The 144,179-nt window shown below is 37.6% G+C and overlaps 1 protein-coding gene across 1 annotated transcript; it reads left to right on the top strand.

Moving 5' to 3' along the window:
* The first annotated feature begins 13,227 nt into the window (after positions 1-13,227).
* Positions 13,228-115,033, top strand: LOC128866397 (dystrophin-like). The gene is made up of 5 exons (XM_054107136.1): positions 13,228-13,329; positions 66,704-66,876; positions 81,933-82,083; positions 98,005-98,128; positions 114,810-115,033. The coding sequence occupies exons 1-5, from the start codon at positions 13,228-13,230 to the stop codon at positions 115,031-115,033; spliced, it is 774 nt and encodes a 257-aa protein (XP_053963111.1).
* Positions 115,034-144,179: the final 29,146 nt, after the last annotated feature.

Below are 144,179 nucleotides of genomic sequence, written 5' to 3' on the forward strand. Positions count from 1 at the left end.
GATGAGTAAAGAAAATGCTTAAGTCTTCTTCAGGATTTCATTCACGCAACTGGAAATTGGCTTTAACTTCTATTGAGGCTGAGTTGTTTTGCCTTCCGACCTATCGTTTGTTCTATTACTTTGCCACTTCTATTCTATTGCTTGGCAATCTTCGAAATGCAGATCCAGGTGTTAAGATTAGCTCAAATGTTTTTGAAGCAGTAGTTATTTTTCCATTGACTAAACCATTCCTCCGCTTCCGCAAATTTTAAAACAGATATTTCCATTATTCTTCTCATGAAAGTGGCTCTTATGTGTCGACGGAATAGCCTAGCCAAAAAGGCAGTCCGTGGGAGAAAGCACATCGAGTGGATAAACCGCGCATAGTCGGGGCACTTAAGCTGGATATATCGAAGTATAAATGGCGCACCCTTCTTGGGTGTTTCGCAGAGCTCATCCTCTTATTTGTGGAGTGCGTCTTGATGTTGTTCAAATGAATGGACCTACAGTTTCAAGCCGACTCCGAACGGCAGAAGGAGATCTTACGGTACGAACAAGAAGATCTTACGTCATAAAATTAGGTTGCCTTCGACAGTTCCCGATCCACGCACTGTAAAGTTTCTTAAAATATTGGAGTTTTAACTATTGAAATTCACATTTGTAATATGACAGGGCTTCCAACAGAACTGCAAAGGGGCGACCGCTGGTTAAATTAGTTTAATTGATTTGAGCTAAGTTGAGTTGATTGAAGAGAATTTCACTTGTTCTGTAAATAGTAGTTATGTTTTTGTTGGTTGTGATATTACTATTCCAGCATCCACTCTTCTCTCCAAATTTAGTTGATAAGAACATCAAGTAGCGCACACTGCGGAGTAACAGGCTAGACATCGGTTCTTTGTATCATTTCTTCCAAGAAGCAAATTGTTTCCCCGAGCCCGAGGATGCGCCTACTTACACTCATGCAAAAAATTATATTTATGTCTTTGTAGATAAAAATGGCTATGCTACATTTCCGTTCTCGCCTCCATTCCTACGTATTCATTTACTCGCTCATTCATTACGTGAATATCTTTCGCCACAAAAGGCTGTAGCTTCAATCTTTACATTACTTGAGAAGTTTCGAAGTGGCCGGATGAAGTTAAAGTTGTTGGCTGTTGGCTGACTTAAGTGGCCCACTTCAATTTGCGGAAATTTCCAGCAAACAAAAGCATCAAAAGCGAGCATTGCAACAGCCAGCCTTGAAAAAGGAAGCAAATCTTTAGGCAGCCTGCCAAAGAACTAAGCCAACATAGGCGGCAGTCAAGTTCAGTGGAGTGGCCAATTGCGGGACGACAGCCAGCTTTTTAGCTGTTTTTGCTTGTTTATCATGCTATTTTTGTAAGTTGCGAATATTGTAGCTAATGACGTTGTTGAAATTTGGCGGCAACGACACTTGAAAAAGAATTCCCTTGTCCCGTTTGCGCAAATTTGGCTATTACAGGCGTGATACTAATTTCTGTGGCCACTTGTGATAATATTTGTTGTTGTAGTCAACAATGACACAACAAATGCTATTGGATACTTACCTAACTTAACTACTTGCTTTCACTCAGCTGCTTCTCCAGCTGCTAATAAGAAAATTTGGTAAGTGGCTTTACCTAAAGTGATTCTTCTTCTGCCTATCGCTGTATCATCATCTTACCTTCTCTTGAATATTTATTCGTGTGATTATTGTTACGGCCATTATAACCACGAGCGGCAGGCTTAAGTGTCTTAATTAGCCGGTCGCACCATTGCTCAGTTGAGTTGAGTGCACGTGTACTTAGAACCATTGCCGAATTCGAAGTGCCAAAGCTGCAAGCGTAAGTGATAATGCTGCATGTGTATCGCCCTAGGTTCCTAAGTAAAAATTAATGCCAGCAAAGTTACAAGTGAGATGCCTAATTTGCCGCACGCACTAAAATTTGTGAATAATTAAATGAGTTACCGGCTGGAGTTATATCATATTACTCGTAATAGCATAAGTGTACTTCCACTATTTTTTTTTTTTTTTTTTTTTTTTTTTTATTGACAATTGTATTTATAGTTAACTATAAAATACAAAAAAAGCTTATAGCTATGGCTACTGCGGCCTTAAGCTAATATACTGGGTGTGTATATATGTGTATGTAGGGTGTTAGCTAAATTTCATTTAAGATATTACAATATTTTAAATAGCTTATAAGTTTAATAATGTTCTCTGTAGAATTGTTTAAAAGTAGATCAGTAGGTTTTGTGTTGTTTAGTGATTTTCTGTGGTTTGTAAAATGTGTGCAGTCGTCTAGGATGTGTTTGATGTTTGGAGCTGAGGTATTGCAGTATTTGCAGATATTTAGGTCTTTTTTTATTAAATATTCGTGTGTTAGTCGTGTGTGCCCAAGTCGTAGTCTAATTATTTTTGTTATTTCCCTTCTAGTTATATTATGTTAGTATTATGTGTAAATGTGTATTCATTGATCGCTTGCTTCTTTGGGTTAACAAATTTGTACCAGCTTGTTGTTTGTTCGAATGTGGAGTGTTGTGTATTTTTGAATATTTTTGTTATAATATATGTTTTTTAATATCTGTGTGTAGGAGGTTCAGAGACATAGTTAGGGGGCGGTTTTGTGCTTCTTTTGCTGCTAAATCTGCTAGTTCATTGCCCTTGATTTTAGCGTGTCCTGGTATCCATATGAGTTCGATTTTATTTTTGAATTTTAGTAAGCAGTTTCTTATGTTGTCTGTATAATAATTATTATTGGTTATATTTTTTACCATTTCTAATGAGGCTAAGGAATCGGAACAAATTGCAAATTTTCCAGGTGTTTGGTTTGTTCCACTATTTAATGTACTGAGTTGGTTGGTTGGTTGGTTAGAGTGGTGACTCATCCAGAATCCTACTAGCGCTTCCGCACCATTTTGTTGCCACATCCTCGTTACCAAATTGTTTAACAGTTATTTACAGCAGGACTATATCCAGTCTGTGCGGTTTAGGAACCTAATTAGGTTGTTGACGTCTAACCCAGACAGCTGCTCGAGACTCTCGAACAGCGGTTTGCCCAGGGTTAACATTCTGTCCTTCCATAGGGCAGGGCATTCGCAGAAGAAATGGAAGATTGTTTCCTTTTTCTCCGGTTGTTTACAACTATGACAGTATGTATTGTGAGGGATGCCCATTTTGGCGGCTTGTTCTCCGATAGACCAGAAGCCAGTTATGACTGCCGTAAGTCTACAGGTGTCCTGTCGTTTCATGTTTATCAATTCGACGATTGCTTGAGGTTGTAGGTGGGCCATAACGTTTTGCTGATTTTGCATTTCGTCTGGTCTCTCCATCTACAATCTGCGATTCGGAGGTATTTTAGGGAAATTGTATGCTTTACTGCACCTAATAGTGTGAATACTGGTACTGCAAGAACGCTACTCATGGCAGATCCCCCTCTTGCCAGTTCATCAGCTTTTTCGTTATCTTCTATGTACCGGTGTCCCGGGACCCAAATTAAGGTTACTTTATGGTTTTCACTCAAGTTGGTGAGGCTATTCCTACTTTGCTCCAGCACTTTAGAGGTTGTTGTAGCCGAACCCAGTGCCTGGATTGCAGCTTGACTATCCGAGAGAATAGCGATATTGCCCTTAAAAGAGAAATCTGCGATTAGTAACCTACAGGCTTCCCCAATTGCTAGTACTTCCGCTTGGAAGACGCTGCTGGTATTAGGGAGACGCACAGATTTTTCAATTCCAAGTCTATGAGAATATATACCAGCTCCAACACCACAATCCATTTTACTGCCATCTGTATAGACTGTAGTGTCGAAGTTGTTTAGAGAGAATCCCTTATTCCATTCTTTTTTAGATGGAAAGAGTGTGGCGAAATTCCTATTGAACGTTACCATCGGGACGATGTAGTCAGTCCTGACCGAGGTTAACTGAGTTTGTCGCAATAATAAACTAGCGTGACCATACGTTTTTTCTTTCCAGCGAGCCGCTTCATTTAACCTAAATGCATTCATGGTTGCCGTCTTCTTTATATGTAGGTCTATTGGAATAACGCGTGTCAGTGCATTGAGAGTCTCTCTAGGACATGATCTGATTGCACCGACCGTTATTGCGCAGGCTGATCTTTGTATTATATTTTCCGAGTAATTTGGTATTGTACTCTCTCCCTAGAGCTTTCCACCAAACTACCGAACCATACGATAAAATAGGTCGTATAACCGCCATATACAGCCATAATGCATGCTTAGGTTGAAGACCCCATCTTTTTCCAAGCATACGTTTGCAGGCATATAAAGCAATTTCTGCTTTCCTTACCCGTTCTTCGACGTTTAACTTTTAACTAAGTTTGGAGTCTAAAATTACCCCTAAGTACTTTGCACTGGTTGATAAAAACAGAGTTTGTCCGTTGATATTTGGTAGGGTAAAAGTTGGTACCTTGTATCTGGTGGTAAAAAGCATAAGTTCTGTTTTACGCGGGTTTAAACTTAGGCCACATCCCGTGGCCCAAGAGTTAAGCTCGCCTAACGCCCTTTGGATGATCCCACTGATCGTATTTGGGCACAGTCCTGACACCATTAGCACCACATCATCAGCGTACGCAATCACTTTTACCCCACCTCCATTAAGTTTTATTAAGATTTTACTGATCACACATAGCCCAAGAAGTGGAGATAATACTCCCCCTTGTGGAGTGCCCCCGTGGACCTTCTTGATTATGTTGATATTACCCATATTAGCTTTGATGACCCTGGTTTCTAGCATGGAGATGACCCAGTTACTAATGCAACTGTCCACCTCCAGGTCTATCAACGCCCGTTGGATGGCATCTGTGCTAACATTGTTAAAGGCGCCTTCGATATCCAAGAATGCCGACATGGTATAATGTTTGCTCTCTAGAGAGCCCTTTATTGTTCGGATTACCTCGTGAAGCGCTGTCTCCGTAGATTTGCCTTTAAGGTATGCGTGTTGTGCAGTTGATATATCAGAGGTCTCCAAAGAGCTTCGGAGGTGCATATCCAAAAGTCTTTCAAAAGTTTTTAACAGGAAAGACGAAAGACTGATTGGCCTGAAGTCCTTCGCTGATTCATGTCCTCTTCTACCTACTTTTGGTATGAAGACGACCTTGACTAGTTTCCAGCTATCTGGAATATGGCCTAAGTTTAATCACGCTTTAAAGATTTCGTCTAGCCATGGTAGGATACAGTCCAAGGTTTCCTCTAACATCTTTGGAATGATCCCATCTGGAGTGGAGACTCTATTGAAAAAGAAAACATAGCTTTTCCCGATGAATTTTCCTGGTTTGTTTATTTATTTATTTTTATTTTTTTGTTTTCATTGCGAACTATTTAATTCTAGGGATCACCACGTTCGTCAATATCAGGAATCCTGCATGAAGTCTGCTTTTCTCAGTTGCCTTTAAATCATTTCACGTTAATCAATACACAGGTCATTCAAGCTGGAAATATTCTTCCAGGCACAGACGTTAAAAACCATCTTCTGATTTCAAAAGACTGTTAATGCTGAACGCTAAATGTGGACATAAATCTACAAAATTATCTACCTCAATACAACTTAGTGCCAAATTAAGCGTCGAAAGCAACTCTGTAATCTTCAAAAAAATTGGTTAACTTGAATATGTGAGCGCAATTTCCGAAATCCCCATGTTACATTATGAAAATCCCAAAACCCCGGGATCAAAAGTTTCCGCTAACTGTGTCATAACTTATTCTTCTTAAATTTATAAAAGTTATATTTCGTGACAAATTTCGAATACTGAAATCCCAAGACTACGTTAAAAGCATCTCGAAAGTCTGGGATCAACAATTGTCGGCTGAGTTTCACTAGGAGCCATGAAAAATATCTTAAAGTGTCCATATATTTATAAAAGTAAATTGAACAGGGGTTCTCTAACTTAAAATTTTTCATTGCCCATTCATCGTAGAAAACAGTTTGACCTCAAGGTAAGCAAGAGCGTTCTGCCGAACGACACGGAGTTAATCAAAGCATTATAAAATGGATATATTCCATGCTCTCTGAGAGGCCGTTAACCGCTGGTGGGAGCAGTGACGAACAAATCACAGTCAGGACCAAGCAAGGATGTCCCCAAGGGGGTGTTCTTTCTCCGCTGCTGTGGTGCTTTGTCGTAGACTCTCTATTAGGGAAGATGCAGGAACTCGGTTTTCATGTCCAAGCATATGCGGACGACGTCTGTGCGCTAACATCAGATAAACGCTTAAGGAGGCTATGCACGAAAGTGCAGAGGATCCTTGACAAAATCGATGACTGGTGCATGAGACAAGGTCTTTCCGTTAACACGAACAAAACAACCATAGTCTTGTTTACGAGAAAACGGAAATTGGATGGACTCAGTCTTCCAACACTGAAAGGTGTGACACTTGGTCTTTCCAACGAAGTTAAATATCTAAGAGTAATCTTGGATAAGAAGCTGACTTGGGAGGCACACGTTTCACTGAAGGTGAATCGTGCATTGAAGATTTTTCAGCAATGCCGTAGAGCCTTTGGCAAAACTTGGGGTCTGAAACCTGCTGTGGTCCTATGGATATTCACAGCACTTATCAGACCAATCATCACTTACGCTTCTGTGGTCTGGTGGCGACGGAGCATGGTTAAGTCTACAATCCGGGAATTATACAGGCTGCAAAGAAGTGTATGTTTATGCATCACGGGTGCCATAAGTACAACCTCTGGTGATGCCCTAAATGCTATGCTTGATTTGCTCCCCCTGGTTCTTAAGATACAACAGGAAGCAATAAAAGCAATGTGTAGACTCCATAAATATGGTTTCTGGCACGAAGATGAAACTTCGGGACACAGAGAAATCTTTAAGTTGCTGTCGGAGCAGTATCCACTGTTTTTAGCACCTAAAGATGACCTGGTACCCACAGTTTCATTTGGTGAAAATTTGATGTCAGATTTCCATTGCGTGAGCAATGGAGCAATCCAGAATGCATGCAGGGAGGTTTGACGGATATTTTCTTTACCGATGGGTCCAAGACTGAAATAGGGTCTGGAACCGGATGGTACTTAAACGATAGTAATAAGTATTACTATGCTATGGGTTGAATGGCAACTGTTTTCCAAACAGAAGTTTTTGCCATCCTAAAAGTAGCCGAATGGATAATCGAGAGGAGATGGAGCGGGAAACAGATTGAAGTCTTCAGTGATAGTCAGGCTGCATTGAAGGTCCTGGAGAACGCGAAGCAAACCTCAAAGATTGTTCAAGAATGTAAGAAGAAGCTTAATTCTGTCGCAAGACAAAACAGGCTTGTACTTATATGGGTTCCGGGACACTCCGGTGTTCAAGGAAACGAAATTGCCGACGAATTGGCCAACCGTGGATCAGCGGTGCCCCCACAGGGGCCAGAGCCAATAATCGGAATCAGTTCCGCAGGAATCAAGAATTGGATCAACGATTATGTAGGCAATCTACATAAAGAGCGATGGTCCGGTCTGGAAGGCTGCAGAACTGCAAAGTGTTTTGTGACAAGTCCGAACAGAAACCTGTCAAACTTTCTACTAAAACTTAGAAGGAAAGATATTCGGTTGATGGTCGGCATCATTACAGGACACAACCCATGGGGTCAGCATATGACCACCATTGGAATCATCGAGGACCCGGTATGCCTGTCATGCTTGGAGGAGGCGGATAGCACTGAGCACTTTCTCTGTGAGTGTCCTGCCTTTGCTAGAGCGCGACTACGGGTATTGGGTTCCGATGTCATGAGAATGAGTAATATTCGTTCTCTAAAACTGGAGGATATTTACAGATTTGCCAAAGAATCTGGAAAATTCTCACAGGACTAACTATCTCTATCTCTGTCTCTATTCTTTCCTATCTCTTTCTCTGATACTTTTCTCCCTCTCTCCTTCACTATCTACCCCCTTTCCAGAGCTGTAAATACAATGGGCTCTTTAGCCTGAGTGTGTTAGGAGCCACCAAATCTCCTTGGCTCGACCTTTTCAAATTTCAAAAAAAAAAAAAACCAAGGGTGGGGTAAGTAGAAATGTTTTAAGTAAAAAAAAAGTGTTTATCATTGTTCCTCTTTATTAAGAAGTTGTAATTCTAATTCCGGTTGCCCTCTTTTCGTACTTTTACGCTTTGCAAAAAGTTCGGCGTGTAATCCACGCGCTGCTACAGTCACAGCCGCACTCCACTTCAGCTTACCTTCCGGACTCTTTCTAAACTTAACTTGGATTAAAGCATACACTCGGCGTTGATTTGATTTTTCGTGCATTTAACATACGTTGAGCAATGCATTGCATTGACACACACGCGTAATCATAACCTTGTGTGTGAGTGTGGTACGGGTTGCTTACTTCTCAAGCTCGCCACGTTTCATTCGTTGGCCTTTACCACTTACCACTTCCTACTTTCCTTCATCCATTCTTGGCGCTATCTTTATATAATACTTTACTTTACTTTGAATGGCTAAATAATGATGGCTTTCTTTACTTTGGTCGGGAATACTTTCGCACCACTTACTTTCGCACAGTTCACACAGCCATTTTGTGAGTTCACTATTATGTGTTAGTGTATGAAACCTCTGAGTTTGTACCTACACATGTGTACGTGTGTTTCATATCCATGTGGCAGCTAATGTAAAGTGCGTTCGCGTGGCATGCGAAAGATTTTAAAATATGAAATTAATCACTGTCGTGTGGGGATAACTTGAAGAATGTGTATAGAATGTGATGTCAAGTGATATGGATTTGAAATTCTAAAATATAATTTCGTTTTACGGCCATATGAAAATACGAAGCGGGAACTTTTTACTTTAAGAGCTGCTAATTTTGAATTCCATTTGGTTAGTCTTTTATTCATATTATTTCTCTAAATACCTGCGTGGATCGAAATAGATTCCTTCGCGTTGAAAGTCGTTGTGATGTATTGAAAACTTTTTTCTAAAGTACATAAATAGTGTACGCATCCATGTTAATGAGATCGTATTTTATTAATAATTGCAATGCTTATTCTTTCTAATAAAGCCGTAATAAATAAATGAGTAAATAAGGAAATAATTTTCGCGTTACCTTCTGTTAGGTGTTTGGCCGAGCTCCTCCTCCTATTGTGGCATGCGTCTTGATTTTGTTCCAGAAATAAAGTTGTAATATATCGGAATAAAGTCAGTTTGGCTCATTTCAACTCATTCAAAAATACGTTTTAGGTAACCCTATACAAGTATAGCCCTGGTATAGCCTCGGCAAATTTGGTCAAGACTAGTACCGACCCATACAATGAGAGCAAGAATGCTAATGTAGCGCGTCCAAAAAATGTTATCTTCCTAATTTAGATAAGATTACGGGAACTACTCCTCTCTGAAGAAAGTGATTCACACTTAGTTGAGTTGGTCTCTGATGACACCACTTTCCCGACTTAAGACCCTTTAGCGCAGCTTCGAAGAATGCATATCTGCATTGAAGCTTAACTTCCAGCTGTATGTGACTTACAAAGCAGATTAGTTAGTTTCACGGTGTATGCCATTGATGGCTACAGAAGTTACCAAATTGTAACTTTTTCTTTTTAAGAATCTGTTCTTCAACTAATTGGGAGTCCTTGGTGGCATAAACCGCTTTTTTTGCCTACTTACGCCTCCATTTAGAGGAAAATATGCATCGAGTCAATTGATTTTTGTTTGTCTAGCTTGAAATGAAAACGAATTTTCTTCACAGTTCCGTCAAGTTTACATGCATCAAATATTGCTCTGACCCCAGACATTAGTGATTCCTGCTGCAGAAAACTACTGCCTTCTTTTCTAAAACATTTTTGATTTGAGACACTTTAGACAGATAATTATTTTAATAAAAAGGTGAGGAGGACTAAGGAAATTTCTGAGGATGAATATTTTGTGCTGTTTGTTGTTTTTTTTTTTTTGGTTTTAATGTTCCCATCTCAGTAGCTAAGAATATCTGATATTCATAATTCAAATTTGCTTTCAACAAATTTAGTGCTAGCTTACGAGACATTGTACCTGCCACGCTTTACGATGTTCTTACCACAGCTCGCACAGTTCCCACAATTCTCAAACACATTTCCTTCAAACTGCCAAGCAGTTGTCAAAACTTACACGCAAACCCATTAAATTGAGCATATTACCAGATGAATTATTTGCAGTGATCATAACAAAAGACACACACTCATTTGAAAGGCGCCAGACCGAGCGTTAAAGGAGGCAAGTAAACGGGCGAAGTCGCTTCATAAAATGGCCAAATATATGGCAGGAGATGATGGGAGAAAAATGTAGAAAAAATAGCTAACAAGAAAAACTTACACAAATGACAAATGACACCATTAGGCAGTAGCGACCTGAGCATTGTATGAATACTTGTGGTTGAAGTGGTGATGGTGTTAAATGGATGAAGCGCAAAGAAAGTAGCAATGCAATTCTCGTGCACATAGGCAGGCAATAGGAGCAATTACTTGCAGGCATATAAATATATCTACACCGGCAGTAAACATAGTTTCAAACCAGTCAGTTACCGGAAGTAGTAATGGTCCTCCGTAAAGTATCCAACTGTCTTTTGTTTGAACGACGTTGTCCCACATACAGATAATTGTCGTTCTGCAAACTTTGGTGCCTGTTCTCCTTTGGATCCATTATATAACCCATTATAGCAAATTAAGTGGGAAGAACCGGAAAAGAAACTAAAAATGGAAATTAGCTCCCGGTGGTGCATCGATGGGAATACCGATAGGGTAGAAATTGACTTAATATTCATTATATCCAAAGCTCTATTCTTCGGTCATTAATTAATTTTTTCGACTCTGGGTTGGAATACTTAGCTGCTGCTAAGTGCTCTGTTAGCTAACATTTACAGCTTACAAAGTGCACGCATAACATCATTTATTTTCGTGTCTTAACTTTGTTTATTTTCCTCGTGTGCAAGATTTTATTAAAAAACTCTTTCTTGAATTCTCCTGATATAATATATTCATGCCTACATTTTACTACGAGTACGATACTAAGCTATATGGAGATGTTGACTTATTGAATTGTCAGCGAAATGTTCTCGAAGAACCACGGCAGCGAGAACTGATGCAATGAGTGGTTCGGCGCTAAACAAAATTTCAATGCTGTCAGGCATAAAAATTTCAATTTCCAGTATCAGGGAAATGTCGAACTGATAAACATTTTTTTGCAGGTTTGCAACTTTGAACAAAGGCTAACAAAAACATTGACCGAGTTGATGAGACCGCGTATTTTAAATTTAAAACAGCGCCACCCTGCTATGTTAAAAATTAGCGAACAAGTAAATTTCAGACAAAGCTTCTAAAAGAACCACGAAAGTAATCAAAGATTAATCTTTTGTTGCTTAGTTATTGCTGAGACTGTGCCTTAAACTCCTCCTTTAACACTTTTACTTCTGTAACATCGCAGTCACTGTTAATTTAACATTTTCTGCGAAAGTTCTGCAGAAATGCTATGTAAATTTAATTTAAGGGGTATTACAACCGCCTGACAATTTGAGGTCAGGATGTTATTTCAGAGAAATTATTTTTAACAAACAAACAGGTGGCGCAAAAGTAACCTTGCGATGTTTTTTGGCTATAATTTAAAAAAAATGAAAAATTTTGATTCTTCTTATGGATTATTTTTATTTGGTCTTTTAATTTTTTTTACATCAAGTCGAGAATATGATGTCATGTAAATGGCCGCCGCCACAGTTGATTGCCATTTGAGCCCTTTTTATGGCATTTGACTTTGAGCGGGTATAATGGCTCTTCGTGGATTACACGCGGATTTTCAGTGCCCCAGAAGCGTAAATTTTGCTTAGTTACGTACCTGCTAAGATGGAAATGGGCCTCATCACTAATGATTATTTTTGATGAAAAATCGTCTTCCTCTTGAGACGCGATTGGCGGTCAGCAGCTAACAGCTGATGCACCGTCTGAACTTTGTACGGAAACATCTTCAAATCTTGTACCAAAATTCGCTGTAAAGACCGTCGACTGATACCCATTTGCATGGCACGTCGTCTGGTCGATGTTGACGGCGCTTCCATGACATCCTCGGCTACAGCAGCAATATTCTCTGCAGAACGGCTACTCCGGGGTCTGCCACGCCTGGCAGCATCTCGTGTTGTGCCAGTCTCTTCGAGGCGAGCGGCTAAACGTCGCAGTGTTTCACCAGTAGGCGTTGGACGGCGAGGAAATCTGCGACGAAATTCACGTTGTGCCAAAGTCGCGGACCGATTATTGGTCAAATAAATAGTCAGCAATATTCCGCGTTCTGGAGCAGTGTAGCGTAACATTGTTTATTCACGTGTATTTCGCATGTGTTTACTACACAAATGTCAAAACCGAACTGACATTAGGGTAAAATCGCAAAATTTATAGCATTTTCTGATAGGAGGACTACTTTGGCGCCACCTGTTATTGGAGCATGGAAACAAATGAGGTTCATTCTGATGCAAAATGAAGACAACACAGTCAATTCTCAAAAACATGTCTTTAAAGCCTTGAATACGAAATAAAAATTTTCGTATATTATTGCTTGCGGAAGTATATAGAAAATTTTTCTGATTCAAATTTTGTTGAAAAGTGAGTAGTGAATTAAGAAGAAATTTATATTACCTTATAAAAAGTTACGTTCTTTCAAATAAAATGTACGTACAAAGTTTCTCCCAGAAAAACATCATATCAGTATGTATATCAAGTATCTGCCCTGTTTGAAAAAAGTGGTTTAGAGAAAAACGCGTTTAAGATTTAATACTGACAAGCAGCTCCAAGACGCTTTAACCAAATAAAGAACTGAATCGTGCAAAAATGTGTTTCGTTACAGAATGAACTTAATATAGTTTTCAAGGCCCTAACACTTCATACCATTAATTCCAAAATCTTAAAGCGTACTTGAACTGAATTCGAAAAATTACGTCATCCTTTTTCACGCTTCCAACTAGCGACCTACTGTATCAGAAAGTGTACACACCTCACGAGGTTACCAGCAGCATTCGTCGGCTACTACCGAAAACTTGTCAGCTGTCACAGTCAGAATATTTGCCGGAGTCAGCAGCGCTGCCTACGCAAATCGTAGAACCACCAACTGATACACTCTGCATCCAATCCGCACTTATTAGGAGACAATCACTAGATGGACAGACTAGAAATAGTTAAATAAAAGACTGCTAACACCTTTTTACTACAGGGTATCGCTTAAATAGACTACAAGATTTTTTTACACATTAAAGTACACACATATGTAAACAGGCAAACGCGAGCATGCGATTTATATCACCGAAATGAGGCATGCCAAGCAGCATCACGAAAAGCGGCAATCATGTGACGTGACACGTGGAAACGTGCTACTACGTATGCAACGACAACAACAACGTTCGCAAAAAGTAACAGTGAAACCATCAGCAATATCTGCTGAATGCTTGCTTGCCTCGGTGGCACGTTCGTGTTAACATGACACTAACAAGAAGTGGCAGATTGTTCTGCATACGTCACCAAAAGTGTCGCATCCAACTCACCTACACACAAACTCAAACATGCACATTCGTTAATACTAACTGTACTCATAGTCTGCAGTATTTTGGCACACAAAGAGCTCATAAGCGTAACACTTGCTTTACACTCAACTTTTCTATCCGATTTTCTCTTTCTCCTCACTCACGGCCTTAAGAATAGATTCCTTATTCTATATTTGGATTGTCACAATCGCTTGCGATATTTTTATTCCATTCTACACTATTAGTGTAACAATGGCAATAAAATGTATTTCAAGCTTACGAAAACTCATAGAAACGTACTCATACATGCACAAGCATACCGACAAATCCAAGTATAGATCTTTGCACTTATGCAACATTCATAATTCATACTATACTGACAATGCCAGGCAGTGAGGTAAACCAGCAGTGATTAGAGCAGTGGTCAATTCAGTATCTAAATTTATGTAATAGTTCAATGGGCGTGGAAACTTATTGCCAATGTATTGATCATTAGAATACAGGACTACTCAGCTTCATTCTAATGGCACAATCGGTTCATAATTGAGAGAAAGAAGATGCGGTGAATTAGAAATTCCTTAAAGATGCGCATAAATATTTGAGCATTCAATTCAGTGCCAAAAATAATGAAAATAGACCGATAGCAACGCAGGGCGTTACGCTCTTCTTATGCCATATCAAATAGAAAATAAATGCTTGCAAATACATGCACGAGTATGAGTGTACATACCATCTTCAAGAAAAATTCCCGGAACAACCGGTGTGCCAGGTGCTGCTCTAAGTCTGATTTGAGCTGTGTTTTTTGTTTTTGTTGGGTTGTCACATTTGTGATTAACATTCGTGACAAAATTTTATCAGTTTTGAAAATGGTTTTGAATTTGCAGGAACGAGCTTGTATTAAGTTGTACATTAAAAATGGATTCAATGGTGCGAAAACCTTTGAAATGTTGAGAATTTTTTCTGTAATGATATATATAATTGGCACGTACACCCTTTTTGGGTGTTTGGCCGAGCTCCTCCTCCTATTTGTGGTGTGCGTCTTCATGTTGTTCCAAAAATGGAGGGACCTACAGTTTCAAGCCGACTCCGAACGGCAGATATTTTTATGAGTAGCTTTTTCATGGCAGAAATACACTCGGAGGTTTGCCATTGCCTGCCGAGGGGCGACCGCGACCGCTATTAGAAAAATGTTTTTATTAATTTTGGTTTCACCGAGATTCGAACCAACGTTCTCTCTGTGAATTCCGAATGGTAGTCACGCACCAACCCATTCGGCTACGGCGGTCGCCTGCTACTGTACAGAAAACAAACTTTTACGAGTGGCATGATCGCTTTAGAAGAGATCGTGAGTACATCGAGGATGACGAACGTAGTGACAGAGTGGAGAGCCCCGCATGAATCAGGACCACGTCGTTTTCTGCCAAAAACAAAAGCGATTCTCATGGTTTGTATGGATTACAATGGTATTGTACTCCACGAATTTTCGCCAGAAGCCCACACAATTAGTAAGGACTACTATTTGGGATTATTGGATGTTTAAGTTAAGAAATTCTCAAAAAAAAGAAAAGATTTTTAGGAAAGTAACTCGTGGATTTTTGCGCTATGATAACGCACCTTTGCACGGAACCATCATTATCCTCGAATTTTTGACCAACCACGAAAGGAATATCATCTAACAGTCATCGAATACACCTGATATGACTCCCCGTGATTTTTTTCTGTTTGGTCGAATCAAAAAACCACTTCGAGGGACATGTTTTTACAGTTAAATGGAAGTAATGGAATAATCGAAGACGGCTTTGATGGCTATACCGAAAATAGAGTTCCAGAACTATTTGGAGAGCCGGGTCAAACGCTAGCTCAATTGCGTTGAGGATGTTACGTTGCTATTACTTTCGTGGAATGAACTCGTATTTTTAATTTTCTGAATATATTTCGGAAACTTTTTAATCAAGATATAGTATATATGAGTGTATACCTGCATTTATAGTGTAATGTATAGTGCGTGTATATCTATACTAATATTATAAAGAGGAAAACTTTATTTGTTTGTAATGAATAGGCGCAAAAACTACTGGACCGATTTTAAAAATTCTTTCACCATTCGAAAGCTACATCATCCACGAGTAGCATGGATTATATTTTATTTTGGAAATAGGGCTCGAGATATAGGTCAAAACGTGGACCCGGGTAACCTTCGGTTGTGTATGTACAATATGGATATCAAATTGAAGCTGTTGGTGGCTTTAGTACAGAGTATTTTTCATGCCGCTCCGTGACTGGGGTCTCGAGATATAGGTCAAAACGTGGACCCGAGTAACCTTTGGTTGTGTATGTACAATATGGGTATCAAATGAAAGCTGTTGATAAGTGCTTTAATACGGGGTAATTCTCATACCTATTGATGACTAGGGTCTGGAAATATATGCCAAAACGTGGACCCGCTGTGTCTTTGCACCGAATTAAACCAAACTTACACATATTGTTAAGGAGGTATTGTAGATGGTTTCCGTATACCTATTGGATACCTATTGGTAGATAGGGTCTCGAGATATAGGTCAAAACATGGACCCGGGTAACCTGCGGATGTGTATGTACAATATGGGTATCAAATGAAAGCTGTTGGTGAATGCTTTAGTTCAGAGTATTTCCATCCGCTCCGTGACTAGGGTCTCGAGATAGAGACCAAAACGTGGACCCTAGAATGTGTTTGTACAATATGGGTATCAAATGAAAGCTGTTGATAAGTGCTTTAATACGGGGTAATTTTCATACCTATTGATGACTAGGGTCTCGAAATATATGCCAAAACGTGGACCCGCCGTGTCTTTGCACCGAATTAAACCAAACTTACGCACATTGTTAAGTAAGTATTGAAAATGGGTTTCGTAAAGTTTGGTTGTAATTAATTCGGAGCACTGGCAACGGGTACAGCGTTCTTTTGAACCAGCTATAATGTCGTTTACTTTTTTAACGCTTGGGGCGGAACTGAACTGTCAAATTGACAGTGTGAGTTACAATGTGTCAATATTTCTTTCTGATGTGGATGCCATAAGGAAAAAACGTTAGTGCAACATGTAAAAATTGTTTGTGAATTTTTTTGGAGTGGATTTTGGAACAGTGAATAATTTCTTACGAAATTTGAGAATTTAATGTGAAATCCGAATGAAATTATGTGTTCGTGGAAAAAACAATTTTTTTCGTTTTTTTTTTGAAAAATATAAATGGATAATGGTTAAAAAAGCTCCAATGCTTAATAAAACATATAAATTGAAACGAAAAATTCATGGATTATCAGGAAAAAAGACGATTGTTTATTCATATGCGTTGATTTGAAATTTAAAAACAATCTTCTTTTTTCCTGATTTTCAATTTATATTTTATATTTACTCAAAAAGAAATAGAAAACCAAATAATATTGTTGATGCCAAAGCGCTTGAATAAAGAATAAAGAAATAAATAATATGAAAATCATATATTTTCTGTTCTAAACCATATCTATTCTATTTTAGTGTGCCCAGCGAAGGGGGCCGGGTTTGCTAGTACATATATATATGTGTTCTCTTACATCTAAAGTTTTGTTCTAAATGAGATGATATAATTTCGTTCATTTTAAAAAAGAGTATATCTTTGAAATGTTTCTGCATCTTTCTGTGACGACGTTGGGTTTAAAATTTTTGAGTATTAATTGGCTTAAATGGTGTTTCATGCACAGAGACTCTTACCTGTCTACTTCCGATTGGCAGTCATGCACCAACCATTCGGCTACCGCGACCTGTACAATACCTCAGCGGTAATAATCCTGCACCGGATTAAAAAAACCGACTATGTTTGGAGGACGACGAGACGTCTCAACCCATTTGATGACAACGTTCGACTTTGGAAATGTCTAGACACTCTTTTTTCTTCAAAAAATGTATGGACGTTCCTATTAGTGCTACAAATGCCGCAACGAGGGACCTTTTCCCTTTCATATAAATACATGAAGTCTATATCGCAATTTCGCTATGTTCTTGAGATACGCAAGCATCTTAACTTATCTCTTGTAGATATTTATAACAGCTTTAGAATTATGTGCTTTACTGGTATAACGACAACGAGGAAGAACTAGCGGGCAGCATCAAATGTTTTGAGTAAAAAAAGAAAATTGTTTCTTATATCGAATCACTTACTTTATCAATTATTGCATATTAATAATAAAATATTTTGTGGAAGCTTTCCATTTATCATGGTCGAGAGCATTTAACCCGCAGTATGTGTGTGACGTGATGTGTGTGTGTGTGTGTGTGTGAGGGTGCATTACATATGTATTTGCGTGACATGTGGCTAACGTAACTATTTTGCCAAGAAGTGGAAACTAACGAAAAGATTTTCTACATAATTGTGGAGAAAGTGCTGAAGAGAAGAAGATTTACTAAAGATTTCTGAAAATACAAAAAAAAACTATATAAAGTGAGCGTGTGCATAACTTTTCTTAGCTCATGTGTTTTTTTTTTTTGACAAATAAGAGACGCCAGTCAAGCTCTTAGTAAAATATTAATATATCTACTTGGGAGAAAGGAGTGTAGTGTGGGAAGGCTGACTTGTAAAGGCTGTAGGGACAAACAAAAGGTGCACAAAGAAGAGGAAAAGAATGCGAAAAAATAAGCGAGTAAACTAGAAGAGGGAAGGTACGCAGTGAACTAGTTGAGATGAGCTACAAAACTTGCAGTAAAGAAAGGAAATAAAGTAACTAAAAAAGGTTTATTGACGCACAAAGAAAAGAAAGCAGGGTAAAGGAAAAATGCAATTTTATAACAACTTCAGGTAGTCACCGATGGGTCTTGCAGCTCCAGAAATAAAAACGTGATTGTTTTGGTTTTTTCTTACTCAGATTTCGCTACTGACATTGTGATTTGTTATACCTCTTTTGCGCCATATTAAAACTCGATATTGGAAGGCAACAGAAAAGACAAATAAAAGGCCAAAGAAAAGCGACGACTTGCGCGACGACGATACAGTGACATATGTGCCTATATGTATACGCATGTACATATGTATAAGGAAACGTGTGGCTAAAAGATTTACTGCCACAATAGCAACAAAAGAAGCAGTAAGTAAAGTGAAGAAGAGAAAAATTAAATAAGCAAACTTGGCGAATGTTAACGTGTCGCTAACATGCTTAAGAGTGTCGTAAATGTTAAGTCAAAATCCAGTTGGAAATACAGAGAAAATCAGTACAGAAACATAGATATAGGATAGCTACACATACACATTCATAAACAAGTAAATACCTGCAGTAAGATGAGTAAAGCTTAGGCGTTACGAACGTCACAAATAAGGCAGAGTGCTTTGGTTCGAGATGAAGTTGAAGGGCTAAATACAAAATGCGTGTCTACGTATCTAAATATGTGCCCACTAAGGTATGCCAGTATATAAACTTTTATACCGTACTTCCGCACATGCACACACACATACACATGCAAGCCATCCAGCTATAATATATGAGCACGCCATTGCACATTGCCATGATTTCACAGATAATCTGCTGGTTAAAATCAACTTAAGGCGGCGGGCGTCGCAGAATATGCAGTTAAAGGACAAGAAAAGACAATTGCCTTGGTAGGGCACCGAGGTGTTAGGGGCGTTAGATTGGTTGTGGAGTTAGGAAGTCAAGTAGAGCAGAGGAGCCGCCGAAGTAAAACAATCTACAACAACATCTTGTTGACTTTCTTGCCGGCTTTGGCTGGCTGGCTACCTGCTTGCCTTGCGACAAAGCTAACTGTGTAGATATGCTGTGGTTGCTGTTATATGCAGCCAACGATGGCAAAAGGATAATCATGCGGCATAAGGATAACATTAAACAGCATGTCAACATACTAATTCAAATACACGTCATGCGTTTACACACACATGCAAAGATTCGTTTAGATTTCATAGCAATCGACATTGCAAGTGAATACATTTAGTTTTCGTGTCGTTGCATTGAAATATGTAAGCTTTGGTATTTCTTAAGCGTCTAACAAGGGGCTTCATTTTAAAGTTGATTTGTGGTTAAGCGAAAAACTCTGAGAAACTCAAATGAAAAAATATAAATTTCCATAAGTTTGCTGCTATTTAAATTTTTGGAACCAGAGGTAGCCCTGTGGATGAAATTTGACCGCACATGTTTCTCTGTTCCTCTGTTCATTGAATATTATTAATTTTTTTTAATATTGTCGCAATAAAAATGATTTCATAATCTCTACTTCAGCAGTAGTAAAATCTGTCAGTCCCACAGGCGTGCGTTTACTTGTATTTTTTTTTGTTTTTTTTTTGAAATTATTGCAAAGTTATTTGTATTGAAATAAATTACAAATTTCACTGCAAAATTCGATTAAACCTGTATTAAAAAATTTAAAAAATTTTGTTTAAGATTTCAATTATTATAAATTATGTTTTTTAGGAGAAAACTATAAATTTAATGGTAAAGTTTATTAACAAATTTTACAAAAGTTAAAAAAGGCTTTAAAAATGTTCTATATATACGTCTGAATATTAAGTATTCGTTATAAAAAAAAAAATAGATAGAGTTGATACGAGGTGTGTTAAAAAAGTATCGCGAATTTTGAATTTTCGCAGGTTACGTATATTCGAATTTCGATTTTTTGTGGCGATATGTTGATACACTCATGTCTCTCACCCATGGCGACGAGTTCGGCCATTTTGAATGTTCAGTTAATTGTCTCCCTCATCTGGGTTCCTGGGCACAGGAATATAGAGGGAAATGAAATTGCCGATGAGCTTGCCAGGAAGGGGGCGGCAGAACCGAGTCCAGCTGCCCTCTTCTCAGACATCGGTATCCCCTTGGCCGTCGTTAAAGGGAAACTACACAACTTCTTTCTAAGAAAAGCGCAAGACAGATGGAGGTCTGTCTCATCGTGTGCCATTTCAAAAGCACTATGGCCTCAATACGACATAAACAGAACGCTTAAGGTGATGGGAACCCCCCGCCATTTAATTTCCAAACTCATCGCGGTGATCACTGGCCACTGGGTGATCAGCACTCACGCGGAGAAGCTTGGAATTCCGTACAACCCCCATTGCAGAAGCTGTGGGGATCCTACAGAGAAAGAGACTGTGGAACACTTTCTCTGTAGATGTCCGGCTTTGGCGGCTAGGCGCTTGAGATTCCTCAGCGTCCCCTTTGGGGATGACTTGAAGAAATTCTCCAGCCTAGATCCCTTTTCTCTCCTCCGCTACATCAACAGCACTGGATGGCTGTAGACGGTCTTATCTCCTCCCTTAATCCTTTCACAGGTAGTGGTCCACTCTATGGTATCAAAACGGCACGTAAGTGCTACTTGTAGCGTACCTGGCGTACTCTTGCCATCTTACCTACCTACCTACCTAATTGTTGACAGCTGCTTTGCTTGCACGTGTTTCGGCTCGTCTTCGATTTTTACCTATTCAAAATGATGGATCAAAGAACCTGTATCAAATTATGTGTGAAAAACGAAATTAAGTGCGTGGATGCATTCCGAATGTTGACTGTGTCAAACGGAGAAGCTACTTTGGACCAAAGCAACGTTTATCGGTGGAACAAAAAGTTCCCAGAAGGCCGAGAAGATGTGAACGACGAAAAGCGTGGAGGACGCCCGAGGACTTCAACTACAGACGAAAAAATTGATGAAGTGAAGAAAATGGTATTGGCCAATCGCCGAATCACCATTAGAGAAGTTGCTGAGGACCTCGACATATCGATTGGCTCGTGCCATTCGATTTTTTTCAATGATTTCAAACATGAGACGGGTCGCCGCATAATTCGTACCAAAACTGCTGAATTTCGACCAAAAGCAGCATCGCATGAACATTGCTAATAGGATGTTTGACTCCCAAATTTGCTCCAGAGGGTCATAATTGGTGACGAATCGTGGGTTTATGGTTATGTCGTGGAGACCAAAGCTCAACCATCTCAATGGATGCTGCCGCACGAACCAATACCGAAAAAAGCGCGCCAAGTTCGGTCGAATGTAAAAGTTTTGCTTACCGTTTTCTTGATTGCAGTGGCGTTGTGCATCATGAGTTCTTGCCACAGGGTAAAACGGTCAATAGGGAATATTACCTGCAAGTTATGCGCAATTTACGAAACACAATCCGCCAGAAACGTCCGGATTTGTGGAAGAACAAAAATTGGCTCTTGCATCACGATAACGCCACTGCTCACACATTGATGCATGTGTGCGACTTTTTGGCCAAAAACAACATATAATACTAATGATGCCACAGCCATCGTATTCCCCAGATCTGGCCGCCTGTGACTTTTTCTTGCTCCCGAAACTGAAGAGGTCCATGAACGGATGACGCTACGTTACGATTGATGAGATAAAGACGGCATCGAATACTATTCCTCCTATAAAAACAACAAAAACCTACAAAATTAAGTTTTAAAACATAAAAAGATTGTGATGCCAGTCTATATATAAGTATATTATTATCGGGTTACATAAATGTGGAATATTGCATTTGAAAGTAAAAATCGATTTAAATTCTATTTGAATGCATGTTTGTATGTACAATTCCCTCAACCTTCATCCGCTCCAACTGGCACTTAAAGCACTTGTGCCAGGAAAGTTAGTCGCGTATTTTCTATTAAAGACTACTGATGAGATCTAAATTCCTCTTATGATTAACAAAAACGCAATGAAATGAATACGAAATTAAATTTAAAAAAAAAAAAATAATTGGCGCGTACACTTCTGTTAGGTGCTTGGCCGAGCTCCTCCTCCTATTTGTGGTGCGCGTGTTGATGTTGTTCCACAAATGGAGGGACCTACAGTTTCAAGCCGACTCCGAACGGCAGATATTTTTATGAGGAGCTCTTTCATGGCAGAAATACACTCGGAGGTTTGCCATTGTCTGCCGAGGGGCGACCGCTATTAGAAAAATGTTTTTATTAATTCGCGCACCAACCCATTTGGCTACGGCGGCCGAATACGAAATTACTTGGTAAATATGATTGCAGCAACCATTTCATTCTGAAGTTCAAAGATGATTTGCATTATAAAATATATAAATTTTCGTACAAAGCGAAAAAACACCATTCTACACAGATATAACATAGCACTATACGGTAATATACCGGGGCTACTGTATACCTTGCCGCCGCTCAGCGTGTTTAGGCGGCAGAGCGCAACATCGCTGTCTAAACTCCTACTTCTCCGCACCCATCCGCAATATTTCAGCGTTTATTATGGAGACAAAGGGATTGCGTTGAAGTTGATCTTCAACTAGTAGTATTCCAACGGTCCTTTAGGCCTAAGTGAGCCCCATACCCTTGCGGAGAGTGACAATTATCGCACCCAATTTGATTTGAATAGCTCGGACGATTTTTAGTGTAGTTGAAGGCAAGTAGTGACTCCCATAGCCGAGTGGATTTGTGCCTGTTTTATCTTTCAGCTAGTTTGAATTCAAAGCCCAAAGTGTGCAATACCAAACTTGTGAATGCCATGAAAAAAAGTTTAATATAAAAAACCAAACCAATGCCAAAAACGTGGGCCCGTACTTTTGTAGAGCAACATCAACCATCAGAGAAACTTGGTTAAAAGTAGTTAGTAAAAAGTCAATTATCAAGGCATTTTTGACGATCAGGCTTCGGCCCTTGACACTATGGATCCGGGGAAAAATAAGTTTAATCGAGTACTTTCCTCACTCAACGATGAATTGCGAAGATATTGGCCCAAATTAGCTGTTGTGCCGAAAAGAGATAATTCAAGATGATCACGCGAAATCCTTTTGCAGCATGCATAAATAAGTTAAATATCGCATTAGTATTAAACAATGATGAAGGAAGTGTACGCAGTGCTATGTACACAAATTTTCAAAACTTTCTTAAAAAAAGATGTTCATGATGATATTTTCATTGGTTAATGAACCGGAAGTTTACATTAATACTAGAATACAAAATACTATTGTATTATTGTGCCATTAGTTCGGTTGGCTTTGTCTTATAAAGGGTTTTTCAATAAGGGCGGGTAGATGTGCAGAATGTCAATCGTGGCGTTTGCTGTGTGGCACGTAGCACCATCCTGCTGGAACCACATGTCGTCTAGGTCCATATGGTTCAATATGGGCCATAAGAAATTGGTTATCATCGTTGTGTAGCGCTCGCTGTTGACGGTGACCGCCTCACCAACGTCGTTTTCAAAAAAGTACGGACCAATGGCGCCGCCAGCCCAAAATCCACACCAAACGGTAACTTTTTGAGGATGCATTATCACCTGGTGAACCTCGTGTGGATTGGTGTCGTCCCATATACGGCAATTTTGTTTGTTAACACAGCCTTTCATCCAAAAACGCGCCTCGTCACTAAAGATGATTTTTCGCCCAAAACTGGGGTTCTCTTCCAAACGATTCGAAGCCCAGTCGGCGAACAAACGGCGTTGTCTATGGTCATCAACATTGAGCTCCTGGGTCAGTTGGATCATGTACGGGTGTAGGTCCAAGTCCCGACGCAAAATTCGCCAAGTTGAAGTCTGCGAAAGGCCAAGTTCTTGCGCACGGCGAGGAATAGACTGCCTCGGGTTCTGCTGTACACTTTCACGGACCGCGGCAATGTTTTCGGCTGGTCTTGCGTTCCTTGAACGTACGGGTGTTGGCTGACCCGGTCGTCTCAAATTTGGCCACCAAACGTTGAAGAGTCGACTTTGAAGGGCCACCACGTCTACCGAAAAATGGGCGCAATGCGCGCAACGTTTGCGTTAATGAACACTCATTTTGATAATAAAGTTTTATCATTTGAACGGCTGTTCAAACGTGTAACTTGCCATGATGATTTGGCATAAACAACAGGGCGCCAAAATCGACTCGCGCCAATTGAAAAACCCTATATATTTTCAGCGTGACGAAGTCTTACGAAAAGTCATTTGTCAGCCTGGACATCCACTTTGTACCAGATAGTGAACTAATTCACAATAGACACCAAAAATTATGATTCAATGGCCAAAATACTTGGATCACTTTACGTGGGATCGCTCAGCTGGTAAACTTCTGGACAATCTCGAACTAGAACCGCATCTTCTATTATACGCCAGTTCAAAAACTAGAATCTTTGTTGAGTTTTTTAGTTTTTCTCAACGGGGTACATGTGGCTTCGTCTGTAAGTATCAATAAGCCGTAAGATGCTGCTTATTTTATGAATTAAAAATATTCGCCAGCTGCTACCAACTACAGAGAAAATACTGCGTAATTAATGGTCATGAGAATTTATTGGACGACTGCTACGAAGAAAAATTCTCTGAGAACAAATCGCAAAAATTGCTTGGTTACGGCTAAAGGATAAGCTGGCAGCTGTCCAGCTTTTGCAGGACCTTTGTGGGATCATTTTAATGATATACATATATTTCACTTTTTATGTCACCATAGCATATAAGCAAGCAACGTGGCACTACATAGCAATGTACATATGTAAGTAACTATTTCTATGGGGGCATTTATCGATGCGCATTCTCCTCTAATTGGCAGCACAAAAATTCACACGGAAACCAAAATAAGTGTGAAAATATTCTCGATAGCAGCGCGTGCAGTGTATTTGCCAATAATTTTTATTATTTAAGGGCGTACACACATACATACATAAATGTGCATACACAGGCTACATATTCGAGTCGGTTGCTAGTAGCTTCCACTTAACGATTTGCCGATTTTTAATTGACAGCCGCGCACAGGCGTGACGAAAGGGTAAATTGCATAATTGTAGCATACTTACAGGCCCTTAATGACTGCCAGTGGCGCATAAATGAGCGTTAATTTGGCAATTGCAAACGAAACCAATACAGAAAAATCGGAAAAACAAAATAAATTCAGGGAATATAAGTTGTACTAAATCCTTTTTTGTAGGCAATCATTTCACAGATATCAAATGGGGAAATAAATATACCCAAATATAGCGCTAAATAAAGTAATTAACGGGAACTAGGATGCGAGAAATTTCAATGGAATTTTTTTCGTTTCGGCAGTCAAACAAACAAATGGTCACCACATAAGCAGGGGTACCTGCATATGTGGGGGGTAATTGTAAATGTGTGGGTCGTGCAAAATGTGCTCATTAATTTCTCACGCGCGCAAAGCTGTAAATAACAAGCCTCACCAGCGCAGGGTATGCTGGCTTATAACTGTTTTGCTTACAATAGATTTTTTTGTTTGTTTTATTTCGTTATTTTTATTAGACTTAATGTGAAATACGACAGCTTGCATGTGTCTGAGTTCTGCTATCCTGCGCTTTGTACGAGCTGCTATGTGTGCCAGGATATAGTATTGTGCAAAACGTAAGCAACTTTTAATGTTAAGTAATTTAAATGTAGCTTTTACTTAACCGAAGTGAATACTCGTAAAAGTTTTTAAATACCCTAATTCCCTTGCTACTGTTGCTGTAGAAATTTTCATAGATTCTGTTTCAGAACAAGTTGAACTTTGCTTTGAGCTTCTTTTAAAATTTTTCTTGTTTCTTTATTTTCGGAATAAGTAATGAAATACTTTCATTAAACCACTTACCAACATTACAGTTTGTAAAGGAAGGTCCAGTAGTTTGTTTTCCGTTAAAGTAAAGTCATTTTGTATGAACAATTTTTACATCAAATATTTTTTTGATTCAGTATATTTACTTTTTTATCCTCGTATTTTTTTCGCCATAAACGATAAAATTTCTCCTTTGCTGTTAGAGGGTTCTAAAATAAAATCATTATGATTTTAATAAAAGTTTATGAGATTAAGAAAATATGATATCTTTGAACCTACTGTTTCATTATTGCCAAAAGAACGAAAAAGTGAGCGAAGAGCAAAGCCAGTCAATTAAACAAACGGTATTTCTTGAGAATCACTCTTGCTAATAGGTGTTACTATGGGCTAAGTAAGCAATTGAGTAGTCGAGCCCTCTCTCGCATGACCAAACTGACACTTTACAAGACGCTCATCATACCCGTGTTGCTTTATGGCGCAGAGGCATGGGTAGTGTCACAAAGCGATGCAGCCGCTCTTGGGGTGTTCGAGAGAAAAGCTATTCGTAAGATCTTCGGTCCTGTGCGCTTTGGCGAAGACTACCGTTCAAGAATGAACCACGAGCTGTATGAGCTCTACGCCGACATTGACGTAGTTCAACGCATCGCCATCCAACGCCTGCGTTGGCTAGGGCATGTCGTGCGTATGGGTGAAGAAGCTCCAGCAAAGAAGGTGTTCGCTGGCGAAGTCCAAGGGAGCCGACGCAGAGGAAGACCATTGCTCCGTTGGAAAGACCAGGTGGAGGAAACCATATGCTCGCTTGGTGTACAGAATTGGAGAAGGCGCGCGCGGAGCAGAGGCGCCTGGAGAAAGCTAGTGAGGTCGGCCGTAACTCGGTAACGGGTTGTTATGGCCACCTAAGTAAGTAAGTAATTTCTTGAGTTCTTCTCAGCTTGCAGTACAGTTATCATACATTTTAATACACAATGCCCATGCGCACAAGCAAATTGCAGTGATTACCGCGCACTTCTTTCACTGACATTTGTCTCCTGTACGTACGAAAAGGAACGAAAATGGAATGTAAGCGGACAGACGAGATGGCGATAAACCCGTTGCACGTATTCTATTCAATTGCTTAAATAAATTTATGCGCGGAAATTCCCAATATTATAGCTTCTGCAGCCCATTAACTAGGCAGAGAGGGGTCCGCGCGCTCCTGTACCTTAAACTTTAAATTCATTTATGTCGAGACGACTTTTTTCGGCCTGGTGTTGTCAAAAAATCAAAACTATTCAACTGAATCGTCTGAAATTTTAATATTTTGTTCACAACATCAAAGGCTATCCCGTACTAGAATCATATTTTATTTCAATTATTTCGTATTTTTTTGATTAAAAATTGATTTTTTTATTAAAAACCGATTTTTAGAATGTCAAATTCAAAACCGCGCCATTTTGTCAAATTTGTTTTTTGTTTTTATTCTAGTACAGGACATAGCTACAATCATACTGCTTAAGGGGTTACATGAGTTTCGTCGGGTAAAAAAAGGCCTATTTTCAATACTTTTTTTTCTATGTAAAAAATTATTTATTTAATTCAAACTTTGTTCTGTCTTTTAGATACATATTTAAAGAATAATTTCTGAAATTAAAAAAAAAAAAAATTTAACTCCTCCATTGACACGTCATTTCCGGTGGCCCCTCGAAAAAAAGGTGCGTCAGCGTTGTCAGCATAACTCCTGACAGACTCATCAAAAATGTAAAAACAAAAATAAGTGTTTTAGTTAAGACCATAAACTCGTGCTTGAACGAAGGAAAGAAAAAAAAGTAAAAATTGGAATTTTGGCAGACATTTTTCCAAAAAAATGAAAATTTCGCTCAAATTTGCTTGACATTTTGTTTTTTTTAAATAGTTGTATTTGAAAAAAAAAAAAAAAAATCCTTCGTTCAAGTACGAGTAACTTGTATTTCGAACACCTGTATAAAATTTCATCAAGATCGTTTGAGTAGTTTTCGAGAAAATTTGACAACCGACTTTCAAAACACGGTTCCGAGAAAAACGCGTTTAAAGTTTTGAGTAACAATAAAAGTGGCTTTGAACGCACACATTCCAAAGGCTGTATCTCCGAATTTATTAATCGGATCGACTTAAAAATTTAGGATAATATTCCTGAGATGTTGTAGAACTTAATAAGCCAAAAAAAAAATTGATTTTTTGAACCAACGAAATCCAGGTAACCCCTTAATCATTTTTTTGGTTTTTGTGTTTCAGATAAAATTATCATAGAAGAGTCAAAATGTACAACACCGTTCAGGTCCAATTTTTCGGTAGGATCAATTTCAGCGCCATTTTTAAAATTATTAAAATTAAAGAAATTGTTTGTTTTTAATTTTTGTATGTAAAAGAAGTTGAATAAAAAGCCTAAAAAATTTAAATGTCATTTCCTTCTTTTTCTATTGAAAAAAATTCCTGAAAATACTCTAAATTTTCGATCTCTACTTTGGTAGTTAATCTGCTTTCTACTTTGGTAGTTAATCTGCTAACACGCCATTAGCAGTCAATCTATTCGCAGAATTTTTCTAATTTAATTTTGTTCAGAATTGTTTCAGATTCGTATCACTTTTTAGATCGGTCTATAAATCAATCTTCAACTCTGAATTTTGGACACCTAAGTCGAACTTGGAATACTAAGCTTAAAACCCTCCTCACAGACTGATATCGATAGGCTTTTTGTAATTTTTCTAAAGAAATGTTGGGCAGTTAAAAATAATTTTAAATAAGTTATTATCCTCTGGAATTCTCATCGATGACTGGAAACAACTGAAACAAGTATATCCCCAATTTTTAAAAACTACAATAAAAATGAATGAAGTAATTATCGCCCAATTTCCAAGCTCTGGACAATTTCTAAACTTTCTGAAACAATTGTCGAAGAAAAGTTGTTCTTTGCCACTAAAGGCTTAATTTCGTGCAATCAGCATGGATTCGTCACTAAACGGGCCACAATGTCTAATCTCGCCGTTTTTAGTGACTATTGTTGGAGCTTTCTCAGCAGGGCAACAATTTGACTGCATTTACGCGGATTTTTCCATATTTTTTTCGACATAGTCTCTCACAACATTTTACTAGATAAATTATCTCCGCTTGGGTTTCACTCTGTTTGCTTGCAATCGTTGAAATCCTCTTTATGTGGAAGGGTTTTGGTATTTCCTTTGAAACATTTATTGCCTGCTCTGGAGTGCCTCAGAGAAGTGTAAAATACGCTACTCTTTGTGTTATTCGTAAACAACATTAGGAATTGCTTCTGTATAGCTAATTTTCTGTTATATGCTGACGATTTAAAAATATTTTCAGTTATAAATACCACAACTGACGTATGCAGGCTTCAAGCTAATATAGAAAAATTTGTTATGTGGTGTCAACAATCTCAATTTTATTTAAATATCAAAAAATGCTGTCATGTAAATTTTTTGAAAATTCCTGCTGTCTGCCGTATTTCATATAGCATATCGAATATTGTATTTCAATCTGTCAAAGAATCTAAAGATTTGGGTGTAGTTTTCGACCGTCCTTTCTGATTTAGTAGCCACATTAATTTCATCTTATGAAAATAGTAATCTGCCTTAGGCTTTATATGACAGAATAGCTCAAATTTTACGGACCCTTATACCTTAAAGTTATTCTTTACTGTCTTCGTCCGCTCCAGGTTGGAATACGCCGCCTTTATTTGAAAGCCATACCATAAATTCTTAATCGACAGGATTGAACGTGTGCAACAGGTGTCTCTGAAATTTACACTTGGATTAGTAAAATTTTCCGATCCTACCCCATCTAACACAACACGTTTGCTTGTGATCAACCTGAAGTCCAATGTTATGAAAGGGGACATTTATTGCCACTTTCCACTGCAAAGTATTAATTTTCTTACAACTTCCAGAATTCTTCACAATGCTTCTCCTTTCTATTTAAATAAGTGCAATATAAATTATGTTCGCAATGCTCCTATTGAACGTGCTCTTCGTGATTTTAATGAGATCTCTAATTCTAACTTGCTAGATTTCTCATTTTCTATCTGTCTTTTAGTTAGTTAGAGGTAAGCTTGCATATTTCAATTAGATGTGAGTTTGTAATTGAATTTGTATATTTTTTCATTATTCTGTAGTTTTAGTAGTCGGCCTTGACTTCTTCAAATAAATAAATAAATGATGCTGTTTAACTTTTGCACAATACTGTATGTCTAACTGCAAATCGTTGGGATTTTTATTGAGATATAAACAGTTTCTAATTAATTGAATTAGTGAGCGTAAAGAAAATGAATTAACAAGCTTACGTTGCTACACACACACACACACACACACCTAGTAAGCAAAATACACAGAAAACATACGTGCTCCTATACGTAGATATGTATGTATATTTATGAATAGATACGTATATTTATTGAATTAAATTGCAACATACTTGGAAGGGTCCGAATGGAGTACATAAAGCATTAGTTGGTAAACGAGGATATATTCGAAATTCAAAAAGGCCTTCAAGAATCGGCCGAGGTAATGGGAAGCCGACACTTTTGATCTTATTGAACTGTCGGGTGCAGCTCTTGTAAAGGATGATTTTAAAGTAGAGCAGAATGAAGCAAAACCACGTTTCAGCCATGACCATGCCCTTGTACAGGTCTAAAACTACTGTGAGGTACAAATTTATTTCAATTTCACTGGAAGGAGTAATAACTCCGATATTGATAATTGTTCCTGTTTAATTACTCAGTATGCCAGTCTTGTCACTCACTGTGCAACGACTGCGAAACAAGTGCTGTCAAACTCAAATGTAAAATTTTACCTTAAAACATTTTTCCTTAAGGTTATTAATTATTATTAATAATATAATTATTTCAAACTAGGTTTAAAACATTGAGATAGTATGCCTGCACTTCTTTGGAATTATATTATTGGGTTGGGGAAAAAGAAATATCGTATTTGTGATCGAAATTTGACGCTTTATTTAACGTACTTAGAATTATCCGATTCAAGTCAAATATGCCCCGTTTTGTTCGCAAACTTGTTTCCATTTAGAAGGCAACTTCATTATCCCCCCTTTATAAACCCCTCCCCCTCCTTATTTGTAAAAAACTCAGACAACCAGTTTTCGCAAGCCTCTTTTGAGGCCAACTTGGTATCACCAAGGGCGTTTTGCGTGAACCGGAAGAGATGATAGTCACTTGGTGCCAGGTCCGGACTTTAGGTTTGTGCGATAGGACATCCCATCCGAGCTCCCGTAGCTTCTGGCGGTTCATCAAAGATGTGTGAGGACGGGCGTTGTCCTGGTGGATCACAACACCATTCCTATTGACCAATTCTGGCCGCTTGTGGTCAATCCCCTGCTTCAAACGGTCAAGTTGCTCACAGTAGAGGACCGAATTAAGGGACTGGCCATAGTTGAACAGCTCATAGTGGATAATTCCCTTCCGATCCCACCAAACACACAGCAAAACCATCCTGGCGGTCAATCCGGGCTTGGCGATGGTTTGGGCCGGCTCGCCGCTTCTCGACCACGATCTTTTTCGCTTGGCGTTGTCGTACATGATCCACTTTTCATCGCCAGCCACCATCCGCTTCAAAAATGGGTCAAGTCTGTTCCGTTTTAGCAGAGAATCGCAAGCGTTGATTCAGTCCAAGAGATTTTTTTGCGTCAACACGTGTGGCACCCAAACATCCAGCTTTTTTTTGGAATCCAGTATGGGGTGTATCTTCGACATCTACTACACCAGAATGAAATCGATCGAACCAATGCTGTGCTGTGCGAATCGTTACAGTATCAGGTCCATAAACTTCACAAATTTTTGCCGCCTTCGTTGCATTTTTACCTCTAAGGTAGTAAAAACGTAAAATATGACGAATTTCTTGCTTGGTGGACTCCATCTTTGACGCGCTATAACTTAAGATTGAAACGTACGATCACAACACTGACAAGGAGACGCTTGTAGTACAGATTGTCGTCTTCAAATTGCCGTTTAGTGTAACCCGATGCTTCTCGCACTGTGCGCCGACTAATTCCGCATTGTTTGGCTAGCGATGTATAGCCTATTAGACCATTCACCTCATTCAAATCATCCTGCAGAGCATAATTTCTATCTGGCTCTGAAGTTGAAGTCCTCGCAAAAAAAAAAAACGAATTTGGGTCCAAAGCGTGGTGTTGGTACTGAATGGTGTTGGAATGAAAAAGACATATAGCTTTGTTTCAAGCAATGGAAGCTTCGCATGGAGTGCTGTAGGGGCACAGGATAGGGAGTGCATTGAAAGCTTATAATAAGTGAATAAGCACAAAATCAAAATCAGGTGTTTTACAGGGTCAGTGTCTTTATTTAATAGCCACACTACGTATGTAAAAAAAGAAAAACGCATATATAAAAGTAAAAAATCTAAGTGATGAGATTTCCTAACTGAAGAAAATTCCAACATACATATGTACATACAAAAGTGATACATGATTTGGGTGTAATGATCGATGCTCGACTAAGCTTCAGGCAGCACATTAAAAAAGCATGCGGAAAGGCCGCCATGGTGACGGCGGCACTGTCAAGAATTACGGCCAACATCGGTGGTCCTACTCAGAGTACAAGAGCGCTCCTGGATAAAGTTACCCTGCCTACACTCATGTATGCAGCACCCATATGGGGTAAAGCCCTGATACAGAAAACATACGCGAAGAAGGCGGAAATAGTTTTTAGACTTATTACCCTTAGAGTTGCCTGTGCTTTCAGGACAGTGTCGTTTGAAGCAATATGTGTCATATCGGGTATCATGCCACCAGATATAATGGCTTCTGAACTGGGTAGAGTGTACGACAAAGCCAAAAGCCTAAACAGGCGATTAACGGCGGAAGAGCGTAAAGAAGAAAGACGGGGAAGCATAATTGAATGGCAAAATCGCTGGGACCTAGCGACAAAAGGGAGATGGACGCATACACTTATCAGAAGCGTACAGGCTTGGGTTGAGAGAGGACATGGTGACACAGATTACCTCACACCACAGGTGACACAGATTATCTCACACCACCTCACACCTACCAGATTACCTACCTCACACAGTTCCTGACGGGGCATGGATGCTATAGAGAGTATCTCCAAAGACTCGGCCACGAGGACGCAGCTGACTGCTCGTTCTGCGGCAACGGTAAAGAGAACATGGAACATGTCTTCTTCTTCTGCCCGAGACACGCATCTGAAAGAGTGTGCATTGAAGAAATCATAAAAGAAAAAATAACCCCGGGCAACATTGTAGATCACATGCTGCAGTCGAAGTTGGTGTGGGCCAAGATGAGAGAATGGTCCGCAAATGCGTTACAGGAACTGCGGAAAAAGGAATGGGAACGCAGCAAAGAAAGAAGACAAAGAAGTAATGAAGGGTAGATGGAGAGAGAAATATAAATGAAGAACCATAATGGCTAGCTTGGTCCTGCGATGCAATGCTTAAACGGCGGTACCGCAGGGCAAACTAAAGCTAAAGAGGTTGGAGTTTGGGTTTAGTACGTAGGTGCACTGTTTCGCAAGTCCAGTTTAGTAGTAATACTGACTGTGCGTGGTCCCGAATGAGGTGCACCCTCAGCGATCCCCTTCGGATAAAAAATAAAAAAAAAACATGATTTGACTTGAACAATACATTCATAGGGTTGCACACCTTTAAAGAAAACAGCTTCGAATTGTTCACATGAATGATTGAAGTGATTTACGCGCAGCCCTCACAAAAAGCATCTGCACACATAGACACACACTCGTAAGTAAACATAAGTCATAAATAAAATACAAAACAAAAATAAATAAATTCTGAAACAAAATGACCATAGATTTATAAACACGCACGTTTTGTGAATAAGAAGGGTATGGCAATAAAAATAAATATACATAGCATAGCCAAAGGCGCATATGTGTTTGTAACGATAGGACATTAAAGGCAAAAGCTCCACAAATTTAAGTATTTGTACGCTGTATGTAAATACTTTAGATTTCTAAGTACATTTACAGCTTTTTGTTGGAAGAAACAAATATTTATACTTAACTGTGTGTGTGTTTGTGTACACTTAATATTGAGTGAATGCTTATTCATAATGTTGATGCTGCAGCAAGCAATAAAAGGGAACGCTTTGCCAGCCAGCCAGCCTCTGTTTAGTTCACTGTGCGCTTTGGTTGTGCAAATAGCGATAGCTCACTTTAGAAGCGGATATTTACATTTCCGTTATGTCAACATTGACACTTCAAAACGACCAATGTGTGAAGAAAACTGCCGAGTTCAAGGAATAAATGGAAAACGGGGAAAAATAAAAGTGCCAAAACGAAATAGTCTTAAATTTATAAGACACACATGAAACGGTAATCTGTTGAAGCAAAAATGCCAGAAAAAATATGCTCGTATGCCTATAACCATACATGCACATCTACCTACTAACTAAAGCTGACATCTAGCGCACTGCTTTTGTCATTGAAAGTGTCAGTAACTACAGCGTTGAGATGAAAGCTCCTTTGAGTGGGCTGGCAAACGGCCATCAACAGATAGACAGACGTATGGGCTCGCAAAGCATATGCACGTACTTATTTACGACTGCACGAGTTACTGTATACTGAGCCACATGCAGAGCTGCACAAATGAACTTAAAAACTCACACACACACAAACCCAATGTCAACTAGAACAAGCAACCATACAGAAATCCTTCATATGACAATACCGATGTTAGGGCGCGTAGACGAGGCAGAGGCAAAGCCACCGAGGCTTAGCGCACATTCTGGTAACCATCAAATTTAAACAAGCGGAAATTCCCAAATGACAATCGGAAGTGTAGGCGTTTGCTTGTGACATTTTTCTTGATTGAGTGACTATCAGTGAAGCGGCCACGATCTTCAATGCTCTCGCTTAGCTTATTGCTTTAACCCTACATGCCTCCTTCGCTTGCATTGCTGACAGTCCAGCCGCATGCTGGCCGCATCCTACTAAGGCAGCAATTGTGTCCATTGACTTATAAGTGCGAGTGTGTTTGTGCGATTTTTTCCAATTGCGTTATTCAAGTGAGCTCGAGTGCAAATTGTAATATTGCCCTTTTCTCTGATAATTTGACGTGAGAGTTGCCGTTATAGTATTATGAAGGAGCTTTGGACATATTGCCGAGCACAGTCTTATTCTAAAAAGTGTTTTACTTCAATGTAAAGTTTTTTGAGAGAATCTATCATATGTAGTAGTAGTAGTAGTTTTGAAATTGACCTGAAAAATTTTTACGCGTGGTGCACCGTGAATAATTTATATCTAAAATATGAAATATATTCCTTATCATTTTTATAATAAATGTTTCTGTTGCGGTGTTGTTTATGTACAACGTCATTAATCGCAGAATAAATTGTAGTGAAATTAGTGAATTGCTTAGTTTTCATTATCAGAATCGCGAATTCAGGCATGTTAAACTCTTAACGGTCGCCGCACACAATGTACCTATGCTTATAATGAGGCTATATCAAGAAACATTCGATTATGCGAGAAGTATTTCGACGTTATTCACTTTTATTTAAATTTATACAATTTCGAATTGAATTTACTTAAAATGTTGAATGTATAAGAATCTCTGTAGACGAATAATAATAAATAAACAACCATCTGGAAATTATTTAGGTAAAAATAGGTGACTACCTAGGCGGCCGCACTTTTCAACCCAGTAATGAAATTGTATTTTTCGTACTTTTCCTTCAAAGTCCATAGCTGGCTAATATGCAAGCCTTAAAACTCTTCAGTCATAGTAAAAAAGTGAGTGCTAAAAACCTGATTCTTAACGAGTTTCTTCCACCTCACTATGTTCAAGCACACATCTACCGCAACAAAGTTGTGTTGTGTCTCACGGTATCCGGTTAAGGCACTACCGAGAGTTGCATCTTTTTTAGCTTCGGAAGCTCTCACGATCGCCTCCGATTCACATGTGGATATCAGGAACTCAAAACCATGCACATTGAAGTACTCGCCAGCGCTTCCTGAGCCCTTATTCGACTGACTCTCTTTGCACAGAGAAACTGGCTTCGGGTACTACACCTAGCATAGACTTCGGCTCTTAGGTAGCGAATGTACACAGTGGCCATTAATTCCAATTAGAATAAATTTCGAAACACCTTTATTATCCTCAAGATTGGGCTTACTCGAAAGATTCATGCCCAGCATCACACACAAACACTTTACTTTGTCAGGAAGCATTAATGGAGCACTCTCCCAATTGAGTAGTGCTGGGCCCTGGAATTCTTAATACAGGGTGGCTGATGAAAGCCGCTACCAAAAAAAAATTGTATAACTTTTTTTCTTTTTAAGTTATCTGTTCCATTTTTGTTTTAATTTGCAGATTGATCTTTAAAATTTATTAAAATGGATAACTGGGACACGCAAACAAGAATTTGGATAGTCCGCCGCTATCACGCACTGGAGTCCGTAGTTTTGGTACAGAGAGAGTACAGGCGGATGTTTGGCGGCGATCCCCCGAGCAGATGGACCATAATGAGACTGGTGAATAATTTTGCTGAGCAAGGAACAGTCGCAAGCAGGCCTTATCATCGAAACCCACCAGTTCGGACGGAGGAAACGATCGCTGCTGTAGCTGCAGCTATACAAAGCAATCCAAGGGTTTCAACAAGAAGCTTATCTGCTCAACTTGGTGTCAGCCGACAGTCTTTGCAAACAATAATGCACAAAGATTTAGACTTATTTCCCTACAAAATTCAAATGGTTAACAAACTGAATGCAGCAGACTTGCCGATTCGCTTGGAATTTTGCCAGAAGATCCTGCAAATGGTGGAAGAAGACCAAAACATGTTAAACTGCCTTTTCATGTCTGATGAGGCCCATTTCGATTTAAACGGCAATGTGAACAAACAAAATTGTCGAATATGGAGTACTTCTAACCCACAGATACTCCACGAGACGGAATTGCATCCTCTTCGCGTGACAGTGTGGTGTGCGGTTTCTTCACGCTGTATTGTCGGGCCTTATTTTTTTGAAGAAAATGGTCACACCGTTACGGTTACTGGAGACTGTTATTTGAAAATGCTGAAAGAATTTTTCTATCCAGAACTACGCCGAAAGAGAATTCCTTTCAACTCTGTGTGGTTTCAACAAGATGGGGCAACGTCTCACATAGCCCAGACTGTTATGACAGAGTTGCGACGAAAATTTCCCAATAAACTGATTTCAAGAAACTCCGAATTTCGTTGGCCCCCCAGGTCGCCTGACCTTACTGCACCTGACTTTTTCTTGTGGGGTTTCTGTAAACAAGAAGTTTATAAAACAAAGCCAACTAATTTGGATGAACTAAAGCAATCCATTCGGGCAACAATTGCGGCTATTCCTGTCGCAACTCTCAAAGCAGCAATGAACAACTTTTTACTAAGATGCCGCACTTGTGTCAACGAGCATGGGGGCCATTTAAATTCAATTATTTTTAAAACTAGTTAAGCTACATTTAATAAAATTTAATGACCTTTAACTTGAAAAACAAATAAATGAACTCCATACACTAAACAAAAAGTTATTTGAGTTTCTTAATGTAGCAAAATTCATCAGCCCTGTATCTACTCGAAAATGAGATAAGAATTTAAAGATAGTCAGCGTCTCATTTAGCAAACAAGGTTTGGTCTGACAGTCAGACTACTCAAGCTACAGACAGCCTACTACAAGCCAAGACTAATTTTCTATTTTAAGAAGAACTTATGTAAGCGAACTCTTTTTATATTCATTACTATAGCCAGGTACTTATGCAAATTCGGGCGTAACGAAAATTCTGAATAAGTAAGCTAATTCTTGTCTATGGTACTGCAAAAAATGATTTATTGCCACTGGTAGCAGCTGTGTGCATTCGCAACATAAATGCCCATGAAAGAAATAATAAAAAGTGTTGCATATCTTGAGGACAACTAGGACACTATTTGCTACTTTAGTAACTGTATACTTTTGCGTTTTTTGTATGCAATTTGTATGCAATGTAAATTTTTCGGAAGAATCATTTTCTAAAACACTTTAATTCTTTAGCGACATTAGTGGTTACAAGGATACTATTTTGAAGGAACTAAAGGGCTAGAATATTAAACAGAAATATTTGTCTTACTTTTAATTTATTCATCTTTTTCGAAAGGCGCTTAATCACATAACTTAAAAATTTCTCCTAAAAGTGCGAAATCTTTGCGCATTCTTCCTATATAACCCTAGTAATTTAATTCTAAATTGGTTGCGTTTCACCCAGATAATGGCACAGTGTAATCTTTATTGACTTGTTAAAATTCCTTAATTTCCATTCGATCTTATTCTCTATGTTCAATTTCTAGCCTATTTTATTCTATCCTGTGTCATCATAGTGGGTCCTATCCAAATGGCAAGCAGGTTTACATTGAAATTTACTTATTTTATTTATTTAAATTAATTCAAATTTTTTTAGCATGAGTGTACTTTTTGTTTGAATTTATATTTTTGTGTATATGCGGAAAATTCTCTAGTCACTTATTTAATGAACTAAAATTCTCGTATTTAAAAACAATATATTTTCCACCTCCTGCTTATTTTCACTTCCATTTTTAACAAAAAAATTTTGTTGCCCTGAATTCTCTCATGACCAATTTAGATTATTTGGAGTCATGGCATGCATCTGCCTGTGGATAGGTAATTTTAAGAGTACAAAAAACTCCACATGTTTTTGCCATAAACTAAATTGGTATTCCAAAATCACGGAAAAAGGTCAAATAAATAAAAACTTCTACAAAAAAGAGGTCAGAGCGGTGCAGAAAAAGTGAAAATAAAAAGCAGTTGCAAAAATGCAAACTCACAAATTTCCATTTACCAAAAAGTTTCGCTGCACTAGCCAATACATTTGCATATCAATTTGAAATGGGAATACTCATGCATAATAAAAAATAAATATGTATTCCTTCACATGGAAATATTATTGTATATGTCGTACGTGTGCAAAATAAACGATCACATTAGTGGCTGAATGGTATACTGGCAATATTTATTGATATTTTTTTATTTTATTGATGGGCCCGTTCTACTTTTTTGTAGAATATTTAGGAGTTAATAAATACTGAGGCGATTTACTCGCGCTATGGCTAATAATATCTTTTATTACCTGTTGTATTCACCAACGGCTGGTGTACACTATGACGTACAACCAATTCGATTTGATGGCTGTTATTATGTTTCCAATATTTAGTAAAACTCTTTTTAAATGAGTTAGGAATTGCTGCTATTAAAATCATGTACCGATATTTTATTTTGGGAAGTCCGCTGGGAACATCAAACACCAAATAACAGAAACAAAATTTTTAGAAAAGTGTGACCACTTAGAAAGGAATTCAATAGCGTTTTAAGCCATCTTCACAGACCGATTAAAAATGCTTTTTTATGTTAACATGGAAACATAATGTGATATCTCTCACTGAAATAAACTTACAGACTTTTATTGGCTCCTACGAGATAGTAATGTATGACAAATATGTTAGTACCTCTGGGTTTTATGTACAATTAAATTGCGGAAAGAGCAGCAACAGCGAGTATAATATTACCACTCCCATGGCAACCGATTCTACGTTACCGGAATGAGTCGGGACTGCCGCCCCAGTAAACTACCCCTGTCTAGTGAACCGTTTATCATCTCCCCTCTAATATCATGGCAACAATTCATGCAGCAATACTTCTCCCTAAGGGCTGGTATTGAATCTAACCATGGGTCAGAGGTATTATATCACTGCGTTTGTCATAAACGGCTCCACCTGGGCTAAGACCTGTTCAGGCCTTACGTGTTGCTCCCGCCACCAGGCGTTCAATGCCTCAACGGCTACCACCGTCCCTGATAGGCCGGCACTACCAACCGCCACCACAACCCATACCTCCACGGTAAGGAGCGTGTGGCACAACACAAATCCCCAAACCTAGCCCATCAACTTCCCTTCTGCTCCAACCCCAGTGCGGCGACAAACCAGCAGTATGTTCCGTGTGGCCTGGCTTCTGTCAAATTCAATTTTTGCAATGGCTGGTGCCGCTTTCGGAGATGCTCTGGCCTGCGCTCCACACGTGAGTGAAAAACTGGCTACGTTGCCACCTGCTGCAGAGCCCTGCACCTGCAAACGCCCTCCGTGGCACAGCCACCCACCACCACTAGGTCGCAACAACAGCAGAATGCACAGAAGGCCCAACGAAGACAACCACACGCGTTCCTCACACCCCAAGTTACAACAGTCCTACCGAGAAGCTTCAAGCTTCTTCAATTTAACTGTAACGGACTATCGCGCAAGGTAGATAAGATAGTCGACTTTATGAGCCGACACGGAATCGCAATATCTGCGGTCCACGAAATCAAGTTTCACGTTAGCTCTAGACACACGTCCTAATTTCCTGAAGACCTGTAACTTCAACACTAGTGTGAGTAATCTCTTGTCCACCGTAAGATCCCTGTCTAACCCGACGAAGCACAACGACAAGGTGGATATCACCTTCAACGGTAGCACTTCGTCGGACCCGAAGAGATGCGCGAGCACAAACTAACGAACAAGAATGCAGCACTTACTTTCTCTTGTGATGAGGTTAAGGGGGCCATCAACAAATCCAAAACATCAAAACCCATTGGCCCTAACGGACATGCTGATGCTGAAAAAGCTGGGTCCATTGAGAGTGGAACTTCTCACAAGGGTTTTCAATCTATCCTTGGCCACTCTCATTATCCCTGACAAGACCATACATTACCATAGCTTCCGACGAGTACAAAGTACCACCACAACACTCACCGTCATAAGCCCCCAGATAGACCGCGGGCTTAACCAAAACCGCTCCTGCGAGAGGACTGTTTTAGTAGCGTTGGACTTGAAGAAAGCGTTCGATCCTGTCAGCCATTCCACCCTACTAGACGACATTTTACAGTCCACACTCCCGCCAGGACTGAAGAGGTGGTCCCCCAACTATCTTGTCACTCCTCAGTGATTTTTAGGCACCAAACATCCAAACAGAAGAAGATAAAGTAAGGGGTTCCGCAGGGTGGTGTCCTTTCGCCCTTGTTATTCAACTTCTATATATCGAAGCTCCCCCAACCCCCAGAGGGAGTCTCCCTGATCTCAACTGCGCGATAATGGCGTCGGTCAATGGCATTGATGGCCTGTGCGCCGAAGTAAACGTCTACCTCGCCTGCCTTTATCGCTTATTCACTGCAAGGAACCTTCAACATTCCCCCACAAAGTTCACAGCGACCCTCTTTACCACCTGGATAAAGGAGGTCAAATTGCAACTCAAGGCAAAAGTTGATGATATACCAATTCCGACTGTTAAAATTTCCAAAATTTTGAATATAGCCTTGGACAGTTTGTTCTCCATTTCTGCGCTTACAACCGCTATTGCCACTAAAGTCCAAAATTGCAAGAAGGTTCTCAAATCGCTTGCCGGCAGCACTTGGGGCAAAGAAAAAGCAATGTTGCTATCGACATTTAAGACAATTGGCCGCCCAGTTCCAAACTATGCTGCGCCTGTCTGGACGCCTGGAACTAGTGACGCGCCGTGGGTAAAACTCCAGACTAATTTCCCTTCTTTAACACCTGCTACCGCAGGTTTAACCCTTGCACACACCTGCTTGCGTCAGAGTCGCCTCCCAGGCACGTCAGGAGACACCTCCTTAATTACGCCAACGAGATCCAACACAAAACAAACATACATCTACTGGATCAGACAGTGTTTAGACAGACAATAAATGACATTCAACGGAAGGCGTGTGTGAGTGAAAAATACTTTTGTCAACACGTACGTAATAGGAGCTCTCCAGAAAAACACCAAAAAGATATCTTTAGCGAACCTCAAAAATAGTAAACTGGGTTAAAGTCGACGGGACCTGGGACCCTTCTGCGGATTCGTTGCTGACAGTTCGAATTTTACATTTTTGGTAAAGTTATATTCGATTTATTTTATAAAAAAAAAAAAAAATTACAAAAGGATTTTGACTGGAAAGCTTAATAAGAAAATCACTCAAATTGAGGCTGGAATTTAGAATAATGTATATTGGGCAATTTTTGGCAAACTACTATGTCTTTATTAATGAAACTTGGTGGAGATGTTAGTGAGGTGTTAAGAAACGCTCTTTGTAACTCCAAATTATTGGGGAAATAATAATTTCATAATTATTTGCCATCAAAATGCCCTTGGGAACTTCACTATAATTCACCAAATATACACTCACACGCGTGTTTTTACTTATTTTTGTCCCTATATTCGAATTATTTTTATTAAAATTAAATGCAAATGCATTTGTCCACACAATCACTTTCCAATTTTAAACGCGAATAAGAAGAAGATTGGAATGACATTATGGTGTTGACGGATGCCTGCAAATAAAAATAAAAATATGAACAAAAATTAAGTATTTCAGTTTAGTGTTAATAATGGGGATGGGGGTTATTGTGCCTCCTTACTATGTACACGCTTCTAAGTGCTTGTCGTATGCCATTTTGGGTGTGAGAATGGCACCAAGATATTTATATTCGGCCACCAATCTCTCTTTTTCACTTTGCTACCACCATTTTTCAGCCTGGGAAAGTCTCATCTGAAGACCATCATCTTCGATTTATTTGGGTTTACTTCCACATTTCATTAAGCGCAGTATTTCTCGGGGTTATTAATCATGGATTGCATGACTTTAGGGTTATCCGCCAGGAGGACAATTCATGGCATACACCAATAATCCACCTTCCAAATGCGCGTGCAAATTATTTAGGTATAAAGTGCACAATAATGGCGACAACAGACATCCAGTGCAGGTTTCAAAATAGTCGGATACTTCTTTTCCTGCAAAAACCGCAGGTCTAGTATTCTCGTAGAAATTCTGTCGAAGCGAATTTGAGCAGTTCATAAGGTATTCTATCTTCTCCTGGCACTTTATTTATTTTAGCACTTTCAATGGATTTTTCGACATCCATAAAAGTTATATCTTTATCGAGATATTCATCTTTACCTAGCGCAGCTGCATAATAATTGTATGTAAAAATATAAAATATAAATATAAATAATAAATGTAGGGTTTGAAAATTGTGTTTAAAATCGATCGCAGTACCATTTGTACCAACTTGAATTGGACTTCTTTCTTGTATTCTTCGCTAAACTCCACCATTATTTTGTATTTGCAGTCTTGTGTGTTTTTTCTATTTTTTTCATAATATGCTTTGCTTTTTCACATGCGTTTCTATAAAGTTGTAAACAACTCTTAAGGGTATTTATACCCTTCTTTCCTTCGCACTGATTTTCACACTTGCTTTGCATAATTACTCTTGCTCTGCATCAACAGATCTTTTATTGCGTTGTTAGCCACTGCTTGGCTTCACAGCCCAAGCCAATTTCAAAACTTTTTTTCTTGTAACTTTTTATTTAAATATGCATTTTTTTATTTTTTCTGTATTCTCATACTTCCGCTATTGTTATATTGTTTTTATCACACTTCCAAATACCGTTTCGAACAAAATCTGCCTCTTATAGCTCTGGTGCTCTCTGTTCTTTGTTTTCGTTTACCTTTCTGCGCTCAGCTTAAGCTTATTTTAATTAAAAACTTTTCGTTCTTCGCTTTGGTTGCTGTTATAGCTGCCGATAATGCCACTCCCATGTCGCTTAAAAGTTCCTATGGCTCACCTGCTTCCCGCGTTGCACAACCGCTCACTCAGCCTTCCACAGGTATTTTGCATTTGCCGTCTCTTCCTCTTACTCTCTCACTTTTGATTTTCATCATGTTATGCACATACCTTTTTACAGAGCCTTGATTGCTTCGATGCTCGAATTTATTCCTCCTAAATCGTTTTCTACCTTTGTTTCCCCTGCCTTCATCGGTTATCGTCCCTACTTCAGTGATCAGTACTCACAATCGGTAATAACCATACCCTATTTGACTGCCTCTTCGTTACCTTCCAAATTTTACCGGATTTTGTGGATATATTTTACACAATTGTCAGCCTGTGCATCTGCCCTATGCGCATTAATGAACTAGTTCATAATTGACTCCAAAAATTCTAGCCCACTTTGGACAGTTTTAATAAAGTTGAGAAAGTACATACATAAAAAATTGATACATGGGGCTTAAAAAATATTTTATTATTTTTTATTCAAAATTTACTCAAATTTTTTACTTACATATCTTGAATTTAGATTTTATTTCGTATTATATTTCGCATTTTATTTAAATGTTCTCCTATTATATGCGGTTTCTTTTTCGATCGACTTTTTACATCGACATTGCCTCATGCAGAGTTACCGGGAAAGTAGTGCTAGATACTCAAGAACATTATTATTTAAACAATTTCGTATTAATTTATTTGTATGACACAATGACCAAAACTTAACCTTTTCGAAACAATCAATTTTGAAGATTACTTAGAAAAGTGTTGTTATTTATTGGTGCTTCCACTTCCTTGTAAATGTTAATTCAAGGGTTCGATTTTTTATTTTTATCTTTAGTTAAAAAGTGTGCCACTTAATAGAAATCCTCAATAAAATTTGAGCTAAGCTGCAATAGTTAAAAATGGTTGCTTGCTAAAATTTTTATTTTAAGATTTTTTACCAAGCATTTCTTTCTTCATATCATAAAAAAAAATTGTTGGAAACTATTCTGTATATTCATTTTAAACTGGCATGCCTTCTTAGCTTTCCTGGAAACCCGGTATATGCTTCTAATCGTTATTGAGAGCGCTCTTAACGTTACAAGCACTATTTTTTAGCGTTAGAATTGGTCACTTTGCAACTGGTACAATTCTGTACACTCTCGAACTAGTATCAAGCAAATGCATAAATATTCATATGTACATATATGTGTATGAACAAGTCTGTTAGAAAAATAACAAGAAAACTGGCACACACTACAATTGGTGTTGCACACAAATTTAACAATTGAATGCACAATGTTGCACATTTATTATTATTGTTTTTTTTTGGAGTGAAATGAAGAATTCCATACAAAATATTTCGTAGTTCAAAGGCATTTTTGCAAGTTTTCGGCATAATATTTTCTGTTTTTCATTTTTTGTGCTGAACTTGTTTTTTTGTGTTATTTTGGCTGCATGTTTTTCCTTACAATTCACTAGTTCCAATTAAAACTTTTTTTGAAAAGCGAGTGCTATGGAACTGTATTCTCCCTATAAATGTAAATGTAAATGTAAAAGATCATTTAGCAATTCCTATAAATGTTGAAAAGTAAAAACAAACTCATCAATTTTGAGTTTTTTTTTAGGAATTATTATATTTTTTTCAGAAATTTAGTTAGGGCTGCCCCCCTACTCCAGACAATCAGATCAATGTTTGCGAAAAACTGAGAGTATTTATTCTCCCGAAATAAATTGCATATTAATACTCATGCTTAAATGAATATATCAAAAACTTGTTAAATAAAAAAAACAAAAACGATATGGCGACGCTACAGCTGCTCAAATGTGGCTGCTTTAATTTGCGCCGTGGAATGTACAGCTTCTTTTAATCAGCTGAAATCAGCCAGACAAAAATAGTTCATTAAAATAAGTTATACCGCTTTGCACTTACCTATTTTTAACAAAAACATAAAAAAATGTGAGCCGTCATGGGACGCCTGGCAGATGTGAAACATCATGTGTGTACAAGTAATATGCATAAAAGATAATATTATTACAGGAATTAAATATAGCCTAATGAAAAAATGATGTATAGTATTACGAATTTCTTACAGAAAATGGTAACTTTATTTAATAAACATTTATTTACATGTGATATCAAAATTCGATATTAATATCAAGCCACAATTTAAATATATATTTTCATCTGTGACTTCAGTAATAGTTATATTCGATGTTTCCTCTGCCGGTATTACTGTGACGATTGGTCGATGATAACTAAAGTACGTTACAAAAGTATTGGATGAAATATTATCAAGATATCTCACAAATACAGCATCTATTGTTGTTCCATATGTGGTAGTAGATTCTCTTGGATTGTTGTTGATTTGCAATTGAAATTCTTTTTGAAGTGTGCTTTGAGTGCTGAAATTTTTCGAATTTTCAGGTGGCGCAAAATTAATCATCCAGTTTTGTATTTGAAAATTATTAAATAAAATTAAAAAAAATTAAATAACACAAATGACTTTGAGTGCTGAAATTTTTTGAATTTTCAGGTGGCGCAAAATTAATCATCCAGTTTTGTATTTGAAAATTATTAAATAAAATTTAAAAAAAATTAATTAAAAAAATTACTTTGAGTAATGAAATTTTTTGAATTTTCAGGTGGCGCAAAATTAATCATCTAGTTTTGTATTTGAAAATTATTAAATAAAATTTAAAAAAATTAAATAAAAAAATTACTTTGAGTAATGAAATTTTTTACCGTTTCTGGTGGCGCAAAATTAATCATCCAGATTTGTATTTGAAAATTAGTAATAAAATTGAAAAAAAAATTAAATAAAAAAATGACTTTGAGTGCTGAAATTTTTTGATTTTTCAGGTGGCGCAAAATTAATCATCCAGTTATGTATTTGAAAATTATTAAATAAAATTTAAAAAAAATTAATTAAAAAAATTATTTTGAGTAATGAAATTTTTTGAATTTTCAGGTGGCGCAAAATTAATCATCCAGATTTGTATTTGAAAATTATTAAATAAAATTTAAAAAAATTAAATAAAAAAATGACTTTGAGTAATGAAATTTTTTACCGTTTCTGGTGGCGCAAAATTAATCATCCAGATTTGTATTTGAAAATTATTAAATAAAATTAAAAAAATAATAAATAAAGAAATTATATTGAGTGATGACTTTTGACCTTTACGCCCGCCATTGCTTGTCTGTTTTTATACAGCAGCTCTACACTTCACAAATTTCAATTATGATTGACGTACTGCACTATTTGTAAAAAATATAAATAATCCGATGGCATGATTAATTTTGTGTCACTTTGTATGATAATCAAAATGTGTCTTTAAAATATGCCTTCCTCCATAGGCCTCAACTTTTTATTCAATTTCAACGTTTGCTCATTACGAGCTGGCATATCTCGAATTTACTTTAAGTTTGCACTTTTCATTTCGAATTAATAGAGCAATAAATTTGGCATTGCAAAATAGTTCCACTTGGTTTAAATAATTGAGTAATGAAACTTCTTTCTGCTGTGGCTCTGCTTTCTGTGACCTTTTGATATTTTTCAACTCAAACACTGACCTTCGTCATTTCTTCGCACAAAGAGCGCGCCTCAAAGGTGCCCACTCTAGCCAGCCTTCCAGTTTCCCATGAATTCTCTGTGATCGAATTCCTATTATCTACATATCAAATTACCGAACACATTCAGAAACACATAACGCACCAACATTTACTAAGCACTCACGAGCATCCAACTTGCCGCTCTTTAGCAACTCTACATTTGTCTCTCTAACATGGCACACATACTAACACACTTTAACCCACATCATTTGTGAGTTGTTCCTTTGAAATTGGCTTAGCACTTCTCATACTACTACACATACACATGGTAGAAAAAGTCTGCGTTCACCCACTGTTATAAAGTATTAAAATAATTTAACGTGTTTATCTTAAAACTCTCAGTTATTTCTTTTCACTTATTTCAAAGAAAATTATTCATAGAGGTTATGAACAAAATTTTTTGGAGTTTGAGCTGCGTCGTGTTCAGATAACGGGATTGTAGTACAGTTAATATACTTAAATAGGCTAAGCAGAAAAAGTGTGCGTTCATTTCGAATAGTGACGATTATTTGCATGGCAATTACGTTAAATTAAATTTTAAATCATTCATGTAGTTGACGCGGTTAAGAACAAATCTAAAGAGGGAAAAATTGATATTAGAAATACATTTTTTGTTACTATGGACCAAAGGCGAAAAGAAATAGATATTGGTGAAAGGAAAATCATTGTAAGCTTGTGGCAAAATAGTATGAGCTATCGGGAAATCGCGAAAATTGCTGGGAGGCAATACTCCTCGGTCCAAAGAGTGATAAACAACTTCAAGCAAACGAATTGTTTGGAGTCTAAGCCTCGTTCTGGGCGTCCAAAAAAACTGACGGAAAGAGAAGAACGCAACATAACTATTCTTGTGAATTCTAATCCACGACTAACAGCAAGCCGAATTTCAAAAGACATAGAAGTAAAATACCAAAAGAAAGTACATCCAGATACAGTAAGAAAAATTCGAAAAAGAATCGGATTTCACGGCAGAGTGGCCCGAAAAAGACCCTTCATATCGCGAGTAAATCGACTTAAGCGGATGGCTTTCGCCAAGGAATACGTAAACAAGCAACCTGAGTTTTGGAATAGTGTGATTTTTTCAGTTGAGGGCAAGTTTTGCATTTTCGGGATAAAAAGTCGTAAAATTATTTGGAGGAAAAACGGAACGGCACTTGGAAAGCAAAATCTGGTACCTACGGTAAAGCATGGAGGAGGAGGTGCCATGATATGGGGGTGTATGGCTAGTTCGGGCGTTGGAAATATGCAGTTTTTTGAGTCGATAATGAACAGACATGATTATCTCGATATTTTAAAAACGAATTTGTGAGAAAGTGCAATCAAACTGGGACTCGGTGAAAGATTTGTTTTCCAACAGGACAACGACCCGAAACACACAGCAGAGATTGTTAGGTTGTGGTTGTTGTATAATGTTCCAAAACAACTTCGCACACCCCCACAATCACCTGACCTTAACCCCATTGAGCACTTATGGGACGTTCTAGAAAAAAAAAATACGAGAGCGTACAATAACTAGCAAGGAAATGCTTAAGAACGCGCTTAAAGAGGAATGGGTACCCATAAGTCCAGAAATAACAGCCAACCTAGTTGGATCAATGAAAAGACGCCTCCTAGAAGTCATAAAAAGCCGGGGATATCCAACTAGCTATTAATTTTAAAACATTTCTATGATCTTAAGCCTTTTATTTTATTATTGTATTATTGAAGTGAACGCAAACTTTTTCCGTTTAGTTTGAATGGCCTTTTTAATTTTATGTGATCTCATTTTAAATTTGATTTTGTTATTGGTAGCGAAATATGTGTGATAGTTACGTTTAAGTGAACTTAATAAAACTCATTAAAAAAAATTTCTGAAATATTTATTGTTTTGAACTTTTTCTAATGCAAAGAATATTTGCATAGGTGAACGCAGACTTTTTCTACTATGTGTACGTAAATACTACTACACACGGTAAGCGTCGCCACACCAACGATTCGGCTTACAAGTGAGCCTATAGATGTTTCACATCAAAGACTTGAAATTTTTTTAACGAATTGATCGTAACGATCTTTTTAGTGATAACGAATATGAAATATGAGGCACCTGCAAAGGACAATGTGTTAGAGAATAGCCCTGTAAAATTCTAAGTTGATATCATGATTACTTTTTGAGTTATATTCGACAAGGCAGAAAAAAACGTGTTCGGGAAAAACGCGATTAAAGTTTTCGTTCTTACTCATCTTTCGTTCGTCGCTCATCACTTGATACTTTTTAGACTTTCTATTAAGTTTAAAACATTAAAGAGATATTCTTCAGATTGTAGATTCAAATTGTAGGTTATAATATTGTAAATATGCAATGTTGCATATTTAATATTAATAACTGAGCATGAAAAATTGTTGATCTAAAAGCCGCTTTGTTGAGTGTTTAGCCGAATATTCGATCCCTAGGGGGTTCTACATAGTCAGCAAATCGAAAGAAGTGGCTCTCTAAATATTTTTCCTCGAAGGCATTTAAATTTATTAATATAAAAATTTGCAGATATACAGGGTGAACGAAATGAAGTGTTACCTATTCAAAACACCATAACTTTTTTGTGTCAAATTACTTTTTATTGATTTCAAAGACAAAATTGTTTAAAAATGATTACAATTTTAACATATATTCACTTTAGCTCGATATGACCAGCTTTTGCCTTGACTATAGCCAAAATGGACCAGATGGAATAGTCCATCGGATTTGCGTCTGGCGAATTCGAAAGCCATTGTGTGGACGAAATGAAGTGTGGAACATGATTTTTTAACCATTCTTGGTTCACACGAGCTCTATGAGACGGTGCCGAGCCCTGTTGGATCGTCCATGGCCTACGACCGAAATGTTTGCGTATCCACGGCTCTAAAGCTGCTTCTAAAACATTTTCCCGATAATAAGTCGCATTCACATTCGCTTTGACACCAGGCTCGATAAAAACGATTGGAGAGCGTCCATCAACGGTCACTGCGGCCCAAACCATCACTTGTGATGGGAAATTGCTTCGAGTGGCCATACGTAGGCTCAAATTCTCGTATGAGCGTTCGGTCAAGTAAACACGATCGTTTTGAGTGCTTATGAACTGTTCAATTGGCAAATTTTTTTTCATCAGAAAACACAATGTTAGGAAATTCGCCACGTTCATGCAAGCGCAACAACTCCTTTGCTCTTTCGCACCGAACTTTTTTTTTGCTGGGGAGAAAGATCGTGTGCTTTCTGGAACTTGTAAGGCTTGACCTTGAGCTCATTTTTCAACATGCGCCGAATGCTGTCTTGCGATATTTTCAGTTCTTTGGCCATTTTTCTTCCACTTCGACGTGGATTTCGTTCAAGTCGAGCCTTCACTTTCCGAACCATTTCTGGCGTTGTTGCGGTTTTTTTTGGTCCACCTCAATAGTGTTTTGCAGTGCTACCAGTATCATTGTAACGTTTTATAGTGCGATACACAAACATTTCATTCACTTTGAGGTGACTGAGCTCACGAACAATGGCTGGTTGTGATTTTCCAGCCAAATATAACGCAATCGCACTATTACGTTTGAATTCCATCACAGAAAAAAAAAAATCAACAAAACTGAGACGCAAATGCTTTTGATGGCTTATAAACAATATATTGAACTGTCGTTAGAACAATTTTGACGTTGATATCATGAGCTGTTTTACAGATACAAGCAGTGTGAAGTTGGTAACACTTCATATCGTTCACCCTGTATATATTGAGGCTACCTTATTTTTAAGTATACAAAAAACTTACTTTCTTTTTTCTCCTATTTCATTTCATTTGTTTCAGCTATAAACAAGTTATAAGTTTTCTTTCCCTTTTTGATAAAACTAATTTATTAGCAAAGTTTTTAATGCCAAGTTTTATGCTGATAAGTTTCAGAATACAATAAACTACATGCAAATCGAAGCAACCTGTGTGTCACTATTAACATATATATGTACATAGTATACTGGACTTTATGTTTTACAAAGGCCGCATCCCAAAGCGCCATATATGCACATACATACATATTTACTTGAATTTTTGCCTCAATTTTATTTATTAAATTTTTTTCATGTTTTACGCCAGTTCACACACGCGGGCGTTAGGACATTTTTTATATATTTTTCTCCACGTACAAATGTACGTGGACCAAAATGGCTTAGCTTAATATTTCACAGCGTTAAAGAAACTGTTCGATTAAAACGACAATTTGAAAGAAGTTAGTGGGACAGAAGTGTGACGAATATAAAATAGCAATTTTACAACAACGACCAAATATTTTCACACTTCATTGCCAGAAAATGGGCATGTGTTGCCACATAAACGTTTTCCACATGCGAAGAGTGCAGCCAAATATACCAGAGAAAGCAAATAAAGAAACATACGTGGACAAAAATCGAAAAAGGGGTGCTATCAGTGGCCAAAATGCAGCACCAAACTAAACTCAAAACTAGCATTTAAAGAGATCCATACGAAAATGGAAATAAAATAGAAAACTGGGAGCTCTGAAAATTGACGGCCAGTGAGAAAAACAGTGTGGTACATTGTGCACAAAGGTGACCAACGCGCTTTACATAGCCGCCTCAGCGTTCCTGTTTTGCCGATGTTTTTACTTTTTTGTGTTTGTCGCTTTTCTAAAGTATATAAGGTAATGTGTTTGGCAACTCACTGCACTGCCTGCTTATTGGAGCTGTTGCAATTTCATGTGTGCATGTGCCAGTGTGCATTTTCCACACTTTATCCTTTATTTGTTGTGTCACATTTTCCTTCGCATTTTTCACATTCTCACCATAATTTTCTCTCCACCGAGTATGTAGTTTAGATTTGAATTTCTTATTGTTTGTGGAAAACCTGCTTGTGGCAGAACTGTTTGAAGGAAGTACAAAGTGCTGACACAGGCTACAATGTAGCGGCGACATAGCACTTTTTGTTTGGTTGACAAAATAAGCAAATTCATACATGAGTGTGACTTGCAGCAGGCACAAAACTGCCCTGTTGGAAATTAGCTCATCGATGGCACAGAAGTCATTGACGACACTGAAAAGGTGTTGGCTTTATGTATGCTAGCTCTCTTAGCAAATCGGTCAGCGTACTTAAAAAAGGAGGCCAGAAAAATTCTAATAATTTCAAGCAGAGTTTGTTGATTGCGACTCAAATGGCCCTTCATCGGCGCGCAGCACTATCTGGAAATGTGAAAGAAAGATATGTATAACTAACCTACGCGAATGCATGTTACACATCTTACCCTCGATTCATTCTGTTGGGATTAGGTATACATTTTACAATATACAAATAGTCAAATGCAAATTGAGTGGCGTGAAGGCTTTTAAAACCAAAAAATAGGTACCACAATCGACTTTCCGAAAAATGAACTGAGTGTTATGAAAGTAAACCTAAATACCCTACTGGGTATGCATTTATAGATATGATCTTGAAAGTGATCTGCAGGAAAAGCCTTTACCAATTCAATCCTAATAAGCTTTCGGAAATTTTGACCTTATATGTGTACCGCAAGTGGCGATGCATTTTACGGCCGTGAGCGAAGATAAGTACGTCGATGTAAAAAATAGCGGGCTGTTGGTTAATGTAATTTTTGAAATCAAATAAATGTAGCTTATGGATTTTACAAATTACTTATTTTAATCCGTTGAGCGTTGCTTTACTCTACAATTTAAATTATGTGATTTAGGACTGGTCAAGATTATTAAAAAGTCTTACTAACTGTATTGCAGAAGTTTATTACTGTGCTCGCTGTTAGATAATATTTCTTGTACTCGTATGGCCAATGTACCCACAGATGCATATCTCCTCTTGATACTTTCTAGTATTAATAGTAATTTCTATTAGATTATTTAAAAAATTTTCCAATCGGTCTTACTCGAGATGGCATGTTGGTACCTAGCAACATGGTGCCATTTGAAAATAAAGAGGAAAACGATCAGGTCACTGAGACCTGATTCATTTCTCTGCAGGGCACATACATAGGTATGTACCTTTAGATACATATACATCTATATTACATACTCGCACATACATACGTATAGATGGAACTAGTCATGTCTCCTCCATTTCGTACTTAACTCTTCGCCCCCACACACTTTCACCTCACACTCACACACCCTCTGTTGCTTAGGGCCATTGTTGTCCTTTTTCTTTAAATCCCAGCGGCTCAGTACCTCAGTACAACGGATGCCAGCTCTTTTTGCTTTGCTATCGTCGACAACGTCCAACGCCGCTTCGTGCCAGCAATTGTTGCCTTTTGTTCCGCTTTTCCTCTTTCACTTGCTGGCATAAATTCGACTAACCTGATACACACACCTATGCACATACCTACACATATTTATACGCATACATGCACAGTTTTATGAGGTGTGCTCATTCACTTATTTTACGTCCTTTTTGTGCTGATTTTGCCACTCAACACCTGCTGAGCGTGCATGCATAAGTAAACATGTGTACCTATAAACATACATATAAGCATATATACGAGTACATTTTTACTTGGGTGTATGTGAGTGAGTCCCATGTTTGCCAGCCTACTGCTGATTGTTTAAAGGTGTTTCGTTTGCTTAGCAGAGCATACGCACACACTGACACCTACGCCGCCTTCCATTTGTATTTCTCTAGCATTTTTAATAATCTGGTTTAACGCAGATTTGTTTTAAAAGTAAGTAAAGTAAAGAAATATTCCGGAATTAGAAATCATTTTTAAGCTAAAATTTTCGCAAACATATTTTTACAACACAATTTGTTTGCCTTCAAACAACGGTTCTAACTAAGAACACCTGGCAATTCAGGTGGAATCTTTGGAATTCTTGGTATTAGAACGTCTTCATTCTCGAATTTGCCAATTAAAATAGTTGCTTGGATAACATTATTCATCAATCGTTTGACTACTTCATTTTGTTCTTGACGTTCTTCTGATGTCGAGTTATTCCGGGCATTTCTCTCATTATAATTTCTCGAACGACCAATATGAATGCGTGATTGTCTTGGGATTTGTACTGTAATAAACATGATTGTAATTATGGAAAAAAACATGTCCACATGGTCAGGATTATTTTATTTTATTGTGATTTTCTTAAATCATCTCTTTTCTTCTGAAAATTGTTGACAATTTGCATGATAAGACTATTAATTTTTTCATCAAAGTTACGCATTTTTCGTGCTCTTCTTCTGCATCCTTTAACAATTTCTTTTGTTTTTTCATTTTTTTTTACCATTTTTTTCACCTATAAATAAATAAATCCACAAAATATAATTTCCTTTGAACATTCGGATTTCACATTAAATTCACAAATTTCGTATGAAATTATTCACTGTTCCAAAATCCACTCCAAAAAAATGCACAAAAAATGTTTACACTTTCCACTTATGTCTTCTCCTTATGGCGTCCAAAAATACTCTGTACTAAAGCATTCACCAACAGCTTCCATTTGATATTCATATTGTACAAACACATCCTAGGATTACCTGGGTCCACGTTTTGGCCTATTTCTCGAGACCCTGGTATCCGATTCTTAAAATTTCAACACACAAACCTTCTCCACATGTGTCTCTTTAATATGGCAAAGTTTGGTTAAAATCGGTTGAGCCATTCTCCGTAAAGTTCATCACAACGCGAAAAAGGGCTGAATTTTTGTATATATAGAAGATTTATATATATAATTGGCGCTTACATCCTTTTCGGGTGTTGGTCCGAGCTCCTGCTTCTCTTTGTGGTGTGCATCTTGATGCACGGCGGAAAGTATTTCGCTCCAAATACTTTCTTGATACACATTTTTTGTCTTAATGAATTTGTTAATCTTAGCAAAGCACAAAATTGCAAAAATTCTATAATTTTTCCACATTTTCAGTGCTGCTGTGCAAGAAGGAGCATAAGAGACAATCAAATGCTTTTCAGGTCCTTTTATAGGAGAAAGTCACTTTCTGTTGGCTCCTTTTTATATTCTGTGCATTTGTAGAGAAAATCAGAATCATCCCACTGGTTGCAAATAGCTTTGACTTCTCACTGTTTACACCCGTTTTAGAAGTTGATAAAAGATTATACGAATATGAAATAGTGGCGCTCCAAACATTAGTGAACTTACAAATTTTAGAATTTGTTGCTACTTGGAAATTTTTCTGTATTTGAGGTGTATGTGAAATGTGTCAAGCGGTTTTGGAAAATTGAAGTTATTTTTGTTTCAAGTTACTTTTTATCAAACTTTTGAGTAATCTATTCTTCAGGAGCGTTTGCCTCGAAATCTGTGGGTTCTAGCAATAAAATTGTTAACAAGAATTCTAGAGAATGGACTGAGCTTTTATAGTACAGGGTGGCGCACGAATCGTGCTACAAAAACAAAACGTAATAACTTTTTTTATAATCAATGTATTTAACTTTTTGTTTTTTTATTGTATAGATAATTCAATTTTATTTTATGTAACTAATTAGTTTTGAAAATAATAGAACGTAAATGACCTCCATGCTCATTCACGCATATGCGACACCTGATGAGAAAATTGTTCATTGCGCACTGAAGGGTTGAAGTCGGGATCGCCTCAATTATTGTTGTGATGGACTGCTTCAATTCAGTCAAATTACTTGGTTTTGCTTTATACACCTCTTTTTTGAGATAACCCCATAAAAACAAATCTGGTGCAGTGAGGTCAGGTGACCTTGGGGGCCAGCGGAAAGTGGAATTTCTGGATATCAATTTATTTCTAAATTTTCGTTGGAGCTCCTCCATAACCGGTCTGGCTATATGTGCAGTTGCTCCATCTCGCTGGAACCAAATGCTGTTAAAAGGGATACGTCTTCGCCGCAGTTCTGGATAAAAAAACTCCTTCAACATGTTTAAATAACGGTCCCCATTTACAGTCGCTGTTACACCGTTTTCTTCGAAGAAGTATGGCCCGACAATGCACCTTGATGAAACTGCGCACCACACTGTGACTCGTTCTGGGTGCAGTTCCATCTCATGGAGTATTTGCGGATTTGATTGACTCCATATACGGCAATTTTGCTTGTTTACATTGCCGTTTAGATCAAAATGGGCCTCATCAGACATAAACAAGCAATTTATGAAGTTGTTGCCTTCTTCGGCCATTTCAATAATTTTTTGGCAAAATTGCAGGCGAATATGCAAATCCAGAGGGTTTAATTTGCTTGTGATTTGAACTTTGTACGGAAACAAGTTTAAGTCATCATGAACTATCCGCTGCAATGACCGTCTGCTAACTCTAATTTGCGCCGACAAGTTACGAGTCGAAACTCTTGGATTTGCCTGAATTGACGATGCTACAGCCGCGATTGTGGCTTCGACTCGAACATGGGGATCTCGATGGTACGGTCTGCGTGCGATGCTTCCAGATTCAGCAAACATGTTCACCAGCCTCATAATGGTCCATCTGCTCGGGGGAGTGCCGCCACACTCCCGCCTAAATTCCCTTTGGACGGAAATGATGAACTGCAAAGCATGGTACCGCTGCACTATCCAAATCCTCTTTTCGGTATCCCAAGCCTCCATTTTTTGTAAATCTAAATACTAATCTGCAAAATAAAAAAAAAAAAAACACAGCCGCTTACTCACACAGAAAAAAAGTTATTACGTTTTGTTTTTGTAGCACGATTCGTGCGCCACCCTGTATGTTATTATTTTATTCTATTTGTTTACATGAATTATAATTAAAAATAATTATGGGTCACAATTAAGGCAACTAGCAGCAATTGAAATTGCTATGATAAGACCCATTATCACCTATGCATCAGTGGTATGGATGAGTAGACTCTCCCTAGTGGGAGTCAGGAGGACCTTATCGAGACTACAACGCACTGTGGCCATCTGTTGCACCGGAGCTTTTCCGACTACTTTAGGCCCGGCTTAGATGATCTGATTGGTTTACCACCACTTGATGCTTTCATCCAAGGGGAGGCCTTGAAGGTCATCTGCTGACTGAAACACAATGGGAACTGGTACGGCCCCTGTCCGGCATTGGAACACAGAGAAGGCATGGACGTCGATCCAACGATTCTCTCCATGCCACCAAGAGTCGTACTTGAAAAAAGACAAAGTGTAGTGCTACCAGAGGCTCAGTTGTGGGAAGACTCAGAAAATGAGCCCGGCAAACATTATTTTCGCATTTTTACGGATGGCTCCAGGACTGAGCATGGCTCCGGCTCTGAGGTCTACGTGGAATCCAGCGGGACAAAACTGCACTTTGCTCTTGGAATGCATTTATCTGTGTTTCAAGCGGAGGTGTATGCGGTTCAAGAAGCGATGAACTTTGTTGTGGAAAAACGATGGAGAGGCAGATCTATATGTGTCTGCGCTGCGCTTATGGCCTTAGACAGCCCTCCAACCACATCAGGTGTAGTCAAGTCCTGTAAATCCATGCTGAACTATGTCGGTAGACATAATACCCTGATGCTAACATGGGTCCCGAGACACGTGGGTATCGCGGGTAACGAGACCTCTGACTCGTTAGCTAAGATTTGGTCTGAGGCCAACTTCTTTGGCCCAGAGCCCGTTTTGCCACTCCCTTCAGCGGCTATCACAGCCACGGTTAGCAAATGGGTAACTACCACCCTACTACCAGCGAGCTTGACAGACTGAGAGAGACTGCAGATGGACTAAACTGATGTTACCTGTCATGTCCGATCGACTGTCGCAAACCCTTCTGTCATTAAGCAGAGGGCAGTGCAGACGGCTGGTTGGACTGATGACGGGCCACTTTCTGTGGGCAAAGCACATGGAAAGGTTGGGCATCTCAGACAGTGTACTCTGCCCAGCTTGTGAAGAGGAGGATGAGACGGCGGACCACTTCCTGTGTGTCTGCCCCGCCTTCGCTCGAATCAGGTTTGAGGTCTTTGGCACTGATGTGTTAAGAAGCGACCATCTTGGCTCCTTCGCACCACAAGATCTACTCAGATTTCTTCGGAGATCGGGTAAATTTAAAGAAAATTAAAAGGGAATCCAAGTGTAGTACAATGGACCTAATTATTGTCTGAGTGCTGCACTTGCTAGTTGTCCCGGCAAAAAAAAAGCAATTGTAATCGTTCATTTCCCCCTCAATGCAATAATCGTAAATCATGAAATTTACTAACAAATGCTATAAATACAAAAAAAATTTGGTGTTTGATATTCTCAACCACATTATTTTTGAATTATCGGTCAACGTGGCTTGCGTCGTAATGCTATAGAAACTTTTTTACAAAACACTATCGGTACGCATACCTATAACTCGCCTTCAGATGGTAGTTTCCCATTTTAGTGGGTTATATATATTATAAATAAAACGAAGCCAGTGCTTTTCCAATACATATTATTACCAGGGATTGGAAATAATTCTCAACCAGTTTTGTAATAACAATTTGACCAAAAAATTTTCTTGAAAGTAGCAACCGTACTTAAGTAGTTTTCAGGGCGAAGGTATTCCTCAGGGTTTTTAGTTTGCTGCTGCCACTCAAATATCTTATGTATTTAGTTGTTTATCAAGGTGACAAATCTACGTGTAGATTATTGTTCTTGCAAGTAGCTATCGCTTGATACCAACTTATAAATTGTTATTCAGTTATAGTATTATTCCCATTTAGAGATATTTCTATGATGAAATGTTCTTTCCGCTATTTGATTTGTTACCAATATGATAATATTTTAACCAGCTTGCATATGTAATTTATTTACATTTATTAGACAGTTGGCAAGTCTACTTAAAAATATGGATGTATTAAAAGGTTTTTAATTATTCTTTGTGGGACACGCATCTTATACCATCTTATCAATTCATATGATGGTGTTTCATAGTTGGCAGCACTATTTCAGAATATTTATCGATTAGAACGTTTTAAAGCGAAAATGTCTTTGGCTTGATGTCCACCTTATATATAGAGGGTCTGCCATATAACTTTACGGAATTAAAAATGCTATAAAAAAGAAACTACTCAATATTTTTCCAAACTGTTCTTTTTATTTTGAAGTACAATCCTTCCTGCCTGGCTGGACTTTGTACGGCGTCATACCAAGGTCTTTACGCAAAATTCGTCTAAATGATGTCTCCGAAATGTCTAATTGTTGAGAACGACGGTGAACTGATGTTCCTGGTGATTCACGAACACTCTCGGCCACAGCAGCAATATTTTCGGGTGTACGCACGGTTTTTGGTCGGTCACGCATTGGTTTGTCAATAAGCAACCCAGTTTCTCTTACTTTTTCCGCAAAGTAACGCAGATACGTTTCATTCGGTGCTTTTCTTCTTCCCATTGCCGTACGTAATTTTCGTACACATTCTGCAACATTACCATGATTTTGAAAGTAATGTCGCAATATTTCCCAGCGTTCTTTGAGCGTATACACAACCATTTTCGTTCAGCGGAAGAACAAAACTAATTTTCTGTCAAATCAGATGACGTGTCAGATGAAGTGTTACCATTCTTCAAATAATACCTAGTTCAAATCCGTAACGATAGATGGCGGGCCCTGTATAATATTTTAATAAATTTACGTTATTAATTTTATTATATCCTAAAAACCTTTTAAATTAACTTATATTACCCCATTAGTTTCATTTTCCAAATAGTTGGCAACCTTGTTTAAATTTACTTTTGGCCTAAAATGTGCCTAGAAACCTTAGAAACCTGTATTGCATAATTAATTAACTTATTTAATTATTTTTGATTTTTGCTGAAAAGTGTCCCAGTTCATATATCTCCTTATACGAGTATGTACGCACCTACACATATGTATGTGTTTCCATAACTGTTTGAGGAAGCAGCTTGCCTTAAATTTTTATGTGAACAGATATTCATTTCAATATAACAGCACTTTAAGTTTGTTTTCAATAGGAATACACGTATCCTTCAGTTGTTTTCCACTATACCGATAACCACTTCCTCACAGCTCCTCAGTACTGCATCCTGTTAGTCTTTGCTACTCGCTCAGCTATTTATTACAGTTTGTGCCGTTTATTGCCTTGCTTTCTTTAAAAAAATCTATTACTTGCTTGCTGTCGCCGCCACTCACCTAGATCTCGTGAGTGCCAGTTGTTTTAGCCAAACAACTTCTTTGCTGTCATCTCTTTGACACTCGACGTGCCTTTGCTTTGCTTGGACTTTTCTAATTTTTCTAATGTCGCCTTCTCTTTTCTTTTCGCCTTCGTCTTTTTTGTATTGATGCAAGTACCTTTGTATTAAATTTTGTGCCGTTGCAGTTCTGCGATGCTGTCACTTGTAACACGCATTTTATACACCCTGTTAGAATTAACTTGCTTTGCTATATTTTTTTGTAGTTTGCTAGTTGGCATGTGCATGGTACCTACTTCAATAAGTAGCGTAATGTGCAACTAAAGTATATTTTTTTTTTAATTGAACGAACTATATCCAAGATAGTTTGTTATTGCTTTTGTTGTATGTGCCATGCTTTTCTCCAGTGTGTCCCTTTAGCTCCTCTGCCACTTTTATTTTTTATGCTTTTTCGCTTTCATCTTCTAATAAGTAGCCAAAAGGTTACTCATACGCCCTGTATACCAGCATGGTCACCGGCTCACATAGTTCAGACATACAAACTTAGCTGGTCACTGCTGTTAGAATCATTATTTTTTTCTTGCTGTGTAGATATGTATTTAATATAATACTTTGACTCTGGCTGCATATTTATTTTTTATATTTTCCTCTGTTATTCTTTCTTCTGCTTCTTCTCTCGCCGCTGACTCTGTTTTTGATAAAGTGTCATACCTGACGGGAAGTTCAATTCATTTTTGAAAGTTGTTGAATCTTTCAAACACATTTATTTAGGAAAGTTTAGGTGAGTGTGTTCATGGGGTATCATTTTGCGCATTTCCTGGGCATCTTGAAATTCATCGTTTTTAATGTTTTGGAAGTTTTTTCTCTTGGCATTTTTTGACTAAGAAATTAAAGTGCACAACGGGAATCATTGACACAGCCATTACTTACTAACACACCCATTACTCCCACGTTTGAAAACTTCGTTCTGGAGAATAATAATATTTTTATTAAATTTTTTATTTTTTATAAGTAATTGTTTATTTTATATTTAAAATGGGTATGTAGACAATATTCGTGTCTTTTCTTCTTTCTAAAAAAATTACCACTGCGAAATACCCGGTTTCAGTCCATAGCAGCCTTAAAAGATAATGTGCAGGGAAACTGAACTGGACTTCAGACAATGTGTCTGAAAAAGGTTTGGGGTTTTTATGATTGGTTTATTAGTTAGCATAAGTGTAGTGTACATAAAATATTTCATAAGAGGCCTGCATCGAATACAACTCAATAAAGTTTAGTAAATAATCAAAATTTGGTAGTTCATGGGCCAAGCCTTGAAATTTGAAAAATGGCACAGAATGGATTTTGAATAAATAATTTGTACACATTTTTTTATTTTATTTTTGTGTTAAAAGTGTGTTTTATTTTGTCTGCCTGTTGTTTACTTGAAAGTTCCTTCTCAAAAATATGAACGCCAAAAAGAGACCACAAAAACACACAAAAAAAAAATAATAAAAACCGAAGCTTTTAAAAAGTCATAAAATAAGCATAAATTGAAGTGGAACATAACGAATGTTTCAAGAAATAAGATATACTTATATGTACATATACCAATGCACCCCCATAGCTAGCAATGTGTCCAATTTATGTCAAATGCGTGCAAGGGTATTTTTTCGGTTAGTTTCTAATTCTGCTTCTTCGAATCTCCCCACACAAATAGCAGCAGCACAGAGTGCAAGCTAACCAAGCTGGCAGGTAAAAGCCTTTCAACTTAAATAAGCGACATAGCGACGTAAAATGTCAAACGGCAAAATCCGCAGTAAATCCCACATTTGGAGTGTGCACACCTGTGCTGCGGCACAGCGATGTGTTCGTGAACATTATTGATGGTGTTTTTTGTTTTCTTCTTCTTATTTTCATATATTTTCTTTCTTCTTTTTACATATACGAGTATTTGATGTAGGTGCTGGAGCGCCAACATTCAGGAAAAAGTTTAAAATTTTGATATCATTGCAAACGACGCTCGGTGTGGGGTATGAGCGAAAACAAAAATAGAAACTCAGCTGGAGGTGGCGGTATGTGCAGGATGGCGCGCGATAGGTGTACTTTTGGTCACAACAAATTTCAGCTGCGGTTAATATTTTAAACAGTTCAAAACGGCAGTTAGGCAGTTACATGTGTACACAAGCACAGTTCGAAGTAGGTCGAGCAGCAGTGGGAGCGTCGTTTTCTTCGTTCGCGTCGTTTCGTGTTCGTTACAGGTGTTTTGTTTTCAGGTTTTTACTGTCACTTTTTCAATTTTTTTCCATTCAACCTTTTCTATCCATCGTTTTTTGTTTTTTGTCATTTTCTCTTTAAACTTTCTGTGTCAGATCACTAGCGAAAGATTTCCTTACATCAAAAGTATGCTTACAGCTGTTCACTGGGTACAATGGCTGGAATTGAAATGAACAACTGGCTTGCATAACAAACATGTGCACACACACACCTGAAATTCAACTCACATTCCAAAACTTACCCATTCGGCTGCTGGGTGGGTGTTCCATCGAAATTGCGAGCCATTGATTCTCGTTATTCATATTTTATGTATGTGTGTATGCGTATGATATATGCCCCTAAAAGTATTTTGCGTGTACGTGGCATAAGAGGCCTGGCTAAATAAGTGGCGTATGAATTCATATATGAAGACTACAATAGTATGCCAGCCTGCCAGGATGAGTGCGCCTTAGATGACAGTGAATGGTTATAAAAGATTTTATGATCACTGGCGAACTTATACCTTCAAGTGTGAATGCCTGTATAGTTTATGCTTATGCTTATAATATATGTATAAGTATAGACATATAATCTAACCGTAAATGGGCAATGCTGCCTGTGGCATTAAAAAAGTACAACATCGTACTCTCGTAGCGCATTTCTTGTGTTTAGGGGGCGAGACTCAAGGGACTTATGCTTAGTGTGTTTGAAATGTTCCTATTCTCCTTACTTTAGCTTTGAGAATTTGAGCTATTCCTATATCTGTAATTTGATTGTTGTTTTCTAAGAGATTCAGGATAACTTCTTGTATATTTTATCCATATAACGCATGCTCGAGATTTTTTTTTTATATGGAAAAAAGCACTCAACTCCATTAGCAAGCAAAAAAAAAACAAAACAAGCCAAACTTCAAATTCGGTGGGCTATAAAATTGCAGACCCGAAATTTTTCTAAAAATTCTGATTAAAGAGGTTGTAGTTTTGCTGAAAATTTGTTGAATATTGTTTTTAATTTGCAAAAGGTTTGAAACTTGGATTGACTTTTATTGCATTTTAAAGTATATTTTCTTAAAAAGATTACTAAAATTTAATAAAAATTACAAAGCTGTCAAAATTTGTCAATAAGTGCCTGTACTTTAGTTATGAAACCTTCTTTATACTTGAGTGTGAATTTTAAGTTTTTCTAAATTCTACATTCCGAAAAATGAATCCTGATACTTAGTTTCTGTATTAACTTTATTTTGTTCTAATTTGTATATTCTAATCTTTAACTAATCGGGTGACTCGATAAGAACAATAGAAAATGATTTTTACATTCGACAACAATAATATCGGATAGCAAAGTGATTCTGACTTTATTTTCAAGCTACTTTTATGCATAGAATAGACCATAATTCAAGTTTCTATGACTCGTTTCAATATGTTCGGCTTCATTTTAGCAACAGCTTCTTGAATGTTAATCGCCAGCTCATCCAAAGTGGTTGGGCGAGTCTAAGAACTTGACTCTACCTGGGAGAGAAAATTCGTTGGGTATCAAATCGCCTGACAGCGGTAGCTCATTGATAGACGCTCGCTGAAGGCTCATAACTTTAAGCTTATATAGCATGTAACCTGGTCATGGTTGGAATTTGAACCACAGCTAGGATATACTTGTGTTTTTGAGTTTCGGCCGCAGAAAGTTGGTTAACATTGCTCTGTACTTAGTACCGTTGACGACAGTATACCATTTCAGAGGAGATAAGGCCCTATGGAGCCAATCTTATGGTTACGCTTGGTCGGACAATTCTGAATTGTTTAATTCTCCCAATGTGTTGCCAAATTTCTAAGCAGATAATCGCTTCATGTGTGTTCCGTTCTTAAGTACTAAATCGCTCCTAAACCTAAGTTTTATTTCGAAACTTTTGAATGTAAACATTTCTTCATTAGTAGAGGAGTCTTTATCATATATGGTGGACAGATCTACATAAAATTCTACGCCGAACCGACATTCAAACGAATTAAATGGAACGCTCTCTGATAATAATTTTTGAAAATTTACAGCGATCAGTGAGTTTGTTTTGCTTCTGAAGGAAAGAAATTAGGTACAGCTTTGAGGGAAATTGATAGGATCTAAAATAAATCAACAATTCCATTTTAATTTTTCGTTTGTAAATACTCAAGAATATTTGGTAATTTTTGGAATATATCTACATACATACCTGTGGGCAAAAAGTAAGGTGAATTTATTTGTCAAACTTCGCCAACTTTCATGTGAATGTCATTATCAGTAATATATTTACGCTTTTGTTTCCCAAACGACCAAGAGTGCATTTTTCGATTTTTACAATGTCTGATTTGATTGAGCAGAGAAGTGCCATCAAATTTTGTTTGCGGAATGAAATTTCGGCTGCGGAAACGCTTAGCATGTTGCAGAAGGCATTTGGTGATTCGACCATGTCGCAGAAAAATGTTTATAAGTGGTACAAAGACTTCAAAGAGGGTCGAGAACTTGTTGATGACTTGGAGCGCTCCGGACAACCATCGACGTCAACAGATGACCAACACGTCAATAAAGTGAAGGAGTTAGTGCTCAAAAATCGTCGGTTGACTGTTAAAGACCTTACTGATATGATCGGAATATCAGAAGGATCTGTGAAAACCATTTTGAAAGACCATTTGGGCCTACGAAAAGTCAAATCTCGTTTGGTACCGAGAACTCTCAATTTCTTGGAAAAAAGTCGTCGCGTTGATGTGTGTGAAACAATGCTTTCAGACTATCAGGACAAGCTCAAATGCATCATTACGGGAGATGAGACTTGGATTTATGCTTACGACCCTGAAACAACCGACCAATCAAGCGAATATCGTGCTAAAGGCGAGGCCAGACCGAAAAGAGCACGTCAAAGTCGTTCAAAAATAAAGGTCATGATGACGGCTTTTTCCATTTTCGTGGTGTGGTGCACTATGATCTCCTTCCACCTGGCCAAACTGTTAATAAGGAATATTATTTGAGCGTTATGCGTCGTTTACGTGAAGCAATTCGTCTAAAAAGACCAAAATTATGCGCCAACAACTCTTGGTTTTTGCATCACGATAATGCACCGTCTCACACTGCACTCGTTCTTCGTGACCATTTCGCCAAAAATTCCACGCATATCGTTCCGCAACCACCGTATTCGCCTGATTTGGCTCCGTGTGACTTCTGGCTATTCCCAAAACTCAAGAGACAACTCCGGGGAGTTGCGAGTCGATTGAGGAAATAAAAGCTGAATCGAAGAAGGTGCTGATGGCTATACCGGAAATGGACTATTTGGCATGTTTCGGAGATTGGAAAAATCGTTGACATAAGTGTATTTCCTCGAGAGGGGATTATTTTGAAGGCGATGAAATTGATTTGCAAGAATAAATAAAGAGTTTTCATTTTACAACCAAATTCACCTTACTTTTTGCCCACAGTATATATACCTTAAAAAATTTCATTCTCTTTATCAACTTCCTATGAACTAAATATACCTCTTTTCGAATTTGGGGAAATGAAACTGACAATAAAAGCTATACTCTAATGTTTTGTGTTGCTGAAAATTTAATGTACAATTCAAATCTACATACAAATTGTCCCGACCTTTTGTTCATATACAAGTTGCATAAATACGTCTATGTGTAAAACCATATCTCTGCGCGTAAGCAAACATATGTTTGAGATTTGTGAAGTAAATTTGAACCATTTGCATATTTTTTTATCGCTCAGAGTGCTTTGTAGTATAATATTTGCGTTTTTGAAACTGCTTTGAAAGCTTTATGCGCAATTTAGTTTACCAGTTCGCAGCGCGCCCCTTCCTATGTGTTTGCTGCTTTATCGACTCGTTCCACCTTTCATTCTTTCAACTTTTGCACAAAGAGTAATTTTTTTTTGCTCAAATAAGCATTTGCAACTGTTTTTGTATCATTTCAACCATTTTAGTTTACCACTTTTCTATACTCGTCGCGGAAAAGTAACTTCAAGCTATCGCACCAACCACAACATTCCACACAAATGTGACAATAAAAAGCCAAATAACAATAAAAAGTCATAGATTTGTTGTTGCATTTGCTTGTTTACCATAAGTTACTTATATTTCGCCACCAACAATAACAAACACATCGAGCTATATCCAACATCCATCAACATCCGCCGCTTTTGTGGGTGTTCCACAATAATGTTGTGTACGCGCACTGTTGCGCCTAAATTTATGCAATATTTCCGTATTTTATTGTAAAACGAGGATATAGTTCGCTCATGTTTTTTTCTTGTTCTTTCTTTAATTCTCATGCTCATTACAATTCTTCGCTAACATAATTTTTTTTGCTTTTTCTCCTCATTCTCGTTTGGTAGGATTTACAATCGGAAATTGAAACGCATCGCGTCGTCTATGATCGTCTTGATGGCACCGGCCGCAAATTGTTGGGTTCACTCACCTCGCAAGAGGATGCCGTGATGTTGCAACGCCGGCTGGATGAAATGAATCAGCGTTGGAATAATTTGAAGTCTAAAAGCATTGCCATCAGGTGAGTGAAAACAACTAAGTATATACTAAAGGAGTAAAGTGAGTAGGGGAAATCGGAAGAGAAAACAAGGAAGTGCTGGTAGGAGTGTGGACGGTGGTTTTTTATTTCAATTGTATGCATTTGTGTAAGTATTGCAAGAGAAGGAGCGGATATAGAAAAGAATTATGCAAAGAAATTGAATTAAAAGTCGAGTAGGGCTGCAGCTCCGTGACGTCAAGAAGAGTTACGCGACGCTCGATTGTCGACCTATTGCGCTGGGGTCATGATACGAGTACGCACAGCTTGATTACAATAAACACATCGTTCACGCTTCGTTATACTAAATACTTTGTTGGGTGAATTACATTGTTCGCAAGTGAGAAATATTTACTACGCGTTGACACCTCATTTTGGGGCACTGAACTTTTTAAAGCCAAGAGAAATGTAAAAAAATGTTTTGAAATTGCGCTGAAAGCATCTTAAGTTGTTTCATCTTTTATATAAGTATATAACCAAAGTAAAAGTTCTCTCGTTGTTTTGAAAAAGTTTATCCATTCTCCCGTCGAAGCGGCGGTGTGATCAGGAATAAATTTAGAACTAATATTTATAAGATATTCTTGATGATTCAACATAGTGTTATGCGCTTAGACAAAACGGTCCGTGGCTAGACGTAGCTAAAAACTATAGTAGCTACTAAAAATGTTCTTCTAAAAATTTAGTGCTAAAAGGGCAGTACTAAAAATTTGAGTACTAACAAATCAGTATTTTAGTTTAAATAGCGCAAATTTAGTTCTAAGCTTTGCGGAGTAAAATTGGTAGGGCAAAAAAGTTGTAAAATTTAAATATTTGTAGCAAATTCTTGGAAAGCAATAACTTTTTTTCAGAAATAAATATTTAACCCTGTGCTTTTAACTCATTGCTGTAAGCTGCATATCTACCGAATTCATTAAGCCTGCTAGGGCTCTCATTAGCGGATTAGACCCAGGTATGGGCTTGCCATATATTCCAGTTTATCAGCATACTCGCCATAATTTCTGAACGACAGGTTGATTGGACAATCCGAGCTAGTCAATATTTATGTAGCGCGGAGAGGACGGCATGGAAACTATTCCAGCTTGTCCAACTATTTGTAGCCTGAAAATAAACGGACAAGCGCTAGGGTTCGAGTATTCTCCAATCAGTCACATCTTTCACTAAGCTCATCAAGGGCATCAATTAGTTCACAGAAGTTGTTGCATACTGTGCTTTGCCTATTATGCCAATACAAACCCCAGTGAAACCTATTGGAGGTTAATCGTCTTAGGCAGCAGGCTTGAAGAAATGCTCATCCACAGAATTCTGTGACTTCTGGGCTAGACCCTAAAGGCCTGTGTTGGTTCAATAAATAAGCGGCCGGAACGACGATGGAGGTCTGACAGACCGTCTAATATGAGGCTAACAACAGGCTTGATTTGTTTCTTGTGTAACAGAAAGCTAAAATTTCATAAATTTGAGGCCTTATAGTAAACTGATGAGGGGCGTTGTATAGTAATTCTTTTTGGATTGAGTCGTTCTGATATAATGTTATTTCTTCAAGATTTTTGAATCCGACTTTCGACGCCCGCTTGACAGGTACTTGTATGTTATTTAATCTTCTTACTAATTTTTTGCTTGAAATACTGCCTAATATCAATTTTGACCATTTCCATATCTACAATAAGTTCAATTTACTCCAGCAATAATGGCCAGCAATTTGGCCATTTGACAGCTCGTGTCAGTGATTGCTTGGCGGAACTGTACCCACAACTTGGCCAAGTCACTTAACCAGCAGTCACTTGCTTGACACACAACATTCAACAATCAGTAACGAACATGAGAACATCAGCGCTATCATCATCGCACATCGCAATTGCTGTGCCAGCATTAGCACGTAATGAATATAAATGCCAATTATTCTCTGGAGGACATTGCTGAGTTGGTAATGCTTTCACACATATGCATTTGCTTTTATGTGTATAAGTACAGGGCGGGCCATACAGCGTTTGCTTTTTGAACCACTTATTTTTTTGAGAATGGTAACACAAATGACATGTCAAATGTGTTCATAGTTTACTTAAAGGTTTGACATTTATGAAATGGGACGCTATACGCTTGAACAAAAGTGGGAAATATTGAAAACCTATTTCCAAAGTGGTGAGTCTTCTTCTTCTTTTCTGATGAAGCTAATTTTCACATCGGTGGCTACGTCAATAAGCAAAATTGTCGGATTTGGGGCTCAGAAAATCCACACTTTACTGTAGAGTAGCAAATGCATCCACAACGAGTCACTGTTTGGTGCGGTTTTTGGTCTGACGGCATCATCGGGCCATTTTTTTTTTTCGAAAATGAGCGAGGAGCCGCGGTTACAGTAAATGGCGAGCGTTACCGTGACATGCACAACGAGTTTTTGTTTCCAAAAATTGAAGAGGATGACATGAACGACATTTGGTTTCAACAGGACGCTGCAACTTGTCAGACTGTCAAAGTCACACTCGAACTTTTGGATACCGTTTTTGAAAACCGAATAATCAGCCGAAATTCCGATATCAATTGGCCGCCTCGGAGCTGTGATTAAAACCCTTTGACTATTTTTTGTGGGGAGCCGTTAAAGACAAATCTATGCAAACCATCCAGAGACGACTGATGCTTTAAAAGACGAAATCGAAGTTGCCATCCATGAAATTGGAGCCCAAACAATCGAAAATGTGTTTAAAAATTGGGTTAATCGAATGGCCTACTGTAAAGCCAGTCATGGCAGTCATTTGAACGATATTATTTTTCATTCATAAATGACAATGTTCAATCTTCAAAATCAAAAAAAAGTTTGAAAAAATATTGATTAGTTTTTTTTTATAGCCGATTCAAAAAGCAAATTTTACATGGCCCACCCTGTATGTATGCATATAAATAGCTGTATGTGACCAGTTCACATCGCCTACTTTCATTAGTTAGAAACGCTATCTTGTTTTTGTGCTCATAGCATTACTACATAATTTTCAGTGTTTCTCCTTTTCATCAAATTTGGACATAAAAATTAATGACCGGTGGACGGTTTCATGTCCACATAACGGCCCATAACAAGCAATGGGCAAATGAATCTTATAACTATGTAGTTCCAAGAATTTATAGGAATAATTTAGACTTTATCGAATCGAAAGATTTTATTTTTAGAAATTCCGTACTTATATTGATTTTATAGTAAATGAAAGTAGTACTTAAAATTATATTAGATCAGAGAAATCTTATCTGCACACCTAAGAGATCGATCTCCTCTTTGCAGGAGTTGACCAGTTCGGATGTGCACCATGGCATCGTCAGAGCCTTGCATGCACGAACGAAAAGACTTCTGCCTGAAAAACACTAGCGGAATTCCGCAGTTTCAAGGAAACAAATAAGTTGGATAATTTAGAAAAAGCTTTTGCTCGAATCCTTCATTTTGGAACCATTAGTGTACCAGCTTCAGTACAGATTTCACCTCCTTCCATTCCTGCCTACTAGGAAAAATTACACTAGCACCCTCCCCAAACTGTAGTTTGTGGATAGAGAGAGCTGTACGAAGAGAAATGAAGCTAACGGCATAAAAATGCCAAATCTTTGGTATCTTATATTTAAAAAGAGCGCTGAGTAAGAAATCGAGTTCAAAAGATTTGGCAGAAAAAATAATCACTAAATGTTTAGTAGCAAAATTTCAAAACAATTAAATTAAATACTTCGAAATTTAGTATTAAAATATTAATTATAAAAATATATATTATTATAATTAACTTCTACTACCAACAAAACGAACATTACTCAAATAGCAGCTATGGGAGTACTAGGAGCGTAACAGAAGTGAGAGTAGTAGCGGTAGCTGGAGTACACCAAGAATGATAGAAAGAAGATTGCGCCCATCAAGAGTGCGTGACGTCACGTTTTTCCGAGTTGTGCAGAATTGCCAACCATTTGCTCTTCGCAATAAATTTAGTGCTTTTTTATAACGAAAATGCGAAAATTTTGAAGTTTCGTGTTTGTTTCTTTTTTTTTAATTTAAAGCTACCGAAACTTTAAGTTAAAAAAAACTGTATTTTGTATAAAAAAGAAGGAGGTTAAAAAAGGCCACTCCGAGAAGATTTTAGTGCTAATGAAAATTTGTTGGTTCTTATAAAATTTGATATTTTGAAAGTGTGAATTTAATTTTTTGCTCCTTTTAAGGTTATGCAAGAATATCAAATCTTCTTCCCTCAACTCTTCTTAAGATTGAAAACCTTTTTATACATTTTAAAAAGCGTTTGAACTTACTGAATGCGAATTAAAACCATAGAGGTGTAATCGTTTCTTTCGGTCATCAATTCTTAGTGGGACGTAGGGCATTAAGTGGTGTATTCATAATAAAAATAAGCAAAACAATACCAGAAAATACTAAAGAAACCATAATGAATTTTTTATAAAAATAGTACCTTATCTAGTGACATAACCTCAAATATATGAAAAAAGTCATTCCCTTAACAAAAGTGTTTCGCTTAACAAAAAAAAAAAACAACTAATTAATTAAATTATACATAACCATAACACATTTATTTAAAAAATCGCACATTTTAAAAATAATTTGTCACGTATACAAAGTTCTTTAAGTAATTCAATAAAGATTTGGTGTTTATTTTCCTTAAATGGGCATTTTAGTGCGTTTTTATATCCAAAGCTAGGCAACACTGCAATAGCGAGAGAGAGATTTGACTGCCGAAAGCAGAAGAACACCAACAGCACCTGCAATCGCGGGCAATGCCACCAGATGTTAAAAAAAAGTAAAGCTAAATAAAACTGAGGGAATTATGTAACTAATGATTAAAAAATTTATATTTTACAAAATTATAAACATTACTTTTAATTAGAATAGGCTAGAAAAATGTCATGTGGAATGAACTAAAACTCCGAGACAAAAAATAATAAAAATAACAAAAAAAAAATTCTAAATCAAGTTAGGAAAATGGTAATCTGGCCATACTGGAGCTACAATCACGTAACTCGTTGTCAAATTCGCTGAGAGCAAAGTAACGGGACCACGATATGCGCCATCTCTTTATTCTTTCCATCATGGGAGTACACAAGAATAATTTCGCAAGTAGCGCTCCGGACGAGTTCCAAGTTCTACCAACTACAGATATCACTGAAATTTGTTTTACTATTACTCTCAGCTACTAGCAGCAACAAAACGTAGCTTGGAGCGCTGCACAGTGCGGCCGATTCCCAAAAAGCTGGCCAAAAGTCGAAAAAAAAAAGTTTCTAGATAGAGTTTTTTTGTCTTTGGGTTGGCTACAGTAAAGCCTTGAGTAGTGAAAACCGTTCATAGCAATGTCCTGTACCCTAAGTATCCTCTGTATTTTCAGTCGCAACGTGGCCTTCGTTTGAGCATCGTATTACTCTCGATGAATAGTGAAAGTTGTACACATTTGAAAGATTTTGTAATGGAGTAAATTGAACAAAACCATTTTCAAAATTTTAAGATCAAATTCGTAATCAGCGACCCCGACAACCCCCGTGTAAGAAATTTTGAATCAATTACTTAATTTTTTGAGTTTTGGCCAGCTTTTCGGGAATCGGCCGCACTGTGCGCTGCAAAGCAATTCATCGCGCGTTTTTGGCTACCTGCTCCACTACTCATTGTCCAAATTCAGGGCAGTAGCGAGCACGAAAATTAAAGCTAGGAAGAAGCGGAGTAGTTTTAATTCCTGAAGCAAATTACCTAAAAATTTAAGAAATGTTCTTCGAAGTTATTTAGACCCTATCTAGAAAGTTTTACTACAAATTTAGTAGAAAAAAATGTTTAAATCAAACTCATATTTTCAGTTGTATACCAGAATTTTAATAATGTTGTGAAACGAAGTACCCGAATGTTAGAGTTTTGGTGATACTCCCTTGTGTTGAACCATAGTTTGTCCTTTTCTCCTTCCATTGTTAAGTCCACCCAACGTCAATGACAAACCATTATTTTCTGTTGAACATTTACTTCCGCCCTCCTCTCCAGCTATGTTTTATGCTTAAAGCTCGTCAGCTCGTCACAGCGCGTCTTAGCTCATTTCCTGTTGTTTGTGCATCAGCTGCGTCCATGGGAGCACACTCCATCACTCAAATGCCGGTGACAAATGACACTGGCGCAATGGGTATGATGAAGCTCTGTTTACCGTTGTTTGCATTGAATCAATAAAAAACTTCTGGACAAGCTAGGACTTATTGTATATCCCTTCCGCTATGCAGTTAATATTGTTGTTACTATTTTAGCCGTATAAGCCACTCGATTCAATTCGTGTCTGTTCGTGCCACCAATTTTTGTCTACACTCAAAATCGATTCACTAAACTTACTGGTAACTCACTTTGAGCAATTGTGCGATGGTATGAGCATAGTATGTGTATGTTTTCGGGTTACTGTTAGATAAGCCATCATTTCCGTCTTCCGTTTGTAGTTTAATTGTTTCTCTTTTGCTTACTTTTCACCAGCTTGGTATTTTTCTATTTGTATTTGTGTTTATGTTTGTGTTTGCCTTTTGCCACCGATTTTATGTATTTACAAATTTCCTTGTTTGTTATTTTCCCAGCGTCCATTCTCTTTACACCGCCAGCTGCTGTTTAATGCTGAATTATAGTCCCTTTGCAGTTGCTAGTTGGCAGCTGGAGATTATTCGCTCTTCTCATTTTTCTTTTAGTTTTTGTTTTATCTTTGCTTTATCGCGTACGCGCGGTTAGTATTTCTATATTCATTCCTTACCTTAACCACCACTTGACACCGCGCTTTTGTTGTACTTTCTCTGACTTTTGTTCAACTTTCGTTGCACTTACTTATCTGCCGCCTCGCTTGCAGATTTTGTTTGATTTTCTTATTTGCTGATTTTTAGGTTCTGGTTTTTTTGTATTTTCGACTGAATTTCTTATGATTACGATCATTTATGTAAAACAATTTCAAAGGGAAATAATTTTCCTAGAAAGGTTAGCAGAACAATTGTTTGTTATGATACGAGGGTGAGGTAATAAGTCCCTGGAAATTCAAATGAGGAACAAAGGGTTTTTCTTTTAACACTCTCTTAATTCGATAGACTTCATCCAACGTTTTCCCGATTATCCGATGTCTTCGAATTAATAAGCGTTCCCGAAGTCCTCAAAATTGCCTTTTGTTTCATCGGTGACCTCTTCATTTGACGCTAATATTATATTTTACCACCGTTGAGATAGTTCTTCTTAAAAAAGTCCCTAAATCTGGAGAATATACTAGACGAGCAATTAAATCGTAATCCAATTTAATCACGTTTGCCTTTACGACTTCGAACTTGTGCGCTGCTGTGTAGGGAACTGATGGAGCAACCTTTTTTCTAACAAAATACAGAAATTTCTTCTCTAGAGGTGTTAAGTCGATCCAGATTTGATCTTTCTTTTCTGTTTCTATTAATGAATGAGGATGAAACATCGTGTATAAAACACTGATCCCGTGACCTTGATAACCGGCAGACATCTTTGGCATCAATTCACCACGATATGTCCACTTCGTCGACTGTTTATTTATCTCATATTGTACTGAATTCATTTTCCTCCGATGGTGATGGAATGGCGCCGACATTTATGTATTAAAATTGCATTGGATCAGCGCTAATAATTTTTTTACGTTGTCAAACTAAACGAACTTACGAATACCGTTTTTTATCCTCATATTTATGCAAAGCTGATCTATGTTATAGCCCCTTCAAGATCGAGGCCTGATTCTTCATATATCCTCGAGAATTTTGTGGAAAATTTCTGATTTGGTAGCCTCAGTTGGAACGCCAGCATGTTCGTCGCTCTTTATGAAATTCAATAAAGTAAAATAACCATTGAATGACTTTGGCATTCATCAACTTATTTACTTGAGTAGGCATATTTTTGAAACCTCATTGAATATAATTTTAACCACGAATCGGATTTCGCAGCGAACTGACATACATTGAAAATAGTTGGTTGTGGCGAAATTATCCTGAACAACAAGCACAATCTGGTAATAGTTTTCAATATTTCCCAATTTTGTTCAAGCGTATAGTGGCCGCCGTAGGCGAATGGGTTGGTGCGTGATTACCACTCGGAATTCACAGAGAGAACGTAGGTTCGAATCTGGGTGAAACACCAAAATTAAGAAAAACGTTTTTCTAAGGCTTGGCTGATCAACAATGATTTTTCACAGATCAGAGCTCGTCCTTATATTGTCGTATGTCGTATTTGCCTGCCTTGCTTAGAGGAGGCGGATGGCAGTGAGCATTTTCTCTGCGAGTGTCCCGCATTTGCTGGAGCAAGGCTACGAATTTTAGGTTCCAATGTCATTATAACAAGTAAAATTCGTTCTCTCAAACAGGAGGATAATTTGAGATTTATGAAAACATCTGGAAAATTTTCACAGGTCTAACTAATTCTAATCCTCTATTTAGCCTATATTTTTCCTTCTGTTACTTCTCTCCTTTCTTCCGGGACTACATATCTACTTTTTCACTTTCCAAAGCTTTAAATAGAATGAGCTTTTTAGCCTGAGTGTTTTAGGAGTTACCACATCTCACGTTGCTTCCTGGCTCGACCTTTCAAATTTCAATTTCATTCCAACACAGTACAAAAAATTCTACCTCCATCAAAATAAAAGAGTTTCGCCAACGTGTTTTGGATAAAAGAGTTAAAGATAAGCATTTACCATATGCCGTTTCTAAAGTTTAAGGCTGATTTTCGTTAGAGGAAGACACGGCACACACGATCATCACACGACTTTTATATCTGAGTTTAAGTAAACTACGTCTTTGTCTTCTTTGCCTTTTCTCTCTACCTGGTTCATATATTGATTGGTGCATGACCATCATTTGGAGTACGTAAGCTCGAATCTCAGATATTTTTATGAGGAGCTTTTTCATGGCAGAAATACACTCAGAGGTTTGCCATTGCCTGCCGAGGGGCGACCGCTATTAGAAAAATGTTTTTTTTAATTTTGGTGTTTCACCGAGATTCGAACCGACGTTCTCTCTGTGAATTCCGAATGGTAGTCAAGCACCAACCCATTCGGCTACGGCGGCCGCTGCGGAATATTGATATTAATTTTCTCGAGTAGCGATGGGAGTCAATCGCCTCTCTTATGCAATCGAAATCAAAAGGGAGGGAGAGGGAATAGTCCTTCTAATATCCGGTGTTTTTAGATTAATGAGCAAGTAGCGATTTTAATAGGGTGGAATTGGATCAGTGAAATTTGAAGAACGCAAAGCATAGCCCACAAAAGCTTTCTGGACACGTTCAAGCTTACTAATATGACAAGCGCAATATAGTTTCCAAATAAATACAGTATATTCCAGCTTCGAAAGTACCAAAGAGGTATATAAGAGCTTCAGAGTACTAAAATGCCGAATAAACGCAAGTACAGAATATGACTTTGCTATGGTATAATTTAAATGCACATTAAGAGTCACACCATCATCACATCTATAATTTCATGTGGATTGGATAAACTAGAACAAGAACCTCTAATCTGGTAGGAAGCGGGTATAAAAGAACAAGGTTTGGTATAAGAAACATAAAAACACTTGCTTATATTTAAATCTAACTTATTTCTTTTACACCAAGCAACGACGCTATGTGAATCAGATTGAAGATTTATTGAGTCTACTCTTAATGCGATCACCGAGTATATCTTTAAATCATCAGATTATTTATTAAGACAACTAGAAATGTATTTAACAGAAAGTATGAAAAGTAAGGAACCAAGAATACTTTCCTGGGGTACACAAGAGGATAAATAAAATGTTGACGCACCGTCAAGGAGAGATATGATTTAATCAATTTTCAAAAGAGCGAAATGAAATCCTGAAGCCCTCAATTTGGAAACAAAATCCGTGTGATTAACTTTATCAAATGCTTTTGAAAAGTCTGTGTGCACAGTGTCAACGTTAACCTTGTTTTGAAAAGATGAAATCCAATATTGGGAAAAACTGCAATATTTGAAACAGTGGGTCTAAAAAAAAAAAAATAATAATTGGCGCGTACACTTGTGTTAGGTGTTTGGCCGAGCTCCTCCAACTATTTGTGGTGTGCGTCTTGATGTTGTTCCACAAATGGAGGGACCTACAGTTTCAAGCCGACTCCGAACGGCAGATATTTTTATGAGGAGCTTTTTCACAGCAGAAATACACTTGGAGGTTTGCCATTGCCTGCCGAGGGGCGACCGCTATTAGAAAAATGTTTTTATTAATTTTGCTTTCACCGAGATTCGAACCAACGACCTCTCTGTGAATTCCGAATAGTAATCACGCACCAACCCATTCGGCTATGGCGGCCGTGGGTCTACCTTTCATGAAATCGTGTTGATCTACAGAGATAAAACGATAAACTGCAAAATATCTTTCACTATACGTTCAAATAATTTTGAAACCTTGGATAATTTGGACGTGAATAATTACCACATTTCAAGTCAATGTTTTTTTATTGCCACTTTTGAATACTGAACTAATGGTTGTTACTTTCCAGGCATCTATGAACTCTCCCCGTTGAAGATATTTGCAGAACATTAATAAAAGTGAGTAGGCAATTGCATAGAAGGTAGCCCATCTACATCAGATTTGGTTGATTCCATGAGTTGCCGAATTCTATCTTCAATATCAGAAAGCATTACAGTTAACGAGCCAATATTGACTGCGGTATTCATGTTCTAGTGGCACGCACGAATCAAATCCGAATCTACTTGAAAATTTATCTAGAGAAAAATATACTTAAGATTCATTATAGTAGACAACGGAAGGAATACTTGAGCACGATTTGGTGGATTTGACATAACGCCACAAGAAACTAGGATTTAATTATATGCCCGATTGGAATTTAAAAAAGATTTAAGTTCTATAGAAAAATGCAAATATTTATATTTGTGAGAGATGGAGTGTGATAACTAAAACTTTTTGAAATATTACGAGGGTCGTTTCCATGCCTTCTGGGGTTTGATCTGGTTTGTCACCCAATAATACGATTTATTTAAAAGATGCTACATTAATTGCAAATATTTAAGTGTTTAAGTTTGCAAAAAAAGAGAAAAAATACGTGAAATACGCTTGAAAACTTGTTTCAGTTGTTTAAAATTGTATGGTAAATGTATCCACTTTCTTTCACATACACTCACACATTCGCATGCATAGATGAAAGCATTAAATCGCATGACATTCAGCGGCAAAGCACTGATGTGAAGCAAAAACAGAAACACACACATACACGTACGCAAAATGAAATGGCTAACGCGCCTAGCGCAGTGTTAATTGTATTGTTGTCTTTTTATTGTTCCGCCAAGTTGATTGTTGTCATTATAATCGCCAACATCAGCAGCTTTAATTACAGCCCAAACAAGGTATAATACCATCAACAATGGCAGCAACAACAAAATAATACACCATAAAACACATATCCAGGAAAAGCGGCTTAAAATGATGGCAGGATGAGATTCATAAGAAAAATTCGATGGAAAACAGAAGAATACCATGAATGTTAAACAAAGCTATGACAAACTTACATATTTTCCCATTGAAATGTATATATGTATGTGTGACGTACACAATACCAATGCAAACACCCAACACAATGATTTTGTTTTTTGCTAGAATGAGGTATAAAGAGCCACAGCATTTCTCACATTGCTCATTATGTGCTGATAAGAAGAGGCAATGTTAAGACAAGTTCAAACGCCTTCGAATATTTTATAGAAACGTCAACCTTCTAAGAGCTAAATAAGGTGTTTTGTTGCAAATGCCAGTAGAAGAGATCCTCATTTAACACATTTACCAATTTCTTGCTCTAATCTTAATTCTTTGCTCGCATTTCAAAATATGCTTTGCTACAAATATATTTCCCTCCAAATTTATTTAAAGCAAGTTTCTTACCACGCTAATGTAGTTATGTTGCCAAAAAAATCTAACAAAAGCTTTCGAGGCACAATCGATGTCCGCAGAAAAGTTGTAAGTGACTTGAACGAGATAAGATATGGGAACGTGATTGAGAGTCAGAAGCTTATTATGTTTTGAGGAATTTCGTAAGCCAGTTTTTCACACAAGTAACAAAATTGCCTGTCCGGCATTGGAACACAGAGAAGGCATGGATGTTGATCCAACGATTCTCTACATGCCCCTTGACTCCATGCCATCAAGAGTCGTACTTGAAAAGAGATACAGTGTAGTGCTACCAGAGGCTCAGTTGTGGGAAGACTCAGAAAATGAGCCCGGCAAACACTGTTTTCGCATTTTTACGGATGACTCCAGGACCGAGCATGGCTCCGGCTCTGGGGTATACGTGGAATCCAACGGGACAAAACTGCACTTTGCTCTTGGAGTGCATGGATCTGTGTTTCAAGCGAAAGTGTATGCAGTTCAAGAAGCGATGATCTTTGTTGTGGAAAAACGATGGAGAGGTAGATCTATATGTGTCTGCAGCGACAGCCAAGCTGCGCTTATGGCCTTAGACAGCCCTCCAACCACATCAGGGGTAGTGAAGTCCCGTAAATCCATGCTGAACTATGTCGGTAGACATAATAGCCTGATGCTAACATGGGTCCCGGGACACGTGGGTATCGCGGGTAACGAGACCTCTGACTCCTTAGCTAAGATGGTCTCTGAGGCCAACTTCTTTGGCCCAGAGCCCGTTTTGCCACTCCCTTCTGTGTCCATCACAGCCACGGTTAGCAAATGGGCAGATGGACTAAACTGATGTTACCTGTTATGTCCGATCGACTGTCGCAATTCCTCCTGTCACTAAGCAGAGGGGAGTGCAGACGGCTGGTTGGACTGATGACGGGCCACTTTCTGTGGGCGAAGCACATGGAAAGGTTGGGCATCTCAGACAGTGTACTCTGCCCATCTTGTGAAGAGGAGGATGAGACGGCGGACCACTTCCTGTGTGTCTGGCCCGCCTTCGTTCGAATCAGGTTTGAAATCTTTGGCACTGATGTGTTAAAAAGCGACCATCTTGACTCCTTGGCACCACAAGATCTACTCAGATTTCTTCGGAGATCGGGTAGATTTAAAGAAAATTAAAAGGGAGTCCAAGTGTAGTACAATGGACTTAATTAATGTCTGAGTGCTGCACTTGCTAGTTGTCCCGGCAAAAAAAAAAACAAATAAAAAAAATTAAAAAAAAAAATTAAAAAATTGATCACTTGTCACAATAACTCTCCATTTTCATCCCAAACCTACTGCTGACGTTGACGGTAGCCAATTTGCTTTAGAATTTAAAGTGATAAAGTACCGTTTAAATTTGAGTCAGAACTTTGAGCGCAAAACGTTCTATAGTAGCTCAGCGGCGGTTTTAGGCTGCCTCCCGTGGGGCACTATTTATATCCAATTTGATTCTTGACTCGATTGGATTCTTGGTTTGTGTTAGTAAAGTTCGCGAGTTTAGTTCACTTATCGTTTATGGACTAAACTTTTGTTAACAATGATTTTCGTATTACAAGCTTTATAAATTAGTACAAAAACTTATGTATAAGGGATATAGTAAATTTTTGTATTCAATCTTGCAGAATAGGTTTTAGTGCTATTTTTTTAATACAGTTTTATAGAAAAAAATTTATTCTATTAGCCATTGTGTAGTTTTGCAGTACAAAGTTCTAAAAATATGCCAGTGCAAAAAAATTATCAAAGAGAGAAAGTACTTAATTGGTTCGATAAATCGTACAAAAAAGTGCAAAACTAATATACTTATTCTGTTAATTGCTAATATTTAGTGGAAAATATACAAATTTATATTATTAAAAAAAATCCAAAAGTATTCTAGTAATAAAAGTTGAAAATGAAGTTTTAGGTTTAACTACGTTCAATAATTTTTAGTACAAACCCTCTCATTTTGTCAACTTTTAAAAACAATTGGTAATAAGAAGAATATTTTAAAAATGAATCACAAAAAGATTTATTTATTTCAGAAACAAAGCCTTTCCACTGTACATTTGTGACAATTGAGTTAGAACAATTTGCCTAAATTAACACTAGAAACGCTTAAAACTTACAAAAGTAATATCTCAGAGAAGCTGCAAAGAGGAAGAGAGGGAGGGTCGCCGTAGCCGTATGGATTGGTGTGTGACTACCATTCGGAAGAGCACAGGTTCGAAACCCCAGTCACGAAGCACCTATTAATAGAAAAAGGGTTTTTCTGGTGGCGATCGCTCCTCGGCAGACAATGGCAACCCTCCGAGTGTATTTCTGCTTTGAATAAAGCTCTTCATAAAACATCCGGGTCAGAGGCCGCATACAACTGTAGGTCCATCTAATTGTGGAAGCCTCTGTTTTTATTATTTTTCTTTTATTATTTTATTGCACTAAACTCGATGAGCCAAATACAACATACCGTTTTTAGTGAAAAATTATTACTTTTTAACATTTAATATAAAAGTTATGTAAATATACTATATTTCAGTACTTGTCAATTAGATTGTAATACTAATTATGTGACTTCGATAATTTTAATTTTACATTTACATCTATCCAAATTCCGCAAAATTTAATGCAGTTATAAAAAATGTAATAAAATTACTATAATCTTATTATTACAGAAAAGCTTTCAACAAAACATAATTAAATTTTGAAATTAATAAATTTGTTATATTATTCATTTTTTATGATATATATATATATAATATATATATGTATACTCCTGCCAAAAATTTTAATACTTAAATAATAATACTTAACAATCAGCAATATAAAATTTAACGACCAAAATCTGCTAGAAAATTTAAATGGGACACCAATGGCAAACTGCCCAATTTGTTTGTGCTTTGTATCCTGCTTAGTAAATTTGACACGCGTTTTATTGCAGCAAATTAAATTTCATCGCAAGGCTACAATTTGCATATCTTTATATATTTTTGCTAACCAAAAAAGTAAGTACCAAATGTTTCGTCAAGCTCTTCACTCCGTCCACTACACTCTAGGCACTCCCGCAAATAAATCGCATCATTTTACCCAAATTATATTATTATTGGCATTTTTTTTTATTGCTGGCACTAACAAGCGCCTCTGCTTATTGCAATTACTTCGCTCTCATCTTTCCCCTTCCTATTTTTCTCTCACAGGAATCGCTTGGAGTCGAATTCAGAGCATTGGAATGCATTGTTGTTGTCGCTACGCGAGCTCACCGAATGGGTTATACGCAAAGATACAGAGCAATCATCGCTGAGCGTTGGTCCGCTGATGGGCGACGCTGCTAGTCTGCAAAAACAATTGGTAAGTAAGTGATGATGACAAATGCATGCAAGCAAATGGTGGTAATGGTGCATGAAATGGGGGCTGAAGGGTCATCCTGTTATCCGAAAAAGGATGCTGCGATGATATTTTTTTTCTTTCAAATATCCTTCCAATTACATATAAAAGAAGGTTACCTCTTAAAGCTCAACTATTTTTTTAGAGACTAAGCACGGAAGAGAAAAAAGCAATGGAAAGTAAAAAGTACCGTTCATCGCTGGTTACTTGTTTCAATTAGTTCCACCAAACTCGAAAATGTCACTTAAGCAGGTTATAATAAAAGTTTTTCCAAAATTTGAGCTTTAATTTTTTTTTTTTTTTTGGAATTTTCGGAGTAAGTTTGAAGTATACGAGTATATAAATTTCTAACTGACAGTGATTTTGAACTTAAGTTGTGCGAGCGTCCCATGCAAAACATATCAACTAAGGGGAATGCGTTTTTGTAATAACCGTTGGCCCTCGGCAGTCAAGGGTAAACCAACGAGTGCATTTATGCCTCTGAAAAAACCATCTGCGGCATCCGGCTTCAAACTTGAAATTACTCCATTTGTAAGAAAACGTCAAGACAGCCTCTTCAAATTAGAAGCCAAACACCTCAAACGGAACGTTTGAGTCTACTACAAGTATGCTTATTATTGTTGTTGTTGTAGCAGTATCTTTGCGCTGTCAGTGTAGTCTAATCACCGGTCGTCTTCGTCTAGCTCATCTGACGGTAGGCCCAGGAAACTAGCTGTTTCGACGGGTTGGGTCCAGAGGGAGAGAGGTGTTACAGGTTACAGGTTTGATGGGGCATGTGATAAGGTGGTTAGTGTCGTGCGGGGTGCCTTCACATGCCGGACATATGTTTAGTATGTCGGGGTCGATTCTGGATAAGTAGGAGTTTAACCTGCTACAGTATCCAGAACGCAATATGCCCCAGTAAACTAGCCCTTTCTAGTGTACCGTATCCCCCGTATGCTTATTATTATATATTATTGTTTGCTTAAGCGCCGATTAAGAGGCGCCAAGTGACATAGTCAATGATCTGATTGCATTGTCTGTGTAAATCAATGTTTTAATCCAGATGTCTGACAACCATGCTTGTTTTATTATAGATCGATTTAGAAAAGTTTGCAGTTTAGATGCTATTTCCTATGATATTGGTCAGGACTCGCAGCCGTCCAATAAAACAGATTTTACATTTGAGTTAAAAGTGCGGATTTTAGTTTTTTGGTAAGGTTTGGAGAATATATATAATTGGCGCGTACACCCTTTTTGGGTGTTTGGCCGAGCTGCTCCTCCTATTTGAGGTGTGCGTCTTGATGTTGTTCCACAAATGGAGGGACCTACAGTTTCAGGCCGACTCCGAACGGCAGATATTTTTATGAGGAGCTTTTTCATGGTAGAAATACACTCAGAGGTTTGCCATTGCCTGCCGAGGGGCGACCGCTATTAGAAAAATGTTTTTCTTAATTTGGTGTTTCACCGAGATTTGAACCAACGTTCTCTCTGTGAATTCCGAATGGTAATCACGCACCAACCCGTTTGGCTACGGCGGCCGCCAGCAATGCATTTGCATTTGCTTCTTTTTAATCTTGCTGATACATCGGCTAGGTCCTTATTATTCGTTCCTAAATATTCTGTTAATCGATTGACGAAATTAGTTGAATGTGTTGTAATTGTAGTCAACTAGAGGTTTGCGAGCACTAGAACATTGTCAACTATTCGCCTAACCATGTTTTTCTATAATTCGATTTGCGATGGATTTTCGATTTTTTGATTCTTATGAATTCGCATAAAAATAAAAAAATGTTACCTTTCCACAATTTGGAAGCATTGTTCTGGCGTTAAACGATTCATGATAACACAAATATCAACATAGATTGCCGTTTTCAGCTGCCAAACCATAGTTATCAATATCGATTGTTCTCATGCAGCTTAAAAATCACCCGATATAAACAAGTATTTGTCCAAGGAAGGCAGTAGGTTATAATATTTTTAATGTATCTGAGAGGGGCGAATGATCTTCCAAAGTAAACAAAGCTGTAAATCTCTATTTAGTAGTGGAGCTCCTAAGCGAGTTAATTTGGACTCCATATAGTAAGAATCAGCCTCACTTTGACCACTTCCCCCGGTAATTATTTGGAAAATGCCTTCGCTGTGCTAAGATACGGGCACTTATGCAATCAGGTTGGGATATTATCGTTTCTCAACTTATGTCTCCAAATTGGCACCGTTCGAATATTTCGCCTAATCCTTTATTTTTGCTCCACACTCAAAAACAGAATTAGTTGTAACGGCGCTGTTAGCTCATTCTGCAGAGTTATATTATTCTTGCTGGCATTATCTTATTAGATCTAGTCGAAAACTTCTTCATATATTGCCAAGTTCAATGTTTGCTAAATGTGACTGTTGTTATAAGAAATATAAATCTAGGTCGTTCTGGTGACGAGGAACACACTGCTGTGGCTCTCAGCTTTCAGCGCGGTACATGAAGTTGAATGCCGACAGCTGAGCTCGTAAGTGGCTTAAGTTTTCCCCAACCATTATTGACCTGAATTGGCGAACGGTGTAGATATTCTGCTTGCTATTGCATTGCTTCTGCTTCCCTTCTCGATTTTCGTTCAAGATATCCATAAATGGAATGAAAGTCAGTTCACATCATTTACGATAAACGTTTTTGCATTCTCAATACTAATTCCCACCTACTCTCTCTGTACATTGTAAAACTTGCCTCGCTTTTCCCTCTTTATCTGCACTACAATAAAACCGTTGGACCCTGTAGGACTGTCACTGTAGGACAGTTAATTTGAATTTTTCACTCGGAATTTTTTTAAAAGGGTTTTAAATATTGAAATATTTGAATTATTATTCTGTTATTTATTATCAGTGATATGTAGAACTACAATGTTAAATAATAGAGGAAATACTCTAGAACTGAAACAATTAAACTTTATGGAGCAAACGGGTGAGTAGGTATTGAACATGTCCTTTCAGTACTTAAACTTTGAATATCGTTGCAAAAATCTTAATATTTATTTTTGAAAACAATACATTTTAAAGTCTAATATGTCCACTACTCGATTATCTAATTTCGTTCTTCTAACTTGATTAATTTAGAATAAAAATTTGAATACGTCCCCATGTAAGCCAAAAAATGTATTGCACCGCACCTCTCTAAACACCAGATGGCACCCTATCGGAACATTTATAATTTCTTCAAATAGCGTCGTTCGTTAATCGTATTTGACACTTGTAAATTTGACAGAAGAAATTGAGAGCGTTAAGGTCAAATAAAGATTCTGAAACCGGAGGTCAAATACGGTATTATTATTATTAGAAGGCCATTACGCACTGCGATCAGAGCTGATCTATTGTGAAAGGCCTATTTTGTAACCCTAGGCTTTAGGCTTTTTAAAAATTTTAGCACAATTTTGGGTTTGTTGTTCCAAAGATTGCATGGAGATACTACGATACCACCGAGGTGGTGAAGTCTCTGTCTGCCCAACGAAGGACATTCACAAAGCACATTCACAAAGCACATGTTCTGAGCTTTCTATGTCCATTTCGCAAAAGCGTCAGACATTGGTTTCAGATAGACCAATATTATTTAAAGTGACTCGGAATATATCCTGTTAAAAGACGCAGATCTACTCTGTTTAGTGAGAGAAGTTTGTCAGATATTCCTTTGTTGGGACTTAGGAATAGTTTGGCTTGACGCTGACCGGCACAGTTTAGCCAGTGTGCGGCAAGTTTTCTTTGTTCCCGTTTCCTAAGGAATTCATTAATGTGGCCTTTTGTCAGTCCACAGAAAGGCTCAGGACCAGCAAGTTACATATTTGCTCCTTGTTTTGCAAGGTCATCAGCCATTTCATTTCCCTCATGTCCTTCATGTCCCGGAATCCAGCATAGTGTTACTATGTTGAGGTTCCCTAACGTGTTGAGAAGGTTTAGGCAATCATTTACCAATTTAGAGGTGATAGTTGTTGATGGAAGGGCTTTTAGAGCCGCTTGGCTATCTGAAAGTATGTAGATGTGAGTACCTCTCATTTTCCTGCTAAGGCATTCTCTCACACATATTTCAATGGCATGTATTTCTGCCTGGAATATTGTTGGGTAGAATCCCATCGGAATCGATTTTTTGAATTTAGGCCCATTGATTCCTGCCCCTGTTCTACCATTTTCCAATTTGGACTCATCAGTAAACCATAGCTGGGAGCCAGGTTTGAAAGTGATAGAGTTAATTCTCCAGTCTGTTCGTTCATTAATTATAACTTGGAAGTTCCTGAAGAGTATTGGTTTGGGTGATAGTATATCATCCCTATGAAGAATGGGACTATGTAGGAAACCTTCTAAGATCTTTAAATGTCCTTTCATATCCCCACTTTTAAGTTCAGATATACCGTTTAATCTTAAGGCACTCGAGCGAGCTTCCCTTTCAATTAGAATTGGAAGCGGTGGTATGTTCAGGAGCACACCCAATGCATCCGTGGGACATGTTTTCATAGCCCCTGTAATACCAACACATATCAGGCGATGCAATTTGTTTCATTCGTTTGCTGCCTTTCTTTGCTTGACTTTGGGCCACCAGGCTAAGGATGCATAAGTGACTATGGGTTTCACAACTGTGGTGAATGTCCAGAAGGTCATTCTAGGGTTTAGTCCCCATGACTTACCAAAAAGCCTTGTACAGGCAAAGAATGCCCTTGTGGCTTTTGAAGTAACTCCCTCAATATGGGAGTTCCACGTAAGCGTTTTGTCAAGACTGACGCCAAGATAGTTCGCTTATGTCGAGAGTTGAAGTGTTGTTCCATTAAAGGTCGGACTTCTCCTAGTAAACGGTACAAGTGCTGTTTTGGATGGGTTAATGGAAAGCCCTTTCTCCGTGCACCATTTGTTTACTATTGTAAGGGCTTGCCGCATGCGATCCGAAATGGTTTCCTCATGCCAGCCTAATACATAAACTACTAGGTCATCAGCGTAACCCTGAGTGTGAAATCCTAGGTTATTCAGTTTGTGGAGAAGTTCATCTATGACTAGAGTCCACAAAAGAGGAGAAAGTACGCCACCTTGAGTTCAACCTCTTGTGGCTTTAATGGATTTGCCAAATACGGTAATTCTTCAATATAAGATTTACCAACAATATGGAGTTTTACTACAATTGTGCCCTAGTTTCACGAATATATTGATTTTTCCGTGTGTGTAGAATTTTTTTGGTTTTTGTTGCGCAATGCATTAGGACCATTAGTAAATAAAGAGTCTTTCAAAAAAGATGCCTAGATATCAGTAGTGAATAATTCCCACACCATACCTTCGTTCTTATCATCTTTAACATTTGTCAAGTAGGCAGATGCACAATTTTACCTGGTAGAACAACGTGTTCAAATTGCTGCTACTTACTATGAAAATAGTCAAAAACGGTAGGAAAAAGATATTGCAAAATTCGTGATTTTTTGTGGAAATAAGCATTATGACGCTCTGTATTTACTAATGGTCCTAACAAATGAAAGGTTGAAAAAAGAGTTTCAATAAACTGGTTCTATCGAGGATAGAAAAGTGACTGACTGGCACACCCAAAACTGGGCGTTCGATTCAGAAAATTGCTGCTGTTGGGCAAAGTATTTTTTTTTTGTTTTGTATTCACTTTTATTGTAACTAGTTAACAAAAATAAGAACAATTTTCTTCGGTTTTTGTATAATACAATTAATATGAGGGTGCTTTGCACAAAACTTGCAAAGGAGTTGTTTACTGCACGAGGTGGTGCGGCTTTTTGCGTTTCAGCCTTTCAAATCATTTATGTTGATCGGTGAGGGCTGAGGCTTCGCTGTTAAGATGATGAGATAGCCTATTTATATGAGATAGGGCATTTTTTTTTTAATTTCGACGGCAACTGGTTCTATGCCGAGATCGCGTTCGAGTTCGCTGATGCGTACATACCAGGGCGCGTTAGTAGTGCATCGCAAAATTTTATTCTGGAACCTTTGGATTTGAAGTATGTTGCTGCAGCTTGAGCAACCCCATAGTTGTATCCCATACGTCCAAATTGGTTTTAGCATTTGCTTGTACACAAGTACTTTATTGTACATGGATAAAGCGGGTCTTTTACCCATAAGCCAATACATGTTTCTGAATTTAATATCGAGTTCTTCTCTTTTCTTCTTTACGTGAGAACTCCATCTCAGTTTGGTGTCAAGAGTCATACCCAGGTATTTAGCCGTGTTATGATACGGGACTTGCACTCCATTTATATATAGTGGAAGATATCTTATTTTAGTGTACGTGATATCAATATGGACGGATTTGGTTTCATTTAGTTTTATACGCCAAGTAACTGTCCACTCATAGATTCTGTTTAAATGTTTTTGAAGATTTGCAGTTGACTCAATTTGTGTATTTCCAACGGACAAGATAGCGGTGTCGTCTGCAAACGTTGCTATGACGCAGTTCTGATTGGTAGGCAAATCGGATGTGAAAACTAGATAAAGGATAGGCCCCAGAACGCTACCCTGTGGAACACCAGCTTTAATTTCTTTCAGGTCAGAATACGTGTCGTCATATTTAATTCGAAAGAAACGATCGGATAGATAGGATTTTAAAATGTTATAATATTGAATTGGTTATAGTTCTTTTATTTTGCTGAGAAGGCCATCGTGACATACCTTATCGAAAGCCTTGGATACATCTAGGAAGACAGCCGAGCACACTTTTTTCTTTTCGAAGGCATTTTCTATAACTTGAGTTAGCCTGTGAACTTGATCGATTGTCGAATGTCTTGGGCGAAAGTCAAATTGATGCGCTGATATTAGATTCTTCTGCTCAATAATATTGTTCAGGCGTTTGGCAAGTAGTTTTTCCAATAGTTTTGACAAAATGGGTAGGAGGGATATAGGCCGATATGATGAGACGTCGTGTGTAGGGCAAAGTATTGATGAACAACCTGCAACTTCTACATCTCGCCATTTTCAACAATTAGGCATCCATGAATTGTCGGATTTTACCTGTATACGTACTTATGGTGGATAATTAAATGATGCCATTTTTCGCATATAAAAACTAAGACCTGTAGTTTTAATATAAATAGTGCAACCTGAAAGAATCCAAAGTTTTGCACATTTTATTTAAAACCACATCTAGTGGGGTCTACATATTAAAAGACTGTTTACTTTATCGGTTTTTTTTTTTCATCTTTTAACATGAAAACATTAATCTTCAAGTGAGACTGGCGTCGGGCTACTTCTAAAAGCTTTTCTCATATTTTCTTTACCACTATTTATATAAAAATGTACGAGTATATCTAATTAAAATGTTTGCATTAGTTTTGGAAGGCTGCATCTTCCCACTGGCTGTCCTTCACTATTTCGGCAAGGCATCTAATATGTGTGGACAATAATATGTAAATAAATATGTATTCCACAAAAAATAATATTGCTTGGTAGCACTTTCTGTGCCTTCGCAAGTAATTGCGTGGAAACATCTGAAATATAATTTACGGCTGTTTTCTTTCTGTAGGAACGGAACGAAACGCATGACGTTTCCTGCCAACGACTCTACCCAATCGTGCAGGTCGCACACCAAGCCGTCACTGCACACAAAGCTTATTTCAGCCACTTACACAAGGGCACACAACCACACATTCAAATGGACACCTAAAACGCGCGCCAACCTTTTCAACATGCCCATCATCACTGGAGTGTTCCCCTATTATGTAGCTTGATGCACCTGACTGACTGCTTCATACATTGTACTTCATACTGCCACTAATGCTAAGCTTTTTCACGGCCCCCTCCGTCCACATATTTTCATTGTTCCATTGCTTACCACCTTTTCATTTTACTCCAACAAATAAGCTCTACCTCTACCCGCCTTAAATACGTTGAGGTCGCTCATGAGTTGAGATTTAATGGCGTATGAAGTGGGTTCATTTTTGAGGTTAGGACAATTTTGAGATTTTGGCAGCGTGCCAAGTGGCGTGTGAGCGGAAGAATGGAAGGAGAGGGTTGGTTGAAGTAAGATTGCTGCTATTTCGACTAGAAGAGACAGATGGTCGACTAAGGAAATATTTTTAAACCACAGTTGTGAGTTTGTGTAGGTGTGTAAGGCAAATGAAAGGATTGTCAAGTATACTATGAAGGATATGTATTAGGCCGGGTCGATTTGTGGGGAGGCAAAAAAATCGCCCATTGCTCTGTGAAAATCATATTCTAGGGATCAAAATAAGAAACTTTGCCGTAGGAACCATACCTCTAAAACGAATTCTAATGTCCCCCAATTTGGGTCGAACTTTTAGTGTATTTTGTGGGGAGGCAAAAAAATCGCCCATTGCTCTGTGAAAATCATATTCTAGGGATCAAAATAAGAATCTTTGCCGTAGGAACCATACCTCTAAAACGAATTCTGATGCCCCCAATTTGGGTCGAACTTTTAAGTTTCTTTTCTCATGTAAAGGCCAAAAATGGTGATATTTTGAAATGATTGTATGGGGAACCCCCCAGGGGAGCTCCAGGGGGTGTGCCACTGGCATGGGTGGATCGGCCGTCCAAAGTTAGTGGGGGTCGGTCATACATTTGGACTCGATTGGAGCACTCTAAATGGGTCAAAGTGGGATTTTTCGTTCGACCCAAATTGGGGGACATCAGAATTCGTTTTAGAGGTATGGTTCCTTCGGCAAAGTTTCTTATTTTGATCCCTAGAATACGATTTTCACAGAGCAATGAGCGATTTTTAAATCGACCCGCCTTAATATGTATGGTTGAATTTTGTCATAGCTGAGATCATTAAGGTGTTCCTATAGCTCGTATATCCTTATTTTAGTCCATTGTTTTTTTCATTGTCTCGTTCCTCACTCTATGTTTATATCAATATTTTTCCTTTGTTTGGCATAAATTGTAGCCTTTAATTGAAAGAGCTGACAAGTATGAAGAAATTAAGATCCGTTGTGGGATTTGCCCAGAGTTACCATCTCCTGACACTATTTCCCTATAACCTGGATTCCCTTGTTTTAGCCTATATTTTTTTCATTACTTCGTCATTTAATATGTATTTCATATGCTATGCACGTTATCTTTGTATGTGTACATGAGCGCGTCCGTGTTTCTAACTAATATGTGACCTTCTTTCAGGTGATAACTTTCCCACTTTACCCTCAAACATTTTCTAGATGGTTAGACAAGACCTAGTGCCATCTTCGTTTTTCTTTTAATTGCTTGAAATGACCTTTTGATGTGTTGCTGAACACTCAAATATTTATGTGCTTTAAAAACTTAATTATGTCTTGATATTAATGAAAGAAATTTTATAATCTGTCTAAATATTTCAAACTAAAGTTTTTGTATTGAAAAATAAATAAAATAAACAAGAAAACAATTTCGCTCATATGATAATATATTGAACCACCGATCAAGAACTGGACTTGACCGCTTGCGTCCATGGCATCACTAGAAGTATTTAGGACGCATGTGCTTAATTTTGTCTCACCAGTAAATATGGAATTCTTTACTGTAAAATCCACTATTCATTTCTTATTTCATTAGAGTGGCATATTGCGACCGCCGTAGCCGAATAGGATGGTGCGCGACTACCACTCTAAAGTATGCAGGTTCGAAACTACGGGCACGATAAACCAAGTGATAAAAAACCTCCCTAGATTCTTTATGAATAGGAAAAGATTGTCTAGGGAAGGATATTGCAATTGATCCATTCGCCGTCCTTGCTCTTTATATTCAATCCATGTACAGGTACTTAATTGACGATGTCATTTATGACAGCCATATTTTGGCCCAATGGATTGCGCTCTGTTGTCAAGTTAACCAGCAACTGCATCTCATTCCTTCTAAACTTGATAAGAAATTTCGCTTACCTCCAGATCTGTTCTTTCCGCAGCCACATAGTTGGCTTGTAGGCGTTGGAGATATGCCAACGATGCCTGCGTATTGTCTACATGAAGCCTCGGATCCACTTGACTGAAAAGTTGGAAGGAGAATTGGCTCTGATCACGTAGGACTAGCCGCAGATCAAGACTTCCCCAAATTCATGAGCCAATTCCTAACTCGAACACCAAAGCGTCTGTCCTGGTGGATACACAGGCTCAAGCTTGTCCCTTTTATGATCAAATTTTGCATGGTCATATATTGCAGGATAATTTCTGAAGAAGATAACTGAAGAAAGATGTAGCTGGCCATCGCTATAGACTCTGATCCGATTTATGCGCCATTGCGAAATCTTGAAGCCGTGGCAAACCCGTGAAAAGCCGTTGGCAAAATAACCAGCACAGAGGGCATCTATACAAAAAAGTGACTTTTCCAGTCTTAGACTCTTTTAAGAGGAGCGCGTTTGTCTCCAGGTTTTAGTGTTAAAGAATTTCGCAAGGTCTTTTGGGCACGATTTGCTTTGCCAAATTATAAAAGGTGTCATGAATAAATAGTATGCATATACTCGTATATCTTTCATCAAATCTTTGACCTGTTATTTAACTAAACGTTCTTAAGAGTTAAAAATTGTTTAATTGAATTCTTCGCCCCACTAGCAAAATTGTAAATAGTACCATAATGTTTTTTTTTTATTTTTAATTGTTTTCCAAAAATGTTCATTAATTGTTTGTTCCGCTGAATATGCTTTAACACGACTTATTAAAAGCAGATCTGCAACTAAAAGCATTAGTCAGGTTTACGATGGCGATAAACTGCGTTTAGCAGCTAAAAGAGCATAAAAATCGTCAAAAAACGAGAAAAAAAAGATTTGGTAAGAAAGAAAAGAGAAAAAGGGATATAGAATACATTAAAGAAATTTTGATTTAATATATTTATGCGGTAAACAATGACAGTATTGTTAAGCCTTCTTCCATGCCCACCATTTACTTATTTTTTCCGCTTAAATAAATAAAAACAAATTGAATGGAAGGACGCTTGCTGAGCAGGCAGCTGAAGTGACGAATTTGTTGGTTGTCTAACAAGGCTGAGAAAATACATACAAGCCACGAATGGATGTTTGAAAAAGCAAACTCTTAACAATAAAAAAACATGAAAAGAGCCGCGAATTTCCGTAAACATCACAAGGCAAGTAATGCGCCTAAAAACTGGTACTGCAACTCAGCCCTATGGCCTTTCAAAAACTGATGACCGAAAAATAGCTCAAGGCTATGAGCCCGCCTCACAGGATCATTATTTTGACTGGCTGTGTGCTACCAACAAACCAAAACTTTGCAACTATTGCCTGCAGCGCTTAAAACAGCGATTCAATTGGCTGCGGGGACTGCCCACTTCACTGTCCATGTGGCCACCATTTCAGAGTCCGCAAAGCGTCGTATATATATATGTCCAGCAGTTCCAAAAAGTTTCGGCCATATACTAGCAATACTCTGGTGTAGTAGTGTGGGTTGGCGTGGGACTTAGCTAAGTTTTATATCACCACTGTGCAGGGAACTGGGCGAACAAGCAACTGAAGTGTCTAACTGCACTGACTTTTAGTTTCATTTGTGTTGCTTTCTGTACTCGAACGCTTGCTATTTTGAATAGCTGTTGCTTTTGTGTTGTTTCTTTTCTTTTATTGTTCATTTGTTTTCGTTTATGGTTAATAGTTATGTATACAATCACGCCAAACCCTTAAGTGATTTTCTTTGCGGTGTGCAAAAACTTTCCCTTACTCATGTTATGCCACTTAGTGAGCGTTTGGGATAGTGTTAAGCGCTCAACCGTTACACATGCATTCGCACACAGTCAAACACATGTGCGCATGCATGTATGACAATCACAGTATGTGTGTGTATGTTACAACGTGGACAAGGGTCATTAAGCAATTACGGACGAAAATACAATGTAATGGAGTTGAATGCATTATTACACAGATTCAAGTGCTTTCAGTGTTTTTGTGAGTTTTTGGGACATAAAACCTGTTGGTAGAGAAATTTTCGAGGAAATTGCAGATTGAAAAAGTCTATGAAATGGAAAAGTGTAATTTGAGCTGTTCAAACAATAGTAAATGTCAGTTCGCCATTTTCTTTCGTTAATTCTTTCTTCTTCATAATAGGTGCGATAACCGCTTACACCATTTTGGCCGAGTTCAACAAAGCGCGCCAGTCGTTTCTTTCTGGTGCTAACCGGCGCCAATTGGACACACCAAGTAAAGTCAAGTCCTTCTCCACCTGATCCTTCCAACGCAGAGGAGGCCTTCCTCTTCCTCTACTACCACCAGCTGGTACCGCATTGAGTACTTTTAGAGCCGGAGCGTTTGTATCTATTCGGACGACGTGACCCAGCCAACGTAGCCGCTGGATCTTTAATCGCTGCGCTATGTCTATGTCGTCGTAAAGCTCATACAGCTCATCATTCCATCGCCTGCGATATTCGCCGTTGCCAACGTGCAAAGGTCCAAAAATCTTACGCAAAATCTTTCTCTCAAACACTCTAAGCGTCGCTTCATTGGATGTTGTCATCGTCGACGCATCTGCGCCATACGTTAGAACGGGCATGATGAGAGTCTTGTACGAGTAACAAAGAAATTCGAAATCGAACATTCCGTTTTGGCGAGATCAAGTAAACTTTCATATCACTATTACTTCTTTAGTTGTCTAGAGGTCAACAGGTTTAGAGAGAAGCAGGTGTCAACAACGTTATTATATATATAGGTATACCATGAGCTCGTCTATATGAATGCCAAGCTGTTGAGATCGGCGAAATATCGATTTGAAGGTTGCTCAGCAAAACTGTGCGCAACACTTGTAGGAATATTCTCAATAGAACGTCTAGCTTTTTCTATCTTCGACAGAATCAGATTTTTGACATTTTTCACCAAACTATGAATAGTCAACTCGTTCGGGCGATTATTTCCACCAAAAATGTTATTCAATCTCGAGTTCTATCCAACTATATTTTTCTTTACCGCAAAATATATTTTTAATTACTGCGCAACTAAGATCTAATGCCAAAGTCGGCAAAACTGATCTTCCGGAAACATATCGCGTTGAGACGTGTCCAAAGCACGGTTTTTCGCAAGCCGCCCGCGAGCCACCGTTTGCGTGTTCGTGCGCGTCACGGGAGCGCCGGAGTTCGCATCTCCGCGCAAGTCGGAGCGCGCATCATGCCACAAAAAAATTAATTGTAATCAATCCTTTTCGAATTGCACGCATTTTCTTTCACACATAAATGCACTGATGTTTATTACGTAAATATCCTCAAAAATGTTTCATCCCACAGAAATTAGCTAAATTTTAAATTTTTTATTAAAAAAAAAATTATTTACAACAACAAAACATAAAATTTCGGAACAAAAATAACGTATTTGGAAAATATCATCCTTTATCTAACTGCAGTTGAAAAATCGTTGTAATCGGATACTTACTTTACGAGAAATGTGATAATTATTCAATCGCTTCAAAAAACTTCGATAGTTAATAAAAACAAAACTACTTAGAATTTTGCAACAAAATTTTCTGAGTGTGCTTCTGGATGATAGAACTCAGTGCTGGCTGAATTTCATCGCAAAATATTCACTTTGGTAATTTTGTGGCCCACTTGAGAAAGCCTTACCCATTTTGTAAAGATATATGTAGATATTCATTGTGCATTCTCTTGCACAATGGGACCACATTTGGGTCGTTGCCTATTGCACCTTCTACTAAAACAAGAAGAATATACAACTGTTACCCTGGTTTTAGATAAAATTAAATATGTGGCACACAACTGGCTCTCAAGTGTCCTTCTGGGCTAGCAAAGGGCCTACACAATGCATCCCTGTTTTCTTTGCTTGTGGGACAGTATAGCTAAAACACAACTTTGTATTAAAAAAGATTGACCTACTCGGGAAGCGCTAGTTCCCGGTCAACAGAACCTGACAAACCCACTTATAGTACCAAGGGATCGTATAATTTTACCCCCGTTACACATAAAACTAGGGCTTGTAAAACAATTTGTAAAAAGTTATGTTATAAGCAAGGAACATTCAACAGATAGTAGCAGTAGAGCAAAAAAAAACAAGAACGGTTAATTTGCTTTTGTGACTAGTCACTAACATGTCAAAATTTATAAACAAATATTGGCGGTTTGGAATAATTTATACAAAATATAAAACTTTAGAGATCAAAGATACTGACTGTTCAGTCTGATTTCCATAAACTAAAAAATATTAATTCGTAACCATCAAACAAATCATACTCTTTGTTTAACTTTTTATGTCTAAAACGGTAATATTTCGTTGAGTTATGTTTCATATGTATTTTTACACTTTTTTCCTGCACGATATTATGATAATGACTCTAAATGCTTGTTGCATCATATGCGCCCAGAAGGAAGTTGCATGATATTGCGTTATCTCATTAATCATAATTTTTGATAATTTTTTTTTTATAAAAAATTCTCTTATTTACTTGATTTGAAAACGTGCAATTTGAATGTACTCGACTTTTTCTTCACTGCGCTCCAAAAATTATTTCAAATGCTTAAACGTTTAGGCTGAAATAATAATTTTGTGATGGCTTTATATTTTCCAAAGGAATTTATTGTAGAAGACAAAAGCCTAATACTTTTCTGCAAATACTATGAATAAGTTCGTGCGGTTTTTTTTCGAAATTTGGAACTTTATTGACGTAAAATGGTTACAAATTTAATATTCAAAATATTGTCCATCGCTTACTACTACTTTTTCCCATCTTTCTGGCAATTCACGGATTCCCTTTGTGAAAAATTCGGTCGGTTTTGCCGCAATCCACGAATCGATCCATTTTTTGACTTCATCGTAATTACGGAAGTGCTGGTCAGCCAGGCCATGTTGCATCGATCGGAAGAGATAGTAATCGGATGGCGCAAGGTCTGGACTATACGGCGGGTGGGGTAGGACATCCCATTTGAGCGTTTCTAAGTATGTTTTGACCACTTGTGCAACATGTGGCCGAGCATTGTCATGTTGCAAAATAACTTTGTCGTGTCTATCGGCGTATTGCGGCCGTTTTTCTCGCAGTGCTCGGCTCAAACGCATCAATTGTCGTCGGTAGACATCCCCCGTAATCGTTTCATTCGGTTTCAGTAGCTCATAATACACAACACCCAGCTGGTCCCACCAGATACACAGCATAACCTTCAGGCCATGAATATTCTGCGCCGACGTCGATGTTGAAGCATGGCCAGGGTATCCATACGTTGCCCGACGTTTTGGATTGTCGTAATGGACCCACTTTTCATCGCCAGTCACAATTCGATGCAAAAAACCCTTTCTTTTGTGCCGTTGAAGCAGTTGTTCGCATGCCATAAAACGGCGTTCAACGTCTCTTGGCTTCAATTCATACGGCACCCAATGGCCTACCTTTCGGATCATTCCCATGGCTTTTAAACGTTTGGAAATGGTTGATTGATCAACTCCCAAAGTTTTTGCAACCTCTTCTTGCGTTTGAGCCGGATCTTGATCGAGCAATTCCTCCAATTCGGTATCCATGAACTTTGGCGGCGCACCCTCGCGTTCTTCGTCTTCCAAGCCAAAATCACCACTTTTAAAGCGTGCAAACCACTTCTGGCACGTTCGCTCAGATAGAGCATGCTCACCATAAACTTCCACCAAGATACGATGACTTTCGGCTGCTTTTTTCTTCATATTAAAATAATGAAGAAGAATTCCCCGCAAAAACACATTATTTGGCACGAAATTCGACATTTTCAAGTGTGGTAAAAATATTGTTGTTTACGCTTCAAATAAAAAACTTATACTGACGTTTGTGCCTTACGACAGTAGCTCTCCAATGAATGTTTGGAAATGTGGATCGATGGAATAATAATCAAGTTACGCCATCTGTTGTAAAACCGCACGAACTTATTCATAGTAAATGTAAAGTGTAGGTTATATACACTTATTAGCACTTAATTGCTGAAATTGGCTTGACACACATAAAATGTTTACACTAACAATTCATTGAATAATTTCTTATCACTTACCTTTACTTGCAGGATGATCATAAAGCCTTTCGACGTCAACTGGAAGATAAACGTCCCATTGTGGAAAGCAATTTATTGAGTGGACGTCAATATATTTCAAGTGAGCCGCCTGTGTCGGACAACAGCGATACGGAAGGTGAGTAAAACCAAAACTGCCCGACAAATACAATTTATATATATTTATATGCATATGTGTGTATGTGTGTGTAGCATGGCCAAAATATGATTCCAGGCCAAATGCCAAAACGTGACCTTCTATAAATTGTTATTCATCTGTCTGTATCCTTTCTTTCTATTTTCTAAAACAGTTGCCTGATTTGTATTCTTGAAGCTCTGATATTTTCAAATATCTTTCTCCAATCTTTGACTAACAGACCTCAGTCCTGAAAAAATGCCAAAGTTCTAATTGTATTTCTTTTCGCACGCTCTAAACTGTGCCGCCCTGGTGCTCTTAGTATAAATCTGCGCTGCACAGAAGAGTATGTGTATGTGTACCTACATAAAAAGCCATATAAACAGGTTTACACACAGGCCATGTGCCTTGCAGCGTACATATCGAGCAGACCGTTTCTGGTGTTAATGGCATTAACCATTCGGGATCATAACAGCACTAACTGTACAACATTCAATCGCCTATCAATAAAAGCACCGAAGCTTTAGGTGGAGAAAATATAATGCATGGTGTTTTACGTGTACATCAGTGTATTTAATTCGGCAACTTACGATGATTCTCATTTTGCAACTTTATTTTATATTGTGAATATCTATATTTTAGTTTTGTAAAGTTTAGGTCAGTGAGTGTATGAAAAGTTCATTTGTCTGTGTGATAAAATGGTGTTGAGAACAATGACACTTATCTAAAAAGAATTCTGTCAAACTTCAACCTAATCTTTTAATGTTTATCATTCACGCAATACCATCCAATTCCAGCCATAAGAAATCGTTAATCATCTCTCGCATCTCTCGTTAACCATCTAGCGCAATCCATTCACTCATATCACCTGTTATTGGAAAACCCTTTATAAGGCAGAATAAAGTAGACTGTGATAGAACTTCTCCTTTCTCATAGAAGATACAAGATCTTTGCTAGCCGAATTCCTTATGGTCAAGCAGCCAAATTCCCCATTCTTGAGTTGAGATTGAGGCTGTTTTAAGTTTTTTGAGATATGATTTTTACGTATGAGCTCTGCTAATTGCAATATTGCATATCATACATAATGGCTTAACTTTTAATTACCTCCCGTTTTACTCATATTCACATAGCAACTCCCACATTTTCTTGATAGATTTACTTTGCCTAGAACTTTCTCAGATTGGTGATTAATTTAAAAAGTCAAAGGGATCGAATTAAATTAGAAGGTGCACCATCGTCAGAAAATTGGCTTACCGGTGATGGGAAAGGAAGACGTTATATCGAGAATAAGGTACACTTCGGGCTAGTATTGAGACCTTATCAGGCTCATCTACGACGATCAATACCGCATGGCGTACATTAAGGGGGTAGCCTGGTTTATGAGGTCTAAAAATTGAATCTCTTTGCGATTTTTTTTTTAAGAAAAAAATTAATTTAGCACTGTAAAGTTTTTTCTATCTTTTAATGAACATTTAAAAAGTATAAAAAATTTTTGTACTGGTTAAAATAAGTTGAAAAAAATGTTTAACATAGAAATTAGTAGAGCGTTGCAACGCTGGAGTTTCCAACTGGCGTACAAGATACAGCTCGTAATTGTTATCTAAAGCAAAAAATTCAAATGGATTTCTAATTATCATGATTTTTTATTCTAGATGAACTAAGAAAACTGAGAGAAATTCCAAATTTTCAACTTTTTGGAGGTTTTAAAGAAAACAAATATAATTCACAACAAATTTTTTTTATCTATTTTGTTAGTTGAAATAGAAGATAATTTAATACTAAAGGGAACAAGCTATGATTCATTTCAAAAGGTTCATTCGTTTTTTTTCATTCATGTACGCCAATTCAAAGAAATTATAAAAACGAAAAGTTTGTACTATAGCTCGCCTACCTTTGGCTTTGTATCTACGGAAATATTGAGAATTAGGCGCTGTAACTTTGTGTGAATATTCTGAAATATATCGCTTAAAAGGAAAAAAAAAATTGAATTTTTTGACCTTATAAACCAGGCTCCCCCCTTAATAAGTGAAGCGATTTCATCCATGATAGATTTACCAGTATACATCCACTTTGACGAGGTCACAATCAACAATTTGCTCTACATAACCTTCTATACTATATTGGTAATACTAATTCCGCAGTAAGGGATGAAGGTTGCAGTATTACCCGTCTAAAACTCCTCGCCTCCTCAGTTGAATAGCGCAGACGGAAGGGGGTTAGCTCGTACAGGTTTGTCGACTTTTAGTTGCTCTATAGCAAGTAAATTTAATTACGTCATATTTTTCTATTAGGCCGTTAAATTTGTGGTACACTCTCCGCTTATTTGTAATCTCTTAGAAATGAAGTTGTTCTCACCACAATTTAAGCACTCACTGTGCACCTTTCACTAGGCCGCAGTCTTCATTTCTGTAGAAAAACACCTATGTTGTAAATCCTTCTGCAACTCTCCAAACTTTTTGGTAGCATTTTTGGCCCTTTTTCCGGGTAATCAGCATCTCAGGATCCTTGCAGTCGTTTATTTACATTTTCTATGTGTAGACAGCGCATTTACTTTTTGCGCTCGGATGGTACAATAAGTACTCCTAAGACAAAAAAAATAGTATGAAAACTCGACCAATTCATTTTCGAAATGGCGTACAAATTCGCCAGTGGCTTTTCGCTACCGACGACCAGCTACACAGGCAGCACATATTCGTTCGCTACTGACCCATGGAACATCACACACACTCGTGCAGTGTGTTAACATGGGTAGCTCCGAATTGCTTTACTCTCTTTTTTTAATTTTTGTGGCAAACTATCTACATACTACATATACAAATTTGCCTTAGCCCTTAAGCGTATGGGTTACAGAATTTGCAAAAACAATTTCCAACATATTCACAGATTCATTCATGATTGCGAATAAGTTTGTATGCAGTTGTGTATGAATGTGTGTATATCGTATATATAGGCCAGACAAAAGCACTTACCAACATGCTTGTGAAAATGGTAGCGAGAAAAAAGAATGTTGGCAGCAAAAACAACAATAAAAATTACTTTCTCGTTTTAACATTGTTAGCTTTTAGGCAAAAAAATCGTTTGCTTTTATAAATACTTGTGCTGTGTGTGTGTATGTCTATGTGCTGGTTTGCTTTTAGAGCAATTTCACTACTTAATATTATAGTCCCAATGGTCGGTCAATGAAACCATTTAACCACACCCACCCCAGGCTGCTCCACATAGTCGGATTTTCTTCCTGCATGCGAGTACTCGTATAATGCGAGTCAGACACAAAGGCGTCAATGGCGTAATTGTAGGTAATTGTTAGTAATGTGAACGCATAATTACTATCGTTAGTTGCGTGCAATTGAGTGGTTTAAATGGCGTTAGCTGGGCTATTTAATAAAATTAAATGTGGCTAAAAGCGCTTTAAAAGCAAACATTGGTATTAAGAATATGGCTTTGCAAATTGATTTTTGAGTTGGTTCTGTTAAAACATTGAATGGAGCATTTGGCAAAGTAGATTATGGGCAGGTTAACCGAGGTAATAGCGCGTATCAATGGCTAACGGAAAATTAAGTACATTTTAATACTTTTTGATCATGTTACATACATATGCAGTGAAACTTCGATGCAGCGAATACGATGAATGCATACTCAATATAACAAAATTTTTTTTAACAGTTTTTGAAACGATGACTGAATTAAAGTTGCTGTAAGAGCATCCCCCATGCACTAGCTAAAAAGCGTATGACACTTTTCAGGTCGATATTTTGCCGTGACTCAACGATAGTTTCTCCATAAGGAATAATTTGACTTTAGAGGAATTTTTTTGCAGTTCAATTTAGTAAGCCTTATAACGTTTTGATCCATGAGCTGTATTAGAACCGTACAGTTTCAAGAAAAGTACTTTACTGATGTTTCGCCGTCGTCGCTCTTTATTACTCTCCATTACTCCCCCAACTCTTTTTCCTGTTTATTTAAGCAATTTTTGATTAAAAACGGATTCCTTGTTTTGACAAAAAATAAACATACTTCTGGAAAAAAAGTTCTGTGAAATCATTCTTCAAGTGAAGCTAAGGTCATCCAAGCACTTTTATTTCCTTTGCAGACAACAGGCATGACAGTAAATTTTTTCAATAAACGCGAATTCGCCGATTTCTCAATAACCATTGTTTTTACTTTCCAGCAGCATTTGTACAAGCAAGGGCGTCTCCATACTGATATTATGCCCCGGACCCCAGTTTTGTTTTGAGTGCACAAGAGTTTTTTCGCGTAAGAGCCTCTAAAATAAGCTAGACTCATCCGGATTGTACAAGGTGGCGCAAAAGTAACCTTGCGATGTTTTTTGGCTGTAATTTAAAAAAAAATGAAAAACTTTGATTCTTCTTGTGGATTATTTTTTTTTTGGTCTTTTAATTTTTTTTACATCAAGTCGAGAATATGATGTCATGTAATTGGCCGCCGCCACAGTTGATTGCCATTTGAGCCCTTTTTATGGCATTTTCCATCACTTTGGCCAAAACTTCTGGCGATAGGTCCTCACATTCTTGACGGATATTGTCCTTAAGAGCTGCAAGAGTCTGAGGCTTGTTGACATAAACCCGCGACTTCAAAAAGCCCCACAAAAAGAAGTCTGTAGCGGTCAAATCAGGCGATCTTGCTGGCCAGTGCAAATCGCCAAAACGGGAGATTAGGCGCCCGGGAAATGCATCCTTCAGCATATCGGTTGTGGCACGTGCAGTGTGTGCCGTTGCACCAACCTGTTGGAACCACATGTTTTCCAATCCCAATTCATCAAGTTGCGGCAAAAAGAACTCGTAGATCATTGCTCTGTAGCGCTCACCATTCACAGTAACCGTTGGCCCGCGACATCTTCGAAGAAAAAAGGTCCGATGACTCCTCCAGCGAAAACAGCACACCATATAGGGACTTTGAGCGGGTGTAATGGCTCTTCGTGGGTTACACGCGGATTTTCAGTGCCCCAGAAGCGTAAATTTTGCTTATTTACGTACCCGCTAAGATGGAAATGGGCCTCACCACTCATGATTATTTTTGATGAAAAATCATCTTCCTCTTGGTGGTGATTAAGGATGGCTTGAGCGTATGTTAGACGCGATTGGCGGTCAGCAGCTAACAGCTGATGCACCGTCTGAACTTTGTACGGAAACATCTTCAAATCTTGTACCAAAATTCGCTATAAAGACCGTCGACTGATACCCATTTGCGTGGCACGTCGTCTGGTCGATGGCGACGGCGCTTCCATGACATCCTCGGCTACAGCAGCAATATTCTCTGCAGAACGGCTACTCCAGGGTCTCCCACGCCTGGCAGCATCTCGTGTTGTGCCAGTCTCTTCGAGGCGAGCGGCTAAACGTCGCAGTGTTTCACCAGTAGGCGTTGGACGGCGAGGAAATCTGCGACGAAATTTACGTTGTGCCAAAGTCACCGACCGATTATTGGTCAAATAAATTGTCAGCAATATTCCGCGTTCTGGAGCAGTGTAGCGTAACATTGTTTATTAACGAGTATTCCGCATGTGTTTACTACACAAATGTCAAAACAGAACTGACATTAGGGTCCAATCGCAAAATTTATAGCATTTTCTGATAGGAGGATTACTTTAGCGCCACCTGTTACGTATCACTGGCTCGTTTAACTAATGTAATATAAGTATATAATAAGAAATATACTGCAATATTAAAATACGGCTATAAAACTTTTTACTATAATCTTACCTTGATTTGCAGCTAAAAACGGTGTTAAATGAAAATATTTCATGAAAAGCACGCGTATTTCACAGAATTGAAATATGCGAGAGTAAAAGCAAAACAGAATAGATAAAGCAGCATTGCCTGCTAACTGCTTAGCCAAAGTTTTCATATCTATGCTTTTTCCTTAGAATTTGCTCTGAAATAAAAAGTAGCTTTTCCAAAAGGACATCACGGATTTATTAAGTGGCTCCAGATGGCTGACAAAAGTTGATAATTAAAGAATCTACATTACTTTTAAATATTCTTTCATGGAAATTATACGTACAGGTATATGTATAAATAATCTTAGTACAAAGGAGAGGACTCCTCAATCTAAATACAAGTAACTTCTACCGCTTGTGCAGTTTGTAACTTGGATGTCCCAGAAAATATTCAGCGCGTCATTCGTACCTGCCTGTCTCTACAAATTTTGGTAGTGAACGTTTTGGTAAAAATACATAAGATCTCTTGAATATAAACAGGATTTTGAATGGTAGTGATTATAAAGCTCTGCACAAATTCTCATCTAGCTTGCACTTACTGCCCTACTTAAGAGGCACTTATTTTTCTTAATTTTATGCATCTCATCAATTTGTAAGAATCGAAAGCCTTACAAATCTTAAATTAATATACTTTTTCCCTCACTCGCAAGCTCATGAGTATTTATCCTATCGATCTTCGTAGTGAATCTTTACGTTTAAAATACACATATTTCTAACCCACTCGAGCTCAAAATGTTGACAGAGAATAGTAAGTGGCTATCCCTTGTGACAATGACCGAATGAGCTGTTCTAAATAGAGACAAATGGAATATTAACTTTTCCCCAAATACCAAATTCCGATCGTTTCCCTTGCAAATGCTAACATGCTCATGGAAGAGAATCCTATTTTACTACAAAACATTTATAAGCTCATGCGAAGTTGCATAGGTATGTGTGCAAGTACACTGCAGTAAATCGAACCTCTTTGGAACTAGGGCAAAACTAGTACGTTCGGAGGTAATACTGGTTCTTGCTCTGTTGAAGAATATTTTAAAAGGTATCCAAAGTTTGGCCGTCACTCTTTGCAAATTCCATTTAAAATATGGTCTTAATTATCAACATCAACTATGAAGAGAGTAATGAAAAAATTCAGAGAAACTCAGTCGATTAGTGATGCTAACCATACTGGCCGTCCAGTATGAATCCGTTCAAATGTTAGTATGGCGGCAGTACGATGCAGACTTTATCAATAAAACGGCCCGCGGATGACATATGGCAAAAATAAATTTTTGTTGGATGGTAGGACTGGTCTTACATGGCAAATTTCAGCGTGATATGTCACATAGTTTTTTTTCTGTGCTACTGTAAACAAGCCAAGCTCGAGTGTGCTTTTCGAATTTAACGATGGAAATTCAAGTTGAACAAAAAATTTGTTTGAAACTTTGTTATTCCAACAAAATTTCGGCTTCAGACGCCTTAAAAATGTTGGAGACAACCTATGGGGACTCTGCTCTATCGCGTGCACGTGTTTTCCAGTGGTACACTGGAGGAGACGAAACCCAAAAACCCACGCCAAAGTCGCTCAAAAATTAAGGTTATGCTGACTGTTTTTTTCGATTACGAAGGTGTGGTGCACTCGGAGTTCCTTCCGCAAGTCCGATCGGTTAACGCTGAATATTATTTAGACATTTTAAAGCGTTTGCGCGAGAACATTCTTCTTAAAAGGCAGGAATTGTGGGACAACAAGTCATGGTTCTTGCATCACGATAATGCACCAGCTCACACATCACGTCTTGTTCGCGATTATTGCCTGACATGGCTCCATGTGACTTTTTCCTGTTTCCCAAGCTCAAGTTGCCGCTCCGTGGAAAACATTTTGAGACAATTGAAGTCATAAAAGAGAATTCCAAGAAGGAGGAACTGAAATCCATACCGAAATCGGCCTTCCAGAAATGCTATGATGGTTGGAAAAAACGTTGGCCTCCAATGGTGATTACTTTGAAGGAGATAAAATAAAAATTGAACAATAATTAACCGTTTGTGTTTTATGAAATCAGTCTCGTTCATATTTGAGCAGAAGTATATGACAGTCCACGAAAGTTAATTCAAGTTCAACAAAGATCTGTGCCTTCTTTCTTACAAAGTTCAGTTGACACAGGTAGTTAAACCTATTGATCATGCACAGCCGATAGAATTCATTGAATGGTTTACTGAACTCCAGCAGTTGTTTATTGCTGTTTATTTCGAACAAAATCATCCCAACCGGTGAAGAAATGTTTGCATTCGGGTAGGAAAGAACCTAAAGTACAGACTGCTTTGGAGTAATGTATGTCAGCACTGTGTACAAATATAAAACTAATCGAAACATAAAACTCAGTGCTTTAAAATGATTCCGAGTTCAATTCATTGCCTATTACTGAGCTCTTTGGATTGGTGCGTGACTACCATTCGAAGAACGTAGGTTCCAATCTCCCTAAAACACCAAAATGAAGAAGAAGTTTTTTCTAATAGCGGTCGCTCCTAGACAGGCAACCTTCGAGTGTATTTCTGCCTTGAAAAAGCTCCTCATAAAAAACCATCTGTTGTACGGAGGCACCATAACAAATCTGTAGGTCCCTCCATTTGTGGAACAAAGACGCACACCACAAATAGGAGGAGGAGCTCGGCCAAACACCCAAAACGGTTGTAACCTTATAATTATGCACGTTTGTGTACTCTTCTGTATTGTTGAGAGTCAGGTACTGCCGATTTTATGCATTATTAAAATTTGAAAGACTCACAAAATATATTGATTGAATTTTGAGATCCATATCATTCCTCCGTAGCAACTCCCACTATCGAGCTACAGCATCAGAGGCCACAATCAACTTTCGAAGCTTTTGCTGTTATACCCTCGAAATGTAATTTTATGCCTTTAAGTTTGACCTTTTATGCGCACAATAGGAGAGAAGTTTAATGTGTTATATAGTTCCATAGAGTAAAGACATTTATGTTAATATGCAGCCGGTCATGAGAGCAATAGAGTATTGATTGAATACTAGTAGTAGCCTCGGCTACGATGTCTACCCGGATACCAAATTACGGTACATCGTGGAAAAAAGCTTTCGACGCGCACTCCAAGCTGTTGGGTAGAGATCTTGAGAGATTTTCTAGGTGATTGTGATTTAGTATCCAAGCGGTGCCAGATTTGAACCAAACACTATTTCGATGATTTTTGGAGTCGCAGATTAGCCACTTTGAATTCTAAAAACTGACTGAGCGCGTAATAAAAAAAAAAAACAAGGAAAATTGTCGACGTTTTGTAATTAGTAGCGAAAATGCTAGCTTTTCGGGGCGGAATGGAACTCGGATTTTATCTCTTGTGTCCTAATCTGCTGCGCTTTTGATCACTTTGGGCTAAACACCGCCGTCGGCAGTTACCCACGTTAATCCCATCGGACGTTGATTCGCAGATAGTCATGGAATGTTTATTAGAGAGCTATCTCTTTCGGAAATGTCCTCTTCTTTTAACTGCAGGGTTAACAAAAATTCCGGTCGCTTTCACCGATGCTTACCACCGCCGGCATCAAAACTTCATTCAACCAAAAATTCTTTGGTGTTTTTTTTTCTTTACTCGAAGAAAAGGCAATCAAAATGCAAAGACAATAAAAATAACAACAACAAAACAAAAGCGAAAACAAAATTGAATTTACCAAATTGCATTCACTGATTGTGCATGGCTAAAAGTGAAATGATATGCAAATCGACAGAAAGGGGGTGACAGAGTGAGGGAGAGTAGTAACAGCATGAAAATGCCTGAAAAATATTTCCAGCACACTTTCATATCAGAATTTTGATTTTCTATGGCGTTGCGCAGCTTTTGCTTACTACATACATATATGTCTGTATGAGTGTGCTTTGTATTGCAGTGCAGTTTCATCGATTTATTGTATATTGCATCATTTCATCACCAGTCCGCAGGCAAGTTGGTGGGTTTTTGTGTTTCTTTCTTAGCTTTTACCTTCCGCCACAATTTCGTGATTTGCATCTCATAGTGATTTTCCCTAGCGTTTTCTTTGCAGCCATTTGGTTTATCACTTAATTTGATATTTTGCGTTTTAACTCCAACTCCCACTCCATAGCTTTTACTTCTCTGCGTGTCACTGACAGATTTGCGACCGATTTTTCAGATATCCTTTTTATGCATGAAAACATTTTTGCATACTTTTTGGCGCTTTTGCGTGCAGCAATATACCTTATGTTTTACTCTTTTTATTATTATAAATTTGATAAACTCAGCGACAGGAGCAAAATTTTTAGTTTTATTCTGCATAAATTTTTGTGTAAGTTTCTAAGTATCGAAAACAAATTTGACAGGCAACAACAATTTTAAGTAATATTTGCATATTTTGTGATTCTGTTTGTAATTCAATTTATTCAAATTGTTTATACCCAGAAAATTCTCTTACCTGTGAGCTTTATGAGTGGCTTCAAAGCGGTACATACAGTATCAGTTCAACAAAATAGGAATGCTAAATAAATGCAGAGTTTATAAAGCCGAAAACAATTTTTGTAACCGCGATAGGTTTGCGCTTGACTTATAAATTTAATTTGTCACGACATATAAAACTGCAAAATGTGAATGTTCAATTCTTTGCTTTTTGAACGTCTCCTTCGATTTTGATGAAATTTATTTTTTGTACTTACAAAATCGCCTGTGTGGTTCTTAGCTAAAGTCGAAGGCAGTAAATGGCACTCTTGTTGAAATATTTCTAAAACCTTGCAATCTAATTTGATTTGTATTAGGAATTTATATTGCGCCTGGATAATACTCTTTGATGTTTCATGAGCTCTGAACTTAAAGGTAATAGAGTGGCCGCGCAGTAGGATCTCATTACTAAGTGGCAGTATGAAATCTTTTAATAGCAGGTCTAGGAGAGTAATTTTTGGAAGTATCCTAAGTTAGAAAAAGTGCCTTAACTCAATAACTGGAAAACTCTGCTTCAGCAGGCATAGGTTATCAAGCAGCTGACAAGATGAGGAACATTAGTACCCCCGTTGGGCACTATGCCCAGGCCGCAATGACATGCATTTTTACAACTAACCGCAGTTCTGTCTAAATCTTAAGCAATGGTGCACTCTTTGTCTCGAGGATGATGAGCTGCCTGAATATCAGCCTTAGAATGACAGCGATTGAATCATTTCAACTACCGTATTAAAGGCGCTGTGTTGCTTGGACTTATAGTTACAGCGCTTGTCAAGTGACTACTCTGGAGCCAATTTGTGGGTGGAGGCGTCGGTTTGTTTTACTTCTAATTAATAACATCCCATTTATACTGTGGTATGTTGAGCCAAGCCATTTTATCATTCTAACGAATTCACTCCAGCTCCCTTTAAAAAAGCGCTCCACATCAAAACCATTACTCGAAGTATGACATATCCTTCGAGTATCTCTAGTTTTAAGTATTTTTGGTCCCACTTTCTCATGGAAAATGAAATTATTCTATGCGGGCTTAGCTACATGGACCGGCAAAAAATAGCAAATAGCAGCTCACTTCCCCTGTTCACAACTGAATCCAACACTTAATTCGGCGGAACAAAGGTCTCTCTGCAATACCTACGTTTGTCGGATACAATTCTCAGCCAAAGAAATTGAGCTTTCCTACACATTGTATCCAGGTATGCAACGCCAGTGTTAGTACACACGCTGGCCCTTACTTTTATAAGGTACAAGTTCGTGTACTCACTTCTTTGGTGAATAGTTTTAAGACTCTTATGTTAGGCTCCCATGCATTGGCTCTATTAGCTTAGCACTCATTAAGGATTTTTCTAGCTAAGCGTAAAACTCACATTTCCACCTAGGCAAGATTTTTGTCATTGGCCTGTTCATCACTTTTACGTTACTTTTACTTCTTAGATTACCTTAACTAAGTTACTGTGTTATGACCTTTTTCAATGCATTGGGTTATAGTTCTTTTGCAGTTGAGCCCTTCGAACGCCCTTGATCTACTCTTACTGTTAAATTTTATAAAAACTCTTACCGTTCGTAATTCGTTGGACAGATGCCTTACTTCTTAAACTTTTCACAAAATGTATTCTTTAATTTAATTGGAAAGTAAACGACCACAAAACCAATATACAGTTTAATAAAATAGTTCCAGGATATTCGGATTTCTCTTTATTGCTATTTTTTCAACATCTTTTTTCTCTACTAAATTCAATTACGTTTAATCTACATGAATGATTTCGGTTTTCACAGTATTCGTACAATGGTATTGATATTTTGAATTTGCTTACACACTGGACGCCAATTTTGATATGTACTTTATAAGCGCTTCATGCTCGAGTGGCTAAGAAAATATACTTGAAGTGAAATTGTTTGCTGAAAAGTGTTGCAAGATAAACTTTGAAGTATACAATACAAATACTCGTATCTGTTGTGGAATTCATTTTGCTCAATAACTAATAATATTGATATTTTCAAGTGTTGTTTAGATTATAGTGACAGAAGAATAACTAGAATTGAATTTTAAACAGCCACGAAAGAGATTTTGCATGTTGTTTAGTGATATATTTAAATAGAAAATTATTTGCGTATCACCTGGAGATAAGTTGAAAGTTTATTTATTTTTTTCTCAGTAGTCGAACTGATACTTTCTAAAGCGTTTGACTTGGAAGCTTAGACTTTTCTTCATCAGAACATGGCACCGTGTTACAAAAGCATTTTGGCAATGGCTAAAATCCATTAATTAAAATTCGAATTGTTGGAGCATTCACCGTATAACTCAGCATGGAAAGCGTGTTTCATCAAATGATGAAGTCATAACAGCTGTGGGAGTGCATTTTACAACCCTTCCAGATTCTCAATTCAGGGATGGAACTCGTAAATTGGAATGTCGTTGAAACAAATGTATTGATGCTCAAGGAGACTATGCTGAATAATAGGGGGCATTTCAACCCATAAAGATGTGTTTTTCTTATCGAATCGCAAAACTTATTGAGCAACCTAGTATATAACAATCCGATTCTATTTCATCTCATAAAATTGATATTGCGTTCAATAGTGTTACATACGAGTATAAGTAAGGTGAAAAAGTAAGGTGAATTTGGTTGTAAAATGAAAAATCGTTATTTATTCTTGTAAATCAATTTCATCCCCTTCAAAATAATCCCCTCTCGATGAGATACACTTATGCCAACGATTTTTCCAATCCCCGAAACATGCCAAATAGTCCATTTCCGGTATAGCCATCAGCACCTTCTTCGATTCAGCTTTTATCTCCTCAATCGACTCGAAACGCGTTCCCCGGAGTGGTCTCTTGAGTTTTGGGAATAGCCAGAAGTCACACGGAGCCAAATCAGGCGAATACGGTGGTTGCGTAACGACATGCGTGGAATTTTTGGCGAAATGGTCACGAAGAACGAGTGCAGAGTGAGACGGTGCATTATCGTGATGCAAAAACCAAGAGTTGTTGGCCCATAATTCTGGTCTTTTTAGAATAATTGCTTCACGTAAACGACGCATAACGCTCAAATAATATTCCTTATTAACAGTTTGGCCAGGTGGAAGGAATTCATCCACGAAAATCGAAAAAAACTGTCATCATGACCTTTATTTTTGAACGACTTTGACGTGCTCTTTTCGGTCTTGCCTCGCCTTTAGCACGATAGTCGCTTGATTGGTCGGTTGTTTCAGGGTCGTCAGCATAAATCCAAGTCTCATCTCCCGTAATGATGCATTTGAGCTTTTCCTGATAGTCCGAAAGCATTTTTTCACACACATCAACGCGACGACTTTTTTCCAAAAAATTGAGAGTTTTCGGTACCAAACGAGATTAGACTTTTCGTAGGCCCAAATGGTCCTTCAAAATGGTTTTCACAGATCCTTCTGATATTTCGATCATATCAGTAAGGTCTTTAACAGTCAACCGACGATTTTTGAGCGCTAACTCCTTCACTTTATTGATGTGTTGGTCATCTGTTGACGTCGATGGTCGTCCGGAGCGCTCCAAGTCATCAACACGTTCTCGACCCTCTTTGAAGTCTTTGTACCACTTATAAACATTTTTCTGCGACATGGTCGAATCACCAAATGCCATCTGCAACATGCTAAACGTTTCCGTAGCCGAAATTTCATTCCGCAAACAAAATTTGATGGCACTTCTCTGCTCAATCAAATCAGACATTGTAAAAATCGAAAAATGCACTCTTGGCCGTTTGGTAAACACAGGCGTAAATATATTACGGATAATGACAATCACATGAAAGTTGGCCCAGATGTTACTAACAGTGCTGCCAACTCATGGAAAAAATAACTAGAGCGAAATTTTAATCCCGCGAAGTTTGACAAATAAATGCACCTTACTTTTTGCCCACAGTAGTACACAAACTTTGAAAGATTTCTAAATATCTTTAACAAACGTTCTGTTTGCAATATTCACTATTTTGTGTTATGTGACTTAATATTCATTTTTCTAAAAAATACAAATGAGATCTAAAGAAAAAATGGAAGCTTATTTATACTAAATTGATATTAGGATTATATTAGGACCAGCATCAACTACAAAAATTACGTCAGCCTGGAGATCAAGCGGAGAGTAAATGTTGCTACTTCGGACTCAGTAGGCAATTAAGAAGTAAAAAATGTTTGAATACGAGGGGTGCCTTTTATATGTCGGGATTTGGCAACCCTGGTGTTGCAATCTGGCAACTGATAGCTGTATCGCAAAGTTTGACATTTTTTGGCTTTTACGTACTCAGAACGTTTTGAAATACCAGCGCTATTTGTGTTGTTTACAGTAACTTAAAAGATTCATCTCGGTCCAAAAATGGAATTAAATCGTGAACATTTTCGTGCGATTATTTTTTACAACTTTCGACGTAGATTAACTCAGCAACATTGCATGGATGAACTTAATTCATCTTTTGGCGATGAAGCTCCATCAAGGACCAGAATTTATCGATGGTATGGTGAATTCAATCGTGGTCGTAGTTCACTGCAAGACAAATTTCGTGAAGGTCGTCCAAAATCAGTTGTTGTTCCGAAAACCATTGATGCTGTGCGCGAACTGATATTGCAAGATCGTCATGTGACCTATCGTGAGATTGAGACAATCTTAGGCATTAGTGGGACCAGCATACATTCAATATTGCATAAACATTTAACTGTCAAAAAAATTTGTTCGCGTTGGATCCCACACAATTTGTCAATCGCTCAAAAAAAGGCTAGTGTCGATTGGTCGAAGGAAATGCTTAAAAGATACGATCGCGGGGCTTCGAAACATGTCTATGACATCGTGACAGGTGATGAACCATAGATTTACGCGTATGAGCCCGAAAGTAAACAGCAGTCGACTGTATGGGTGTTTCAAGATGAGCGAAATCCAACCAGAGTTGTTCGCGCACGAAGCACTTCCAAGCAAATGGTCACCTGTTTTTTCGTAAAAACTGGGCATGTCACAACCGTACCACTAGAACAACGCAGAACAGTAAATTCTGAGTAGTACACAACCATTTGTTTGCCAGTTGCTTTCCAAGAAATTAGGAAAACCAATCGCCAAAGACGGATCACTCTTCACCAGGACAATGCGAGCTCTCACACATCGGCTCAAACAACTGCATGTTTGAGCACCCAAAACATCGAATTAATGGGTCATCCGCCGTATAGTCCTGACTTGGCACCGAATGACTTCTTTTTATTCCCGTTCGTAAAAAACAAACTGAGAGGTCAACGTTTTTCGACACCTGAAGAAGCGGTTGCGGCATTCAGAAAAAATGTTTTGGAGGTACCTCATTCAGAGTGGCAAAAGTGCTTCGACAACTGGTTCAAACGCATGCAAAAGTGTATAGATCTTCATGGAGAATATTTTGAAAAACAATAAAGTGATTTTCGATGATTAAAATTTGTTTTTGTTCTCTAATCCCGACATATAAAAGGCACCCCTCGTATTTCTAGAATCTTCTGACAAATCTATGCTTTTCCGTGAATACATTTGATTAGAACATAATTACATATTAGCCTGTATTTCCACTCAACTACATAACTGTTCCTTTCAAAAAGTTCTTTTCAAGTATTGTTATTATATATTGTCATTTAACACATTCTGCACATTCAATTAAACTTGCTTAAACAAAACGGTCGTGTGCTCTATTTCTTAGTTCTGGGAGGAAATATCCGTTTCCAGATTTGTTAATATAATTTTTCTAAAAACTGTGTTTGACACTTTCAATTCAGTGGCAATGAAAAACTGTATGAGAAAATCCTAACGCACAAACTGAAAAATAGAATATTGTCAGAAGAAAATCTTTTGTGATTTGCATATCAATCTATTTTGGAAAGAAAGCTGCTGTGCATAATACAAATTTTTTTGCGACTAAACTTGTAAAAAAATTGACAAGGCTATAAAAGCACAAGTTGCAAACAAATATGAAGAAAGAGCAGCCCACACAACAATATTTGCATAAAAGTGACAATATAAAAATTTAATTTTGCACAGAGACAGTTGTCAAATAAAACGATTATGGTCATGGCACAAGGAGCGCAGGTACTAATGGAAAAATATGCAACAACGATATTCGTCCATAGGAGTATATGGAGTTCTGTGTAGGGGATAAGGATGAACAAGCAAAATATTAATAAGTGAAAAAACAGAAAATAAGAGATTCTAAAAATTTAATCACTTCCAATCAATGTAATCATAGATGTCAACGGTGATGTGTGGGAAGCACAGGCCTGCTGGAATTTGCTTAGCCTAAAGTAAAGCACTGAAGCAAATGTGTATATGTATTTACTATAAACGCGCTAAATATGCATATCTATGTATGTGCGTATGCTTGTTGTTTGATGTTTTTTTTTGCTTTGTGGAATTTTTCTAGTCACGTTTGTTGCTCATTACTTATGCATAAAGTTGACAATTTTTGCTTACTGAATATTTTTCACATTTCTCCTTTCCGCTTCCGCTTCCGGTTTTAATTTCTTTTGAATGCATGCAGTACAAGATACCGATTCCCGTTACTTAAGCGCCGAGGAGCAAAGCCGCGAGCTAACGCGCAGCATTCGTCGTGAGGTTGCTAAACTTTCGGAGCAATGGAATAATCTAATCGATCGTTCTGACAATTGGAAACATCGCCTGGATGAGTACATGACGGTAAGTGACAACAATAACATTTTTTTTTGTGCTTTATTTTTATGCACCTTTACCTCAGCAGATTGTTAATGAAAATGTAACTATGTACTTCATATTCGTCCCAATATTCCAGTCTTTATGATTGTTCTGGCATGGAGGAGACTGACAACCGCTGTCACTCACTTCATATATTAAAATTTTACGCCAGCGTGAACCTGATTTTAAAAAATTTCTTTTGCCATCAATAAAAGTTAAAACAAAATCACTAGATGGCGTGTTTTTTTGTCGTTTTGTTATATTTCGCAGCAGACTAAAGCTGACTGTTGCACAGCCTCAGTGTGTCAGTTGTTGTACATGGCGAATGCGCAACTTAATGGTAGAGGGCATTGTGTTTGACTGCCGCTCAATTTTAAAAATTAACGTAAAAGCTGTTTGTAGGCACTTAAGGTGTTGAAACGAGACTTTCTCCCCGCCCTTAATGTTATTTTTGTGTGGGCTGTCATTGTTTTCGGCTTTCCTTGTTACTTTACTCGCCCTCTGTGGCTTCATTATTCTCAGCCTCCACTCTGCTGTCATTAATGTTGAGCGAAAATCACGCAGTTGAATGAGCAGGCTGAATTATTAATTTTTTATTATTATGCTGCTTCCATTTCGATACAATTTGTATTCCTGTATGTACAGTGAGCATCAATAAAAATCGTACAACCCCTTTATTTTTCTAAAATCTGTGTGTCGTGTACGTTTTTTGTTACTTTATTATAAAAAATAAAAAAAACATAAAAAAAATATTAAAAAATATTAAAAAAACGAATGATGCCTGCAGTTTTTTAATTAATTCAATTTCAGCATGGTTAGAAAAGTCAGTAAGTTCATCACTTGAAAGTGCAAGTTTACAAATGATTTTTATGAATTTTTTAAAACGTATTTTTTGCAGCTTTTTAAATTATTAAATTTCAGTTCAGAAAAAACTCAAAAAACATGTAAATAAAAAAATTCGATCAAGCATCAAAAAAATTTCATAAAATGTTAAACGTTGTTTTTTTTTTTTAAATTCGATGGGTTTTGAAAAAAAAGCTAAATAATTAAATCCTAATTTAAAAAGGTTATATATATATATAATAGGCGGTCGCCGTAGCCGAATGGGTTGGCGACTATCATTCGGAATTCACAGAGAGAACGAAAAAACATTTTTCTAACAGCGGTCGCCCCTCGGTAGGCAATGGCAAACCTCCGAGTGTATTTCTGCCATGAAAAAGCTCCTCATAAAAAATATTTGCCGTTCGGAGTCGGTTTGAAACTGCAGGCCCCTCCATTTGTGTAACAGAATCAAGGCGCACACCACAAATAGGAGTAGGAGCTCAGCCAAACACCCAAAACAAGGGTGTATGCGCCAATTATATATATAATATATAACTGGGGCGTACACCCTTTCGAGTGTTCAGTTTCTATCACGTGAAATTTCGTTATATTATAATGCCAGGTGGAACTGCCCACTCAGTACCACTTAGAGGTAAAGATGTTTATAATAACGAAAATGCATAACACTATTCGAAAAACCCGCATAATTCCTAAGCTGTTAAGGTAAACCACTTCAAACTAGTATACAAAAGGCGCCTACATCCTTTGTTTTTTGTTTGCCCCAGCTCGTGGCCACGAAAAGAGGAGCCCATCCGAACAGCATACAGTTCTCTATGAGGAGCTTTTTTTCATGGCAGAAATACACTCGGACCATTGCCGTCGGGGAACCACCGTTATTAGAATCAAATTTTTCTATCATTCGGTGTTTCGTGCACGGACATTCGAACCTGAGCACTTCCGAATGGTAGTCTCTCACCAACTCATTTGGCTACGGCGGCAGTCACCAATCTACATGATATTAGCTAAACTTTAACGAGTTGTAATTTAGTAACACAGAAAATTTCTGAAAAATCTTATGAAAATCTTTGAAGTTTATGTTAACAACTACAACGTTTTTTTTTGTTCTTGAAATTGAAATTGTGTTGGTATTAATATGAACCATACCCTTAAATTTATCCGGCAGAGTGACAACAATCACGAATTGTATTCTCTTGGTTCATTACTGTCATGTTAGAAGCTGCTTGAATAGGGGCTACATAGCGCATGAATTGGAGGAAGACGAAAGTCTCATTCATACCTAAGGCAGGCAGGTCCTCACACACTCATCCTAAAGACTTCAGACCTATCAGTCTTACATCTTTCCTCCTCGAAATTCTCGAAAGAACTATCGATGAATATCTACAGGTCGCCATACTAATCAGCAGGTTCATCCCGGCCCAACACGTCTACATAAAAGGCAATTCTACAGAAACTGCTTCACACTCGCTTGTTGCGTTCGTGGAAAAGAGCCTGGCAGAAAAAGAGTTTGAAGGAGCCTTTAACAATATTAATACAGGCGCCATAACGGGTGCTCTAGAAGATTTTGGAGTCGAATCTAATGTTGCTACTCTGATGGAGACTATAGTTGTCAAAAGAAAGGTAACTGCAAGATAAGGCAACACAATAATAATAAAAAAGCGGTCGGGATCACATAGGGACTAACACCTCGTATCACGCACTGAATTTAAACTTCACTAGTTCGGCCTATTTCACTCAAAAAGCCTAATAAAACGCTCGAGGTACTAGTCAACTTGCCTGCTCTAAATCTGGTAGAAAAACAGGTGGTTGCCGCTTCAGCGCCTAGACTTAATAGTGTGGCGCTATGGAAGACCCGGAGGTTCAACTACTCTTTTATACTACATACTCTGAGTAGTTATAACCAAGAACTCGATTACCCTTTCCCTAGACCCACCTTCGACAGGCTCTTCAAGACTAACATCTCGCCAGAAGAGAGTAGAAAACTCAGCTACCATAGAGAAGAGGATAAATAAATGATATTAGCACTGTCTTCAATGTCAGTCTTATATTGGTGCAGGTACATAGAGATACTGAAGGAAATTGCAAGGCCGATGAGCCATCCAGAAAGGGTACTAATCATCAATTGATTGAAAACATAGGGCATATTGGAATTCCTATGGCAACTTGCAAATTAAGGAAAAAAAATAATATTCTCCAGAAGGCCTATAGGTCATGGTGAGAAGAAAATACGAGTGTTACAGCCAGGCTAACTAGACCGGAAATAGATAAGAAAAGATCAGGAGAATTGCTTAATCTCTCAAGAGCGAATATCTCAAAGCTGCGAGGTAGGCACTCTTCTAGGCTTGGAATATTTTCGCTTGAAGACTGCAGAAGTTGTACAGACGAGAAAGAGGAAAAAAACAATAGAAAACTTCCTCTGTAATTGTCCGGCCTTAGCTGAGGAGTAGAGCAAGGTTGTTAGGAAAATACCATTTTGACTCTCTTACGGAACTATCCGGTGTTAGGATAAAACCTATCCTATGCTTCATAATTGAGTCTAACTGGTTCCATGAAAAGTAAACAGTAAGGCTTCCGTGTTACACAGTGGTACCACAACGGACCAACGAGTACATGGCCTAAGAGAGTTAGCTACTGTCAAGCGACTGCCTCAAAAATCTAAACTAACCTAATACCTTTAAAAGAAATATTTTTTTTTGGAAAAGTTGCAAACGAACTCTGTACGATTATCAGCGACACTCACTGTATACAGATTTGTATTTTTCTTCCATTGTAATTTGTTCAAGCAATGTTCTGCATAAGTATGTACTTAAAACTATATACAGGGTGGGTCATATAGCATTTGCTTTTTGAACCACCTAGTTTTTTGAGAATGGTAATACAAATGACATGTCAAATATGTTCATAATTTACTTAAAGGTTTGACATTTACGAAATGGGACCCTATACGCTTGAACAAAATTGGGAAATATTGAAAACCTATTTCCAAAGTGGTGAGTCTTCTTCTTTTTTTCTGATTTTCACATCGGTGGCTATGTCAATATGCAAAATTGTCGGATTTGGGGCTAAGAAAATCCACACGTTACTGTAGAGAAGCAAATGCATCCACAACGAGTCACTGTTTGGTGCGGTTTTTGGTCTGGCGGCATCATCGGGCTATTTTTTTTTCGAAAATGAACGAGGAGCCGCGATTACATTAAATGGCGAGCGTTACCGTGATATGCTCAACGAGTTTTTGTTTCCAAAAATTGAAGAGAATGACATGGACGACATTTGGTTTCAACAGGACGGTGCAACTTGTCACACTTCCAAAGTTACACTCGAACTTTTGGCTACCGTTTTTGAAAACCGAATAATCAGCCGAAATTCCGATATCAATTGGCCGCCTCGGAGCTGTGATTTAAGCCTGTTGGATTATTTTTTGTGGGGAGGCGTTAAGGACAAATGCTATGCGAACCATCCTGAGACGATTGATGCTTTAAAATACGAAATCAAAGTTGCCATTCATGAAATTGGAGCCCACACAATCGAAAATGTGCTTAAAAATTGGGTTGATCGAATGGCCAACTGCAAAGCCAGTCGTGGCAGTCATTTGAACGATATTAGTTTTCATTCATAAATCACAATGTTCAATCTTCAAAACAAAAAAAAAGTTTGAAAAAATATTAATTAGTTTTTTTTTTATAGCCGATTCAAAAAGCAAATTTTACATGGCCCACCCTATAGATGATTTGCGCAGAAAAATTACTTTAAACATTTTTAAATTGCCTCTAGTAATTTGCGGTTAGAGCAAAAACGCAAATTAATGGAAAGAAATATTAAATTAATGATTTATAACCACCGAGGGTAACAGCAATTTTAATATTTCAAAGAAAAGATCATTTATGGCAGCATAAAATACTTACTGTTGTTTTTGCTGTAACGACATAGAACATTGCCCAAATTATTAATTATTGACAGTACTTCTTCTTCTTCTTAATTGGCGCTATAACCGCTTACGCGATTTTGGCCGAGCTTAACAAAGCGCGCCAGTCGTTTCTTTCTCGTGCTAACCGGCGCCAGTTGGACACACCAAGTGAAGCCAAGTCCTTCTCCACCTGATCTTTCCAACGTAGAGGAGGCCGCCCTCTTCCTCTGCTACCACCAGCTGGTACCGCATCGAATACTTTCAAAGCCGGAGCGTTTGTATCCATTCGGACGACATGACCCAGCCAACGAAGCCGCTGGATCTTTATTCGCTGCGCTATGTCTATGTCGCCGTAAAGCTCATACAGCTCATCGTTCCATCGCCTGCGATATTCGCCGTTGCCAACGTGCAAAGGTCCAAAAATCTTACGCAGAATCTTTCTCTCGAACACTCCAAGCGTCGCTTCATCGGATGTTGTCATCGTCCAAGCTTCTGCGCCATACGTTAGGACGGGCATGATGAGAGTCTTGTAGAGGGTAGAGTGACAGTATTTAGCCGGGTATTAATCCCTGTTATATACGTAATTTCGCGCCGATTTTCGTAGGGAATGTGTTTGAATAAATTGTCTGGCTGGGCTATACGATAAGATTTTTACATTTTATACCATACAAATAAACACGAATTAAAACGCAAAAATTAGCAAAAAAGCGAAACCAAAAATGAGTTGCTATCCATCTAAAGTATTATCTAAAATAAAGCACACCTTACCTATTAATATCACGACTTTCGAAGGTAGGTCAAAAAGTTAGTGAAATTGAGAGGGGAAGTGTAAACTTAACCCCAGTAGAATTTAATAACAATAAACTGTGCCTGAAAAAAACCTCTTTTTATAATTCTTACACATTCTTAAATAATATCTATTTGTACATATTGTGAAATAACCCCTAAAAGGGCAAAATTATGAAAAAAATCAAAGCAAAACTTTAAGGTTTATAAATAACTTGTTTTTCTGTCAAATTTGAATTTTTCAGAACAATTTATTTTTCAATTTCTTCAACAATATCTGAGGGTTTGACCTCAATCGATCGGCCTGGGCGCTGATCGTCTTCAATTGACTCTCTACCAATCCTTATAGGTACCGCTAGGTATCCGTAAATGAATGCACATCTCTTTCATATTGATTTTGGTATATTTTTCTACTTATTGAGGAAGTTAATTACAGCCTGAATCTCAATTTGCTCTTTAGTCGATGCTTTCTTCCCAATAGACTGTTTTATAACGCTACATTTAAACGGCTTATTAGATTTAGCCTGGCTCAAACTTAGTATGTTATGTTATGTTGAGTCACTATGTCCTGTCAAATGAAACCCAAATGTTGCCTTTGCTCTGTAACCACCGTATTCCTGGAAATTTTGTCTTCCCAAACACGAATTGCGCCACAGTTACAGATTTCGAGCTCACATATTGTCCAGGTTAGTGCATTTTATACCATCCATTTAGACCAACCAGCTTTGCAAGTGCGTCATGGTATAGTTATACTGCATATCTCTGTGATCTGAAATCCAAATATGGTGGAGTACCATCTGTGGACCATTTATAGCTACTTTGAAAAAGTCTTAGTATACAGAGTTAGCGATGGGGGAATCCTTCGATCAAGAATACTACCAAATAACAACATTTTCACACCATATCTATGCAGCCAACACCAGCCTGAAGGGGCTTGCCTGGGTACGTAGGTAAAATATGCAATATGCAATATAAAGCAGCAGATGAGGGTGCTTCAATTCCATTCTTGGCGTCTAATTGACTTACACATGTCTGAATCACTGACAGCACCGGTAGCCTATCAGCAGTTTGAGTTCGTTTCCTCGGCAGTTGGTTGTTACCGAAACGATCTGTATTTGAACCTGGCCAAGGACTGTCAGTTCAGCAACATTACCCAACAATTTTCGGATAATGTTTTATGCTGTTAGAACAACAACACCACTCTGAGTTAGTACTAGTGACTCACAGAACTCTTAACAGCAGCTAAGTCTCTCTAGGTGGAAAAAATCAACTACATTCTTATACATAGCGGCGAAGCGAGGAGTGGAGAGGCCTATCTCCATTTGTGTAACAACATCAAGACGCACATCACAATAGGAGGAGTAGGCCTTGCATAGAAGCGCGTGAGTTGTTTTGAAGCTACTCAAAAAACTATTAAAGTTGCGCACACAAACTCGTATATTATTTTAACTGCAAAGTGACCCCGCTGATAAAGCGAGCATCGTCGTAACCCAAAAGTTGCCGATTTTTGGATACAAAATGGCAAAATCTAAAAAACTATCTTTTGCATACCTTTACTCTATTCGTTTCTTTACTAGCCTGTGCGCAGAATTGCTCACCTGCTCGTTCTCCTTGTTTTTCTCGTCCTCGTTTTTTTTTTTCAAAACTTTTCAATAGCTTGGTACACATTGATTAAATTAATTACAAACCTCAGAATTTGCAAATTCAATTTTCACGTTTTCTAAATGTAGGTTAAGCGCGCATAATAAATACACATACAGTTTAGTAGCATCCACAAGCGAGCGTCACAGATGCCCACACATTTTTCTAAATACTAAGGAACATTGCACCTGCATGTTTCAACCGGGTTGAGTAGCTGGTGGTTCAAAAGCTTAAACTTTTCAGTGGATTTCGTGTTGCTGTCGCGTTGAGCAAAAAAATTCTGCGGCTGAGTGTAAAACTTTCGAGAGCAATATGAGGATTTAAGTGACTGTGCGCATGAAATATTTTCGGTCCATTTTTGTATTCGAGTAGCTTCTGAATATCACAGAAAAAAAGCGTCACATTTTATTATACTATGAAATTGCAAATTACTGAAACCAAATTTTTCAAAACCTACAAATTCCAAAGCTATGCTCTACCGCTGCAAGCACGCACCTTATCTGAGTTTGCTCGTTTCGAACTTTTTAAAGCCGCCATGCGTTCAGCTGGTGTCTGGTTAAACTTAATTTGCCGCTTATTTTTATTTATTTTCCCAGTTTATTTGTTTTTTTCTTTATGTTTTACTGCCAGATAAACTTTTGCCATTGAATATTGCAAAATGCAGCTGTATATTTTATATTTCTTTTATGACGCGTTTTCTTACTCATCTGCTTTGACTAAGTTTAGTAATTTTTCTAAGTTTTCTTTTCGCTTTGCTTAAATGCATAAATCTAGGGTAAATGCAAGTAAATAAAAGCTTGGGCTGCATTTGTGGTCGGTAATTTTGTGGATTGGAAATGGTTGTGCACCCACGGGTCGTCGTCAGCTGCATAGGTAGAGGAGTATTGTGAGGCAGAGAAATGCGTTTATTCCACTTTTCTTTCTTTTTATAAACATTTTTTATATACTCAATACTTTCCAACGTCTTTATCATGCTTTTCCATCTTTATTATTAAAACTCAAATATATCATTTCATTTCCAGTTTAACAGAGAAAGCAGCTCAGAGTTGTGAAATGAGAAAAAATTGTTTAATATATCTGCATGCAATAAAAGAGAGTCAAAAATTTGTATGCATATACATCAATAACTATACACAGATAGCTCCAAATTTCACAAGGCCTCTTGTATTCTGATTCTTCAATAATTTCAAATAGGTGTGTTTATAAGACAAAATCTATTAAAAAATCATCAAAATACTATACGAGCTGCTAAAAATCGAAAATGGTTATACCGATTAGAGTCCTGTTTTACTGTATTAATCAAATTTATCAATAAGTTCCTTTTACTATTAAAATTTAACAAATTAAATACTTTTTTTTTCAAAAACTAGCTTTTGTGTTTTCTGTGTTGAGAACTCCACTAAACGGGGTAACCCGGAAAAAGTAGGAAGGTTTTGAAAAATGAAGAAAGGCTGCTCACTGATTCATTATTGTGTTGCTCACTACTTTTTCGGTAATACTTTGCCTTACCACCAGAGCAGAGCATGCCGGGTATTTGCTAGTAACTGTAATATGCTTGAATTTTCGAAAAAAACGGGAATTAGCACTCAATGGAATGGAATAAAAATGATAAATATAGATTGTTGAAAAGAAAGGTTTGGAGAAATTCATAAAAAAATCAGAAAATGTGTGTCAATATTTCTTATTATTATTTCATTTTCGAAGGCAATTAACTTGATTACAGTAATATTTTTTATATTGGGACTGGTTGCCATTTAGGTACATTTCCACAAAACATACGAGTTGAACTTTTACTGATTCTGATGGTAGGTAGGTAGGTGAAATGGTTAAAGTGCCAGTTTGGCACTCCTCTAGTACCACTAAAGCGCCGTTTTGATACCATTATGAGACCTCTAACAGGCAGATATCTCCAGCCAGTCAGAGCTGTTGATATAATGGGGAATATTGATGGGATTTAGGTTGGTGCACTGCCCCAGGCTGTCGAAGAAAGGAGCACCCACTGATCTTAACCGTCTAGCTGCCAAACCCGGAAATTTATAGAGAAAGTGCTCAACAGTTTCCTTCTCTGAAAGGTCCTCACAGCTTCTGCAATGGGGGTTAAATGCTAACCCTAGCTTTTCCGCGTGTATGCCGATCGTCCAGTGACCGGTAAACACAGCTATCAGTTTGGAAATTGAATGGCGAGGAGTCCAAAGGACTTTCTGCGTCCTTCGTATATTGTACTGGGTCAAAGGGTTTTCGAAATACCACTTTTCTGCGCTTTCCTGAGAAATAATTTGTGCAGTTTCCCTTTAACAACTGTCTGAGGGATGCCGATGCCCGGGTAAGAGGTCTCTTAGGCCAATTAAGTCCCCTTCGGGCAAGCTCATCAGCAATTTCATTTCCATCTATGTTCCTATGTCCTGGAACCCAGATCAGAGAAATGTTACCTGCACACCCAAGAGATTTGATCCTCTCCTTGCAGGAGTTTACTAATTTCGTTCTGCACCATGGCGTCGTCAGATTCTTAATCGTTCCCTACGCATTTTGCATGCCTGTAGGATAGCAAAGACTTCTACTTGAAAAACACTAGCAGTATTCGGTAGTTTGAAGGAGATAGATGAATTGGCTGAGTTAGATAAAACCCCTGCTCCGACTCCCGATTCCATCTGGTAGCCGTCAGTAAAGACAGGGATGCAAGCTTCGGTACAGATATTCCCCTCGGCTCAACCCTACCTATTTGGAAAGATTGCCCTAGCATGACCCTCAAACTCTGGTTTGCGGATAAAGAGATTTGTTCGAAGTTCGAAGAAATACGGTGTTAACTGCCCGAAAATGCTACCATGTCCCTTGAAAGATTGCCTCCAGAGGCCAATCTCCTTTAACCTGATTGCACGTTGAACTGCGATGGAGATAACGTAAAAATCGATGGGAACTACGTGCAGGGTAGCACTGGGGCAAGTTTTATATGCTCTGGTGATACCAATGCATGCAGACGGCAAAACAGCTGTCACTTTTATTCCTAAATTCACTCCTCTCGTTGACCCTGGCAGTGGCAAAATATGCTATTGTTTGCCTCAATGTAATTTTTTGTTCTTAGTGAGCGGTCAATGTTACTATTGCTGTTACTGTGTAGTCAGTGTTATGTTGGTAATGTCAATTCCTCACGATTAGGTCAACGCTGTTCTTCCTTGTTCGCGTCCATATACATACATATCATGATGGAAAGAATAATAAGATGGCGCCTATCGTGGTCCCGTTACTTTGCACTTAGTGAATTTGGCAATGAGCTACGTCGTTTTAGCACCGGTATGGCCAGATTACCATTTTCGTAACTTGATTTAGCATTTTTTTGTTTGTTATTTAGTCTCGGAGTTTTAGTTCTTCATTCATGACATTTTTCTAGCCTGTTCTAATTAAAATGTAACATTTATAATTTTGTAAAATATATATTTTTTAAAAATTAGTTCAATAATTCACTCAGTTTTATTTAGCTTTACTTTTTTTTAACATCTGGTCGCATTGGCCGCGAGTGCAGTTGTTCTTGGTTTTCTTCTGCGGCTGCCTAATACTTGAGCGTCTTCATATACGTACATAGCGAAGCATGTATACCAGTGAAGCCACTGAAGTTGTACTCAACCTATGCAGGCTGATAGCGTCATGATATGTTAAAATCGCTATGCTCGCTCTTAAACATCATGAGAACCCAATAGAAAATTGAACCCTTTTTATTGGTTGATACACCCATACGTACATATTTACATACGATTAAGTGTTACCGAGTAGAAATCGTGCACTACAACCCAGTAGGAAAAGTAGAAGAAGTAGCAATTGACAAAACTGTTACCTAAATAAGGTACATATGTAGGACACCATAATATATGCAACTAATAACAAAACCTGGCACAACTCTATTTTATCATGTTAGAACCGAGCCCAGTAAGATTTTAACTTAATGGTATCCTGGAAACCCACTTTTGATATCTCCGCTTTGAGCTGGTGAGATTAGTACTCTGTTACCTGAGTATGCAGGTGTGACAATCTGCAGAAAGGGCTTTCATGCTAATGCCAAGTCCCGTTAAAACCCTGGCAGGACTTAGAAAACGCTCCCTATTCGTTGTCATTAAGTTGGCCGCGTAGGCTCAGTTGATTTAATCCTGACTAATACCGATCTTCAAGAGACGCATGGCCTCCGTGTTTACATAAATAACCGTGGGATCAAATAGGTAACCACGCATACGAGTAAAGATAACGGTTCTGAATGGGGACCCACAAAATAAAACATGGAACAATTAAAGAAGAAAAACAAAAAAAAACAAACGAAACTAATGAACAAAACATTAAGGAAAAACAAAATATGCTTCCCTCGGAGGAAATAGATCCCTTCAGAAAAAGCTCACGGTTGGCTCATTCACCGGCAAGATCTCCTACGAATCGGACTTGCCGAGTCGGTGAGCCACAGAGCATTACGAGTACGCTAGGAAGGAAATGGTTCGCCGCGACAGAGCCGGCATACCGCGGTAAGGCACTTGTTACAACCGACCTTGCCTGGGCCGCCTTGAATCGGTCGACAGACCCAAATGCGGAATGACGTACAAGCACGACAAGCAAATGTAAAATTATCAGATCTCAGACCATGAGCATATTCTGTTGCACTGTCAGGTGGTTGGACGCTCCAGTGACGACAGTGTTCCCATCGTCACCAAACGGTTTCTGTTTCGCTCAGCATGTTATTGTTGAGTTAACTCCTAAATAACAGGCTGAGGTGTGCTTTTTAGTCGCCTCTTACGACAGGCATACTTTATCTCGGGCAAATTCTAATCCGCGGGGTGGAAATCGAGTATTTTTTTAAAGGATGTCTGAAATCATCAACACACAAAATAATTACAAAATGAGTTCTTTTTATGCCTTTACTTTTCGGAATGATTCCAATGTTGTTCCCAAGATTTGAAAGACTTTTGGAAATCCGAAATTAACCAGTAATTACAGTTCCTTTATTACCTGTACGCCACCTTTATGAGGCGCGACTTCATCTTCAGAGGTGACAACGACATTTTCCGCTTAATAGTTGTTACACCAACAAATGCAATATACAAGATGTTGTCCACAATAAACAAGTCTGGTGTCGTCAAAATGTTTTTGATGTCGCCATCTTTTTAATGATGTGCGTTTAAATGATGTTTAAAGTGCGTTGGAAGTTACATCCCTATCAGTGGAAGCGAAGTCATTGCGCCTAAAGTGTCAGTAAGTTTGTGTCATCGGTACAAAAATGAGTTTCGAACAAAGAGCTAATATCAAATTTTGTTTTAAAATCGGTAAAACGTTTATCGAAACATTTAAATTGATGAAAAAAGTTTATGGTGATGGTTATCTATATCGTGCTAAGTTCATGTTTCACGTGTAAACCACGTTTCAGGGATGGTTGTGAGGATATAAATGACAATGAACATACGGGCCTACCAAAATCAGTAATCACCGAAAACTAAATCGAAATTGTTCGTAAATTTATTAAAAATGAACCTAAATCATCGTTGAAATTCATGGAATCGGAGTTGAATATTTCCAGAACATCGATTTATCGTATTTTAACTGATCATTTGGGCCTACAAAAGGTCTGTGCACGTTTCATTCCGCCAAATTAACCAAAAATTGCTCAGAATTCAACATTCGAATGACTTCATTAAAGAGGCCAGAAAAGACGAGAACTTCCTTTACAACATTGTAACTGGCAATGAAATGTGTGTAACTAAGCGTCAAAGTGCCGGATGGAAGCCCCAGAGAAGTCACCACCCAAAATATAGGGTTTAGAGAAGTCTAAAATCAAGTTGATGCTCATATGTTTTTATGATTCCAAGGGAATTGTCCACAAGGAGTTCGTGCCACCGGGCCAAACCGTCAATGCAATTTTCTATCTTAGTGTTTTGAAACGCCCTGAATACCGCGAAGGAGGAAGCTGGCGTTTATTGCATGATAATGCACCATCTCATCGATCCACTCTTGTGACTGATTTTTTGACTATAAATCGCATTTTAACCGTTATTCACTCACCGTATTCGCCTGATATTGCTCCTTGTGACTTCTACCCATTCGGAATATTATATTTTACCATGAAAGGAAAACGTTTTGCGCCCGTATAGGTTATCCAAAAGGCTTGTAAAAACATCATGCAGGACATTCCGGCCAATGACCTGAAACACTCTTTCGAAAAGTTTTAGATCACGAAAAACAGTGCATTGAAGCCAAAGGGAGACTGTTTTGAATAAATAAACTAAAAGGTATCAGAACAAAGCTCCTGTCGTTTCTATTTTAGCGCAGTCTTGTTTGGTTTGGACTTCACCTTGTTCACAATGCACTCTATGATGAAATCTGTGATGACGATAATAATTAACAGTTACATTAACAGGACATAAGAACAACCAAACAAATGAAAGTCCACAAAACAAGAGAAAATAGAATTAGAAACGCGCCGACGAACCAAAAGGCGGCTAGAAAATGGTACCATTAATGCACACAAGGGGCACGCGGAAGGAAGAAATGAAATCAAAATAGTAGATGCGAATCAGTACAAAGGCAAGAAATCTTAAACATTTTAGAACAATTACAGGAGCAAAGAGAAGGCGAGCGAAAGAGTGAGAGCGAGACTGAAAGAGATAAGGCATATAATGGCTGTGTGAATTGATAACTAAAAACTATGCGGTAATTAAAATGGCCGTAGATGAAGGGCGAACCATAAAGTGTTGAGTGGCAAGAGGTATAGACAGGGTAAGGACAATTGTATTAGCAGAGGTGAAGAGAGAAGTTGAATCAACGATAAGCGAAACTAGCATTAGGGAAAAAGGTTAAAAAATGGCAAGACCAAAGCCAGCAATGTGAAACAGTTAGCATAGATTCATTTCGAGCGCCTGAAAATATGCAAAAGTTTTTAATAACATTAAATGCAACTTAGCGTAAAATACACAATCTCAGAGATAAAGCGCATTGAGTAGGAAAGAGGATTAGTGAATTATTTTGTAAATGTGATAAATGGAAAAGCAAAAGATAACGCAGAGTGTAAGTGAAAACAACCAGCAAAGCGCAATGACTTTGATTTGATGCAGTTGAAGTGAAGTAAATTTATATTAAACTTTTCATAGCAATTCAGGCTGCGATTTGTACATTAGACTGTAATTTGATTTTAGGAAATAGCTTAAAAGGCAATCAAGGCAGATTAGAACTGGCTGGGCTAAGAGATGGTCTCAGAGAGACCGAATTCGTCAGTTCATTGCCAGAAATATTCACGACTGATGAGCCATAATTTCATTTACTAAGAGCGATGTTAATGAATAAGATATTGACACCATAGGCCACAGATAAAGTATGATTTTTTAAGAGCTATAGGAGAGTTTTTCAAAAAAAAAACACACGTGAAATTCAGAAAAATTCATCAAATTTTTATTTATTGTAAATCGATAAAACAGTCCATATAAATAATTTAATGTTTGAAGATTGTTTCATGCAAATGTTGACCGCGACTGCGCTTCAAATGGTCCATCCGCTTAGTCCAATTTTGGCATACTCTTTCCAATGTTTCGGCCGGTATCTCACACATAAATGCTTTAGTGTTGTCTTCCAATGCGTTAATTGAAGCAGGCTTGTCTGAATAGGCATGAGCTTTAACATAGCCCCACAATAATCTAAAGGCGTTATATCGCACGATCTGGGTGGCCAATTGACAGGTCCCGAACGTGAAAAAAAATGTTCACCGAACTCACCTCTCAACAAGCCCATTGTTACGCGTGCTGTGTGGCATGTGGCACCGTCTTGCTGAAACTACATGTCATGCAAGTCAAGCTCTTGCATTTTGGGCAAAAAAAAGTTGGATATCATTTCACGGGAGCGCTCACCGTTCACAGTTACGTTACGATTCGCAGCATCTTTGAAGAAGTACGGTCCAATGATACCTCCAGCCCATAAACCGCACCAAACTGAGACCTTTTCTGGATACATTGGTAGCTATTGCAATTCTTCTGGCTGATCTTCACTCCAAAATCGACAATTCTGCTTATTTACGTAGCCATTGATCCAATAATGAGCTTCCAAGAGCGCATTCACCAAAAAGTCTGCGTTGCGGTAGGTCGTTCGGCTTCAATTCAAAATTTTCCACGTTGTTGAGTAACAGAGGCCAATTGCAGCGAACGGCGACGAATCGATAATTGATGGTCATCATTAACCCTGACCGATACAGCTGCGATATTTTCTTCAGTTCGCACTCTACGTAAACGTGAGGGGGGTTTGATGTCAAATAATGTAAATTTGGTTCTAAATTTAGTCACAATAGCCGCTTCAGTGGGTCGATTAAACTGACCATAAAATGGAAGAAGCGCGAGTTATGGTTTCTGCCTGTTTGAGAAACCTTGAGTTGCGGCCAACACCCTTTTTTAATCCTTCCTCTAATGAATAATACTCTTGATGATGTTTAAAGAAACTTTTATTATTATTTTTGAGTACAGGAGTTTCTGCGACTATTGCCAGTCGCCCTCGCGGTTCAGCCACAACTGCCTTTTCTTAAATCTTTAGGTCTTAAATATAGTCTCAGAATATACATATTTAGATTGTAAATATGTGTGTTTGTGATGCTACTCAGCACCATTCAAATAGTCTACTTTTTGTTTAGTCTTGCAGCATAGTTGCAATTGTTTTACTGTGTCCTCTTATTTCACTCAAGTATGTTTTGCATACTTGAGTGTTGACACCAGTATGTTTGTTATCTGCATATACGTATGACTTCACGTCATACGTCATTCGTATATGCAATGAACGGATTACACTTAAGCATATACATACATATGTATATTTATATTTCTAACTCTAAAGTGCTGAGTGGCATTCCTAAGGTTCATTTTACAATCATAAATTTCTATTGGAATATGATTGTTTTCTTTTTCATTAATACTCATTTTACAATCATAAATTCTATTAAAATATGGTTGTTTTCTTTTTTATAATTTTATGTGTGGGAGCGGGGCCATTCCACATAACTCCCCCACCGTTAGAGTTAGAACTCTCCTGAGTTCTTTCATTAATAAGTACATTTTGTTTGGGGTTAGTTTCCATTAACATAATTCCCCCTTCATTATAATTCTTTTTATTAACAATTTTTACTTTTATATTCTTCCTTTTCCAATATACAATTATTATAATCAATAAGAGCAATAAACATATTGCTACTGTTACATTCATACCATATGAAACATTTTTATGGTATTTTAATTCTTTAATTTCTTTAATGTTTTCCATATTTTTTTCTTCAATCATTTTAAACTTTAATTCCTGTTCGTAACTTTGGTTTAACATTTTTACTGGGTAGTGGAATTTTTCTGCAAATTCCACTTTATTATTTTCAAACATTTCATTATTTAATTCGATTTTACAATGTGTAAACGTAATCAGGAAATTATTTTTTAATACGATATTTCTATTGTCACAATTTTGTTTTAAGATTGTTTCGTATGCATTGACGATCAATATCGTATCGTCATCAATGTTTAATATTTTAGTTTTATTATTTATTTCAAAAGAACAATCATTTTCAAATATACAATTTCTACTTCGTTTTAGATCTTTCAAGGCAATGTCTTTCTTATAACTTAGATTTATTTCATTAATTGTAATTAAATACTCATTTTCTGTTTTTATTTGTAATTTATTTCTGTTCGGTAATGGAGTGATCATCTTTAGATCAGTTATAACATAACTTCTTGGTATCTTTATTGCTATTACAAGTGATTGATTTTTATATGCTAATACTCCCATTTTTGCCATTTTCAATTTGTAAAAATCTATTTGGAAGTGATCAATTTCTTCCTTAGTTAGAATTCCTGGATGGACCATATTGTATTTAGCCGCAGCAATATTGTGCTGTATATCATTGACCCTACTTTCCAAATATCTCAATTTATTTATCAAATTATTAAATAGGATGTGCTCGTAAAAATTTTTGTTCTGTTCATTCATACTTTTTACAAATTCCTTTATTTCCTCCCTATCTTCATTTATTGTTTTTCTAATCAAATCTATACTATCATTAAAATGATTATTTATTGCTATTTGCTTATTAACTGTTTCAATAATATTATGGTCATTTTTTTTCTGTACTTCTAAAAAAATTAACCAGTATCTCCATTATGGACTATGATACTAAACCTATCATCATTGTAATTATATTCTGTGTCCAAATTAGGTATGTTCGCAAATTTTTGTGGTCTTTTTATATTAGACGGATGGACGTTTTGCAACGGATTAATTCGGAAATATGGTTGGTCCTTATGTCTTACTCTTTTGTAATTTTTTATGGGTCCTGATTCTCTGTATTCTGTATACTCTTCTCTATTGCTATTATGTTTTGCTATTATTTTTCTTTTTGTCAAATTAATTCTATCTTGTAATATGGATGGGCAAATGCTATCTTTGGCGAACCTTGGAGAACATTTGATGGTTGAGTGATATCGATCATTATAGTTTGCTATAACGATCTGCATCCTCATTTCCGTTGAAAGACTTGTATCATCAATTCCTGTTAATTTCTCCAACAGGGTTGAGTGAAGTCTCTCAATGTCTGCGTTACCAGTGTGATTATTGGGTTTTGTTAAATGGACCTCAATATTTTCGGTATTTAAATATTGTATCAATTGTTCTGCTCTAAACTCATTATCCATTATTACTTTCTTCGGTTTTCCGAATTTTGCGAACTGTTCTAGCAATATAGTTTTCTTTGACCTCCAATTCCTATCAGTTATTATATATGCTGCTGCAAATTTGGTCAATTTATCTATTGTCGTAACAAACGAATGTTTGTTGAAATGAAATATATCAATATGGATAATTTCGTTTTTATCCGTAGGGGTTTCTGTCAAATTGAACTTAGGTTTTATAGGTTTTCTATCATATTTTATTTGTTGGCATTTTTCACAGTTATTTATTATTAACTGAATATGCTCCCTGAATTTCGGATAAAATATTTTGTCTTTCAATGTATTAAATGTTTCTGCAATGCCACTGTGCATCGACTCCTTACTGTGATACAAAGAGATTTGTCTATGCAGTTCTTCTTCCTGCGATATCTCTGTTGCTCTTTTGTACATTTTATGAATTCCAGTTTGCTATTACAGGAGAACATGGACATCAACAACAGTTGAATTCTATGATAATCTTGCTCTTCAACTTCAGAAAATATTCCTACCTTACCTTTCCTAATGTGCCTTTCAAATATAGTTCTTAATATGTTTTCACTATTCAGTGGGTCAACCTCGATTATTTTCCTACCATGCGATATCTTAATTTCAGCTTCAGGGCTATATGTTATTATAATTTGTGTCTTATATTTATTGACAATCTCTTCTTTTATAGCCAAATGTTCCAATAACTCTTCCTTTGCGGAATGTATCGTATCGGAAATTTCAAAATTCGATTCTTTATCATTATTTTCATTTATATCCTTAGATGCCATTAAAATTTGGTAACCTTTTGCAAGATCAATAGGGCTAAAGTACTGTGCTTTGCCCAACTTGTCTAAGATTCCATGAATATTTGGCAAGGGATACTTATCGTCAATGGTTATTTGATTAAGCCTACGATAATCAACCACTAAACGAAACTTTTTATTTCTTGATTTATTTTTCTTTTTCGGAACTATTATAATAGGAGAGCTATACCTACTCCTGCTTTTTTGAATTATACCCTGCTTTTCCAATTCTTTAATTTGCCTGACCGCCTTCTCTTCATGTTTCGGAGGTAACCTATAAATTTTTGAATTTATTTGTTGGTTTGTGACTGTCTTTACTTCATGGACCACTGATTTTGTTTTAGTCAGTGTGTCCCCATCTTTAAAAATTAATTTTTCATATTTTTTTAGCAATTTTTCAACTCCTTTACGTTCATCTGATTTTAGATGATCAAGTTGAATATTTTGCAATTTCCCAGACTCCAATGCATAAACCTGCTCTTGGATCGTCTTTGAGAGGAATGGTATTTTTACACCATTAAGGAGTTCAATTTCCTCCTTTTCTATATCAATAACCTTGACATTTTTAAATATAAAGTCATTTCCCAACAACAAATCGTATGGTTTATCAAAATCCATCTTCACCCACTTTATTCTACCATTGGCAACATATTGAAATTCTGATGGGCACGGAGAACTAACTCTTTCATTTGTGCCCTTAATATTACCATTTAAGGTACTCACTATTATGTTATTTCCTTTAATAACCGGTAAATTATATTCATCGAAAGTTTTCTTCTTCATAATACTAATTGTAGATCCTGGATCCAGCAAAGTTAAAAAATTTTTATTGAATAACGTCAATGTTATTAGAATTTTATTTTGACCACCCGAGGCTAGTTTGTAAAAAACTCTTCGTTTATGTTTACAGCCTCCCCTTGACTCGCAGCATCGACGTCCATGGGTTGAGGCCCATTTGAACGCCTTGTTTGCTGAGATGTATTAAGTCTATTTGGAGTGTTTTGTGGTCGATTGTTTAATTGTTGGCTACCTTGCCTATAATATTGGCCTTGTTCATATACAGGACGGCCATTTACCTGTTGCGAATTACTTTGTCTATTATTTTGTCGTGAAAAATTGGGTGCACGGTAATTGTTTTGAGCAGCGCTATTTTGCGAACGGCTGCTATACCTGCCTGAATTATTGGCTTGCGAATTGTTGCCGTTATTATGCCTAAAATTGGCATTCTGTCTAATATTATTATTATTATAAACAGGGCGAGGATTAAAATTTCCAGACTGTCTGTTTATATTTTTGGATATGAGCATTGGATTCAGGTTTCCAGCATCCAAGCCAATAAAATTGTATATACAAGCCGACATCTGCGGCCATGACACTATGTTTCTTATGGTGCAAGCAAACGTACCTGCCGCCAATTGTTTTATTCTTTGAATGAGCATTCCCGTGAATATCTCCTTCATCGCATCACCATTTTCACTTAAAACACTAAATTCGGTGATATTATCAATTATATCCCTAGCTTTTTTATTAAGTTCACTTATACTCCCTATTTTTAAATGTGTAATGTCGTTCGTTATCGACATTTGGTCTTTAGTTGACCGAAAATGTTGCTTTAACTTTGTTTTACACTCCTCCCAATTTTCTGGTGGGGTCAGAGAAAGAAAATTTTTTGCTGATCCTGATATCTTAAGATCGAAAACTACTCTATACACTAGGTCCTGTTGCTCTGGGTAGTCCCCCAAAATCCTATCAATTGTTTGAATAAAATAGGGCAACTTCTTTGTGTTGCCTTCAAAAGGATGTAGATATTTTAAGTCTTTCTCCACCTTTTGTCTTAAGGTGGTTCTTTGATATATAGCATTTTGCTGCAATAGTTGCGTTATCGCTACTAAACAAGCCTCCATATTTTGGGCCATTTACTTTTCGAATCAACAAAGGAGTAGAAAAAATATATATTTTATAATTCAATTTTTGTTATTATTATTGATTTGCTTTTACCGAACTGGCATACGTCACATGCCTGATTATTAGTTTTGCTTACTTGCTTCGAGAAAATTTCTTAATTGAGCTCTTAGGCTAATAACTTCATAACGTATGATTATTAGTTTTTGCTTACTTGCTTCGAGAAAATTTCTTAATTGATTTAGCGTGCCCAAGCATTAAGTACGCTTGCTCTATTTTTTCCCTGCACTGGGGTTCTTTCCAATTTGACACATTTTCTATATTTTTTTTTTTTTTCTTTTTACTTCGTATTTCTTCTATGTTTCATATTTTCTCTTTACATTAACAATTTTTCACAAAAAAAAAAAATCTTTTTTTTTTTTTTTCACTGTCGTTTTCAAGTATCATAACTTTTCGCAAAATGTTAGAAAATATATGTATAACTAGCTACTTACATAGACTCCTTTCGTCAATGGATGGATCAAAATTTTCAGGATCTCTGCTCTGCTTGGTCTTCACTTATTTGCTGTGGTTTGGTTGATGTTTCCGGAGTGCTCACTGGTACTTGTTGAAATGGTTATTCTGCTGCTGTTATTTTGCTGCTGTTGTGTTGCTGCTGATGTTGCTGCTGTAGTTGCCTTTGCGTTTGATAGCGATCAAGGAAATAAGTGACCTCTTCGATGACAGCGCGATTAGAGACTCTTGGATCGAGATATCTGTTGCTGCTGCTTCTTTCACTGCTATTTCATTTACAGTGCAGTTTTACATTTTTATGTGTAATTATTAAATGCCTTCCTTCGTAGCCGAATGGGGTGGTGCCAGTTACCGACTGCGCCAGTTATGGTTTCTGCCTGTTTGAGAAACCTTGAGTTGCGGCCAACACCCTTTTTTAATCCTTCCTCTAATGAATAATACTCTTGATGATGTTTAAAGAAACTTTTATTATTATTTTTGAGTACAGGAGTTTCTGCGACTATTGCCAGTCGCCCTCGCGGTTCAGCCACAACTGCCTTTTCTTAAATCTTTAGGTCTTAAATATAGTCTCAGAATATACATATTTAGATTGTAAATATGTGTGTTTGTGATGCTACTCAGCACCATTCAAATAGTCTACTTTTTGTTTAGTCTTGCAGCATAGTTGCAATTGTTTTACTGTGTCCTCTTATTTCACTCAAGTATGTTTTGCATACTTGAGTGTTGACACCAGTATGTTTGTTATCTGCATATACGTATGACTTCACGTCATACGTCATTCGTATATGCAATGAACGGATTACACTTAAGCATATACATACATATGTATATTTATATTTCTAACTCTAAAGTGCTGAGTGGCATTCCTAAGGTTCATTTTACAATCATAAATTTCTATTGGAATATGATTGTTTTCTTTTTCATTAATACTCATTTTACAATCATAAATTCTATTAAAATATGGTTGTTTTCTTTTTTATAATTTTATGTGTGGGGGCGGGGCCATTCCACATAACTCGCGCGATAAACTTTCTTAACAGAACACGCATTTTTATAATAAAATGCATTGATTTGCAAGCGTTGTTCTTTTGTAAGACGATTAGTGGTTAAATTATAGACCAAACTGAAGATGTTTGACAGTGAAACAAAACACGAAACGTGCGTCAGCTGTTTAAACAACTGTTTAAAAAGATAATAGCTAAAATATCACCCGTTAGATACCTCACCGATATTTTACCTTCTCCAGTCAACTATCTACTTTCATTAAGCAGTCAACGCGACCACGTCTCTATTGGAAGTTATAACTTTGGAGTACTAAAGACTTGGATTACTTCATAAATATCATTAAGACAATTCATAATCACAGAGAAAGATTCTACGGAAGATTTATGATACTCCAAGTTTTGGTGACAGGGAATATCAAGAGCATAGACCGAGCTGTACGAGGATTACACCGAATAAATGTCGAAAAGCTGGACTCCTAATACTCGTAATTTGTACAGTACAACCTGGTAACTTAGATCATCTAACGAACAGGCTGCGAGTAACGGCTATAGGTTGTGCCTTTACCATAAACAGCTTAGAGGAACTGTGAATATCAGACCCTCCAAGGTCTGACTTTGATCAAATCTTCGAAGTTCAGTTAACCAATTGTAGTGACTTGGAATCTGATTTCATAGTTTTAAATACTGATGGGATTTCAATATTCAAATATAATTCAAAAATGGACAATGGAATGTGATTTGTTTCGCAACAGCTCTTAAACATACTTCCAGACTAACTAGTGAGATTGGTGGATCACATCGGTTTATATACTAGAGTGTCGGAAAATGGGGGAAAATAAAGAGTGGGCGAAGAAAGGGAGTTGGCGAGTCCAAACATTTGAAACTTATTGAGTCTCCGATTTTGGCAAGCTGAAGATGACACTAGAATAGCTATTAAAAGTGAATGGTCCAATCTGGACACATTTGGAGATAGATAATTTTACCTAACACTAAACGCCTTAAGAAACCTGAACTTACTGAGTCTCTTAAAAATGAATATACGAATCATCATGGGAGTAAAACCGGTGCACTGACCAGTTATGCTAATTTCTGTAGAAATGAGGATAAAGTAAAGTCTTGGGTCTTATGTGGTCCGTTCTTCGGAGAATGCGTTTTAGATTTCAGGGTGGTTAAAACAACTGGGCAGTATATGTAAAGTTTCGTTGGAGGACTGCTTGAATTCATCAGAGGATTGGCATGAATTAAGGAGATGCAAGAATGGGATTCCAATGAGTACTAGGGGTCCGGCGGGGTTGCGTATTGTCCCCACTACTATAGGTTATATTCGTGCACAGGGGGACGCCGTAGGGTGGTGTCCTTTCGCCCCTACCTTGGCTAGTTGCTATTGACAAAATTCTGATAATGCTAAATAAGGGTGGGGTTAAGGTATTAGCACACGCCGATGCCATGGCCCTAATGGTATCGGACCCGTTCCCTCAGTCATGGGGGAAGATGAGATGTACTCAGTCGCTGGGCTGCCTGTTACGGCCTCCGAATCTATTCTTACAAAACGGAGCTGGTGCTATAAAAAAGAATACAGAATATTAGCAAATGCACTTACATATTTTTGGGTGTCGATATAGCAGTCCAACGACGCTTAGAAGGCCTTCCCGCTATATAGTTGTTGCTGGAATATCATGCTGTAAATTGTATTAGATTCTTCTTCTTTTCTATGTTAAATTCACTTTATTTCTTTTCTTGTTATTATAAAAAAATGATTTTTTTTTTCTTTTAATTCGATTCCGGTTTACTTTAAGAACTCCAAAAAAAAACATTGTAATCATAGAATAGTTATAAGGTTGTGAAGAAATAAAAATGCAAAAAACTATGTTAGAGGAAGTTAAATTGGAATTGAAATTTTTGAATTAAATGAATTATTGAATTGAAATTTAAATTGACAGTGAATTTTGTGAAACAGAAAAATAAAATTGTTAAATACTTCCTTTTTTCTCCAATTTTGTCCATCCAGTCATCTACAGCTTCAAAATGTAGTTTTCCAATAAAACTGTTTCCCCCCTGTAAGTCATGCCTTTATAGCTTGAAATTTTCCTGTATAGCGAATTTCTACCTCAACCAATAAGATTAAATAAATGAAGGTATTTACAAACATTTGACCAGAAACGACAAGCAAAGTTGCCAACACATACAATTTACATATGTTGTTGCTGCAGCTGTGTGTACGCACATATTTATACGTATATGTATGTATGTGGCATGGGCAGTAAAATGCCACAAGAATTATAAAAACACTGCAACACTTAAAGTCTACAAAGAAATAAAAAGAAAAAGTAAAGCAAAGTATAATAAAATGAGTTGCAGAGTTACAGGGAAGAATACACTCTGAAGTTGGCCAATGCAGCAGTGCACAGTAGTGCAGAAAGTCATGCTGAATAAACTAATAGGCCAGCAACAAATCCAGTGACAGTACATAATGAAGTTATAGTTCTACAAAAAGGCAACAAGATGACTAAGCAATGACAAGGCTGGCTGAGGGGCAGAGCAATGCGGGTATCTAGTTGAGCAGTTAGTTATGCAGTTAGCTTTTAAGTGCCGGTCAGCGATGCTTGGTGGCAATTTAAGTGTTCTGCTCGCAGTTACATATACATGCAAACATCAGGCACATACGTACTCTTGCAGCTAGCGTTGAGAGTAACTCCTTTGAATTATGCTTCGAATGAAGCAGCGCAGCCTAAAGTGGCTGGAGTTGTGGTGAAGAGTTGAGGATTGCAGTTTAGTGCAAAAGTTATATCAGTTAAATCACAAATTGGCTATTTGATGGTGGATAAATGCAAAATGTTTACTAATGGATGAATACGTTTAGTTTACAGTAGCAGCTAACAAAATAGCAGTCCCACATATTTAAAACTTTAACCATTTATTTATATTTTAGTTATTCTTTATTTTTATTTTTATTTTTATTTTTTTATCAAAATATGGTTCATACTACGAGTAAACCAAAATTAACTAAATTAAATCTTAAACTTTCCACAAAGATACCAAACGAAAGGAGCAAGTCGTAGCGATTAAAGGAGAAATCGTATATTAAATTTTCCAGAAAAAAGAGGTTGTCTGTAAAGTCGGTTTACTGACGATAGTTTAACGTGACAACGTCATAAGAAAATACTGATGTAATGGTTGCAATTTTCAAAACAAAATTTTCATTTTATTTGTTTGATAGATATTTTGCATGGATATAGAGGAGGAGGTAAATGGAATCGCAATGGAATAGGTCAAGTCACATTTACACAAACGTGAAAAATTACGAAACATTTATCAAATTCATGAAAGATACTACTGTGGGCAAAAAGTAAGGTGAATTTATTTGTCAAACTTCGCGGGATTAAAATTTCGCTCTAGTTATTTTTTTCATGAGTTGGCAGCACTGTTAATAACATCTGGGCCAACTTTCATGCGAATGTCATTATAAGTAATATATTTACGCTTGTGTTTACCAAACGACCAAGAGTGAATTTTTCGATTTTTATAATGTCTGATTTGATTGGGCAGAGAAGTGCCATCAAATTTTGTTTGCGGAATGAAATTTCGGCTGCGGAAACGTTTAGCATGCAGAAGGCATTTGGTGATTCGACCATGTCGCAGAAAAATGTTTATAAGTGGTACAAAGACTTCAAAGAGGGTCGAGAACGTGTTGATGACTTGGAGCGCTCAGGACGACCATCGACGTCAACAGATGACCAACACGTCAATAAAGTGAAGGAGTTAGTGCTCAAAAATCGACGGTTGACTGTTAAAGGCCTTACTGATATGATCGGAATATCAGAAGGATCTGTGAAAACCATTTTGAAAGACCGAAAAAAGCACGTCAAAGTCGTTCAAAAATAAAGGTCATGATGACAGTTTTTTTCGATTTTCGTGGTGTGGTGCACTATGAATTCCTTCCACCTGGCCAAACTGTTAATAAGGAATGTTATTTGAGCGTTATGCGTCGTTTACGTGAAGCAATTGGCATAAGTGTATTTCATCGAGAGGGGATTATTTTGAAGGGGATGAAATTGATTTACAAGAATAAATAAAGATTTTTCATTTTACAACCAAATTCACCTTACTTTTTTAGTATGCTCAATTTCGATTGTGCATCAGACGGTAATAAGTCAACAACACTAAGAGGCAACATCATCGATTTGCCTTTTTCAAGACACTTTACACTCGAAAAACCCCCTTTCATTTCCTACTTTTCCTATCATCGTCCTATTCTCAACAGAGAAATGGTTCATTACCATGCACACAGGAAGAAGGCATATGCAAATACAAATACGTGAATTTATATATGTACATATGCGCATATACATACATATATATGCTCACTCAAGTAGGAGAGAGCCAGATGTCGCACGTTGCCGAACGCGCGGGCCGATTGTGCTCTTTGTCGTTCGTTCCGCGCTCTCGCTTGCAGTTCAAGCAAGGTAACGACGCATGAGCAAGATAACGACGAATGAGCAAGATAACGACGATTGAGCAAGATAACGACACATTTTTTCGTGCGTGCAGCCGGCTAAATCGAATTATGAGACGTTATCACGTCAAAAAATCACTGACAATGAAAGGAACTCTCCGTAAAGACAATCGATAAGTTTCTAGCCAAGTATGATATTCCCATTTAAAGCTAAGAAAGAGCGATGCTAAATAGCGGCATACGTCTTGAAAGGGCTAACAGAGGGAGTCTTTCCTCTCTGTTTGGAACAATATAAGCTTAGTCAGATGCGTTCTAGGGATGAAGAAGAATTCTGTATTCAAATCATTCTAACATGTGTGACTATGCCAGTCTTCTTACTTGAATAAATGAATTAATGAAAATGACCTCATGGTCTTTTGTGCTCTGTACTCATTATAGTACCTCATCTAAACCCAGTTCAGCCGGGTTGGGCCTTCTTCGTGTAAGAAACTTACACGCGTCTGCAAAACTATCCTAACCTAATCAAATTAACAATTAACTAACATACTACAAAATATATTCAGCTAACTTGGCTATCTCGGTATACGCACAGTATTTATTAGGCAAATGTAATTTGTTTTTTATTTTCATTTCTATCAAGCCAAAATCACGGCCATTCGGTGGTAAGGAATAATCCGTTTCCAAATATTTGTAGTCTATTGTTTCAATATTGCGATTTGATGACAGGGCAATTTTTATCCATGTCAGTGCTGCTTTAATGCTACGATTTTGGGCGGAACAAGCAGCACAGTAGTCTATTTATTGTTTTTGAGTAATTTTGCAATAAAATGCTACTTCATGTGGCCCTCTTTAAGTTGTCGTTTCATCCCATATATTCACCTTGACATTGTCATTATGGAAATTGTATACGTACGTATTTTGTTTATACTATAATATGTTAACGAAAGGAAAGTTTAGGATACGGAAGTGTTTTGTGTCAAATGATAACACATAATAATTCCTAGAATTTTCCTTTGCTTTTTTCTGCTGCTCTGCAAGACAGTTCCTAGCTTATTCAGTATTTTGTAAATGAACGACTTTCTGTAAGATGTAATTTCTCTTTCTCATTATTGTAGGCTCCGATATATCCCTTCAGTAAATCGCATTTTTCGCTTGTGTCCTTTCGAAAAGCATGGAAATTTAAGTTAAAGTAGTAAATAGTCTTAAAGTATAGTAAATTTGCTGCACACTGGCTAAACTGTGCTGGTCAGCGTCAAGCCAAACTATGCCTAAGTCCCAACAAAGGGATATCTGACAAACTTCTCTCACTAAGCAGAGTAGATCTGCGTCTTTTAACAGGATATCTTACAGGTCACTGCAGCCTGAGGTATCATCTAAATAATATTGGTCTATCTGAGACCAATATCTGCCGCTTTTGCGAAATGGACATAGAGAGCTCAGAACATGTGCTTTGTGAATGACCTGCGTTGGGCAGACAGAGACTTCATCACCTTAGTGGTATCGTAGTATCTCCATACAATCTTTGGAACAACAAACCCAAAATTGTGCTAAAATTTTTAAAAAGCCCAAAAATCTAGGGTTACAAAAATAGGCCTTTCACAATAGATCAGCTCTGGTCGCAGTGCGTTATGGCCTTCTAATAATAATAAAGTATTAAATACTCTCCTCTAGATCCATTCCTTAGTATTAAAAAAAGAATGAAAAATTAAAAAAAGAATAATTCCTGCGAACTATGCAAATATTTATAAAAAGCGAACCGTTCAGATTCACGAGGTTGTAACTTCGAATAATGAAAAAAAATTTTATGCAAATCGGTCAACTAGTTTTTGATAAATAGTGATCACCGCGACGGAAATTTTCAAGAAACACCACTTCGAGATAATCGCGTCTAAAGTTTTGCGTGCACTTCATTTATGGATAATTTGCGCGCTTCCACGGTCTGCAACTTTCGTTCTAGTGCTCCGATCTTTATGATTTTTTGAATTTATATTTTTAAGACGATGTACTTTTAGAATATGCCATAAAAAAATTTTCGATTTTTTAGTCCAACAGAAAGCATATAACCCCTTAAAATGTATTCACCTTGAAACAAATTATGAACTATGACGTAAAATTATAAAATAAAGCTTAGCTATTTCTCTATTTAAGTGCAGAAAAAGTAAATACATCTGCTTTGGGAATATCAAACTTAAAATATTAAAAAAATCATGCGCAGCATCGTACACGTGGTAGAAATGAAACTTCTGTGTGTGAATGAGTGTGAATAAGAGAGAGAGAGAGAGAGGGAGAGAGAGAGAGGAAGAGAAGGAGACAGGGATAATTTCAAAATAAATAAAACAGTATAAAATTTGTGTAACAAAAATTCGAGTTTATTAACTATATATGCATTATGCTATCATCTGTTGGTGGTTCAATTGGTAATACTGATATAATTGGTTTGTGATAGCTGAAATATGAAATATATGTACGTGATTCAATATTTTCTAGATAACGTGTGAAAATTGCATATAGTGTAGTTCCGGATTTTGTTGTTGATTCTTTAGGGTTATTGTTTATCTGCAAACCGAATGTTTCTCGAAGAAATTGAATCAACGGCAAAGAATCATTGGATCCGAAATTTACGTTCAAATCTCCCCCGAAAATCAATGGAATTTTGTCTTCGCCTCTTCCAAGTGCAT

This window comes from Anastrepha ludens, chromosome 2, assembly GCF_028408465.1.
Source record: "Anastrepha ludens isolate Willacy chromosome 2, idAnaLude1.1, whole genome shotgun sequence".
Lineage (NCBI taxonomy): Eukaryota > Metazoa > Arthropoda > Insecta > Diptera > Tephritidae > Anastrepha > Anastrepha ludens.

Bases quoted from the DNA above. Each gene is read 5' to 3' on its own strand.
- LOC128866397 (XM_054107136.1), top strand. From the start codon at position 13,228: ATGAGGCATGCCAAGCAGCATCACGAAAAGCGGCAATCATGTGACGTG. The intron at 66,877-81,932 runs GTGAGTGAAAAC...TTTCTCTCACAG, and splicing joins TCTAAAAGCATTGCCATCAG to GAATCGCTTGGAGTCGAATT. The intron at 82,084-98,004 runs GTAAGTAAGTGA...CTTTACTTGCAG, and splicing joins CTAGTCTGCAAAAACAATTG to GATGATCATAAAGCCTTTCG.